Below are 144,179 nucleotides of genomic sequence, written 5' to 3' on the forward strand. Positions count from 1 at the left end.
ACAGCAGGAAAGGTTAAATGAACATTTCATAGAGTGCTTCAAAATCATGATGGGTTTTGTTAAAGTAAGTAATGAGTAACAGCAGCTTAGAATTCCCATTTTGGAAGCTGGATTCTATAAATTGTGGCAAGTTTTAAACCGCTTGTGGTTAAATTTCCATCATTACTGTTGGCTCCCAGTGCAAGAAAGTTGAATCTTGGTCTAATACTCAGTTATTGTATCAGCATCAAACACCGAGTGTGAGCATCCTGATCCCAGGCTGCTTCACTGTGACACCTTTCCCAGCTCTGCATGTTATTGGTGGGGAAGGGCTGGAGGAATAATGCTATGTAGGAAGACACTTCCTTGGCCACACCCTGGGACTTCACCCTGATCAGAGACTGTGTGCCACATGACTAGGTCTGTTCTGCCAACAGAACAATGTGAACTGGAAATTGCCTGAACTGTACAATTCGCTGGGTCTGGAAATGATCAATTCCATAAATAATCAATGTTTAATTGCAAGCAAATTTGAATTTACATTTCCTTTAGCTTCGAACCCACACCCTCACAATAGCAGCCTCAATTTCTGGTGTACTAATCTAACATTACCACTATGCCACCACCCTTCCAGTATCACCATGTAAAACCAAACTTATAGTTTCTCTACATCAGCAATTAGATTCAATCAATTCATTTCCTGATTTTAATTGGTCCAAGGGGACATGGGGGAGGATATTTAACAGTTCACCCTTCCTTGGGGTTTAATCACTTTAAAGACTTAAGAGCCATTTTAGGTGTGTTCAATTCATTGGCAAGGGTTTTATAACCCTTTGATCTTTTCTTTATAAATTCTGTGTCTCAGGTCTTCCTCTCTCACTAGCACCTAATGAAGGAACAGCGTTCCAAAAATTAATGTTTTCAAACAAACCCTTTGGACTATAACCTCATGTTGTGTGATTTTTCACCTTGCCAGAGAGGGCAGCAGTGTTTGCAGTCAGACTTACATTTCAGTTTCAAAAACACAACTCAGCTGATTGAAGCACAGATTCAATTTCCCGCGAGATTAGATTATTTGTTCAGTTGTACAGTATGTCACTCCAGGTCGACAGCACAATAGTTGCAGCACACACGCAGTGGTACTCCTGACAGCAGACATCTTAGCAGCTTTCTTTCCACAGACTGAGATATTCGTTTAAATTTCTGATGTGGCTTTGGCATCAGAGCCCAAAGTTGAATCGCTTGAGCTCCTCTCATTGACAACAGTAACGACGTCTTCATAATATTACACATTGGCCAGTTTAGCTCAACATATCCATTTCTGTCTGTCAGACCAATACAGCAGGTATGTAGTTCTTTACACTTGACTGAATTGTTTATCTTACTGTAGATTCAAAATCACTTCAACTTCAAGCATCACTTTGTTGCCTCAATTCTGTAAGAACCATTTTCCAAATATAAATGCTTATGTTTTCTTGTCATATTATTTGTATTTAGCAACATTTTTTTAATACCTGGCACATGCAGTTTGAATTTGAACAAAATTTTTTTTAGTTCATTTTGTTGCTGTTGAATTCTTTACTGTGAGATGCTGGTGTTTCTGTCAGGCCAGTTCCTCTGAGGGCTGTACCTTGTTTGGAGTTTGTTTTTGACAATGGCTTATATTCTTTCTTGTTCCTGTTGATGGGGAAGATTAAAAAATTGCAAATTCTTTAACAGGAAGTTGATGCACAAGCTGATGAATGAACTGGATATTCTGGGTAAAGAGACTAGCATCAGAGTTTTTCATGAAGTCAAACTTAGGAAGGGTAGACCATGGGAGTCGTTTTGGAATTGTCAAATCAAGAGGTAGTAAATCAGTGACAGTTTCAGCAGCAGATGTGCTGAGAAAGGGTGTTGGCATTATTACAGAGGTGAAAATAAAGCGATACAGACAAGGTGGCACGGTGGCTCAGTGGTTAGCACTGTTGTTTCACAGCACCAGGGACCCGGGTTTCATTCCAGCCTTGGGCGACTGTCTGTGTGGAGTTTGTATGTCCTCCCCATGTCTGTGTGGGTTTCCTCCAGGTCCTCCGGTTTCCTCTCACTGTGCTAAATTGCCCATCGTATTCAGGGATGTGTAGGTTAGATGCATTAGTTGGGGGAAATGTAAAGTAATAGGGTAGAGGAATGGGTCTGGTTAGGTTACTCTTTGGAGGGTTGGCGTGGACTTGTTGGGCCAAATGGCCTGTTTCCACACTGTAGGGATGCTGTGATGAAAAATGACACTGAGGTGGTGAACAGTCTGGTTCTGACACAGATGGGTTTCCTCCGGGTGCTCCGGTTTCCTCCCACAGTCCAAAGATGTGCAGGTCAGGTGAATTGGCCATGCTAAATTGCCTGTAGTGTTAGGTAAGGGGTAAATGTAGGGGTATGGGTGGGTTGCGCTTCGGCGGGGCGGTGTGGACTTGTTGGGCCGAAGGGCCTGTTTCCACACTGTAAATGTAAGTAATCTAAGATGCCTCCCAGGGAAAGGGATGAAGACAGCATGTGGCAGTAGAGATTGTGCTTTCGGACTGGTTAGCCTATCCTTGGAGTACTGACCTGTTCTGAGTTCCACATCTAAGGATACACTGGCTTGGATATACTTGGGGCGGGGTTGCTGTGTAATGTCCCTACCTCTGAGCCAGGAGACCTGTGTTCAAGTTTTATCTGCTCTAGATGTATGTCACAGCATCTCTAAGCAGGTTGATTACAAAAAACAATTACACTGGCTGGGTGGGGGAGTTCATTATTGATTGATTGAAATGATTCCTGGACACCAAGAATTTACATTTCCAGGAGAGATGATATAATCTCAGGTTGTATTCCTAAGAATTTAAAATGTTAAGGTGTGATTTGATCCAACTTTTCACGTTATATGGGAAAAGAGAGGGCAGATAAAGAGAAACTTTCCAGATCTGAAGAAGAGTCCTACTAGACTCAAAATGTTAGTTCTGTGTTTCTCTCTGCAAATGCTGCAGGACCTGCTAGTTTCTCCAGCATTCATTTCATTTGTTAGAGAAGCACTATTTACTTCTCCTGGCTAGTGATAGAAGACAAGGGGGATTAGTCGAGAAATTGGGTTGAAGTCTTTCGGGAACTAAGTTAGAAAACACCGTCCAAGTGGTAAAAGTTTTGAATGATCTTCTGGGAACAGCAGCTTCATGCAACTTCATTTGTTAAGCTGAAACCTGATATTGAAAGGCTTTTGTTCAGAAAGTGTATTGAGGGATGTGGAACATGGAGGTATGTGACAGTTCAGTCATGATTCAAACAAATGTTAGAAAAAGCTTCCTGAAATAAGTGGATGCCTCACATTCCAAGTAAGTCATGTTCTTCCAGTTCATAGATGTGAGAAATCTAGGTGTACTAGGCATGATCTATGCGGCGCGGGCCACATAATGTTGGGATTCAATTTAGGGTCAGGATTCATTGACATAAAGTGGGTTGATGCCAACCCCTTCTCTGTTTCGTGGAGCTTGGGACTGGGTGAGAAATTGTGAGGGGGGGGGGATGGACAATCACATTTATTTCACATGGCCCTGTCGAAAACACACCCAGAGGACTCGGCACGGAGCTCCATTTAGAGCTAAGCTCATTGGTATCTTGTACAGCGATATTGTCCGTAATGTCTGAACATCATTCCATGTGACACAAAGGGTTGCTTATAGCGATTATGACCTTTAGCTCTATTCCTAATGAAGGGTTTTTGCCTGAAACATTGGTTTTCCTGCTCCTCGGATGCTGCCTGACCTGCTGTGCTTTTCCAGCCCCACTCTAATCTAGACTCTGGTTTCCGGCATCTGCAGTCCTTGTTTTTACCCTTTGAGCCATTACCTTGAGCCAGAAATCATAGCCGTATCCATGTACCTTGGTTCAAGACCACTATTTACTTTTGTGTAGCAAACATATCACATTTTTTCTTGAAATTGATGGATTTTTGAGACACAGTAGCAATTGAGATGGTATTTATTGCTTTTCATGGCAGAGAGTTCAGCATTTTTGCCAGCCTTGGAATGCAGAAACCTTTCTTAAATCGACCTGAAACCTCATCCCAGAGTCATCCAACAGTGAGAAACATTTCTCGCTGTATACCCTGTCAGTTCCTTCAGAATCCTAAATACATCGATCACATCAAGCTTTAACCTTCTATATTATATTTTATAGAGTTCAACATGTAATTCCCTAAATATATCCTGGCTATGTGAAATGATAAAATGATAGCTAGTTCATCTTTCAATGCAATTGTACATTTTTATTTTTCAATGAACAAACTTTGACTGTTTACAACCCAAATCTCATGAATATATTACCCTTTGGGTTAATGTCTTTTGTTGCAAAGAAATAAAACTGGAACAGAAAATTGCAATAATTTCCACAGATTAATCCCAAGACTTTCCTAGAGATTGGCTTTTGGTGGCAAGCATGAATTCCAGTCAGCACCGGAACAAGAGATCCAACTCATCAGGAGAAAGTGTGGTGATCGTACAGGTATTGCATGTCTGTAGTGTAGAAAGGCACTAAATTGGCAAAGGACATGAGGGAGTGGTGGGTCAGGACCCACTATCCAATTACAACTCCTTCACTACTTCTTTAAGGTGGGATACGTGTTGGACTGTGGTGGACAAAGTCAGAAGTCACATGACACCAGGTCCAACAGATTTATTAGAAACCACAAGCTTTTGGAGTGTTGCTCCTTCGTCAGCTGAAAAAGATCCACTTCCAAGTGTTCACACGCTATTTGAGTATATTAAAGATGTTATGTTCTGCTTTCCCTACACCAATATTGATTGGCATTCCCCGAGTGGCCAACAGAAAGCGACCTGGGTCGCCTTGATTTATTTACCATTCTCCTTTGTTCAAAGGGGAAATGTATGCTTGTACCTGTTCAGAGATATTATTACACACCTCTGGAGCAGGTGGGACTTGAACCCAGTCTACCAGTCGTAGGAGTAAGGACACTACCACTGCAGCACAAGCACTGTGAAAACTGACGCAAAGTACTTGTTAAGTTCTCCAGCTATTTCCTTATCTCCCATCACTAGGCTTCCAGCATCAGTTTGAAGTGGCCCAATGTCTACTTTTGCCTGTCGTTTGTTTCTTATGTATTGAAAGAAACTTTTACTATCATTTCTAATATTACTGGCTAGCCTACCTTCATATTTGATCCTCTCCTTCCTTATTTCTCTCTTTGTTATCCTCTGTTTGTTTTTGTAGCCTTCCCAATCTTCTGATTTCCCACTGCTCTTGGCCACTTTATAGGATCTCTCTTTTTCTTTAATACATTTCCTGACTTCCTTTGTCAGCCATGGCTGTCTAATCCCTCCCTGGATAATCTTTCTTTTCTTGGGGATGAACCTCTGTACTGTGTCCTCAATTATACCCACAAACTCCTGCCATTTTTGCTCTCCTGTCTTCCCCGCGAGCCTCTGCTTCCAGTCTATTTTTGTCAGTTCCTCTCTCATGCCCTCATAATTACCTTTATTTAACTGTAACACTATTACATCTGATTTTGCCTTCTCTCTTTCAAACTCCAGACTGAACTCTGCCATATTATGATCGCTGCTTCCTAAGGGTTCCCTTACTTTAAGATCTTTTATAAAGTCTGGTTCATTGCAAAGCACTAGGTCCAGAATAGCCTGCTCCCTTGCTCCCTGCTCCTGTCTCCATGACAAGCTGTTCCAAAAAGCCATCCTGTAAGCATTCCATGAATTCCCTTTCTTTGGATCCACTATCCCATCATCCGCCACGTGCGTATCCAAGGAATGTTCAAATCTCACTAATGTGGCTGAGTTAACTGAGTTCTCTCTCGCTCTTTCTCTCTTTCTCATTCCTTCTCTCCTACTCTCTTTCTCGCTCTCTAATGAGAGAGCAGGCCTCTGGGACTATGGTGACTCAGGTGCTGGTAGGCTTCAGTAAGACCATACTGAAAGTATTCTGTATTGCTTTGGCCCCTTACGTAATAAAGGATACACTTGTCTTCAATGGATGCAGCAAATGTTCACTGGACTGATTGAGATGGAGGAAAATTGATTTTAGATTAACAGGTGGTGATCTTGTTCATTTATAAAATACTGAGAGGGCTTAAAGGTATTTCCAAGGCTGGTAAGTCCAGAACTCGGGATAGTAGTCTCAGATTAGACTCTCTACAGTGTGGAAACAGGCCCTTCGGCCCACTAAGTCCACAACTCCTTCACCACTTCTTTAAGGTGGGATACGTGTTGGACTGTGGTGGACCCATTTCTCTCTGACTAATGCACCTAATGCTATGGGCAATTTAGCATGGCCAATTCACCTTACCAGCACATCTTTGGACTGTGGAGGGAGACCGTAGCACCGGAGGAAACCCATGCAGACACGAGGAGAATGTGCAAACTCCACACAGTCACCCGAGGCTGGAATCAAGCCCGGGACCCTGGTGCTGTGAGGCAGCAGTGCTAACCACTGAGCCACCGTGCCGCCCAAATTTTCTTGAATGTTTATTGATTCCAGGTATGTGAACATTCCCAGCATTGATTGCCCATTCCTAATTGCCCTTGAGTAGGTAGACATGGACCACTTACAACTGCAAGGTTATTTTGAGGGTCAGTTAAGAGTCAACCACATTGGATTCAACCACTAGGAAGCCAGATCAGGTTTAGACGGTACATTTCCTCCCTGGAAGGAAATTTGTGATGCTGCTAGTTTTTTTTTTAACAAAAATCTGGATCAAACATATTTGTTATTAATGAGTCCAATGTTTATTCCAGATTCATGAATCAGTTGAATTTTAAGTCATGGCAGGTTTTTTTAAAACACAAAGGTCACTCACTAGAGTATTAACTCTGGCCTCCGGATTCACACTACAGTGGGATGATCATTGTACAAACATGCACAATGGATTGACCATTTAGAACAGAGATTTAAAAAATTGTCTTCTTGAATCAATGACTGTGAATCATTGAAATCCACTCGATGAGAGTATCCAGCACATTGATCAATAGATTTTTAATAACTCGAGGACTCAGGCAATATATCAATAAACTCAACAAACTGATAGGAAACTCCAATTCAGGTTAATAATTGTTTTCTACATTCATATACATGAGAGTCAGCCTCATTAACATTGGAAGGCTTCACACATCTTCTGAGTTTGTACACAACAAGTCAAATATTGAAATAAAACAAAGAACTGTGGATGCTAGAGATCTGAAACAACCGAAATAACAAGAAAGCATGAGAGAAACTTAGCAGGTCTGGCAGCATCTGTGGAGAGAAAACAGAGTTAATGTTTCAGATCCAGTGATGCTTCTTCAGAGACTCTTCTTCAAGTTATCACCTGTTCTGAAGAAGGATCACTGGCCCCAAAACGTTAACTCTGTTCTCTCTCCCCAGATGCTGCCAGACCTGCTGAGTTTCTCCAGCAATTCCCTTTTTTATGCTTTGTTTTCAATCAAGCCCGGAATTTTTTGCCTGGTCAATTCCCATTGTATTCTGGATTAGTGGTGCTGGAAGAGCACAGCAGTTCATACAGCATCCGAGGAGCAGTAAAATTGATGTTTCGGGCAAAAGCCCTTCTTCAGGAATAAAGGCAGAGAGCCTGAAGCGTGGAGAGATAAGCTAGAGGAGGGTGGGCGTGAGGAGAAAGTAGCATAGAGTACAATAGGTGAGTGGGGGAGGGGATGAAGGTGATAGGTCAGGGAGGAGGGTGGAGTGGATAGGTGGAAAAGAAGATAGGCAGGTAGGACAAGTCATGGGGAGAGATGAATAGGGGGAGATCTCATAGAGATTTATAGGGACTAGATAGGGTATATGCAGGGAGGATGGTCAATATGACCAGAAGTAAGGGTCACAGTCTGAGGATTCAGGGTAGACCATTTATGGTGGAGATGAGGAGACAGTTCTTCACCCAAAGAGTGGTGAGTCTGTGGAATTCATTACTACAGGAAGTAGTTGATGCCAAAACATTGAACATATTCAAGAGGTGACTCGGTATAACTCTTAGGGTGAATGAGAACAAAGAATATTGGGAGAAAGCAGGATTAGGCTATTGAATTGGACAATCAGCCATGATCTTGATGAATGGCTCAAAATGCCGAATGGCTTCCTCCTGCTCCTATCTTCTATGTTTCTATGTTAGTTTGTCCTCAGGAGCAGTCAAAACCATTGAAGTGGTCTCAGAATGTCCCTACACACGTTGCAGAGATCTGCAGTCCTGCAAATCCAGTTATCATGTTAATGAAATATATTTTTTATCCCTACCATGGGAATTTTGTTGTAAAAGAAGTTGATATTACTTGATTGACAATGACTGCTGTTTCCCCTCTGGCAATGGACACTGTGTTTTTCAATGAGTATGAAAGTAAAGTACGACCTTGTATTGATCTCATTGACCAACTAAGAGCTTTTGGTGTGGACAAAGATCTGGGACTTCCAGCCATCGCAGTGATTGGAGACCAGAGCTCTGGGAAGAGCTCAATACTGGAGGCACTGTCCGGGGTGTCACTTCCCAGAGGAAAAGGTAAGAAAATTTTGGAATCAGTCATTACCTGTTCAACACTATCACTCTGGGTGAAAAGGAAATATATCAATAGATGAACAATGAGCTCACTGTCCTAAGATACCATCAATCTATTTTACCAAATGCTGCATGTTCATCCTGTAGTACAGTTTACAAGATTAGGAAAATGAACAGTTCACACTGTTTTCATTTAAAATGCTGAGTATTTCAAACAGGTCACACTGTTCATTGGTTGAAAGACTCAGCATATTAAAATAAAAACATTCAATAAGTTTATTCTCAAACCGAACAGCTAGCAGGTAAGGTCACTTTTTTATTATCCAATTGACATCTATCCTACACGCGATTCTTCTACTTCATCTTGTCCTCTATTTCTTTCATCATGCAGTGAACTCTGGTTTTGTTAATTCTATCTTTCCCCTTCATGAAAATATGCCTTAACTATTCCTCTTTTAAATCAGGCCATTGTCCATTAGACTTTTGCCAGCCAACACTTGATTACAATTTACAGTAGTCATGGTCAAACAAGTAACTTCAATATCTTTTTCTATTTAACCATTGAACAGAATTACCATTTACCTGGGCCAGGACTGGTCTCACCCCATCAGCACTGAGTATCCCCCAGAAACTACTTTTGCTTCAGTAGCTAACTCAAACCACGTGATATTATAATCCTGCATCTCAAAATAATCCTCTACATACATTTATGGGCATGGCCCACCTTGCTCCCCATAACCTGATACAGCAGGGACTCCTTCCTCACTGAGTTAAAAACATAGGCACAGATCTCCTGGTCTTCAGATATTTGCAACCCAGATGTATCCTGATAACTGCATGTCAGGGTCTCTCAGAAATTCTAACGCACTCACTGAGCAGTAATTGTCTGGGAAATTTAAACTTCCAATCATCAATTACTTATTGTCTCGATCAGTGTTTCTCAACGGGGGCAGAAGCACCCCCTGAGGGGCATTTGCCTTCCTTCGGTGGGCGTTAACGTCAAAGGGGACAGCAAGGAGGCACTGAATGACTTTGTAGAGAGCTTACCAATCACTTGGAAGACGGCTGTGTCCTTGAAGGACGTTGCTGTGTGCAGATGGATAGTCGCATAACACAAGTCTCCCTGCACCCATGGAGGCATGCGCTCTGGTTGGTTGCTGTGCTATTATTGATAGTCTTCTCTGTGAATGGCAAGCCATTTGAACTCATTCGCAGTTGACACTGATTCTACTGCCGAGGTCAATATCACCCTAACTCGTGTCGCTTCTAGGAAGACAAAACACAGCTTTTCAACTGTTCTACCGGGTGGCAGAATGAATGCTCATTACAGCTAATTAGCCAATCAAATTTTGCCACTTGTCTGAGCGAATTAAAATTATTATGATAAGGTAATGCCCATGATTCCATCAGGGTTTTCGAGCGACAGTGTAGAAATGGCCTCATCGAGTAAGAAAAAGTGCAGGCAGTATAGCATGGACTATTTGCGATATGGCTTTATTCAATCTCCATCTAATAAGCAGTTACCACTCTGCTTGCTCTGTGAACAAAGCTTTTCCAATGAGGCCATGAAGCCTTCCCGTCTTAGTAAACATTTGGAAAAGAAAAACCGTGAAAGAAAGGACAAAGGTTTGGCATATTTTCAAACATTAAAGAATAAATTCAATCAGCGACCAACTATTTCCACTGCTTTTTCAAAGATGGGAGCCACAAATGTGGATGGCCTTGTGGCATCATACAACATAGCAAAGCTAATTACAAAATGTGGTAAACCTCATTCTGTGGGTGAATCGTTGGTGCTGCCAGCTATTGCCGAATATTATCAACCGTGTTACATCAGGAACCATCAATGACTATCAAGCATATTCCTCTTAGCAACGATTCCGTGAGAAGGTATATCGACGAAATGGCCTCAAATGTTGAGGATAAATTATGTTCCCTTTTGATATCGAAAGAAATCGCCTTACAAACTGATGAAAGTACGATATGAAAAATCAAGCTTTACTTTTGGGGTATGTTTCATCGACAAAAATGAAATACGAGAAGAACTACTTTTTGCTCTGGATCTACCAACAAATACCAAAGGTAAGACAATCTTCGACTGCGTCAAGGATTATTTTGATAAAAAGCCTGTTCCCCTCAAAAACATTGTTGCTTGTGTTACGGATGGCGCGCATGCTATGACTGGCCAACATCGGGGATTTGTCGCATTATTAAAGAGAGAAGTGCCACATGTTTTCACAGAAAAACTGCATTATCCATCAGCAGCATCTGGCTGCAAAGAAACTTAGCGAAGCCCTCAACCATTCTCTACAAGTGATAGATGTGGCAAATTATATAAAGAGACATGCTCTGAATGAATGACTTCTCTGCCAACTCTGTAAAGATAATGAAGATAAATTTCTGCAATTGCTGCTACACACAGAAATGAGATGGCTCTGGAAAGGAAAATGCCTCAATCGTTTCCATGAACTGTTCAATTCTATCATTGAATTCCTACACAGAAATAATGAAAACCTTTGTATGAAAGCCGAAATCGTAAAACACGACTATGCATATCTTGCGGATATATTCGATAAGTGCAATTTGCTGATCATGCAGTTACAAGGAGATAATGTGAGTTTCATAAAAGCAAGGAATGCTGTTACATCTTTTATTGCAAAACTTGATCTCTTTCATCGGAATATCAGTCGTCGTGAGTTTTACCAGTTCCTGAGTTTAAACAATATCGCGGAGGATGTTATTGATGATCAATTACTTATCTACTCAGCTCACGTTCGTGTACTGCAGCATGATATGAAAATACGATTTGCTGATCTTACCGAGGTGGAGATCCCTACATGGCTGACTGACCCCTTTATCTCATGCGCAGAAGGAATGGACATTCGCCTTCAGGTAGAAATGATAGGGCTCCAAAATGACACTGCAATGAAAATTCGGTTTTCGCAAATGGGTGAGCCCCTTGTTTGGATTCAAGATGCCACCCGATGTTGTTTCCCGCTATTAAGTGAAGAGGCGAAGCGGTTTGCACGACCATTTCCTACCTCTTATTTGGTTGAGAAAGGATTCAGTGCCAGAATATAAGGTCAGACCTGCAATCGCATGGGTGTTGTTCAGCGTGGTGACCTGAGATTGCGTTTGACAAAAATTGAACCAGGTGTATATGATTTAGCAAGACAACATGAACCACAAGGATCGCATTGACTATTTTGCTATCACAGATTAAATTTTATACAGAGTGAGCCAAAAGTAGGTGGACAGTAAGAACAGTCATAAATGATAACATTTATTTTTTGTTGCATATAAAATATATTTCACAAAAGTTTTCCGTTTTCAGCACTGCAGTGTAATGCAGTTATATGTGCAAAAAACAGATTTTAGTGATTTAGGGGCATTGCATGATTTCAAGGATAAGAAGGGGGCGTTGAATACGGAAAGGTTGAGAAACACTGGTCTAGATCACCCAGCCTTCATCAACTTTGAGTTAGAATCAGAGTGTCCCAACTCACTGACTTGAATAGTTACCTAAGACAAGTTAGAGGAATTAAAAGCTGTTGTATCTTTTCGCAAGCTATAAAACTGACAACATTCCAGCAACATAGAGTCATAGAGATGTACAGCATGGAAACAAACCCTTCGGTCCAACCTGTCCATGCTGACCAGATATCCCAACCCAATCTAATCCCACCTGCTAGCACCTGGCCCATTTCCCTCCAAACCCTTCCTATTCATATACCCATCCAAATGCCTCTTAAATGTCGCAATTGTACCAACCTCCACCAGTTCCTCTGGCAGCTTATTCCATACACGTACCCCTTAGATCTCTTTTATATCTTTCCCCTCTCACCCTAAACCTATGCCATCTAGTTCTGGACTCCCCCACTCCAGGGAAAAGACTTTGTCTATTAACCCTATCCATGACCCTCATAATTTTGTAAACCTCTATAAGGTCACCCCTCAGCCTCCGACGCTCCAGGGAAAACAGCCCCAGCCTGTTCAGCCTCTCCCTGTAGCTCAAACCCTCCAACCCTGGCAACATCCTTGTAAATATTTTCTGAATCCTTTCAAGTTTCACAATATCTTTCTGATAGGAAGGAGCCTAGAATTGCACGCAATATTCCAACAGTGGCCTAATCAATGTCCTGTACAGCTGCAAAATGACCTCCCAACTCCTGTACTCAATACTCTGACCAATAAAGGAAAGCATACCAAATGCCTGTGACTCTACTTTCAAGGAGCTATGAACCTGCACTCCTAGGTCTCTCTGTTCAGCAACACTCCCTAGGACCTTACCATTAAGGTGTATAAGTCCTGCTAAGATTTGCTTTCCCAAAATGCAGCACCTCGCATTTATCTGAATTAAACTCCATCTGCCACTTCTCAGCCCATTGGCCCATCTGGTCCAGATCCCATTGTAATCTGAGGTAACCCTCCTCGCAGTCCACTACACCTCCAATTTTGGTGTCATCTGCAAACTTACTAACTGTACCTCTTATGCTCGCATCCAAATCATTTATGTAAATGACAAAAAGGAGAGGGCCCAGCACCGATCACAGGTCACAGGCCTCCAGTCTGAAAAACAACCTTCCACCACCACCCTGTGTCTTCTACCTTTGAGCCAGTTCTGTATCCAAATGGCTACTTCTCCCTGTATTCCATGAGATCTAACCTTGCTAATCAGTCTCCCATGGGGAACCTTGTCGAAAACCTTACTGAAGTCCATATAGATCACATCTACTGCTCTACCCTCATCAATCTTCTTTGTTACTTCTTCAAAAAACTCAATCGAGTTTGTAAGACATGATTTCCCACGCACAAAGCCATGTTGACTATCCCGAATCAGTCCTTGCCTTTCCAAATACATGTACATCCTGTCCCTCAGGATTCCCTCCAACAACGTGCCCACCACTGAGGTCAGGCTCACCGGTCTATAGTTCCCTGGCTTGTCTTTACCACCCTTCTTAAACAGTGACACCACGTTTGCCAACCTCCAGTCTTCCGGCACCTCACCTGTGCTCCAAGATTAGTTATGAAATTCACTGTTTGTTAATTTTCCCAGATGCACTCCAATGTCCAGCAACACATGAATTCAAAAACAACAAAGGCAGTAAATGTGCAGGTGTTTTCTCTCTCTCTCTCTCCTGCACTATCCTCACCACGTGCTTCCTTTGTCTGTTCTTCTCCCTTTTAAAACTGCTGCTGTTTTGACTTTTTTTTTCCAAAGTTCCAAAACAATGCAACAGCATATGGAACAGTAATTGCTGCCCCTTGAATTTGAGGAAATCACCTCCAGCACCTAAAATGCCTCAAAAAAAAGGAGCAGCTCTTACAGCCAGAAATTTTTCCCATCCTCCATCTTGGATTACCCAGAATCTTCTATGGACACTCCCTGCCAGCCATATAATCCCTTCCACCCTGGACAGATATCCTCTCCTCCTGCTAGAAACGCAACACCATCCCTCTGACCTGAACCCAAAAACTGTAACCTCCCCCTACTCCAGCGACACGTGAGAGACCTCTGTCACCTACTGTCAGGAGGGTCCGCTGAATCGAGAATCCTGGATGCATGTTGCCCACCCCACCTCTTCCGTATCCCCTATCTAATGGACAATCAACAGGCACCGAGGCATTGCATGCAGTGTCACTGATAGCTGCAGGTAGTCAATGTTTGCTGAGAGATCCAGGCCATGAATAAGTGTTGGCATCAAGGGGGTTGTGGCTTGGTGGGGAGACATCTCCAGTAATGAGGTGGAGTGGCTCTCTCAAAGATTCCTCTTCCTCAGCTCACATCCCTCAATCAGTTAGTCCCTGACAACGAAGATCAGACATATATCCCCCTCAGAAATGAAATCCCTGCAAAGTGTGTTTGTTAATCTTCCTTTATGGTAACTCCCTTGCATACAGTTAACAGCAGTGGCAGTGAGATGAGGTCCCTAAAATGAGCAGAATTGTCTATGTCATACCTCACTTGGGTAGGATGCTGGAAATCAAGCCCTGATACCATCACAAAAGTTAAAGACTTTTATCAAATTGTGTATAATTTCCCAATTCACCTATCTTTTTAGATCTAGGTTAACAGAACCCATGGACCAAGTTTCAATATGTAACAAGAATTGCTGTTTATTTGAAATGTTATGAATGGAGGGAAGGAAAATCTGAGGAAATGGGTCAATGGCACAAATCTTTCAGATTTTTCACTCCTTCACAAGAAGCCCTCAAAAGCAACAGCTTCAAAGAACGGGATTTCTTTCGATATCCTTACTTGGTCTGCCATACATGTGACTCAAAAGCCACAGCACCGTTCTTGACTCATAACTGCCCTTTGACTTGGCCAAACAAGCCACTTATTTCAAGTGAATATTAGGGATGGACAACAAATAATAGCTCATCCCATCACATCACGTTCCATGAATGATTTTTTTAAAATATTCAGTACGGCAGAAAGTTGTTTAACATGTTGGTTTGTCCTGATGAAAACTCTCAAATGTAATCCCATCACAATGCAAAGGTTGACCTGAATTGGCATGGTATTTTTAGTCCTCATGGTGTTTTAATGTGTGACAGGGATTGTGACAAGATGCCCATTGGAACTGAAGCTCAAAAAAGTCAGAAAGGAGAATGTTTGGAAAGGGAAAATAAAGTACAAGGACTATGTGCAAATACTCAAAAGCACCACTGAAGTGGAACAAGAAATCAACAAAAGTTTGTTCTGATTCTTTTTCTTTCCAATAATCATTGCCATGTATGTGGGGGTAGGTTAGCGCTCGAACTCGATTACTTTGAGACACAGTAAGAATTACTCTGAGGGAGCACATTGACAATTCTATGTCATAGATGGAATTTATACTCTCAGATACAAACCCGGTGATTATGCTCCAACGTAGCACTTTATCAAATATTCCCAAGTATTAAAAAGTGTGTTGAATGAACAACAAAGCCTTTAGAAAGCTTTTTTCTACCCATATGAGAAGGATGTTTCTTCCCTCGTTTTAGTAGTTCATGTGAATAAATATTATATCGCGTTTTAATATAATTGCTCTTTTGAGACCTGAGCACTTTAACCAAATGCATCCCACAATTAACTCTCTCATCAAATAAGACCATAAAACACAGGAGCAGAAGTAAGCCATTCAGCCCAATGAGTCTATTCATTCAATAACCCCCAGTTTCACTTTTCTGCCATTTCCCCTAGCGCTTGACTCCTTTGATTTAAAAAAAAGTCTTGAATGCGCTGAACGACCCAGCCTCTACAGTTCTCTGCGGTTACAAACATTCCACACTACCATCTTTCTCATCACCCTCTGAAGGAAGAAATTTCTCCTCATTTCTGTCTTATATGGATGAATCCTTATTCTGAGATTATAGTCTCCAGTGCTCGACTCTCTCACGAGGGGAAACAACCTTTCCACATCTAACCTTTCAAGTCCACTAAGAATCTTGCAAGTTTCAATAAGGTCACCTTGTTCTTCGAAACTGCAATGAGTACATGTTCAACCTACTCAGCCCCTACTTATTAGACCACCCCTCAAGACCCAGGATCCACCTAGTGACCCAACTCTTGACTGCCTCCAATGGTAATCTTCCCTCAGGTAAATCGCTTTTCGGTGGTTGCAGTTAATTAACCATAGTGTAAAACTTACTGCAGTTTAAGAAAGAATTCAGAAAGACAACAAAAAGAACAGATGTCTTGTGATTTAGATGTTACGGTGAGAAGCTGGCAAACATTCTGAATGTGTTAGAGCATATTGTGAAGGTACTGTCACCTTAAAAGGTTATTTTGTCTCTTTTTTTATTTGAAGAGACGTAGTAAGGCAGAGGCATAGTCTACCAGAACCACTAGAATAAATAACTCGTGAGGACTTCAGTTTTTTTTAAGTTGGAACAATGGAAGCAGCCTGAATGGCTGATAGACCCGGATTTCTGGGTTTTAGTTTTTACAGGAACATCAGCAGCTGTTTGGCGTCTCAAAAGAGTTGGAAGCTTCAGTGAATGTCTCTTGGCTGCTACGATCTCTTAATTTTCTTTTGATGTTTCTTGCTCCTGGATTGGAAAACTGCACGTAAAAATCTGTGTCTGAATTTGCCTTGTTGCCAAGGGGTGTGTTTATGGGATGCTACTACATTGGAATAAATAATAAATAATGAGAAAATGAGGACTGCAGATGCTGGTGATCAGAGCTGAGAATGTGGTGCTGGAAAAGCACAGCAGGTCAGGCAGCATCTGGGGAGCAGGAGAATTGATGTTTTCGGTGTAAGTATTAGGTTAAATTATTCTAAATTCCTCTTTCGTTTGTTTGCATTTGAATTATAGTGTTTAAATAACTTGTGTTGTGCTTAACATTGAGTACGTTGACCAGTCGTATTGCATTTGGAACATGGCATTTTCGCATACAACTTTAAAATAGGAAAACGTTAGGGTGTAAGCTACCTTCTCAAAATATGAACTGATCAATATGGACTTAACAATTTCCCTGATCCAAACCCTCTTTTCGGATCAGCACACAATGGCAAACAGAAAAGGATCCATTAGATCATCCAGCCATGCACAGTTTATTTAGACAGTAAACATACTCAGCACGGTGAAAAGCCTCTGGAAGGAGCAGAAAGCCCAGTCAATGTAGAGGCAACAAAATAAAGCCTTCCTCTTGCTAATCCTTAGCCATACCAACTGATTACTTGAAAGAATTCAGCAAATGGACATCAATTTCATCAGTGACCAGCTTCATCCACATTTGATAAATGCGCAGCCTAGTTCTTGCTTTCAGTGTTAAGCACATAGCACCACACAGCCCCCTCTCAACCTTCTCTCTAACCCTCATGTTTCTGTTTATTTGGAACAATATCAAACACAATGTTTTTAATCATCTTATGAACTTTAATCAGTAAGAGCATGTCTCAGCCTGCTATTCTCTTAATGAATACTTAGGGGCAACATGGTGGCTCAGTGGTTAGCACTGCTGCCTCACAGCACCAGGGACCTGAGTTCAATTCCAGCCTTGGGCGACTGACTGTGTGGATTTGCACATTCTCTCTGTGTCTGCATGGGTTTCCTCTGGGTTCCCTGGTTTCCTCCCACAATCCAAAGGCATCCAGGTCAAGTGAATTGGCCATACTAAGTTGCCCATAGTGTTAGGTGCATTAGTCAGAGGGAAATGGGTCTGGGTGGGTTGCTCTTCGGACTTGTTGGGCCTAAGGGCCTGTTCCCACACTGTAGGGATCTAATCTAATCTAAACTTAGAGTCATAGATATGTACAGCATGGAAACAGACTGTTCGGTCCAACCTGTCTTTGCCAACCAGATATCCTAATTAACCTCGTCCCATTGCCAGCATTTGGCCCATATCCCTCTAAATACTTCCTATTCATATACCCATCCAGATGCCTTTTAAATGTTGTAATTGTACCAGCCTCCACCAGTTTCTCTGGCAGCTCATTCCATACACGCACCACCCTCCGCATGAAAAAATTTGCCCCTTAGTTCCATTTAAAACTTACCCCCTCACCTTAAACCAAGGCCATCTAATTTGGACTCTCTTACCTTTGGGAAGAGACCGTAACTATTTATCCTATCCATGTCCCTCATGATGTTAGAAATCTCAGTAAGCCTCTGACACCCCAGGGAAAACAGCCCCAGCCTGTTCAGCTTCTCCCTGTAGCTCAAATCCTCTAACCTTGGCAACATCTTTGTCAATCTTTTCTGAATCCTTTCAACTTTAACATCATCTTTCCTATAGCAAGTAGACCAGATTGAATGCAGTATTTCACCCGAAGTCTATGAGCTAAACTAGACAACTAAAATGCTTCAGACTTAAAATTAAGCTCGTCACCCTCCTTTCTACACTTCCAAGAGCTTCCATATCACCCACCATGTGAGTAGTTTGAAACTGGAAAAGTATTCTAACTGAGACCAAACCGAGACGTTGCCACATCAAGTTGACTTATGACTGAGATGTGACCAGATCCATAACAAACATTTGGGCTTTTGGTGAATGTAACATCTCCAACACCAGATGATGAATCGAAGTGCAGTGATACAGAATCCCATATTTGTGACAATGCTTTGAATGCTTATTGACATTGTTGGATGCAACCAGTTGGGTAATTGGCATAAAATAAGTTCATAGTTTTCAGCTAGCCGTAGTTGGGAAAAATGTTGTAATGAGCATCATCACCAATAAATTTAAGCACGATTTATTTTTAAGCCATGCCAATTACCGACTGCTAGTATGCCTGATTAAGATGTCTAATCCAGTTACTTATCAATGTGTGACTTCTTCCCAGCCCAGAACACAATCGTAGGACGAAGAGTTGGAATCAGCCCTGAACTAATCAGTCTTGAAATCGAATCCACCAACGTCCCTGATCTGACCCTTACAGACTTGCCAGGAATTGCCAGAGTGGCAGTTGGCAACCAACCAGTAAATATTGGAGACCAGGTACAGAGAACTCAGTTGATGGGTTATCAGTTATCAATTTGCTAAACACAAGGACAATTAACTCTTTGCTGTTTATGAGGCCTTGGTGTGCACAGGCTCACTGCCATGATCCTTATATTACAAATGTGACTTTGCTTCAATTTGTTTTAAAGCATTGTGGGACATAATTACAAATCTGTCTTCTCTTTAAGACTCATTACCAAATATTGCACTAATTTTCTCGATCTATGTATTTGTGCCAACATTATTGTATCTCTTCAAATGCATTAAAGGTGTTTCTGGATCTACTTTTGCAAGTCTATGAAAGAAAACTAACTTGCTTTGTTGTGTTTTGTGTTTGTACATACAGTTATTCACATCTGCCTTTGATTCTGCAGTCATGTGATCTGTGTTTCCTTTCAGATTAAGAAACTCATCAAGTCATTCATCTAGAAACAAGAAACAATTAACCTGGTGGTTGTGCCATGCAACGTTGACATAGCAACCACAGAAGCTCTGAAAATGGCCCAGGAAGTGGACCCTTCTGGAGAAAGGACTCTGGGTAATTACATAAAGAGAGGGAATTAAGATGCCCTTAGGCCCCACTGCTGAGAAAATATTAGTTTTACAGTGTTGCTCAGAGAATAGTCTAAAAGGTTTTGAAAGAACGGTTCATTGTCAAAGCCATCATGTGTCATGAAGTGTCTGAGCAGCTCTAGTCCTATTCCACACATGGTCTTTATCCAGATCCATTTCAAAGAAGTTGAATAATAAGTGCCATGCTGGAGATTGTGGTTTGGCTAAGATGAACAGGTGAAGATTATCAAACGATCAAAGAGGGTGGAGAAGAGCAAAGCAATAATAATTGGGGACTCGATAGTTCGGGGCACAGATAGGCGGTTTTGTGGGAACGAGAGAGACTCACGTTTGGTATGTTGCCTCCCAGGTGCAAGGGTACGTGATGTCTCTGATCGTGTTTTCCGGGTCCTTAAGGGGGAGGGGGAGCAGCCTGAAGTCGTGGTCCATATTGGCACCAATGACATAGGTAGGAGGAGTGCTGAGGATGTTAGACAGGCTTTTAGGGAGCTAGGTTGGAAGCTCAGAGTTAGAACGAACAGAGTTGTTGTCTCTGGTTTGTTACCCGTGCCACGTGATAGAGAGTCGAGGAATAGGGAGAGAGAAGAGTTAAATGCGTGGCTACAGGGATGGTGCAGGAGGGAGGGATTTCGGTACTTGGATAACTGGGGTTCTTTCTGGGGAAGGTGGGACCTCTATAAACAGGATGGTCTGCACCTGAACCTGAGGGGCACCAGTATCCTTGGGGGGAGGTTTGCTAGTGCTCTTGGGGGGGGTTTAAACTAACTCTGCAGGGGCATGGGAACCCAGACTGTAGCTTTAGGGTGCAGGACCTGGAGTGTAGGGAGGTTAGGAATATAGCATCAATCTTAAAGGAGGGTGCCTGTAAACAGAAGAGTGGCTTGAAGTGTGTATACTTTAATGCCAGAAGTATACGAAATAAGGTAGGTGAACTCGCAGCGTGGGTTGGTACCTGGGACTTCGATGTTGTGGCTATTACGGAGACATGGCTAGATCAGGGACAGGATTGGCTGTTGCAGGTTCCAGGGTTTAAATGTTTTAGTAGGGTCAGAGGTGGGGGCAAAAGAGGGGGGGGTGTGGCTTTGCTTGTCAAAGATAGTATTACAGCGGTGGAAAGGAAGATGGACGAAGATTTGCCATCTGAGGTAGTTTGGGTTGAGGTTAAGAATAGGAGAGGTGAGGTCACCCTGTTAGGAGTCTATTACAGGCCTCCTAATAGTCCTAGAATCGTTGAAGAAAGGATTGCGAAGATGATTCAGGAGAAGAGTGACAGTAATAGGGTGATTGTTATGGGAGACTTTAACTTTCCTGATATTGATTGGGAAAGCTATAGCTCAAGTTCGTTAGATGGGTCAGTGTTTGTGCAATGTGTGCAGGAGAGTTTCCTGACACAATATGTGGATAAGCCAACAAGAGGTGAGGCCATACTGGATTTTGTTCTGGGTAACGAACTAGGCCAGGTATTAGAACTAGAGGTAGGTGAGCACTTTGGGGACAGTGACCACAATTCGGTGATTTTTACTCTAGTGATGGAGAGGGATAAGTGTGTACTACAGGGCAAGAGTTATAGCTGGGGGCAGGGAAATTATGATGCATTGAGGCATGACTTAGGATGTGTGGATTGGAAAAGTAGATTCCAAGGCAAGAGCGTAATTGATATGTGGAACTTGTTCAAGGAGCAACTATTGAATGTCCTTGATAAGTACGTACCTATCAGGCAGGGAGGAAAGGGTCGTGTGAGGGAGCCGTGGTTTAATAAGGAGTTGGAATCCCTTGTTAAATGGAAGAGGGCGGCCTTTGTAAAGATGAGGCGTGAAGGTTCAATAGGGGCAATTGAGAGTTATAAGGTAGCCCGGAAGGACCTGAAGAGAGAGCTAAGAGCAGCAAGGAGGGGACATGAAAGGTCCTTAGTTGGTAGGATTAGGGAAAACCCTAAGGCTTTCCATAGGTATGTTAGGAATAAAAGAATGACTAGGGTAGGAATAGGTCCAATCAAGGATAGTAATGGGAAGTTGCGTGTGGAGGCTGAAGAGATTGGGGAGGCACTGAATGAATACTTTTCGTCAGTATTCACTCAGGAACAGGACATTGTTGTCGATATGAATACTGAGGCACGAATAAGTAGAATGGATGGCTTTGAGATATGTAGAGAAGAGGTGTTGGAAATTCTGGCAAGGGTGAAAATAGATAAGTCCCCTGGGCCTGATGGCATTTATCCTAGGATTCTCTGGGAAGCAAGGGAGGAGATTGCAGAGCCATTGGCCTTGATTTTTGTGTCCTCTTTGTCGACAGGAGTAGTGCCAGAGGACTGGAGGCTAGCAAACGTGGTTCCCTTGTTCAAGAAGGGGAGTAGGGATAATCCTAGTAACTATAGGCCAGTGAGTCTCACTTCTGTTGTGGGCAAAGTCTTAGAGAGAATTGTAAGGGATAGGATTTATGCACATCTGGATAAGAATGATGTGATCAAGGATAGTCAGCATGGTTTTGTGAAGGGCAGGTCGTGCCTCACAAACCTTATTGAATTCTTTGAGAAGGTGACTAAAGAGGTAGATGAGGGGAAAGCGGTAGATGTGGTATATATGGATTTTAGTAAGGCGTTTGATAAGGTCCCCCATGGTAGGCTACTGCAGAAAATACAGAGATATGGCATTGAGGGTGAGTTGGAGGTTTGGATTAGGAATTGGCTCTCTGGAAGAAGACAGAGGGTAGTAGTTGATGGCAAAGGTTCATCTTGGAGTGCCGTCACTAGCGGTGTTCCGCAAGGATCTGTTTTGGGACCATTGCTGTTTGTCATTTTTATAAATGACCTGGAGGAAGGGTTAGAAGGTTGGGTGAGCAAGTTTGCGGATGATACGAAAGTCGGAGGAGTTGTAGACAGTGAGGAAGGATATGGCAGGTTACAGCGGGATATAGAGAAGCTGCAGAGCTGGGCAGAAAGGTGGCAAATGGAGTTCAATGTAGCTAAGTGTGAAGTGATTCACTTTGGTAAGAGTAATAAAAAGATGGATTACTGGGCTAATGGTAGACTACTTGTTAGTGTGGAAGAGCAGAGGGATCTTGGTGTCCATGTACACAGATCTCTGAAAGTTGCCACCCAGGTAAATAGTGCAGTGAAGAAGGCATATGGCGTACTGGCTTTTATTGGTAGAGGAATTGAGTTCCGGAGTCCTGAGGTCATGCTGCAGTTGTATAAGACTCTGGTGCGGCCGCATCTGGAATATTGTGTGCAGTTTTGGTCGCCATACTATAGGAAGGATGTGGAGGCACTGGAACGGGTGCAGAGGAAGTTTACCAGGATGTTGCCTGGTATGGTAGGAAAATCCTATGAGGAAAGGCTGAGGCACTTGGGGTTGTTTTCATTGGAGAAAAGAAGGTTTAGGGGTGATTTGATAGAGGTGTACAAGATGATTAGGGGGTTAGATAGGGTTGACAGTGAGAACCTTTTTCCACGTATGGAGTCAGCTATTACAAGGGGGCATAGCTTTAAATTAAGGGGGGGTAGATATAGGACTGATGTTAGGGGTAGGTTCTTCACTCAGCGAGTCGTAAGTTCATGGAATGCCCTGCCAGTAGCAGTAGTGGACTCTCCCTCTTAATGGGTATTTAAGCGGGCATTGGATAGGTATATGGAGGATAGTGGGTTAGTGTAGGTTAGGTGGGCTTCGATCGGCGCAACATCGAGGGCTGAAGGGCCTGTACTGCGCTGTATTCTTCTATGTTCTATGTTCTATGATTTCAAATTCACAAATCCATCTTGACTATGCCCAGTTGAATCATTATCATCCAAGTGTCCATTGATCACATCCTTTATAATAGTTTCTAGTGTTTTGCCAATGACTAATGTAAAGTTAACAGGTTTGCAGTTCCTAAACAGTTCCCTGTTATCTCTCTCTTAAATAGAGGAGTGATATTTGCTAGCTCCAATTTGCAAGAATTATTCCAGAATCAATGGAATATTGGAAGGTGATCACCAATATCTCAACTTTGTTGTAACTTTGTCATTTTCTAAAGACTAACTTGCATTAAACACTAATATGGAACAAAACAAATTAAACACTTACACCTCAAACTAACATAAACTGCTGCATATATCAGGGACTAAAAGCAACACCACTTCATTCACTGCACCAAATTCCCACATGCTCCAAATTCTCACTCTTACCAACGACCTGTACTCACCAAATCCATGGCAATGTCATAGCCACATTCTTTTCAAATTCAGTTCCTTTTTGAATTTTTCAAAATGAAATGGCATGACCAAGGAAATTTATTTTGACTTTATTTTAAATATAAAGCCTGACCTGGTTGACAAAGTGTTGTTGACATTATGCAGAACATAATAATGGAATTAAAGAAAGATTACATGATTGTCAAGTGCCATGGACAAAAGGACATTGATGACAAATTGACCCTTGATGATGTAATCACAAAGGAAAGGATGTTTTTGAAGATCACGAACACTTTAGGTGATGTATGAAGACCTATTTACAATTAATATCCTCTTATCTTTGTTTCTGACTACAGCACTTCTGTCTGTCAATTTGTTGTCAGCTCATTTTACACTTCGTTGCTTTAATTTTGTAATTTTTCAGGTGTGAGTACTTTTCATATTATTGATCTCAACATCAGAACTTAAGGTTAATTCCAGTGCTTTAATTAATCTGGATATATAGGAATATTCAAAGATCTTGAGGTCAATATTGTGGAATAGACTGGGTGTGAAAGTATAGTAACTTGACAGGATTTAGTATTTGAAGCAAATACAAAACATTTGAAAGAGCTTCTTCACAGTAATCTAAAGTGATTTAAAGAATGTTGATATCTAGCCATGATGAAGGATGTCTGAATTTATATGTTTATTGGTATCATTTTAGGAGTTTGGATTCAAACTAGTGGCATGTGGATGTTGGTTCTTTAGTGAGCAGTAAAGATAAACAAGCAAAAATAATGAGGGGTATATAACATTAATGGTAGGTGTCTTTTTCTGTGGGTGGGGGATTTCAAGACAAGGGGGGCATGTTTTTAATGTGAGATGAGAGAGATTAGAAAAAGACATGGGGGGGCAATTTTTTTTACACAGAATATGGTTCACGTATGGAATGAACTAACTTCCTGTGGAAGTGATGGATGTGGGCACGGTTACAACATTTAAAAGACACTTAGATAAGTACATGAATAGGGAATGTTTGGAGGGATATGGACCAGGAGCAGGCAGGTGGCACTAGTCTAGTTTGGAGCCCACCCAGTGCAACCTCTATTTCACTGCACCCACACTGTCCTCTTACAGCCTCCTTAATGTCCTACCTCAGCTTTGTCACCCTCTAGTAGTCCACACTCTGCCTAAAACTGACTCAACCTTTCCCTCACTCCTAGCCTTATTGTTAATTCCAACAATGGAATTAGCTTCCAGTTATATAGTGCCTCTCACTGAAGCACTCCACAAAAGTAACATAAAACAAAGTTTGATGGCCGTGAGTGGGATCCTGGTAGTTTTGATGGAATTCTCTTGAACTAGCTCCTGAATTCGTACACTTTTCCCTAAAGAGGGACCCATGGGTGACAGCTATCTTCCTGGCTGCAATGGGTAGTCAATCAGGGAACATACAAGGCAATCTCCTCCTATTTTGGCAATGGATTGAAATTTCCCAGATGACAGCCTATCTTCTCCTCTCCCTTCTCCATCCTGGCTGTCTCAGGAGCCCAAAAATGCTATAGATTGGCTTCCCCTCAAGAGATCTGAGGACAGAAGACCAGGTCTCACCTAGCAGTAGCTATGTCATTTCAGGTGCTGCTCAAAGACTGACATTTCTACTAATGTTGTCACTGCTGCAATGGCAGGCACACAACTCCTGCTATTGGCCCTTTTGTAGTGTTTATTTTGCAGGAGAAAATCAACAGCTAGCACTGAACAAATCTCTTGTACTGGGACCCAGGCCCCCCCCTCCAACATCCAAACTTGGACAGGGGTCCAGGAAAATTCTAACATCCAGAACTAATACCTTAGGGAAAGAATTACAGAGGTGAGAGCTTTACAAAAGGCAGTCCACTGCTTTGAGGGTTCAGTAACTGTGTTGAGGCCATGACTATTGGTGGATGGAGAATGAAAACCTGAGAAGCACAAGAGGCTGGAATGGGAGGACTGCAGAGATTGTGGGCTGGAGGAGCTGGTCGTGGCTACAGAAGTAGGGAGGGATGAACCCAGGAGAGATTTGCAAACAATGATACATGTGACAATATATTTTAAAAATCCCTTTAACCAATTTAGCATTTTGCTATATTTCTCACTCATACATTAACCTAATTCTGGGATTTTTCTTTACATTTAATATTTAGGCAACTTCTGGACAATGGGAAAGCCACTATTCCATGCTTAGCTGGCAGACAGACAAACGAACTTGTTAGCCACATCAATGTAAGTTATAGTTTCTGAAACAATCTGTATTTTCTTTCACACCTGTATTGTCACAATGAATACTCGTTAGTATCTCAGGTAGGCTGTTACAAGTGAGCATACTCAACATGGCTTAGTGTTCTTGTGCTACAGCGGCAGTGTCCCTACCTCAAGACATGCAGGTCTGGTTTCAAGTCCCATTTGCTCCAGACACCTGCTATAACATACTTGAGCAGGTCGATTAACAATATCTACCCAGTGAGAGTTTCATTTCATCCAAGTACATTTTGAGAATCCAATGGAATTTTACAGAGATTAAAATCACACTCGGGTTTCTGACCAGCAACCTGAGATCTCAGAATGCAACCCCTTTGGGAAAAATTTTCTGCTCAAGGGCATTAATTTTAAAATTTTCTGCTCAAGAGCATTAATTTTAAAAACCTATCTCCTGAGTTAATATCATTAGTTAAATGGAGGGGTGCAATTTAAAAATGAGAACGTTTTATCATGAGAAGGGACATTATAAACCACCAGAGGATTGTGGAGGTTAGACTATTGGAAGTTTTTAAAGAGGAGATAGGCAGATTATTGAAATATTGAGGAGCTAACGGCTATGAGGAGCTGGCATCAGAGAGGAAATACAGTCTCAGGTATATCATCTATGGTCTTGTTGACTGGCAGGGCAGATTTGAGGGTCCAAATGGCCCACCCTGGTCCAATTTCTGATGTTCTTATTCACTCAAATCTGAGTTGAAGCATGAGCTAAGAGGGAGGCCCGTTGACTGAGAAAGCATAAATTGATGCAAATGGTCAAACGAGGGTTAGTATAGCACTGTGGACCGAACCCCAGTCTAAAGATCTTGAACATAACATCTAAAGTTGATACATCTGGTGTTCAGAGAGTGTTGATTGGCACTGCAGGCTGAATCCCATTTTGATAAGTGATCTTCATCTCATTTGCCGTTGTTAGAAGTCTTTGCCACAGTTGAGAAAAGACGTTGAAATGAAACTGAACAAAACAAAGCAAATTCTGAAAGACTACAGCAATGGTGTTCCTGATGCACCTGAAGAGAAATTGATGTTCATGATCGAGGTAAAATTGTTTTTGTTGAACGACTTCCTTTTTACTCCATTTTTTTAACATTCAGTGGATAGCTGGAGCAGTGCTCGATGGAAAGTCTGATTACATCACATATAAAGTCTATTCTTAAAATTCATATTACCATCGAAAGTCAATTTTACAATCTCCAATCCTTTTCACTTCCAGCCCTGATTTGAAAAGGATCATTGAATTAATCAAAAATCAAGTTCCTGACAGAAACATTGGGGTTTGACTGGCCAGCCTATGATTCCTTCTCACACTCATCCCCAGTCACACCTCAACTTCAAAACCAACTTCAATGGACATGGAAATCACTGTTGGAGCATCGCACAGAGGAAACCTCAGCCTGAGAATTAATTGTTGGACTTGAGGGTGGCTCTTTTTTGTAGATCATTACAGCGCAATACAGGCCCTTCAGCCCTCGATGTTGCGCTGACCTGTGGAACCAATCTGGTGCCCATCTAACCTACGCTATTCCATTTTCGTCCAGATCACAATCCAATGCCCATTTAAATGTCCTTAAAGTTGGTGAGTTGCAGGCAGTGTGTTCCATGCCCCTACTACTCTCTGAGTAAAAAAAACTACCTTTGACATCTGTCCTGTATCTATCACTCCTCAATTTAAGGCTATGTCCCTTCGTGTTAGCCATCGCCATCTGAGGAAAAAGGCTCTCACTGTCCATCCTATCTAACCCTCTGATTATCTTATATGTCTCAATTAAGTCACCTCTCAACCTTCTCTCCAACAAAAACAGCCTCAAGACCCTCAGCTTTTCCTTCCCTCCATACCAGGTGATATCCAAGAAAATTTCCTCTGAACCCTTTCCAATGCTTCCAAATCCTTCCTATAATTTGGTGACCAGAACTGTGCACAATTCTCCAAGTGCGACTTCACCAGAGTTTTGTGCAGCTGCAGAATGACCTTTTTATGGTGAATTTATTTTTCTTTCAGAGAGCAAATGTTTTGAAGTTTTCCTCAGAAGATTTAATACATGGATGGAGTCTGTTATAGATGGAGCAACGCTTTATGATTGAGCGACTGTTTCTTCTTTAATGCTTTTCTTTGTTCTCACAGTGGCCACTTTTCAATACCTTTGATTTGATTGCAGAAAATCAACAAATTCTGTCATCAAATAAAAAATTTAACATCCGGGGAAGAGACTCAGGTCCTCATAAATGGGATGAGATACATCAATAAACTACGAAAGGTGTTTGAAGAATGGAATTCATTTCTGGAGAAGCAGACGTTAAATTGTGAGTAGGAATCATATGAGTGAGCTTTAAATTTGGGATCCTGGCTGGGCTACCTTTAGTAATCTAGTTTTTTGATTCTTTTATTCTTTCAAGGGGGCAGGAGGGGTGATCAGTTAAGATGGCTAATTTGCAATGCAGAGTGGAACCAGTTGCGTGGGTTCAGTTCTAAGTTGTGGTGACCCTCCAAGTCAAACTCACCACTGGTTATCTCTCTCTGATGAAGGAGCAACCCTCTGGTCCTCTGGGACTATGGAGGGTTCTACTACTCTTTCCTGGGATGTAGGCATTGCTTGCAACATCACCATTTGTTGCCCATCACTGACTAAACTTGGCCTGAGTGGCTTTCCCCGCCATATCAGTGGATATTTAAGAGTCAACCACATTGCTATGAATCTGGAGTCACATGTAGGGCAGACCAAGGAGGATTAGTAGATTTTCTTTCCTAAAATGCCTTACTGAGCCATGTAGGTTTTTATAGCAAACAACAATGGTTTAATGGCCTTCAGAACTAGATGATCTTTATATTCCCGATTTATTAATTGAATATGAATTCCATCAACTGCCAGCCACCATGAGCATGCCTAGCCCTCTCGAGCACTGGTCAGTGACATCAACCTCACTCTAAATTGAGGATATATCTCAAGCAGGTATACATTGGAGATAATGACAAACATTCTTCACATTGTAACACTCCCACCACTACTGTTTCAACATCAAAAAGACTGGTATTCTCCAATCAAATTTGAAAGCCACGGACAACTAATGCTACCAAACTTAAAATACTATCCTTAAGTGTTCAGACTTTAAAGATTAGTCTTCTAGATTAATATTACTGTGAATAATCCAAGATGACTATTGAGGAGAGAGGGGACATTAAAAAGAATTGCAATAGAAAATGGGAGCCGACCTGTTTTAAAACTTTGATGCTAAACTATGACAGGCCAATGGAAAAGGCAACACATTCAAGAAAGAAATGCAATATTTTGTCACTTGTTTCAATTCTGTGTAGTCTTGCAGACAGAAGATTCATTTTGTGAGTTGATCAAGCAATCATTTCTACTCGACTAATGAAAAATATTGCCATAGTCACCCACTAGCCTCTAACTTTGACAACTATTTTCCCACATGCAGTAAGATCGCAATGAACCAAGTACTGTACTAAGATTTTGATTTATTGTTAGTTGTCACATCAGTAAGGGTCAGTGATAAAACCTTCCCCATATCTGGGTCAAGTCACAGAATCTCAGAACTGCTGTGGTGTAGAAGATGGCCATTCACCTCTCATTTCTGCGCCAGCTCTCTGAGCAAGTCCTACATCAAAGATTGAGCACATAACCCACATTAATACTGAAAGACTGCTGCATCAGCAAAGGTATTATAGAGTCATAGAGACGTACAGTATGGAAACAGACCATTCGGTCCAACCCGTTCATGCCAACCAGATATCCCAACCCAATCTAGTCCCACCTGCCAGCACCCGGCCCATATCCCTCCAAATCCTTCCTATTCATATACCCATCCAGATGCCTTTTAAATGCTGTAATTGTACCAGCCTCCACCACTTCTTCTGGCAGCTCATTCCATACACGTACCACCCTCTGCATGAAAATGTTGCCCCTTAGGTCTCTTTTATATCTTTCCCCTCTCACCCTAAAGCTATACCATCTAGTTCTGGACTCCCCGACCCCAGGGAAAAGACTTTGCCTATTTACCCTATCCATGCCCCTCATGATTTTGTAAACCTCTATAAGGTTGCCCCTCAGCCTCCGATGCTCCAGGGAAAACAGCCCCAGCCTGTTCAGCCTCTCCCTATAGCTCAAATCCTCCAACCCTGGCAACATCCTTGAAAACTTTTCGGAACCCTTTCAAGTTTCACAACATCTTTCCGATAGGAAGGAGACCAGAATTGCACGCAATATTCCAACAGTGGCCGAACCAATGTCTTGTACAGTCACAACATGACCTCCCAACTCCTGTACTCAATACTCTGACCGATAAAAGAAAGCATATCAAATGCCTTCTTCACTATCCTATTTACCTGAGACTCCACTTTCAAGGAGCTGTGAACCTGCACTCCAAGGTCTCTTTGTTCAGCAACACTCCCTAGGACCTTACCATTAAATGTATAAGTCCTGCTAAGATTTGCTTTCCCAAAATGCAGCACCTCGCATTTAGCTGAACTAAACGCCATCTGCCACTTCTCAGCCCATTGGCCCATCTGGTCCAGATCCTGTTGTAATCTAAGGTAACCCTCTTTGCTGTCCCCTACACCTCCAATTTTGGTGCCATCTGCAAACTTACTAACTGCACCTCTTATGCTCGCATCCAAATCTTTTATGTAAATGACAAAAAGTACAGGACCCAGCACCGATCCTTTGATGAGATGTCAAATGAAAGCCCTACCATCTCTTGTTTAGAATAGAAGAGAATGCCTTCAGTTTGGAAGCAGCCCATTCAGCCTATTAGGTCCACACCAACCCTCTGAAGACCATCCCACCCAATCCCTGCAACTCTGCATTTCCCATGGCTGCTCCACCTAGCCTGCACATTACTGGAAAATACGGACAGCAGTTAGCCTGGCCAATCCACCTGCACATATTTGGACTGTGGGAGGAAACCAGATCACACCCGCTGAGACACAGGGAGAATGTACAAACTCCACATTGACAGTCACCTGAGGCTGGAATTGGACCCATGTCCCTGGCACTGTGAGGCAACAGTGCTGACCACTGAGCCACCATGCCACTCCCAGCTCTTGTTTACTTGGTTATAAAAGGTCTGATGCTATTAATTGACTAAAAGCAAACTCATGTTCACAATGTAGTGCTCAAAACGTATCCCTTATTCAACCACATTGAAACAAAATAATTAATTATTTATCTCATTGGCATGCACAGTGATGTAGGAAATATGGCTACACTTCTAATAAATGTGTAAAGTATCTTGGTATCTCCTAAATCAAAAATGCAAACTTTTAATTTATTTCCTATCACTTCAAACTAATTGAGGTAAGTGATAAATTGAGATTGAGATCAAACCAGTGAAACAAAAAAGCACTTTTAAGACCATAAGACCATAAGACATAGGAGTGGAAGTAAGGCCATTCGGCCCATCGAGTCCACTCCGCCATTCAATCATGGCTGATAGGCATTTCAACTCCACTTACCCGCATTCTCCCCGTAGCCCTTAATTCCTCGAGACAACAAGAACCTATCAATCTCTGCCTTGAAGATATTTAGCCTCCTGGCCTCCACTGCACTCTGCGGCAATGAATTCCACAGGCCCACCACTCTCTGGCTGAAGAAATGTCTCCGCATTTCTGTTCTGAATTTACTTCCTCTAATTCTAAGGCTGTGTCCATGGGTCCTAGTCTCCTCACCTAACGGAAACAATTTCCTAGCGTCCACCCTTTCCAAGCCATGTATTATCTTGTATGTCTCTATTAAGTCTCCTCTTAATCTTCTAAATTCCAATGAATACAATCCCAGGATCCTCAACCGTTCCTCATATGTTAGACCAACCATTCCAGGGATCATCCATGTGAATCTCCACCGGACACGTTCCAGTGCCAGTATGTCCTTCCTGAGGTGTGGGGACCAAAACTGGACACAGTACTCCAAATGTGGCCTAACCAGAGCTTTATAAAGTCTCAGTAGCACATCGCTGCCTTTATATTCCAACCCTCTTGAGATAAGTGACAACATTGCATTCGCTTTCTTAATCACAGACTTAACCTGCATGTTGACCTTTCGAGAATCCTCGACTAGCACTCCCAGATCCCTTTGTACTTTGGCTTTACGAATTTTCTCACCGTTTAGAAAGTAGTCTGTGCTTTTATTCTTTTTGCCAAAGTGCAAGACCTCGCATTTGTTCACGTTGAATTCCATCAGCCATTTCCTGGACCACTCTCCCAAACTGTCTAGATCCTTCTGTAGCCTCCCCACTTCCTCAGTACTACCTGCCTGTCCACCTAACTTCGTATCATCTGCAAACTTCGCTAGAATGACCCCAGTCCCTTCATCCAGATTATTAATATATAATGCGAACAGCTGTGGCCCCAACACTGAACCCTGCGGGACACTGCTCGTCACCAGCTGCCATTCCGAAAAAGAACCTTTTATCCCAACTCTCTGCCTTCTGTCAGGCAGCCAATCCTCAATCCATCCCAGTAGCTCACCTTGAACACCATGGGCCCTCACCTTGCTCAGCAGCCTGCCGTGTGGCACCTTATCAAAGGCCTTTTGGAAGTCTAGATAGACCACATCCACTAGGTTTCCCTAACCTACTTGTCACCACTTCAAAGAATACCAACAGGTTTGTCAGGCATGACCTCCCCTTACTAAATCCATGTTGACTTGTTCTAATCAGACTCTGCTCTTCTAAGAATTTAGCTTAGAGTTACTTTCCTCTCTCCTGATTCGTTCTCTTTATTAGTCCGGGATGACCTGCGTAATGAAATTCGAGATTTTGAAAATAATTACTGTGGAAAGGAACTGCCAGGGTATGTCAACTACAAGACGTTTGAATCACTTGTAAGGGACAACATTGTAGAATTGGAAGAGCCGGCCATTAATAAACTGAAGGTTGCCACAGGTATGTGATTGTTATAATAAATGTTAACTTTGTATTGCAAGAACACCGTGAATGACAAGAATATTTATTTCTTCAGGGCATGAAAGGATTTTCATTTAACTCCTCATCAAGGAATCATCAAGGAATCCACAATAATTACTTTTGTTGGTCCCTTCTATTATCTATATGGTGGTATCATCCCTTTTGGTTTTATCTTACTCTTACGTTTAACTGTATACCCATCATAAAACTTCTCTTCCTCTTCCATCTCTGCCCATGCCCCTATACCCCTCTTCTGTATTTACTTCAATTCTGTTACATTTCTGACCTTTACCAGCTCTCACAAAATGCGAGTGTTGACATGTTGACTCTCCACGGATGCTGCTAGTCCTGTGAAGTATTTTTAGAATTTTTTGTCTTTCTTGTTGTACAATCCAATCACTTCTCTGAGCTGTTAACTCCCAGAAAGGACATTTTCCCAATGTGTGTTCATCAAGACCTGAAATAAGGTTGAAACCAAAAAATACGAAACCGTTAGGTTCATGAGTGGAAAATGTGATTTTATCCACGTTTTCTGTTCCAGAACTGACAAGAACAGCTTCAATTGAAATTACTGAAGAACATTTCAAAGCCTTTTCCAACCTTTTTAAATTTGCCAAGGTAAGATATAAATACATCTCGATGACAAATCCTTTGAATGAGATGTGTCTATTGGTAGGCAGTGGCTGAGATTTGTTATCAATGGCAAACCATCTATTTCAAATGTTTGAATTTTGTATAACATATGTGAACAATGGAACAGCAGGAGATCTCTTAGTTCCTCCGGCATGGTCCATTCTTCAATTCCAATGTGATTGATTTCCAATCAGTTATCCATCTTGTTAATTACCCTCCATTCACCTCTTTATTTGTATTGGGGTGTGAGTGGCATCAGGTTGCATTGCTTGCCCTTGAGAAGATGGCAATGAGCCACCTTCTTGGGCTGTTACAGTAGACACACCCTTCAGGGAGGGAGATCCAAGATTTCGACCCAGCCACAGTGAAGAAACAATGATATGCTTCCAAGTTCATGTGACCTGGAGTGAATTAGGAGGTATTGGTATTCCCACGTGTCCCCTGCCCTTGTCCTTCCAGGAGGTAAAACCCGCAGGTTTGGAAGTTGTGGTTGATGGAGCCTTGACAAATTGTTGCTGTACATCTTACAGATGGTGCAGCCATGATGTATTGGTTGAGGAAATGTTTAAGGTTGTCACAGTTTTGTCCACTCAATTAATCTATCTGTCCCCCTTTTAAAATTTCTGTGTCTATCTGCATAACGTGCCGTGTCTCATCACTTTGTATCATCTGCAAGCCGGGATTGAAAAAAAAAACCTTCCTGATGAAGGGCTTTTGCCTGAAACGTCGATTTTTCTGCTCCTTGGATGCTGCCTGACCTGCTATGCTTTTCCAGCACCATACTAATATAGAGTCTGATCTCCAGCATTTGCAATCCTCACTTTCGCCCTTTGGAAAAAAAACCCTGTCCATTTCTTCATTGGCGTCACGTTGGTAGTACATGGTGAACACCTAAGACCACAGTACATAGTGATAACTTGAGACCGAAATGCAAGCCATTTGTCCCAACTCACCAAGCACAGTCTGTCACTTGCTGCCAACTCAATTACTAACCCCTATCGAAAGGTTACATCCACTCGCAATTTATTTTGAGGAATTTGTTGTAATTAAAGCATGAGATCAAATGACTCATTCCTGTTCTTAAAAGTTTTGGCAGTTTTTAATACGAGCTTCACAAAGCAAGTGCTTTCTCTCACTCCTCACTTCCTTGCAACTGACTGCACCTCTTTGTCTTTGCATGTAGATCAAAATCGAATCCATTAGCCATCAACAAGAGAGTGAAGCAGAGAAGATGCTGAAGGCACAGTTCAAGATTGAGAACATGGTGTACTCCCAAGACAAAATCTACAGCAGTAATTTAAGTACAACAAAAAACACGCCATCAATATTTGGTGCAAATGCCACTGTCCAGGAAATGTCACACCATGTACAAACATACTACAAGGTACTATAAATACGTCATCAAGATAACCAAAGGAAAGTCAGTTAACACTAAACCTTGTGCACTGTTGATGAGTGACAATTGATTATTTCCCTATTTCATGTCATTAAGATAATTGGCAAGTGAATTAGTAATGGCATGATTAAAAATTTTTAACACAGTAATGATCTGAAAGGCATTGCCCGAAAGGAAAATGGGAGCAGGTTCAATAGTTCACGATAATTGGATTAATACTGGAAGGGAAAATATTATGGAACAAAACTGAGGAAAGAATAGGGGACTGGGTTAAAATAGAAATCCCTGTCAAAGCCCCAGTATGGTCTCTAAGTGGTCTCCATTGGTGCTGTTTATTAAGTGCAGACATCATCATTTATTGTTTACCTTCAGTTTTCTTTGAGTAAGTGGTAATGAAGTGTCCTCCATAAATAAAACTGAGCGAAATACAAGACCATTTCAAAAAGCAGTTCAGAAACATGCCTATTTCTGTAGATCTAAAGGAATACACATGACAGAAAGTCAAAGTGCAAAACATTTCCTGCCTGCAAGGACACTATTATGCCAAATGGACATGGTGAATTGGTTATGATAAATTGCCCATAGTGTTAGGTGCATTAGTCAGGGTTAAATATAGAGTAGGGTAGGGGAATGGGTCACTCTTCAGAGGGTTGGTGTGGACTTTAGATTTGATTAGATTCCCTACAGTGTAGAAACAGGCCCTCCGGCCCAACAAGTCTACACCAACCCTCCGAAAAGCAACTCACCCAGACCCATTCCCCTGCACCTAACACTACGGGCAATTTAGCAAGGCCAATTCACTAAACCCACACATCTTTGGATTATGGGAGGAAACCAGAGCACCCGGATGAAATCCATGCAGACACAGGGAGAATGTACAAACTCCACGCAGACAGTTGCCCAAAGCGGGAATTGAACCCAGCTCTCTGGTGCTGTGAGGTAGCAGTGCTAACCACTGAGCCACCGAGCTGCCCTTAATCTCTGTAAAATCGCATTGGATTCCCAAAACATACTTGGGCCAAATGGCCTGTTTTCAGACTGTAGGGAATCTAATTTAATCTAAATATGGGTGTAATAAGGTGATATTTGAAATGTTACAACTTTTACTTTATGAACCAAGTTGTTTTATGGGCACCATTACTGATATATTTTTTAAATTAAGAAGCTTCCGCTATTAGTGTGTTGCTTAAGTGTCTATCACCATTCATGACTGGATGTGGCAGGACCAAAGACCTTAAGTTTGATCTGCCATTTGCAGAATCACCTTAGCCCTATCTATTACATGCTGCTTCTGCTGTTAAGCTGCATCATATTTACATTTGCCTTCCGTACACTGTTGCAGTCTTCAGCTTGACAGGAATGATAGAGCAGAGAGAAGGGGGTTCGATTTATCAGGTGGTGAATAAGTTAGTGTAGGTGATCAGCAGGAGTCTTCCTTGCCCATGTTTACCTGTTCCCATGAGGCTTGATGAGGTCCGGAGTCAATGCCACAGACTTGTAGGATGCTTTGCTCCCTGCTGTGCTGCCACCATTCTGGTGAATGTGGTGCCTGGGACATTGTAAAGTATGATTCCATCAGAACAGCTGTCACAGACTGATGCTTGACTAATCTGTGGGGCAGCTGTCATCATTTAGGTACAATCCTCCAGATGTTCGTAAGGAGAGGTTTATGCTGTTGTCGTGTCTGCTGCCTGGGTCAGTGCCAAGTGGTCTGTCTGATTTTTATTTCGTTTTGGCTTCACAACAGTTTGATATAAGAACACAGGAGCAGGAATAGACCATTCAGCCCCTCAGTTCCACCATTCAGTGAGATCATAGCTGATCCGAGTCTAACTCTTTATAACCTGCCTTTGACCCATATTCCTTAAAACATTAGATAACTGTTTAATAACAAATCTCCGATTTAAAATTAGCAACAGATCTAGCATTGACTGCTATTTGTGGAAGAGTTTCCAAACCTCTACAACCTTTTGTATTTAGAAATGCTTCCTACAATCTCTCCTGAAAGGTCTGGCCTTAATTCCCAGACTCTGTCCCTTGTTCAGAAGTCCCCAATCAGTGGAAATAGTTTATCTTTATCTTTTTTGTTAATATCTTGAAGAATATAACTGAGTGGCTTGCCAGGCCATTTCAGAGAGCATTTAATAATCAACAGTACTGATGGTCTGGTCCACATGTTTCTCCAGGTAATAAAGACAGATTTCCTTGTTTAAAGGACATTAATGAATGAGATGGGTTTTTGTGACAGACAATGATGATTTCATGGTCAAAATTAGCCAAACTGTTAATTCAGCTCAATTCCAGTCTTTCTCCCCATAACACATGGTTCTCTTACAGATTAATGATCTGTTTATTTTTGGCCTAATTATACTTTATGACCCAGTCTCTGTGGGTTGGTGACGATTTGCCACGGCAGATTCGCCACCGATGATTAGCCACTGCCAGTTCTCCACCAGCGTTTCTCCTCTGGGGTCGTTTGACCGCTGGAGACGACTATTCGCCACCGGAAAAATATATAATATGTACTGATTGTTTTCCCTCCCGCCTGTTCTTTCCTACTTCTCAGTCTCCTTTATTTATACAACTACATACTACATATTGATCAAAAAAGAGGTCAAATAAATATCATTCTATTGGTTTATATATAAATATGAGTTACAAACTTTAACCAGAAAAAGGAAATATATTTTTAAAATCTTTATAATGGCAGTAAAATCTCACATTAATATTAAACAATTATTAAAGATGCTAGGACTGACTGAGGGACATCAGCTACACATTTGTTAATAAGAACACTCGGTACTTCCTGCGATTCTTCTGCACAATGTATTCAACTTGTTTTCACTTTTGCAACTTGAACACTTGCTGCGGAAGGGGAATGTGTGTGCTCTTTTATTGTTTTTATCACAGTGCCACTCTTGGTGTGGATCCGTCCATTACATCACCAAAACTTAATATTTGAATCACTCTTGGATAGTTTATCAAAAACATATATAAAGCCATCGTGGTAAAACTTCTTATTTCCATGTTTACTAATAATTTCTGTTTCCATTTTGAAGACTTGAGGGTAAATCGAAAAAAAAATACAAGCTTAAAAAAAACTTTCCTGTAACGAAAATAAGTTGTTACTGTAACAACGCAAATATTACCTTAACCAATATAATGACAATTTATATAGTTTAGATATGCTTGTTCTCTAACATTTTAAATGTTATTAAATAAAAAGAAATTTCTATTAACAAAAATAAATGGTTATTAAAACAAGTAAACACTGCCACCAATATTCAAAATATACGACTTATTTGCGGTGGCGAATCGTCTTCAGTGGCCAATGGGCGGTGGATGAGCATCCTCGGTGGTCAAAGGGCAGTGATAATCGTCAGCGGACAATCTGCTGTGGCAAATGGGCCCATCCCGGTCTCTGCAGCCATCTGTGGTAAAGATTTCCACAGATTCACAACCTTCAGAGTAGAAATTCCTCCTCATTTCCACCTGAAATGTGCACCATCTTCTTATTCTAAGGTTATGTCTGGTCACAAGAGCATTATCCTGGGCCACTGGATGACCAGTCCAGAGACACTACCTCTACACAGTATATGCCTGAGTTATATTAATTGAAGTCAAAGTCTGTCATCCCATATAGTGATATTTGAACTCCATGTTTCCCCATCATTCGATCAGGTATCATAATTGTACTCCAATAACACACCCACTTGTATGATTGTACTTGAATCAGTGATTCTCTAATTTAATTGTGTCAGTTCAATTGGAGTAGAACTAATGCATAGCACTCAATCCTCCTTTATTTTTGTTCCCCTGTCTTAGATTGCTTCTTATCGACTAGCTGACCAGATTCCCCTGGTAATATGCTACCATATTTTACGTGAATTTGCTAATAAACTACAGGGAGAGATGCTCACACTCCTCCAAGATCGAGACCGCATCGATGAATACCTATTTGAGGATCAAGACACAAAGAGGAAGAGAGAGACCCTTCAAAGCCAAATGAGTCGACCGATAAAAGCACACAAGGCTTTGCTTGAATTTGCTTAAAAACTTATTGAAAGCAGATTAACAACTTGATGTGTAGTTCTTTCTTTTTGCCTAATTATCACCTCACATGCAAGTGTTAATTTTCTGTAATTTCAGTTGCTAGTAACCCAAAGGGTCATTGTTTGTGTCTGAATGTTACTGACAGTTATCATAGGCAAATTATTACAACAAGGTGGGGGATCATCGTTATCTTCCTCACATGAGATCCATAATTTCACCAAGAATCACTGGGAAGTCATCAGGCTGATCAATCTTCACTCATTCACTCTTCCCAGTCATACAATAACTCTGAATGTCGCCGACTGAAATTGGCTAACATGGTATAGGCTATGGGCTGAGCTTTGAAATCTCTTTGGTAGCATGACTCAGTTACTCACTGAGGATTGAACTTTCAAGGTCTTGTCTTTGAGATGTTGCATAACGTTAAGAAAAGTTAACTTCTTCAGAGTTGCTATCACAAACCTCTAGAATAGGTAGTTTCTTGTGGTGCATTGATAGTGTCCCAGATGCAGGAGTCTGAGTTCAAGTCCCACCTGCTCCAAAGGTGTATGATGACATTTCTGAACAGATTGAATTAAAACGAATGTCATGCATTCAGAATCTAATGCAGTTTGTGAAACTTGCTGTGACAATCTGTTTCAATTCATAAAAGGTTTAGACTGGAGTATGTAGAAGTAAATAAAGTACTTCAGAAGCTGGAAATCCACATTAGAAACAAAGTACTGGAGAAACTCTGTAGGTCTCGCAGCATCTGTGAGGAGAGAAACAGAATTTAATGCTGCAAATGCTGATTACTCCCCTTCTGACCAAACAGGTTTCATACTGGACTCAAGGTTAACTCTGTCTAGTATGAAACCTGTTCAGTCAGAAGAGGAATAATCTACATTTGCAGCATTAAATTCTGTTTCTCTCTCTCCCAAGGTGCTGCCAGACCTGTTGAGTTTCCCCAGTACTTTCTGTTGTCATGTTCAGAAGAAATTAAATCTGATAATCACGAGTTGTTACTTTCACAAGGGGAAATGGCAATTAATGTTTCCCAACTATGATGAGAGTTTCCCACAGTTTAGATCAAATTAGGTGAGTTTGTGCTATTTAATAATGATAGGATGTTAGTCAATGTAGTGACAATGTATTATATCCTTTCTAAGATTATATCCTAATGAGATTACCAATAGATATTGGTCCTGAGTTGAACTGGATCCCAGTTCCCTTGTAAGTGTTCTGGGGTCGATTACAGGATAATGTCTTCACAATTTTCAGAGTATGTTAGGATTATCAGTTGGCTTCACAATGTAGCTCACTTACACTTAACTAGTGGCTACATATTCTCACATTTAAAAGCATATGGGATAATAGCTCACCAGTGTATTTTCCATGAACCACTCCTTGACCAATCAGAGCTGACTTGCCAACCAATTGGCACCCTTTTCTCATGTTAAATAAATTAGTTCTTCTTTCCTTTGTATTTGGACATTCTTGACCTGTCCTAATAAGTGCAAATTGAAAACCTTTGGCAGCAATTTCTCAAGATATATGTTGCTAGTAAATGCTTGACTCCAACCTGGGCTCCAAAGGACCAATTGGCACCCTTTTCTCATGTTAAATAAATTAGTTTTTCTTTCCTTTGTATTTGGACATTCTTGACCTGTCCTAATAAGTGCAAATTGAAAACCTTTGGCAGCAATTTCTCAAGATATATGTTGCTAGTAAATGCTTGACTCCAACCTGGGCTCCAAAGGACCAATTATTCAATAACTGGCTTTCTCTTTTTCTGTTTGTTTGAAGATGAACGTGCAAATTGTGGCATTTACAGATATATTTTTAGATAATGGTAAACAATGTTAAAATATTTATATGTGCTTCTTATTCTGTCTCAGGTGTGAGATATTGTATTGTATAACCCACTCACAAACACTCTATATTTATCAATACTGCATTCCTATTCATTCATTTATAACTCCGTAATAACTCACTCACCAGCTCGATATGTTTATGATGTCACATTTTGATTCATTCATAAAACAGTGTTTTTTTAGATTAGATTCCCCACAGTGTAGAAACAGGCCCTTCAGCCCAACCCGTCCATAATGACCCTCCGAAGAGTAACCCACCCAGATCCATTTCCCTCTGACTAATACTTTGGGCAATTTAGCATGGCCAATTCACCTGACCTGCACATCTTTGTGACTGTGGGAGGAAACGGGAGCACCCAGAGGAAACTCATGCAGGCATGGGGAGAATGTGCAAACTCCACACAGACAGTCACCAAAGGCTTGATTTGAACCTGGGACCCTGGTGCTCTGAGGTAGCAGTGCTAACCACTGAGCCACCGTGCCACTCTAATATAAGTATCAATAGTGTAACCTATTCAGAACTATGCCACCCCCGCCATCATGTCTCCATGACTCACCCAAAACTATGGGAAGATTATAATATTAATCAGCCCTTAGCAACTGTCTTTCAGGACATGAATAGATTATAGTACCATCAAACAGTTTCCTCAACTAGTGTGTACCTTTTAAATACATATTAAAATGGGCCTCTTGAAGAAACTTACAACTAAAACAACACTTCCTTGAAACTGTATGAATGAATGAGTACTGTCAAACTGATAATAGTAAATAAAATCTCACAACCCAGCTGTGGTAATCAGTTTCATAACCTCTTTACTTTTATTTAGTACATGTATAATTTCTAAATTATTTAGATCATGTAGGTCTTGTATTTTTACTACCATTCGTTAACTTAAATGATAAAAGTACGAACACCTCTTAATTATGCAAGGAGACCAGATAGACACTCTAATCCCATCAGGAGTGACAGCCAGCATTTAGCAAATAGAGTCATAGAGTCATGGAGATGTACAGCACAGAAAGAAACTATTTGGTCCAACTTATCCAAGATGACCAGATATCCTAAACTAATCTAGTACCATTTTCCATTTCCTGCTTCCCCCAAATAAAGGTCACGCAGAATTTTGTGTATAATACATGTCATTATGTGACACCATGCTGGTTGAATTTTAATGTGTGTAAGGACTGTGTATAAAGAGGCTACTGCAAGAACTTACATCAGATTCCATCGTCACCTTGAACTGTGCTACTGCAGGTATTTAATAAAGTGGTTATTTCTGTCACTCACCGATTTTGGTCACTATTTGAACATGATTCCGAATAGGATATCAAAGCTTCTTACTGTTCCTTCCTCTTTAAAACACCCAGAGATGGCATCGAACTATTTAACCTGATTTAAAAAGAAATATATTAACTTAGGCCGAGAGTCTTCATTTTATCCAAATGCAGTTTTGGATTTGGACTTAATAGACTGGAATCAACAGTGAGAAAGTGATGGATATTAATTTGGACAAACCTTATGTTTGACAGATTCACTATAATGTTACAAGGACATAAAGAGAGACAGTTACATAAACTTGGTTTTCAACACAGAGACAGTAAGCCAGACCAATTCAGATTCAGTAACACTGGATTTGCAATGTGTTGAAATTAAAATATTCAATAGCCCTCAATATAATCCAATTGTTCCTATCCAAACTTTGCAAATATCGTATCAAGCACAAACTTCATACTTTAAATACTGAATATTTAATTAATAATGTAAGTTTATTTATTTATTCATTTCACCTGTAACTTGTTACAACATAAAGTAAAAAAATGTTGTAGTGTCGTCACTCTCCAATACCGTTTAAAACACAGAAAAATAAACCAAAACATTGAATAAAGAGGCAGAAGAATAAAGAAAAAGTGTCCAACTTTACAGTCCTTCTTATAAAGTGCTCCATCATGGGCCATGGATTTGATGGCAAGGCAGGAGTCACCTTCACCGCGCCACCGAGGCTGGAATGTAAGTTGCCACTTTCCAGCACCATCTTGCCTCCTCTGAAGCTATTGCCACCATGAGACCTCGCTGTACCTCGCCAATGCAGCCACTGCCAATGCCACAAGAACTCTCACCAGTCCCAAATTTGCCTCCGCCGCCACCTCCATTAATGTGCCACGGAAACAGATGCCACCAGGAACCCAAGCTCACCTCCCCAGCAGCAGCCATGCATTGGCACTAGGACTAACTTTGAGGCAGTAGCACTGGGAACTGAAAATGTGTTGCTGGAAAAGCGCAGCAGGTCAGGCAGCATCCAAGGAACAGGAGAATTGATGTTTCGGGCATCAGCCCTTCTTCAGGATGCCCGAAACGTTGATTCTCCTTTTCCTTGGATGCTGCCTGACCTGCTGCGCTTTTCCAGCAACACATTTTCAGCTCTGATCTCCAACATCTGCAGTCCTCACTTTCTCCTCGCAGTAGCACTGGGAACCCAAACTCAATTCGGATGCCACTGACACGAATCCACACGGGGCCCACTGGCTGCCAATGCCGACACCAGTCCCAAGTTCTCCAACAAGAGGTTAGTAAAATAAAAGAGGAAAAGAAAACAAAAAAAAAACCCAAGGGAAAACAAAAGAAACAAAAAGAAAAGCGAATGGAGTGGACAAGCTGCGGACTCAGACGCCCTACTCCACTGACGTCTTTCTGGAATTTATGATGTGGAGGTGCCGGTGTTAGACTGAGGCGGAAAAATCTAGAAGTCAATGACACCAGGCTATCGTCCATCATCATGTAGCTAGTGGGGCAGGATCATAGGACACAGAATGTATAGCTAAAGGTCATGGTGTCACACAACTGATGCCATACATTGTACAAACTGAGATTGCTGTTAAGTCTTTCATGGAGGCATAGAATCATAGAGATGTACAGCATGAAAACAGACTCTTTGGTTCAAATCGTCCATGCTGACCAGATATCCCAACCCAACCTTGTCCCACCTGCCAGCGCCCAGCCCACATCCCTCCAAATGCTTCCTATTCATATACCCATCTAGATGCCTTTTAAATGTTGCAATTGTACCAGCCTCCACCACTTCCTCTGGCAACTCATTTCACACATGTACCACCCTTTGCATGAAAAAGCTGCCCCTTAGATCTGTTTTATATCTTTCCCCTCTCATCTTAAACCTATGCCCTCGAGTTCTGGACTCTCCCACCCCAGAGAAAAGACCTTGTCTATTTAGCCTATCCATGCCCCTCATGATTTTATAAACCTCTATAAGGTCACCCCTCAACCTCCAATGATCAAGGAAAAACAGACCTAGTCTAGATTATAGTGTTGCTGGAAAAGCACAGCAGGTCAGGCAGCATCCAAGGAGCAGGAAAATCAACGTTTCAAGCAAAAGCCCTTCATCAGGAATAGAGCAGCCCTAGCCTATTCAGCCTGTCCCTGTAGCTCAAATTCTCCAACCCTGACAACATCCTTTTAAATCGTTTCTGAACCCTATCAAGTTTCTCCGATAGGAAGGAGACCAGAATTGCACACAGTATTATCTCTCTAAAACATATAACCAAGAAAGGACCCACTCTGTTCACTACTACAGACTCACAGCTTGGCCCCAAAGCCACACATAAACTATTCATTTATCTGTCTCTGTGCTCTGACCTTTCCCAAAGAAGTTCCTCCAAGATTAGTTGTGAATTTCACTGTTTGTTAATTTTCCCAGATGCACTCCGATGTCCTGCAATACATGAAATCAACGGCAAAGGCAGTAACTGTGCAGGTTCACTGCTCTGTCAGTTAGCATTTGGGTATCTTTCTTTCTTTCTCTCTTCACCATGTGTTGTTAATCTCCCTTTTAAAAGTGCTGTTGTTTTGACTTTTTTTTCTCCAAAGTTCCAAAACAATGCAACAGCATATAAAACATAATTGCTGCTCCTGGAATTCAAGGAAATCACCTCCAACACCTAAAATACCTCGGAAAGGAGCAGCCTGTTACAGCCAGAAATTTTTCCCGTCCTCCATCTTGGATTATCCAGAATCTGCTTGAATCATTTTCTAACCTGAATACATTTTTGCAAAGGATTATTAAATATCTGCTTAAATGTTTGACACTGCTCATCCACTGACTGTTGTCTTAGGTTTTTTTCCCAACATGCATTAGACAACTGTTTCTTCATACCTGCGTAATTTTTCTTATTTTAAGTTGAGGGCATTATTTTGAGATCAGAGTTTCTTTCACTGTTATGATCATTACTCTCTTCCCCTGTTGCTCTCCCATGTTATAATCGTTACCTCCTAGAGAAATTCCTAAACACGAGATCTCTTACTAACTTTACCTCATTGCTCATTTCTCAATCTAAAATAACCTCTTCCAGGTAAATTCTGCAAGCTACTGCTGTAAGAACAATCTCTGATGAACATAACAAATTCATCTTCCATATTACTTTTTCCTGTCTGATTTTTCCTGTGAATTTGCATATTAAAATCAATCATGACAATGCCTTCTTAAATACCTCCTTCATTTTAATATTGTTTCCCAAAAACCTCTACCCTCCTGATGAAGGGCTTTTGCCCAAAACGTCGAATTTACTGCTCCTCGGATGCTGCCTGAACTGCTGTGCTTTTCCAGCACCACTCTACTCCAGAATCTGGCTTCCAGCATCTGCAGTCATTGTTTCTACCCTCCTTGTTGTGCCAATGTGTCCATATCTCAGACACTAGCTCATGATGTCTGAACCAAAGCTCCTTGATCAGCTGATGTTTGCAGATGTGGACATACAAGGATCACGCCATCTCTCACATAACTACAGCTGCAACACATCACCTACTCGGCCATATCTATTTCAGAAGTACAACATCCTTCTCTCTCTTAATGTTTTACATTATTGCATTCTGCAAATATTTTGGATGGTGTGAAGAATACAATTTTATACATTTTTATTAAAAAATAATTTTATTAAAACTTATTCCACTGGACATAATCATGTTTGTTTTTCCATGCTTCTCAATGAAGGTGAATAAGCAATGCCAGGTTTATGAGCCACTCACAGATATTTACAAAGTTTTATAATCAAAGCACAGGTACGCAATGTAGAAAGAAGCCTTACCACTCACCAGCTGAGATTTAGTGCTCTGTACACTAAGTGGACAACTTCAGAAGTGAATAGTGAGTAAGCTTGTCAAAATGAGAATCAGTTAGATACTTAATGTGGGGACTAGTGAGCCACTCATCCAGTCAGAGACCTCACCACTGAAGTGCCACTCTTCCTGAAGCTGCTAACCAACTGGAGTCCAGTGGAATCTGAGTTCTGGCTCAGGTTGTGAAGTCATGAGGGGGCTGAAACAGTGAGCAGGTGAGTATCCTTTTTTGATGTTGGGGGCGTGATGTTTGCCGGATTGGGAGGTCACAGGGGGTCCGCAGATAGAAGGCAAGTACAAGGGAGTAGTTTTCAGCAACCATGCTGTTACCTCCACTCCTGCTATCCCTCCGCCCCAATTGCCCCAGATTGTGGCAAATAGAGGACTCTCCACCCCCACCTAAGACAACCTGATTAGGAAACCATCTACTTTCTCACCTGCTAGGAAAGTAGGGGTTGGGGGGGTTGGAGTTGCAATTCAGACAGTAGCATGTTGATTATTGTGAGCCTGCCTAAGATAAAGGAATGCAGGATACGGGGAATTGATCACTCTCCATTTGGCTATCGCCGGACTCTGATAGGGATAACCCCGAATGTGAGAAACAAAGCCCACTCACTTCAATAATTTCAGTCCGAGACAAGATCTGAATCAATAGTGTCATTTATTTTACACTTGCAAGTGGGTGTGATGTCCAGTGTCTATAAGGTAGAGGACATACACACACCAAGTTCAATTCATACATAATATTTATATGATTTGATGTCTTTTGTTTTACATTGCTCCTCCCCTGCTTACATCGTCCACTTCCTAAGACCGGCCCCCAATACCCCTGTTTACCTCTTGCCTTATCCGGCCTTGTCTGTGACAAAATGCTTATTTCTGGTCTCACAAGGCTGTTTGACCTCATCCTGCTGTAGGTCATTGTTAGGCATATCCTTTCTTCATCATTATCTACCCCCTTCATCTGTGCCTTTCCGGAGGCCGTTCTGATCCCTATGACCCTTTTAATTGGGGTTTGTTCCTGTGTTTTTGTAAAAGTGGGAAGCAGATGTTTATACCTACTGTTTGTACAGGCGTATCTAGCTTAACTTCATTCTCTCACAACATCTTATCTATTTGCCCGTCGTTCATTGGCACATCTCATTCTGACATACAATTTTAACTAATACAAAAACAATTCTACATTTCCTCTACATAGTTTCCATTCTTGTTGACTCAGCTCTTGGCTAAAACAATTACACACTGGTGTGAGCTCATTTCCTTTGTAAAATGGAATTGCAGAAGTAACATTAATTTACCTATATCCCACACCGAATGAGACGTGGCGCGTTGGAAAACACAAATACAATGTGGCCGGCAGTTGAAATGCAGTCAAGAGATCAGACTAATCATGAGTATAAACCTATCATTTATTATGGCAAGACAGGAAGATCAATGTGGACCCCCAGGATCTCTCATTAACCAATATATGACAGACAGACATTCATTCATGAAACAGATGAAAAAGGGGGGAACGGCATCCATCCCAGGCCTCAGATCACCTACTTGCTCACAAGTCCAAGCTTTACACTGTGCCTCGGTATATGTGGCTATAAATTCAATTCAATTCAATTCAATTCAATCAACAGTGAAATTCATTCTTAGAACAAAAAGAAAGATAGGATCAAGAAAACTGGGGTCCTTATGGTGCATCAATTGGCCGGCCTTACAGGCCTAACCACAGAGGAGAAAACAAATCTCACAACCACGAGTTAGAGATACTGTTTGGTGCTTAAAGGTGTCTGTCTGTCTGTGTGTGTGTGTTTGTGTGCGTATGTGTGTATGTGTCTGTGTGTGTGTGTCTGTCTGTCTGTCTGTCTGTCTGTACTTGTGTGCGTGTGCATCTGTCTGTGGGTGCCTGTGAATGTGTGTCTGTCTGTCTGTGTGTGTGTGCTTGTGTGTGTTTCTGTCTCTGTGTGTGTGTCTGTCTGTGTGTGCTTGTGTGTCTGTCTGTCTGTTTGCGTCTGTCTGTCTGTGTGTATGTGTGTGCTTGTGTGTGTGTGTGTGTCTGCCTGTCTGTGTCTGTCTGTGTGTGCTTGTGTGTGTGTGTGTGTGTGTGTGTGTCTGCCTGTCTGTGTCTGTCTGTGTGTGCATGTGTGTGTGTGTGTGCGTGAGCGGGTGCGTCTGTGCGTGTGAGCCAGTTGTCAAAAGAATGTGGAACAAGGTTTCTCAAGAGGTGCACCCTCAGAAGGGAACACCTTTAGCATAAATGTATGTTTATTACGAGCCTGATTATTACAGGTATGTTTATTATGGGCTTGATTCCAAAACAAAAATTGGGAAACATGACAAACCCACAGCCACCCGGAATACGTCAAACTGACATCCAGCAGCCCCCACGGGTACGGGAAGTAAGGAGAGTAGGATTTATGTGTCCGCATTGTAGGGGGTAGATAGTGTGAGATGCCAGTGGACAAATGACTTCCAATATCCATTACTTGCCCACAGTTAACAAAATGATTTATGTGACAGGGATTAATGGATTCGTCTTAGAGCCTGCTAACATCATTTGTGTATGCACGGCTGTTGGGCGTGGACCAGTAGCACAGGTTGTTGTGTGCGGGTGGCACAGCCTTTGGACCATTGTATAACTCCCCTTTGCCTAGTAGCCAATGGTTAGAGGGGGTGGGGGGGGTGGGTTGGAGTATCAATGGAATTGTGCCCACCCAGGCACTGTTCATTGTAAGCACCTTTGTGATCTTTTGTCTCCATCACACACACACAGGTTGAGCCCAAAATGTTCAAATGATGAAAAGAGGTATTAGTATAGGAGGTCTCAAAACAGAATTTTAAATTTGGACAAATTTACATAGAAATATATTAAATGCCTAGAATGATCGATAAAGTAATTTTAAGATATATGGGTAAAATTACAGAAAGAACAAACAACAGCATGGGCTGAAATGGCGATTGAAGTTATCGTATGTTTTAGTGAAAAGGAAGTTTAGGTGAGAGTAGTGAACTGATAGCTTTCTGTTGGTGATGCTTGTGTCCTTGTCTTTCCTTGGTGATCAAGCCACCATCTGAGGCATCGGGACTATACGTGGGGGGGAAGAGTAAAATCTCATAGATCTTTTGATAAGATCATATGGGAGTCAAGAACGTGTGATAGTCTTGGGATACCTGTGTAGGTGTGGAAATGTGATTGTTACCTCAGAACTAACGGACTTGTGTAAATGCTGTAAAAAAACATTTGCACGGAAGAACGGGACTTAGACACGTACGCCTACTTGACAAATGGATTTGTGTGGCTTGGGAGGGCACAAGACCATAGTTTAAACAATAAGGCATTGACACATGATCCATAGAGAAGCTGACTTTAAAACAGCGATAGTGGGTTCAAGATGGCGGCGATCCAGTAGGTCCGAGTTTGCTGAGCTCTGCCCAGACACAGACAAAGCAGGGCACCCACCCTCCTCTCACATTTTAAACCACGAAAAATAGTTTTATTTCCCAGCAGCTATAGCCATTTTGTACCAAACTTTAGCAGTTTGGCACATTTCAAAATGACTAAAAGGAAAGGATCACGGAGTTTGCAACAGGCAGGATTCCCCCCACATCCCCCACAGCAACAGTGGCGAGCCTGACCTCGGAGTTTATCAAGCACCGAGAGAAGATCGATGCTTCGATGGAGGAGACCCGGTCCAGGTGGGAGTCAATCTCGGTTGTGCTGCAGAAGCATGACCAAGAGATCGAGAACCTCGGGCAGCGTGTCGGAGGTGCAGAGCAACGGGCCGCAGCCTCCAAGACCGCTGTTAAATCCTCTGTGGATGAGGTCCAGGTTCTGGAACGCCGAGTCCGGGCCTTGGAGGAGCAGATTGATGACCTTGAAAATCGAAGTCGTCGGGAGAATATTCGGTTGCTGGTCCTAGCATGACTCCAGCACTACAGGGATAAGCAAATGTTGCTGGATGTCTCCAGAGCTTTGGGGAAGGATCTCCAAACTGGTATACAAAGGATCCAAAATAATGCTGTTCCAGGACTTCTCTCTGGTCATAGTACGTAAGAGGAAGACATTTGATGAGGTAAAGAAGCATCTGAGGGATTTAAATATTCAAAACTCCATGAGATACCTGGCAACGCTGCACTTCAGTCACAGAGGGTCTGTGTATAACTTCAAACCACTGGAAAAGGCAAAAAGAATTTTTGGATGCTTTTAAATAGACTGAAGGACCTGAATTATATGGACCTTTTTTTACCCCCTTTTTTTCCTCTTCTGTCCTTTTTTTCTTATCTTTTCTTGGAGGGGGGGGAATTTTCTTTTAACTTTTTTTTATAATTTGCCTGGTTTATCTGGTTGTTGGGGGGTGTTTTCGAGTTTTTTGAGGTTTCCTTTAATATTTTCTGGGATTGTAATTTTATATATATAATTTCATGATGCCGCTTTGTTAAGAATGCCTAGGGTAATAATATGGAAGGGATGGGTTGGATCCCCACTTTTAATTACCTTGTTATAAGACATTGGTAGTTATTCATGATATTTTGCAACGTCTGGGGCGAGGGCATAGCTCTAGCTGAAGGAGTCATGGAGGAATTATCGGACAGTAGGAGTGCCCCCTTGTGGACAAAGGGGAAAGTCCCCTTTTAGTTATATTTTACGTTATTATTTTTAGGAGCAATTTTTATTAGTTTTGTAAAGGTTGCTTTTTTTAAACTTATGTGAATTGTTTGCAGTTTTTACTCAACGTTTGTTGTGTGGGGTTCCTCCTCCTGGGGGGTTTCGGACTTTCTTGAACGATCATGGCTAGCCATTCATTTAAATGGTGCGCCTGGAATGTTAAAGGAAGCCACTTGCCAATAAAAAGGATAAAGGTATTAACAAGCCTTGAAAAAGAGAGGGTTGATGTAGCCCTTTTACAGGAGACACGCCGAACTGACAAGGAGCACTTGGAGCTGCAGCAAGAAGGATCTGGTTAAGTGTTCTTTTCATCCTTCAACTCAAAAAGTAGGGGAGTGGCCATTCTTATTCGGAAAAATCTTTCATTCCAAATGTTAAGCCAGATAAAAGATGAGTCTGGATGGTTTATAATACTTAAAGCTCTCATATATGGAGAGGAGTATGGGATTTTGAATGAATACTGTCCCCTGGCACATTCTTTAAAATTCGTAACAGATTCGTAACAAAGGCTGATGGCCTTTGGGGTATGTCACATGATTATAGGGGGAGATTTTTATTGTATTATTGATCCCAAGGTGTATTATTAATACCTAGGAGCTCTGCGGGCATATCTTTGTGATCTAGGCAGTTGGTTGATCTGAATAGGGAGTTGGGACTGATAGATGTGTGGAGGTGTGTTCATGCTGAGGGTAGAGATTCCACTTTTTATTCTAACCAGCACAAGTTCCATACCAGAATTGATATGTTTTTTGTCCCCTCGATACTATCCTGTAATATAGGGACTACAGCTATTTCTTACCATGCAGCAGTCTATATGGAGGTGAAGACTTGTGTTGATAAGATAGACTCCTGACATTGGCATATGGACCCTTTCCTGCTGAAGGATAGTAATTCATAGAATACTTCTTGAAGGAATTTAAAGCTCTCTGGGACATTAACTCAGGTACGGCCAGTAACCCATCGGTGATGTGGGAGATTGCTAAGGCATATGCGCACGGCTTAATTATTTCATATTCTGCGACCCAGAAATGACAGAGTGGAGAACAACAGTGTCTGCTCAAGGCTCGCCTGAAGGTAGCTGAGTCAGCAGATGCTGATAGGCCATCCATAATTAAATTACAGCTGATTACAGCCCTCAGGACTACCTTGAATGATATACTTACTCAAACAGCAAAGAGGGAGATACTATTTGCAAAGCAGAAGCGATAAGCTGGGCAGGTATCTAGCATACCTTGCCAGAAAGAAGGCTCTCCAGTCCATTACATCTATTAGAGATGGTGCTGGCACTTTGACTTATGGTCCTAAAAAGATCAACGCAGCTTTTAGAAAGTTTTACTTTGAGCTGTACCAGTCGGAGGGCCGTGAGGATAGAACAAGGAGGATGGAGTCTTTTTTTAAGAATCTGGATCTTTCAGGCATAGCCTCGGAGCAGGTGTCTTTTTTGAATGCACCCCTGACAACTCAGGAGATGCAGGAGGTGGTAAGGAAGCTCCAGAGTGGCAAAGCGCCCAGGCCATATGGATCCCAGGTTGAGTTTTATAAAGAGTTTATAGACAAAGTGGCCAGACCACTTATAGACATATACAACCACTCATTTCGTCAGGGATGTCTCCCCCCCCCCCCCCTCCCCCCCCCCCCCCCCCCCCTCCTTGAGAGAAGCAAATATCTCTCTCATCTTCAAGAATGGGAAAGCCACAGGCGACTGTACTTTGTACAGGTCTATATCCTTATTAAATGTGGACTTTAAAATCCTCTTGAAAGTGCTGGCATTAAGAGGGTTTTACCATTTCAAGTCATAGAGTCATAGAGATGTACAGCATGGAAACAGACCCTTCGGTCCAACACGCCCACATCAAACAGATATCCCACTTGCCAGCACCCAGCCCATATCCCTCCAAACTCTTCCTATTCATTTCCCCATCCAAATGCCTCTTAAATGTTGCAATTGTACCAGCCTCCACCACTTCCTCTGGCAGTTCATTCCATAACCGTACCACCCTCTGTGTGAAAAGGTTGCCCTGTAGGTCTCTTTTATATCTTTCCCCTCTCACCCTAAACCTATGCCCTCTAGTTCTGGACTCCCCCACCCCAGAGAAAAGACTTTGCCTATTTACCCTATCGATGCCCCTCATAATTTTGTAAACCTCTATCAGGTCATCCCTTATCCTCCAATGCTCCAGGGAAAAACAGCCCCAGCCTATTCAGACTCTCCCAATAACTCAAATCCTCCAACCCTGGCAACATTCTTGTAAATCGTTTCTGAACCCTTTCAAGTTTCACAACATCTTTCCGATAGGAAGGAGACCAGAATTGCACACAATATTCCAACAGTGGCCTAACCAATGTCCTGTAGAGCCAGAACATGACCTCCCAACTCCTGTACCCAATATTCTGACCAATAAAGAAAAGCATACCAAATGCCTTCTTCACTATCCTATCTAAAATAGGATCAGACAGGGTTTATTTAGGGTCGCAGATCTACTAATAATATCAGAAGAGTGTTAAATATGGTACAAGTCTGCCAGCAAAGAGCGATACAGGGATTAGTTATCTCCCTAGACACAGAGAAAACATTCGATTGGGTAGAATGGCCATACCTTGTTTATACTATGGAGCGGTTTGGTATTGGACAGGTCTTTACTAAATGGGTTACAGTTTTATATAATGACCTGAAAGAAGCGGTGATTACCAATGGCATAAGATCGGATAGTTTTAGTGTTGGCAAGGATGCCCTCTCTTCCCACTATTATTTACACAAGTGATCAAACTGCTGGCAGAAGCCATCCAGACTCACCCCAGTATAACAGCCCCGGAGGAAGGATCAGGCAAGCATAAAATCACTCTTCATGCAGATGACGTTCTTCTTTTCTTAAATGATCCATTGGCATCTGTGCCCTGCTTAATTCAAGTGGTTAATTTATTTGGTGTGTTTTCAGGTTACAAAATTAATTTTATGAAATCAGAGGCCATGCCGCTAGGAGGTCTTAGCAGCATATCTAACTTTGCGGATGGATCCCACTTCCCCTTTCGGTGATCACTGGGAGGTTTTCTCTATTCAGATATTTTTATTACCCCGGCATTTGGTCAGCTCTGTAAAGCTAATTATATTCATCCATTAGAGAAAATAAGGCAGGACCTCCAGCATTGGGAAGAGCTCCCAATATCCTGGTTAGGAAGAATAGCTTTGGTTAAAATGAATATCCTCCCAAGCTTATTATACCCCAAGAGAATGCTTCCCTTGATGTTGCAGAAACAGGCACTGCATAAACTTTATGGTTGGTTTGGTTCCTTTGTTTGGAATCATAGATGGCCCCTTAATAAATTAGATAAACTATAGCTCCCACTAGTAAAGGGAGGTCTAGATTTTCCAGACTTTAGAAAGTATCAACTGAGCTCTCTGCTATTATATGTGGCTGACAGGGTCTCTTGTGATCCACAATTAATTTGGCTGGATATTGAGGCTTCCTAATCAAGATGCCCCCTCATCAATGTATTATTTCTGGATAAGATAAGAAACGTCATGGACCATTGTAAAAGCCCGATTGTCCTAAACATAATCAAAGCTTGGAGGATGATACAACAGGGTTAGGGTTATCTACAAAGAAACCTCCCCCTTTATCCCTATAGTGGAAATCTTCAGGATTTCAGGTAGGCTTGACAGACGCTGGATTTAAAATTTGGGAGTCCAGAGGAATCTCCTGTTTGGGAGATTTATTTGATGGGGAGGTCATGATGCCCTTTGAACAGTTATGTCAGAAGTTTGGGTTGCCTAGTTAGGATCTCTTTCGATATTTTCATGTACGAGACATTGTACAAAAAAAACTACACTGATGACCAATCCTTATAAAGCAGACATGGAAAGGAGAGTGCTTTGGCCAATGGGTGCACCCTTGTTCAGTACTCTCTAACACGCTCTATGTAGCAATGGGTTGAAGGACATGGGATGGCTATATAAAACCTGGACTCAAGAATCTCCTTAGAGATGTGGGAGGACATCTGGGAAAATGCCAGGAAGGTCTCTATCTATAATAGGAATCAAGCTATTCAATTGAAGTTACTTCATAGAGCCCATATATCACCAGAGCAGCTTGGAAAGTTTAAGGCAGGAGCGTCTCCAATGTGTCCTAAATGTAAAATTGAAGTCGGTACTCTCACTCATTGTTTGTGGACAGAATAGCAAATGCCTTGGCAAAGATTTTGGGAATGGAGATTGAGTTAGACCCAATGTCTCTCCTTTTGGGCTCTTCAAATCTTCCCTCTCTAGATGGATATGGGAAGAAATTATTTTCTACCCTCTCCTTTATATTAGCAAGCTGGGTGTCCGAACGTCTCCCTGGACTTTCAAATTGGCATAGGATAGTTATGGAACATATCCCTCTAGACATCCTTACAAATATGGTGCACCAAAAAATGGAATTGTTTTATAGAAGGGGGCAGTCCTTCCTGAGCTACACTGATGCATATGTATTGACCATACTGTCTAGGGCCTTGTTTAGCCATGAGGACTATGTCAGTTGGTTTGAGGGCCCCGGATGAAGAATTCTGTATAAATACGGGTTTTGTTACGACTTGATATAATTTTACTTTGAGTGCTTATTTTATTTACTTTTTCCTTTTTTTCTTTTTATTGTTAGTTATTATTATACTGTGGTTTTTGTAATATATAGTTTTTTTTCTTATATTTTATTTTGTATTATGGTAGTTTGTAGAGTAGATTAGTAGTTAGTTTTTTTTATATTGATAGTCATCATACTGTAAAATGATTACACTATTTTGTATTAGTGTTAGAATTTTATAAGAAACTTAAAAACATTTTTCTTTTCTATAAAAATATTTATAAAAAAATCAGTGATAGTGAGCTGTAGTGATAGCAAGAAAACAAAAATGACACTCCTGTTCCTTTGCAGAATTATCTGGCCCTTGACTATTTGCAAGAGGCACAGGGTGGTACCTGCATTGTTATTGACCCCGGGTGCTGCACCTATGTTCCAGACACTTCGGACAATATAACTAATCTAGCAGATCACATACGCCTAGAGGCTGATAAGATACAGCAGGAAGGGAAACAATTCCAAAATTATAACCCACCGGGATGGCTCAGTTGGCTACTAGGTAACTCATGGGGTTCATATCTTTTGCAGGCATTTACTGTCCTCATTGTGAATGTAATTGCACATTGTCTTATTATGGCTCTTTAACTAATGCAGTAAAGTTTTGATGGTAAGGGTTATGCCGGGTGCCAGCGTTCATATGGAACATTCCTCGATAGGGGACAAAGAGGCACTTGAAGTATGGCTGTAAGTGGTATTGACCATAGCCTCTGACCATTATGGGGGACTGAAGCAGAGCATGCTGGGATTGTTGACTAAATTTGTAGAGAATGCTGGGATGATTGACAAATGGCTACTAAAAATGCTGACCAGTATGACTTTGCAGGAACAAGCAAGATAAGCTTTTGGCTGTTACCAAGAAAAACACCAAACCAAGACACACGGAATTTTTAACTATTGTTACACTATCAGAAGGCAGCATTTGTTTGGCTCACAGGAATGTGTAACTGTGTGTATGTGATTAGGAAAACATAAACAACGGTAAAAAAGATAGCTGCACCATGTAACTGTTGAGAAGCTGGTTTCGACGCCCGTTGAGGTCACATGCTTCTCCTGAAAGCTTTTTATTCAATAAACTACGTCTGGTTCCCTGCTAAATTTGTATTTTTTTTTACCTACAACAGAGATAGATGATCAGCCATGATTAATAGAATTGTAGAGATGGTTCGATCAGTCCAATGGCCCCTTCCTGCTCCTGAGTTTCTGTGCGTTGACATAACATGAGGGTTGGTTATCATTAAAGGATTTGTGCTGCATGACTAATTGTATGATCTATCTCACAGTGGATTACCTGTCATAAGTCATTGAGTCACAGAGCTGTACAACTTGAAAACAGACCCTTTGGTCCAGCTCATCCATGCCAAACTGATATCCTAAATAAATCTAGTCCCATTTTACAGCATTTGGCCCATATCCCTCTAAACCCCTCCTATTCACATACCCATCTAGATGGGTACCATTTAAATGTTGTAATTGTACCAGTCTCCATCATACGCACACCACCCTCTGCATGAAAAAGATGCCCCTTACATCCCTTTTAAATCATTCACCTCTCATTTTAAACTTATGCCCTCTATTTTTGGACTCTCCAACCCTAGGAATAGTGTTGGTTATTCACCCTATCCATGGCCCTCATGGTTTTATAAACCTCCATAAGGTCACCCCTCAGCCTCTGACACTCTAGGGAAAAATAGCCTGTTCAGCATTCAATGTCTGATTGATAGCTCCAAGACCTTAACAAATCTTTGAAGTAGGGCTAGAAATACGTGTCATTATCAGAGATTAAGTGGTTGAAGAAATCTAAATGTAGTGAGTAGCTTTTTTATAAATAAAAGTTTTTTTCTAAAAGTCATTTCATCAGTGGACACTTATAATTTCTTCTTAGGCTAGGTCTTGATCTCTGTTCATGGTAGATAATGGGTGAGTTAGCGTGGAAGGTGCAGGGCAAAGGGTGAAGGTTTAGGGACCTCAATTGGCATGAGTTGGCATAGTCACTGTAAAGGGCCATGGGACAAATGATGCAAGGGCACAAGTTGGCATAGATTGGGCATGAGGCGTGTGTGGGGGGGTGGGTGTGTTGAAGAGTTGAGAGACTGTTCTGTATTGTTCTTTTTTAACAAGGCAGGCCTTTTAAGAATGCCTGCTATTACACCCAGCAGCCCCTTAGAACTCTTTCCAGGGGCATTGGGCCCGACTTGAGTTATGGTCCGACTCGCACAACTGAAACTAAAATCCAGAGCATCTCCCCCTCCGTGTTGAGTTTGCGGAGACAGGAATTTTCCCAACTCTGCACTCAACTCAGGAGCTCTTGATTCCTATGGATTCATCTAAATTTATTGTAAGCAGTGATGCTACCAATATTCTGTACAAGAAGGTAAATGAATCATATTTTTCGGGTATTCCAGTTGATAATCTGAACCACAGATTCAATTGGCTATGCGTTATAAAAGGTCTTCAGCAGCTGCAGTCATTTCAATAGGCCATTTCCTTTAGTATTCACTCACTCAATGAATCAGCTGACATTGCTGAACGTTGCTTCAGAGTCATTCAACAATACAACAATATGTACACTGAATGGTTTCCTTACAAAGCTGTATCTAACCAGCACAATATGTACACCATCACTATTTGGATCAGGAAGCTATATTTCTTCTCCAAATCTTCTCAGCAAGTCATCAATCTTATCCCCTCTCTTAAAAGTGAGGTTTTGGTATACTATCAGAGAAATCCTTAAGTAAATTGGGAGAGTATGGAGAGGGTCGCTGGTATAATAAGGGAGCCTCTCAAATTGTCGCAGGGAATTGTACATCACAGCAGTAAGAAAGAAGCATCAAGGAGCTTGACACTTGTCCTTTCTTTATCTTCTCAAAAAAACAGTCATTTCTAATCTTGTCCATCGTCAGCGGTATTTCTGAAATCAGACAATTACATAATAAGCGAAATGAAGATCATCAATATAAAGACATCACGTGATCAGCAATATTTGTCTTTCCACAGATGCTGCCAGACTTGCTGAGTTCCCTCAGCACCTTCTTATGTTTATTGCAGCAGCTGCAATACTTTGCTTAACATTAATCAGATTTAAAATTTCAGTTGACCTGTGTTCTACTCTGAATACTTCAATAAGGGACCTCTCCCATTTCAGAGAGATATAAGTAAGTCATGTAAGTCTGGACATTCAGATATGACCATACCTTGCCTTAAATTGGTTTACATAGCACCTGTAATATTACCATAAGATCATAAGACATAGGAGCTGACATTGCTTGAATATTGATTGAAGTTGCTTAATGGGAGGATGATGAAAAAACATTTAAAATTTAGTTGCCTTTAAGAGGTAGACATTTAGTCGAAGAGATAAGTTTCAAGGGACATCCAAAAGTCGGAGAGAATCGAGCAGCAAAGGAGGCATTCCAAAGCTTTGGGTCTAGAATCCTGATGGCACATCAACCAATACATATCATGGAAGTGGAAAGCACCAAAATGGGTGGAAATTGGAGATCTCTATAGGTCGGACGAGGTTAATGTTGCGAGGTACAAGGCCAGGCTGACTGTGAACCATGCTCAGGTCAGTTTACCAATGCAGCCTATTGTGTAGATTTTGATCAATTCACATAATTAATTTTGCTTTAGCAAAATATAATTTAGGTGAGCATGGGTTAGGGAGAACAAAAAGGTGACAAGATATCTCATAACTTTTAAAACAGCTGGAAACACAGCTCAGTCATTCAGAGCAACTAAAACAAAACAAAGAACTGAGGATGCTAGAAATCAGAAGCAAAAACAGAAATTGCTGGGGAAACTCAGCAGGTCGAGCAGCATCTGTGGTGAGAAAGCAAAGTTAATGTTTAAGGTCCAGTGACCCTTCTTCTAAAGCTCTTGCCTTGCACAAATTGACTGCAAGATAGGACCATAGAGTCATACAGCGCGGAAACAGACCCTTCGGTCCAACCATCCACACTGACCATGTTCCCAAACTAAACTCATTTCATCTGCCTGCACTTGACCCATATCCCTCCAAACCTTTCCTATTCATGAATGTACCCAAATGTCTTTTAAACATTGTAACTGTACCTTCTCCACCTTTCCTCTGGCAGTTCATTCCACACACGAACCACTCTTTATATAAAAAAGTTGCCCCTCATGCATTTTTCAAATCTTTCTCCTGTCACTTTAAAAATATGCCCTCCAAACCTTCAACACCCTCACCATAGGGGAAAGATTATTGTCAATCACCTCACCTATGCACCTCATGATTTTATAGACCTCATTAAGGTCCCCCCTCAACCTCCTATGCTCCAGTTTTTAAAAAGTCCCAATCCCTTCAGTTTATTTTTATATCTCAAACCCTCCATTCCCAGAAACATCCTAGTAAATCTTTTCTGAACCCTCTCCAGTTTAAAAATATCCTTCCTATAACAGAGCAGCTAGAAGTGCACACAGAACTCCAGCAGAGGTCTCACCAACAATCTGCAAAACCTCAAATTCCTCACTTTTCAAATGTGGCGATAGTAGTAACAGCAAAGTAAGTGAAGAGGCATTGAGCATATCCAGTGGTTAGTAAAGGCCATCTGAAAATGCAGGTCTTGCCTTCTCTTAAACACTCAGTCTTAAATCTATAAGAGTCCAACAAACCAAATCACAGTAACAATGCAGGCTTTGGAACTAAAACAAGATTGAACTCAATTGTGAACTCACGACAACAAATGTTGGCAATCACTGGGGGTCAGACAATATCCATGGAGACAGAGAAAGCTAACATTTTGAGTCTAGATGACCGTTCATCGGCTCTGACGAAGTTAGCTTGCTCTCTCTCCATGGATGTTGTATGACCCACTCTGATCTCCAGCATTTGCTGTCTTCAGTACAGATTCCAGCATCTGCGGTAATTTGCCCCTGAACTCAATTGTGATCTGTTTTCCCCTCCATAACCCTATTGCCCCAGTATTATCACATAACCTGTCGACATTCATACCCAGGTTCACACATGTCTAACTAGCCACATTTGACATTGGAAAGTACAGGGAAGCCATGAGGCAATGGCTCAGCTTTTGTCATTTCTCTGTAGAAGTGTGACTATATCTTCCTGAACTGTACCAGAATGGTTAACAAGGATAATGGGAAAAAAGTTTGCTAACTTGGGGGCAGCACGATATTAACACTGCTGCCTCACAGCAGCAGGGACCCATGTTCAATTAAACCTTCAGGCAATTGTCTATGTGGAGATTGCACATTCTCCCCATGTCTGCGTGGGTTTCCTCTGGATGCTCCAGTTTCCTCCCACAATCCAAAGATGTGCAGGTTAGGTGGATTGACTGTGCTGAATTGCCCGTAGTGTTCAGGGATGTGCTGGCTAGATGAGGTAGCCGTAGGAAATGCAGGGATGGGGTGGGTCTGGGCGGGGTGCTCTTCAGAGAGGTGGTATGGATCTGATGGTCAGCTTCCATATGTAGGAATGCTATGAATTTCACAGGAACAATAGCACAAGGCAAACCAGGCCCCTCTTGTTAAGCAGGAATCTGGTGATCAAGGCTGCTAAAAGCCTGCTTGATCCTTATGGTTATCAAGGCTATTACATTAAAGATAGAAGGGAGGACAATGAAATGGATGTCTCTTGGATGGATAATTTTAGAGTCCCAAGCGACCTTGACATGAGTCGGGTTTCCTGAAAATTTCAAGAGAAAATACTTAAAAATATGGTTTCAAGCTATTGGCAGCATATCCTCGAAACAACCATCGCATAAGCAGGAGTTCAGAGTTCAAAAAAGAAGCACAGATCCATCTGAGTGACTGGAGCCTTCCCAGGTATTCCCCATCACTGCAGGTATTACCTCAGTCCCTTAATGAGTCTGAGGCAGCTTTGTTTGTAACCTGATGTCAATTTAAGCTGCAGTGTTAAACTGAGAGATAAACAAAGAAGATGATTGCAGCAACAGGACGGGCTGTAATCATTGCTTGCATTGATCGGAGAGGGCATCAGACAACAGAAGAAGAAAGGAGAAATTTCATAGAACATTTATCAGAAGGATGTTGTGAAACTTGAATAGGTTCAGAAAAGATTTACAAGGATGTTGCCAGGGTTGGAGGATTTGAGCTACAGGGAGAGGCTGAACAGGCTGGGGCTGTTTTCCCTGGAGCGTCAGAGGCTGAGGGGTGACCTCATAGAGGTTTATAAAATCATGAGGGGCATGGATAGAATAAATAGACAAAATCTTTTCCCTGCAGTAGTGGAAGTCCACAGCTAGAGGGCATAGTTTTATGGTGAGAGGGGAAAGGCATAAAAGGAACCTAAGGGTCAACGTTTTCACACAAAGGGTGGTGCGTGTATGAAATGAGCTGCCAGAGGAAGTGGTTAACATTGGTACAATTACAGCATTTAAAAGGCATCTGGATGGGTATCTGAATAGGAAGGGTTTGGAGGGATATGGGCCAGGTGCTGGCAGGTGGGACTAGATTGGGTTAGGATCTCTTGTTGACATGGACAGGTTGGACTGAGGGTCTGTTTCCGTGTGGTACATCTCTATGACTCTATGACATAGAACAGAGAACAGTACAGCACAGTATAGGTCCTTCGGTCCTCGATGTTATGCCGGCCTTTTGTCCTACTCTAAGATCAGACTAATTTACATACCCTCATTGTACTAACTTGCATGTGTCTATCTAAGAGTGCTTCCATGTCCCTAATGTATCTGATTCTACTACCATTGCTGGCAATGCATTCCACGCACCCATCACTCTCAGCGTAAAGAACCTCTCTGACCTCTCCCCTAAATGTTCCTCCATTACTTTATAATTATGCCCCCTCATGATAGACATTTCTGCCATGGAAAAAATGTCTCTGTCTACCCACTCTATCTATGCCTGTCAATGTCGTGTACACCTCTATCAAGTCACCTCTCATTCTTCTTCACTCCAGTAAGAAAGGCCCTAGCTCGCTCAACCTTTCTTCATAAGATATCCCTTCCAGTCCAGACGACATCCTGGCAAATCTCCTGATAAGGCAACCAGAACTGAACACAATATTCCAAGTATGGTCTAACCAGAACTGCAGCATTATTACGTGGCTCTTAAACTCAATCACTGTGCTAATTTAGGAATAATCCTTGGCATGACATCGTGGGCTGAAGAGCCTGTTCTGTGCTGTACTTTTCTATGTTCTTTGAAAGCAAACACAACATACGCCTTCTTAACAACCCTGTCTTTGAGGGATCTATGGACATGGACCCCAAGATCCCTCTGTTCCTCCACACTGCCAAGAGTCCAATTCTCAGATAATCTGGTCCACGTCAATACATTTCACTTGCCTTCAGTTGCAGATAAATCCAGTCCAAAAATGTTGTGACCCTCACGTACACTCCTGGTTTTCCTATTCTGGCGCAGCCGTATCCCCAGCTTGTGATGCCAACTAACCACAACAATGACTTCTGCTTTGTAATCAGAGGGCCACCACTGTCACCCTGTGTCACAAAAAGAAAATATTTTTGCAATGCAGAACAGTTTAACTTAGATATTTATAATTTAGTAACTACCTACTGAAGAAACAATGACCTCGTTGATCAGCTGGCAGGCACCATGGATCCAATTCCAAATGAAGATGGGACCAATGTGCTCAATCTTTCTTTATTTCTTGACCTCAGTCATGGACGGTATAAGATAGTTGCTATGGAAGTGCAGTGTTGCCATGAGGAGGGTTGGACAGAGTAGCTAGGGTGAAGCTTCTCGTAAGTGAAACAAGAACGAGAGCGCGTAGACTTAAAGTGATGTGGAAATAAAGCAATTGTGTGTGAGAGAAAAGCTTTTTTCACACAGTGAGTAGTTAGGGAATGGAATGCAGTCCCTGGAAATGTGATGGAGACACGTTCAGTTGTAGTATTCAAGTGGACATTGGATATTTATTTGGATAGAAATGGTGTGCAGGTATATAGGGAAAAGGCAGGAGATTGGCAGTCATAACAGAGCTGGACTAGATAATAGAGCTGATGGAGACATGATGGGCCAAATGGCCTCCTTCTGCACCTGTAATAATTTTGTGATAAAGTACCATTTTGTAGGTGTATTCCATATATTTATGTTTGTATTGCATTTTCTGAGGCAGTATTTCACAATGGAGTATGAATGATCCTTACTCTAGATCTACTGGACTGTCCCTGACACTGGACTCGTGACTGCTGAGGGTACAAAGTGATAAAAAGCCATTTCTGATGAAGGGCTCCAGCCCGAAACGTCGATTCTCCGGCTCCTCGGGATGCTGCCTGACCTGCTGCGCTTTTTCATCAACACACTCTCAACTCTAATCTCCAGCATCTGCAGACCACACTGTCTCATAACCCTCAGTGCCTCTCCATAGTTCTTTAGAAAGAGCAGTACATTATTATTAGAGGCAGAATGACTTCAACGTATTGATGTCCAGAGTTTTCTCTGAGTAACTGTGAAACCTTGAGGAGCTTTTAGAGTTTTTTTTTATCTAAAGGATACTGACCATAAGATGTGGAAACAGAAGTAGTCCATTCAGCCCAACAAGTCTGTCCACCTTTCAATGGGATCTTGGCTGATCTGATAATGCTCAACTTTCCTCCATTTCCCCATGATTCCCTTACTCACTAAAATTCTGTCTATCTCAGCATTGAACATATTTAACAAACCAGCCTCAACAGCCCTTTGTGGTAAAGAGACCCACACTGTCACAACCCTCTGAGAAAAGGAATTCTTCCTCATCTGTATCTTAAATGTGTGACTCCTTGTTCGCAGATTATGCTCTTTGGTCCTGGACTCTCCAACACAGGGAAACAACCTTTCCACAACTACCCCTGCCAAGTCCCCTCAGACCCGTGCATGTTTAGTGGAGAGTCTAGAACTCAGTGCCTGAAAGAATGGAAAAGGCAGAGACTATTATCTCATTTAACCAAATTACACTTGGCGGATTGCATCCTAGATTGCATCCTAGATTAACAGATGGAAAGTGCATGAGGATGGATAAGTTCCAATAGAAAATTACACTTGGCTGAATGGCCTCCATCCATGCTGTAAAATTTGACAATTATGCGTGCAAGGATGCATCAACTGTGGGAGTGGGTGGGATGTAGCAGAGGAGGGGCTTAGGTGGAGCGTGCAGAATTTGTCGCAGAACCCAGTGGATTTAGGTTCATGCCCTGTACAAGAAGCAAGCAAAATGGGTCCGTCCTTGATCCAATTCACTCTTTCATCAATGCCTTAGGGAGATCCTTAGATGCTGCAGGACCCTTACCAATTATACACTAGAGTACAAACTCTGATAGCTCCCTTCAAAGATGGTACGCTCTGAGCTCACTTGAAAACCTAATGAAAGGTCTCAAAAGATTTTCCATGTTAAAGGACTCAATTTAAAATATCAAATACAAAAACCTTGAAAGAATGAACTTACAAGGAGAAAGTGAGGACTGCAGATGCTGGAGATTAGAGTCAAAAAGTGTGGCGCTGGAAAAACACAGCCGGTCAGGCAGCATTCGAGGAGCAGGAGAGTTGACGTTTCAAGCATAAGCCCTTCTACAGCACATATTTACATCTAAGAGGTTTATAAGATGATCAGAGGAATAGATAGACAGTCAGAAACTTTTTCCCCGGGTACAACAGAGTGTTACAAGGGGACATAAATTTAAGGTGAAGGGTGGAAGGTATAGGGGAGATGTCAGGGTTAGGTTCTTCACCCAGAGAGTGGTGGGGGCATGGAATGTGCTGCCTGTGGGAGTGGCAGAGTCAGAATCATTGGCGACCTTTAAGCGGCAATTGGATAGGTACATGGATGGGTGCTTAAGCTAGGACAAATGTTCGGCACAACATCGTGGGCCGAAGGGCCTATTCTGTGCTGTATTGTTCTATGTTCTATGTTCTATAACACTAAATGTACCCCTTCACTCCAAAGTTATGCCTTTGAAATAATGCATTAGCCTCAATGTTTAAAATTAGACTGTCATTCCCCAATTATGCTGTTTTATTCAGAGAGATCTTTTCTGGGTGACATCTTGCTTCCTGCTTTCTTTGCTCACCCTGGGGAGGGCACCATTTGCCAGTTCGAATGTTGTTTAGCCCTCTTTCCTGCAGTACTGCTTCCTACTGGAAAGCAACTTGTGGCAAACAAGTTCTTAATGGCAGAGATTTTTATTGATCTACAGACAACTTCAAAGGAAAACTCTTCCTATTCCCATGAAAATTTCCACAGGACTAAATGTTTATGCTGTTCGAACTATCCAAGGCATTATATGGACCCTGACCAACTTTGACAGATTCTGGATTAGTGGTGCTGGAAGAGCACAGCAGTTCAGGCAGCATCCAAGTAGCTTTGCTCTTCCAGCACCACTAATCCAGAATCTGGTTTCCAGCACCTGCAGTCATTGTTTTTACAACTTTGACAGATGTACCATAGGAAGCATTCTATCTGGATACATCGCAGCATGGTACGGCAACTGCTCTTCACAAGACCAGGAGAAACTAGAGAAAGTTGTGAACACAGCCCAGTCCATCACACAAGCCACACCTCCCATCCACTGATTCCCATCTATACTTCTTGTTGCTGCAGAAGAGCAGCTAGCATCATCAAAAACCCCTCCCACCCCAGTTATAATCTCTTCCAACCTCTCCAGTCAGGCAGTAGATACAGAAGCTTAAACACATAATTCAACAGGTTCAAGAACAGCTTCATCCCCCCTATTATTAGATTGCCAAATGAACCATTCAAATTTCAAATTTAGTATTGATCTTGCTATTCGTACAGCTGTAACTTTGTAAGCTGTAAGCCTCACTCTGTTCAATCACCCGATAGTCTGTAGTCTTTCTTATGATCTGCCTGCACTGCACACAAAACAAAATTTCTCACTCTAATTAGATGCATGTGACTACAATAAATCTAATCAAATATGGGACACAAGCAGTCAATAGATTGACCTCACAGATGATAGTCATAGGGATTTATTATTTTCAATGTTGGACCAAGAATCTGCTGGACAGGTCACAGAAATTTCACAAAGTGCAGGCATAACATAAGGCCCTCATAGATCAGCAATAAAGAAAGGACCCTCATTCACTATGGCCAGAGAAACATGAAGTCAATGACCAATATTAGAAGGCCAAGTGTTTAAGCCTCACTCCAGTGATGGTAGTGTATAGTTCAACCCAGCACTTTTGTTCTGAGGGAGTGCTCCTTTGTTGGAGGTGTTCTCTTTCAGATGAGAGTTAAAACAAGGTCAAGTTTTCCTTCTCAAGTGAACTTCAATGAACCTACAAGATTATTCAAAGAAGAACAATTCTCCCAGACAACATTTATCCCTCAATGTTCACGTTAAGATTAGATTAGATTACTTACAGTGTGGAAAAAGGCCCCTCGGCGCAACTAGTCCACACCGACCCTCTAAAAAGCAACCCACCCAGACAAATTGCCCGACAGTTACCCCTTCACTTAATACTACAGGTAATTTAGCATAGCCAATTCACCTAACCTGCACATGTTTTGACTGTGGGAGGAAACCATAGCACCCGGAGGAAACCCACGTAGACACGGGGAGAATGCACAAACTACACAGACAGTTGCCTGAAGCGGGAAATGAACCTGGGACTCTGGCACTGTGAGGCAGTAATGTGCCAACGTGCCGTCCATATGTTTTTTGAGCAATCATATTGTAGAGTCATACAGTCATAGGGATGTACAGCATGGAAACAGACCCTTCTGTCCAATTCATCCATGCTGACCAGATTCCCAACCCAATCTAGTCCCACCTGCCAGCACCCAGCCCATATCCCTCCAAACTCTTCCTATTCATATACCCATCCAAATGCCTCTTCAATGTTGCAATTGTACCAGCCTCCACCACTTCCTCTGGCAGCTCATTCCATACACGTACCACCCTCTGAGTGAAAAAGTTGTCCCTTCGATCTCTTTTATATCTTTCCCCTCTCACCCTAAACCTATGCCCTCTAGTTCTAGACTCCCCAACCCCAGGGAAAAGACTTTGTCTATTTATCCTATCCATGCCCCTCATGATTTTGTAAACCTCTATAAGGTCACCCCTCCGCCTCCAACGCTCCAGGGAAAACAGCCCCAGCCTGTTCAGCCTCTCCCTTTAGCAAAATCCTCCAACCCTGGCAACATCCTTGTAGATCTTTTCTGAACCCTTTCAAGTTTCACAACATCTTTCCAATAGGAAGGAGACCAGAATTGCATGCAATATTCCAACAGTGGCCTAACCAATGTACTGTACAGCCGCAACATGACCTCTCAACTCCTGTACTCAATACTCTGACCGATAAAGGAAAGCATACCAAATGCCTTCTTTACTATCCTATCCACCTGTGACTCCACTTTCAAGGAGCTATGAACTTGCACTCCAATGTCTCTTTGTTCAGCAACACTCCCTCGGACCTTACCATTAGGTGGAGAAGTCCTGCTAAAATTTGCTTTCCCAAAATGCAGCACCTTGCACTTATCTGAAACAAATTAATGGCAGACTATCCTACACTACACATGTACCTGCACTCCTTAAGTACCGAACTAGTTGTGCAACATTTTGTGATGTCTAAGGTTGTACAAAATGTCCTATTAAGTCATCTTCCTTCATTCTTTTCATTGTAATTCATGCTATGTCTTTGTGAAGCTTCATGCAGCTACACTCATTTATGGATACGGCACTTCCTCCTCTCAGGCCTTGGCCCTTCCTTCTGTAAAGGAGCCGTTGTGCCCACACTTTTACTGAGGGAACATATTCTTTAAAGAATCCAAATGGGAGCATTCACTTTAAAGGAGGGGAAGCAACCTTATTTTAGCTTGGAAATTGCAGATGTCTCCTCCACCCATCAAGCCACTCATACCCCTGGAGAGAAACCAAGGCCTCATTCAATTGAGGGGGTAGGTTCTTTGATCGCAAAAACAGAAGGGCAGATCATTATGTGAATGGTGGCAATTTAGGAAAAGGTGAGGTGCCACGAGACCTGGGTGTCATGGTGGAACAGTCGCTGAGGGTTGGCATGTAGGTGCAGCAGGTGGTGAGGAAAGTTAATGGCATGCTGGCCTTCATAGTCAGAGTATGTTAATATTGGAGTAAGGATGTCTTGCTGCAGTTATACAGGGCCTTGGTGAGGCTACACCTTGAGTGTTGTGCGCAGTTTGGTCTCCGAGTCTGAGAAAGGACATTTTTGTCATTGAGGGAGTCCAACAAATGTTCACCAGACTGACTCCCGGGAGGGCAGGACTGACATATGAAGAAAGACTGGATCGACTGGGCTTGTATTCACTGGATTTCAGAAGAATGAAGAGATATCTCTTAGAAACATAAAATCCTAATGGAAGTGGACGGATTAGATGCAAGAAGAATGTTCCTGGTGTTGGAGAAGTCCAGAAGGTGGGGCCACAGTCTAAGACGAAGGGGTAAGCCATTCAGGACTAAGATGAGGAAGAATTTCTTCATTCAGAGAGTTGTGAACCTGTGGAATTCTCTCCCATAGGAAGATGTTAGGGCCAGTTCATTAGATATATTCAAGAGGGAGCTGGCCCTTGCAGCTGAAGGAATCAAGGCGAATGGGGAGAGGGTAGGAATGGGATACTGAGATTGCATGATCGGCCATGATCATATTGAATGGTGGTGCAGGCTTGAAGGGCTGAATGGCCTACTCCTGCTGCTATTTTCTATGTTTCCATGTTTTAATGAATTCACTCTCCTTACACTCTGCTCCCTACATCAGCACACGCAGTTCACAATCTGTGAACACCCAAAGGTCATCTTTTCCCAAATTTCCTACCATTTCAATCAGCAAAGTAAGCAAGCTGCCTGATTACGTGCTGGGAGCATTCCTTCTGCTTCTGTTTGGTGGTATAGCCGATGTTTGTGCAGAGCGGAGATTTAACAAGGAAGGGATGAGGGGGAAGGGTTCATACTACACATGATGAATGTTAACAATACCTGACAAGCATCACGTCCACCCTCTTCCAAACCTGCGCACAACATGCGAGATGTGATGGTATCGTAATATAGTTTTTTACAATCATAGTAAGTAAGTAATGGCACAACAGTCCAATGTAGAGTGGCTGCTGGAGATCCTGATGAAATGAACAGAGAATGTAATAACTGACTAAGCGACATTAATCCTGCTTGATCCAATACTAACCCTACATACAACCTGCAGCAGGAGCAGAGAAGAGTCAAGGATCATTACCCTGAGCTGATGCAGTGGTCAATGAAGGACCCACAGCTACTGTACTGGTTGATGTTGAGGAACAGGAAGCTAGAAATGGCCTTAATTAGGGAAGAGATCACTGAGATTTTATAATATAAGATTTGAGCCTCACCAGCAAAGCCAACATTTATTGTCTATTCCTAATTGCCCTTGAGGAGGTGGTGGCGAGTTTTTGTTATTGAAGCTTTACTATTTGCATTGTTTTCATTTATCCAAATTGCTTTTGGAGAGGGAGCTCCAGGAATTTGACTCAGTGGCAGTGTTAGAACAGCGGTATATTTCCGAGTCAGGATGACGTGTGTGGGGCATGGAAGGGAACTTGCAGGTTGGTGGCATCTGCTGATATGGCCCTTCTAAGTGATCGTGAATTTGGAAGGAGGTGTTGGTCGAGTCTTGGTGAGCTGCTGCAGTGCATCTTGTAGATGGTACACGTTACTGTCACTGTGCGTCAGTTGTGGAGGGAATGGATGTTTGTGGACGTGGTGCCAATCAAGCGGGCTGCTTTGTCCTGGAGAGTGTGGAGCTTCTTGAGTGTTGTTAGACCTGCAGCCATCCAGGCAAGTGGGGAGCATTCCCTCACACTCCTGACTTGTGCCTTGTAGATGGTGGACAGGCTTTGGGGAGTCTGGGGATGAGTTACTTGTTGCAGTATTCTAAGATTCCAACCTGCTGTTGTCACCACTGTGTTTATGTGGTGAGTCCAGTTGAGTTTCTGGTCAATAGTAGCCCACAAGATGTTGATGATGGTGGATTCAGAGATAACAAGGTCACTGAACACCGACGGGAGATGGTTCAATATTCTATTGTTCGAGATGGTCATTGCCTCTCACTTACATGGCGTCAAGATTGTTTATGGCTTATCAAAACCTAAACCTGAATGTTGTTCAGGTCTGACTGCATCTGGGCCCAGGCTAGATCGGAGGAGTCACACACGGACCATCTATCAACATACCCACACCTGACCTGAAAGCATTTTACTGATGGAGTAGCCCTGGGAAAATCCTGCAATGATCTCAGGATTGAGATTTTTGGAGGCTGATACCACTCCCATCATGCAAAGGATAATTCCAACCAGAGTCCCCCCCCTCCCTTGACTTCAGCTTTGCTCGGGTTCCTTGATGTCACATTTGATTAAGGATGGTCTTTCTGTCAAGGCCAGTCACTCTCATCTCTCACCTTATGTAAGCGTACCCTATTATATTCCAACCTCTCTTTTGGCCATGTTTAGATCAAGGTGACAATGAATTCTGGAGCTGAGATCTGCTGCTGAAACTGGACTGTTTGAATTGAAGGTATTATTGAAAATGTGCCCACTTTCCATCACTTTGTTGACAATTCTGCAGCACAGTGGTTAGCCCTGCTGTCTCACAGCATGGGAGACCCAGATTTGATTCCACCCTCAGTTGGCTGTCTGTGTGGAGTTTGTACATTCCCTCCACGTCTGTATGGAGTTCCTCCTGGTGTTCCAGTTTCCTCCCACTGTCCAAGGCTGTGAAAGCGAGGTGGATTAGCCATGCTAAATGGCCCATGAGAGTCCAGGGACATGGAGGCTATGTGGGACAGTTGTGGAAAATGCTGAGCTACGAGGGTAGGCTAGGTGTGTGGGTCTGCTGTGGGATCCTCCTTAGAGTGGTCGGTGTAGACTCGATCGGCCGAATGGCCTGCTTCCACACTGTAGGGACTCTATGATTTCATGGAGGGTAGATTGTCTGGCAGTTAATTGGCCAGATTGGATTGGTCAATTCTATCAGCTAGAAGGTGAGAATAGTGTTACTGAACTGTTTTTGATCACCCGAGATGGGAAGGAGACTTTCTTACAGTTACTGGCCCTTGTTGCTGCCTTTTAATTTCTCTGCCTCCCCAAGGGGATTTTGTGGCTGAGAGTGTGTGTGGGCAATGTCAGGATTTGGGGCGTGGAGGCGGGTGGGACGGTGGGGGGGGGAATAAGCACCTAGTCAGGATGTTGCAGACATCAGAGGGAGGGGCAGGTCTGAGATACCAGCCTGCCATTCCTTGAATCTCAGCCCATTAGTCTAGGTGAGCTGTGAGCACATTGTACGGTGTGTGACTGAATAGCAATCTGTACTCTCTTACCTCCTTCCAACAGGTCTCCCCATCCAGAAATCATGCAATTGGACCCAGTAGGAAATGTTTGCCCATAATTTGGCAAGCACGCTGGTCTTATCGAATCTAGTGTCAGAACAAAATATTGGAGCTGTTATCTGCAAGTGGAAACGTTTCAAAACCAATTCATAAATGGGCTAGTTACATCTCTTCCAACTGCATGGTTTTTCAGGTTTGGCAGTATCCTACTAAAGAACAAAGAAGACTTGCATTTATATAGCACCTCATCATATCTCTTCAAAACACCTCAAGCTGTGAACTAATTTGAAGTGGAATGATTCCTGATATCTCTGTTGATGCATTTTGGGACCTCTCCATAGCACAATGAGAATGTATGGGGTAATGAGATGGTGTTGTATTCATTGAGGTAACAATGATAACAGTAGTCATATGAAGAATAGACTGTCCTTGTGAGAGATGTACTCACGTATTATGAACAATGTGTAAACAAAAGAGTCTTCAGCAACTGAAACAGATCATGGTCATTCATAGGTAGGGGAAACAATTACAGGCCACGGGCTGTGACAAGACAGAAGAATAGTCATCTCTCCAATGTGCAGAACTGAACCAGGAGACAGAAGCTTTGTGGCAACACAAACCACTGTCAGCAGTTTTTCATGTACCTGTCTCCGATCTATCCTTTTCAATTTCTTACCATCATTTTGCAGATGGGTCAGACTAAACTCACCTGGTTCGGTTCTAATTCACCCAGACGCAGCCATTGAGTCACTTGTAAGATTCTCTTCCTTGGCCCACTCCGATTTCCCCTTTATGTGCTGCTCAAAGCTGGATTGGTTTCAAATATGGCGCTGGCTTTCCACATGTTTGCTGATGACACTGAGATTGAGCTCATCAGCATCTCTCACAAACCATCAGTCATTCCGAAATTGTCAGGCCAATGCTCAGGAACTCCCACCAACTAAACATTTGGAAGTCTGATGCCATTGCGTGGAGCAAGCAACAGACCACTTCCATCAAGACAAATACTGTCTGTCTCTCAGGTTGTACCTAAAGGACATTGCTGCTAGTTTGGGTCTATGGCAAGTAGTACCCTCACCCTCAGGTGTTTATAATGTATTGTCACTTATAAACTTTTCTTGCATTTTCATTGATATAAGTCACTATAATGCATGTGCCATATTAACTATGGTAATTATAAAAAGAAATACTTGAGACAAGCTCGTATAAAGTTTATTTTTTGTTTCTTTTCCAACTCCTGATGCCGCTAGAGCTGGAAGGAGGAAGGGCCTGATCTCCTGTGCCAAAGATTGCAGTGGCAGTAAGGTAAGGAGTGTTCGGGTTCCGGGGCTAGTCTGCTCCAGCTCACCCGGCCAACTGCATCCTTCTGTCGTTTTTATTTTTCCACTTACCTGTCGTATCATATTCATTGTTTCATCTTTTCTGTGGCTGTGGTGAAAGAAGGGAGCTGCTGTGACAACAGATCCCATCTGTTTCCTCATGGCCACGGAGGTTGTGGCTGGAACAACGTGGCAGGTGATTGCATTTCCTCGGGAATTTAGACGGTCCCTCAGTCCTTGGGAAGTTGGACGGTCTCTCAGTCCTCGGGAATTTGGACGGTCCCTCGATCCTCAGGCATTTGGATGGTCCCTCAGTCATAGAGATGGAAACAGACCTTTCGGTCCAACCCGTCCATGCCGACCAGATATCCCAACCCAATCTAGTCCCACCTGCCAGCACCCGGCCCATATACCTCCAAACTCTTCCTATTCATATACCCATCCAAATGCCTTTTAAATGTTGCAATTGTACCAGCTTCCACCACATCCTCTGGCAGCTCATTCCATTCACATACCATCCTTTGTGTGAAAACGTTGCCCTTTAGATTACTTTTATATCTTTCCCCTCTCATCCTAAACCTATGCCCTCTATTCTGGACTCCCCGACCCCAGTGAAAAGACTTTGTCTGTTTATCCTATCCATGCCCCTCATGATTTTGTAAATCTCTATAAGGTCACCCCTCAGCCTCCGACACTCCAGGGAAAACAGCCCCAGCCTGTTCAGCCTCTCCCTATAGCACAAATCCTCCAACCCTGGCAACATCCTTGTAAATCTTTTCTGAACCCTTTCAAGTTTCACAACATCTTTCTGATAGGAAAAAGCCAATGCCAGTAAGGAAAGTTCGGGTTCGACAAATAACGGTCTAATTTCTTCAGTTATGTTAAAGCCAATTCACATTGAAGAAACAAGTGTTACATCAGAACCAATATATATGTAAGAGTGACCATCGCATAGTCCTTATGGAGACAAAGTCATCTCTTAACATTGAGGATACCCTCCAACGTGTTGTGTAACACCATCACCATGCTAAGTGGGTAAATTTTGAACAGATGTAGCAACACAAGAAACAGGGCAGTCACTTTGAGCTACCAACATCAGCAGGATGGTACTCCAGTGCAATCTACACCTTCATGGTCTAGCACATCCCCCACTCAACCGTTACCATCAAAGCCAGGGGATCAACCTGGTTCAATGGAGAGTGCAGGAGGGCATTGCAAGAGCAACAGGGTCAAAGAGTGTGGTGCCAGAAAAAGCACAGCAGGTCAAGCAGCATCGGAGTATCAGGCGAGTCGATGTTTCGCGCATTAGCCCTTCATCAGGAATGCCAGGAGCACCACCAGGCATACCTGAAAATAAGGTGTCAACCTGGTGAAGCTGCCAAACAGGACTACTTAACATCTCAACAATGGAAATAAAATGCAGAATAAAATGGAGAAGTGATTTGGTATGGACCAGATCAGACTCCCTCACAATAGGTTGAAAAGGTAGCCTCGACCCTAGCTTTTTCTTATCTCAAAGGGAGATGTGAAGAGCAGTGTTCTAGGTGTGATATAACTGGCTAAACCACTCAACGTTAAGCAAAATATAATTTATTTAAACACTATAGGTAAAATACAAACAAAAGGAAGAGGAATTTATAATAACTTACCACTGGAAAACTTAACCAATTAATAGATATAATGCCTATTACTAATTCCTGTTCCAAAGTGGTAACATCCCATGAACACATCCCTTGACGAAAAGGTAAATTTAGACATAGATTCTTACATACTGTTCAACATCAAGACAGATTTCAGGGAAAGTCACAGCTGAGAGTCATTTTACTGTAGCTCCAACATTTCTCTGACCCAAACAGCTTCTGAGAGCTACAGCTAAAAAAACTAGAAATCCTGATCTTGGAGAACTAGTTAATCCCCTTCTGTTTTGAAAAAAAAACAGAATGCCTCTTAAATTATTGATTTAGGTCGGCTCTAGTAGACACTTCAGTACCTTTGCCTTTCTTCAAGAACAACCCAGGACAGTATAATGTTTTTAAAGAGACAGCATCATCACAGATCCCGCTATTAATAAATCAGATCTCAGCTTTGCAGTCCTGCCTCATCCATTTATGAATGGTGGTGGACAATGTGACAAGTTACAGAAGGATGGTGTTCTATATTATCACATCCTCGATGATGGTGGAGCCAAGCACGTCAATGCAAGTGACAAGGCTGTGCATTCTCATCCTTCTTCAGCCAAAAGTAATAGAGTGGATGGATGGATATTGGCCTCCTCAAGAAGTCCCCAGTACCAGATGCCATTTTTCCCAGCCACTTCAATTCATTCCATGTGATATCAAGGAAGGGCTGGAGGCACTGGGCCCTGACAACATTTCTGCAGCAATACTGAAAACACATGCTCTCCAAATAGCTGTGTCTTCCACCTTATAATTCCTCTACTCTTCTGTACTCTCCCTTCACTTCCCTGACTCTACACTAGCATGTCTTGTCTTCAATTTTTTTTCTAATTCTCCATAGATGCATTCTGATCTGCCAGGCTTTCTATTATCCAGCTCTGAGATGTGAGCATCATTGTTAAGTGTCGAGAGTGTGGTGCTGGAAAAGCACAGCAGGTCAGGCAGCATCCAAGGAGCAAGAGACCCAACATTTCAGGCATAAGCCCTTCATTCGGAATGAGGCTTGTCAGCTAGGGGGCATGCTGAGAGATAACTGGGAAGGGGATGGGGTTGGGGAGAAGGCGATAGGTCAGAGAGGAGGTGGAAAGGTGATAGACAAGTCAAGAGGGTGGTGCCAAGTTGGAGGCTTGGGAATGGGATAATGTGGGGGAGGGGAAATGAGGAAACTGGTGAAATCTACGTTGATCCTGTGTGGTTGCAGGATGCCAAGGTGGAATATAAGGCTTTCTTCCTCCAGGTATTGTGTGGTAAGAGCTTGGCGATGGAGGAGGCCTTGGACCTCCATGTCCTTGGTGGAGTGGGAGGGGGTGTTGAAGTGTTCAGCCATGGGGCATTGGGGTTAGTTGGTGCAGGTGTCCCAGAGATGATCTCAGAAATGACCCACACGTTGGCATCCTGTCTCCCTGATGTAGAGGAGTGCAATGGACACAGTAGAAGAGTTTGGCTGAGGTATAGGTAAATTTCTGTCGATTGTGGAAGGCTCCTTTGGGGCCTGGGACAGAGGTGAGGGGGGCAAGTATGGGCGCAGGTTTTGCATTTCCTGGGGAAGGTACTGGGTTTGGGGTGTGGGTTGGTGTTGGGAGTTGGGGGGGGGTTGGTGGACATGGATCTGACAAAGTCAGCATTTGCTTCTCAACCCTTATTGATGAGCTGACTTCTTGAGCTGCTGCAGTCCATGTGGTGTAGGTACATTCACAGTGCTAAGAGACTAGTTCCAGGATTTTGAGCCAGTGTGAAAGGTGATATATTTCTAAGTCAAAATGATAAATGTCTTGGAGGGACAGGTGATGTTTTCAATATCTGATCCCTTTAATCTTCCAGGTGGTCAAGGTTGCTGGTTTAGAAAATACTGTTGAAGGATTTTTGGCAATGTAATACTGTGTATCTTGGAAACCTTTCACTATCTCCAAACACATTAAAGGCACTGTATAAATACAAGTCACTTCTGTTGTTTATTACTTGGTCATTAAACTATTGGGAAGAATGTATGATTAACCAGGTGGGAAAATCCAGGTGGAAGGTCATCTGATTAAATTCCTAATTGAATTCAATCCCCAGGGTTAGTAATCCAACGACTGCAGAGGGGAGATCAGCCAAGCATTTTCACAAAATACATTGAAAATTACCTGAAAACGTGAAAGGGGTTTTTAGCCTCAGTAATGCAATGTCATAATCTTTGTTTGCCTTGTTAAACTTTTCATGGGTGATAAATTTCTGTACAAAGCGTGGAGCTATGACACGTGTTTCAGATTGATGTAAAATGCCACCATACACTCGCCAGCGGGAAGAGAAAGGATGCCTGCAACAAAAAAGGGACAAAAAAGATTTATAAAAATAACCTCCTCCAAATCTTATAAAATCTAGTTAGAGCTTTCAAAGCAACAACATATAACATAGGCTCTTGAAGCAAGACACTGTACCTCTTCGGTAAGATGTGACTTGATTGAAAATATAATATTGTAGAATCCCTAGAATGTGGAAGCAGGCCATTTGACCCATTGAATCTACACTGATCCTCCGACAAGCATTCCATCATCCCTGTAACCCTGCATGTCCTATGTTCAATCTACCTAGTCTGCACATCCCTGAATACAAAGGGCAATTTAACATGGCTAATCCATCTAAAGTTTGGAGGAAACCAAAGCACCCAGCAGAAACCCACACAGACACAGGGATTGTTGTGCCACATTTCCCCTGACTAATACACCAAACCTACACATCCCTGGACACTGTGGACAATTTAGCATGGCCAATTCACCTAACCTGCACATCTGTGGACTGTAGGAGGAAACCAGAGCACCCAGAGGAAACCCATGCAGACAGTTGCTCAAGGCTAGAGTCGTACCCAAGCCCCTGGCACTGTGAGGCAGCAGTGCTAACCACTGAATCACCATACTCACCAAGGCAACTGGACCCTCAATGTAAATCCTTTGGAGTCTTTGATACTCCCTTCCTCAAAAAGTGGTGGAAGCAAAACCTTTGGGTATTTTTAAGGCAGAGCTGGATGGAAAATTGTCAATCAAGGAGGTGATAGTTCATCTGGGGGAGAGGAGTCAGATCAGCCATGATCTTATAGAATAGTGAAGCAGGATCAAGGGGCTGAGAGAGCCTACTCATCGATTTTGAGTTTGCATTTGTTTTTGGTTTGGTGTCCAGGAACAAACCTGTTTTATTTTCCCCTAGTATCAGCTTTGGGCCTCTTGAAAGAGCCAAGGGGACTTTTATTTTAACCCTATGTTGTCTCTGTCCCAGAAGTCCTTGATGGGGACAGTGTAAAGTGGACCTTTGTTTCCATTTGCAATAAGTAGAGGTAACATTCCCCCTAGCCTTTAGACCATTGTTGTCACTGTTCCAGGAGCATTTGACGACAACGGAGCTGATGGGGTCTGACTTTTAGTTTCATTGTCATTTGACTGAGTCAAGGAATGTTTATTACACTTTTCAACTCATTGTCCCAACCCCAAGTGTGGCTGGTGGGGACAGATTCGAGGAAAGCTATTTTTTGTTTGCTCATTTGTTTTCTTTCTTTCCCAGAGAATGACTGGAACTTTCTTTCAGTTCAAGAGTTGGGGTAACGTTTACTTTCCTGTTTTAAAAGAGTTGAGGGACATACTCCTGCTCTTCATTATTAGTCAGGTCTGCCTCGGTCTTTATGTTCCGCATACAAGCCTCCACCTCCGATTAAGTCCAATTTCAGATATTTTCGAAACAGCCTGATGAGAGACATTATTACACACATGTGGTGCAGGTAGAACTTGAACCTGGTTCCAACCTAATTCCGTTATTTTAACTTGATAAAGCATTCAAAGGTGTTTCAACTGAGATTAAACAGATTACATTGTTCATTGAGGGCTCTAATGATGTAATGGTCGAATCATTGCCTCTGAACCAGGAGGTCCGGGTTCCAAGTCCCACCTTCTCTAGAGGTTGTAATATTATCTCTGAGTGGGTTGCTTTGAAAAATATCTAGATTGGACACTGGCACTCAACAAACAGTCCTCAATGTTCAATACATGGACCCCTAAGTCTGTATTCATCACATATCTCTAATCTACTTTGATAAGCAACCCCAAGACCTGACTGAATGCTGTTTGCAGTTCCATTATCTGAGGATCCATGATTCCCCTGACTCCTATAGGCCCTACAGAACACACTATTGCCACTCCCTGGACTGCAGTTGGACTGATCCACTAAAAGCCCCAGAGCAAACGAGTGACAGTGGCCAAATCCTTGGATTGGGTGTGGGGTCTGCCGTGACAAACAGTACCAGGACCCCCCCGACCAACAGCAGCCCCCATGTAATTGGACTGAGGACTATTTGCTGCTAACATATATGATTGCTTGTAAGTGTACATCAATGATTTGGAGGAGAATGTAGATGGTCTCATTAGTAAGTTTGCTGATGACACAAAGATCGAGGAGGCTGCTGATAGTGAGGAGGATTGCAAAAGCATAGAGCGTAATATAGATAGGCTGGAGACTTGGGCGGAGAAATGGAAGACGGAATCTCATCCAGGCAGTTTTAGTTTGCAATTCTGACTTCAATTCTTCACATGTAAGATTCCTGGGCTTCCCAGAATTGCCAGGAAAAACACATTGAGAGGACAGTGGGGATTGACAAGACTGAGTGATTAACAGAGTCTTGTCCAACAACTTTCTGATTTCCTTGCTGACATCACTCTGTGTCAGATATTGCGTGTTCAACCAACAGCTGCTGTCCTGCAGGACACTCAATTAGAGTTAGTTATTTCCCTAATCCTCATCACGCTTGCTCTCTCTTCTGGTCTCAAACACTGAAATCGTGACAGTCACAGTGGTAAGGCCTGAAAACAACAAATGCAGTAATTTGCTTCTTCTGAGTTAAGGCCATAGGATGCTTTCACTCTAGTTCAGGAGACTCTCAATACTCTCAGTGAAAACTGTGAGGAAATCAGCATGTACCTGGATGTTACTGAATGGATGCCAAGCAAGTAGGCTTTGCTAGATCGGAATATACTTCCCTTGACTGAAAGAAAAACTGTTATAACCTGATAGACATGAAAGCCTGAAATCCTTGGGTTAACACAATCAAGCTGGCTGGGCTGGCCAAATGGAGAGCATTCAAACTAAAGTGTTCATTCTCAGATCCCTTATAACTTTCAAGCCCACTATCCATGACCTATAGCTGAAGCACACTGACAGGAGGGTGCCATCCACAACAGGCTACTTATAGTCATAGAATAAACAGTGCAGAAGGTAGCCTTTGGGCCCATCATGTCTGTACCAGCTCCTGAAGAGCTACCCAGCCAGCCCCATTCTCCAACCCTATCTCCATAGCCCTCTAAGTTTATTACTTTCAAATATATATCCAGTGCTCTTTTGAACCCTCCTCTGGAATCTGTCTCCACCACTGTCCCAGGCAGCACATTCCAAATTCTAACAACTCTCTGAATAAAGAAGCTTCTCTTCATCTTACTCTTGTTGGCAATCTTGAAAATGTCACCCTTGCTTATTGATGTACCAACTAGTGGAAACAGAATATACTTCTTTACCCTGTCAAAATTATTCACAATTTTGAACGCCTCTCTAAGGTCACCTCTTAATCTTCTCTGTTCCAAGGACAATAAGCCTAATTTCTCTAATTTTTCCTTATATCTATTCTTGGTATAATTCTGGGTAAATCCCCTTCGCACTGTTTCCAAAGTTTTAGCATTGCTTTCCCCATCCCCACCCCACCACCTCCCCCCCCCCCCCCCCCCCCCCGACCTTAAATAAGGTGCCCAGAACTAAATACAATACCACAAATGTGGCCTGACCAATGATCTATAGAGGTAAGCAACACTTCCTTGCTTTGATACGCTATGACTCAATTTATAAACCCAAGGATCCTATAAGCCTTCTTAACAACTGTTACAACCTACTCTTCAGAGAATTATTTACTTGAACTATTAGGTCTCTCCGTTCCTGTACACCTCTCAAAGTTCTACCATTGAGCCTAGACTCTCACTCCATGTTTTTTCTACCAAAAGGTATTACCTCACATTTCACTGCATTGAATTTCATCTGCTAAGTGCCTGCCCATTTAGCAAACTTGTCAATAGCCCTCTGAAGGCATTCAGCATAATTTTCACAGCTCACTGTTCTCCGTAACTTAGTATCATCCTTAAATTTAGAATTTTTGCCCTTAACACCCATCTCTTTATATAAATCTTAAATAAACAAGAATCCCAACATTGATTGGTATGGGTGGCACAGTGGCTCAGTGGTTAGCACTGCTACCCCACAGCACCAGGGACCCAGATTTGATTCCCGCCTCGGGTGACTGTCTGTGTGGAGTTTGTACATTCTCCCTGTGTCTGCATGGGTTGCCTCCATGTGCTCCAGTATCCTCCCACAATCCAAAGATGTGCAGGTTAGGTGAGTTGGCCGTTCTAAACTGCCGATAGTGTTAGGTGCATTAGTCGGGGTAAATATAGAGTAGGGGAATGGGTCTGGGTGCGTTACTCTATGGAGGGTCGGTGTGGATCTGCTGGACCGAAGGGCCTATTTCCATACTTTAGGAATGGAATCTGATCCCTAGTGAACACTATTTTGAACTCTTATCTATCCTCTGTTTCCTATCTTTTAGCCAACATCTAATCCATGTTGCCAAGGACCCATCAATCCCAAACATTTTTAATTTGGTAACCAATCTGTCATGTGGCACCATATCAAATGCTTTCTTAAAGTCCAAATACACAACATCTATAGCACTACTCTCATCCACTGCCTGTGTCACTTTCTCAAATAACTCAATTAAATTTGACAGACACGACCTGCCCTTGGCAAAACAATGTTAATTATCTAGTATTAATTTATTTTTCACTCATTGTATATTTATCTTAGCAAGAATCTTATCTTTATCAAGGCCTTAATCAATTACATACCTCAAAAGGAAGAATCTGCAAAATTTTAAAGGTATACAGAATGGCTAACCCATTCGAACATTGCAACTTACTATGGATATGTGTCATAATGTCTGAATTAAAAATAAAAATTGACTAGCCTTTCTCCACAATGTGCAGCTGTAATCACCCAGTAGGGTGTGAGAATGGTTCCCCCACAGATATGACGGTTGTCCAAGTGGAGGCTGACCTGCCATGGGACTTCGTTTGGTACTGCCATTTGTCCACCAATTATTCGTCCAGAAATATTTCTGTTGTGCTTGCGGACTCCACAGTCTGCATGGGGAGATACAGAGGAGACAGAATTTAAATCACAGCTGAAAAGATAAAGGCCTCTGGAAAGTATGACAACTTTATTTCTGTATTTATTTTAGTTGTGGTTTGAAATGAGTGGACAACTATTTTAAGACCTAAGTTTGTTGAGGTATTACTGCATGGTTTTGAAAGATTTGGAGTTGCCAGTGTTGGACTGGAGTGTACAAAGTTAAAAATCCACAACCACCTGATGAAGGAGTGGCCCTCCAAAAGCTAGTCCTTCCAATTAAACCTGTTGGACTCTATCCTGGTGTTGTCTGGTTTGAAAGAAAGTAACCTAACACTCAGTCTAAACATTGTTTACACAGCTGCTGATTCTAGTAGTAGTTGGAGATGAGCTGGGACTGAAGGGTTATTAGATTATATTAGATTACTTACAGTGTGGAAACAGGCCCTTCGGCCCAACATGTCCACACCGCCCCACCGAAGCGCAACCCACCCATACCCCTACATCTACCCCTTACCTAACGCTATAGACAATTTAGCACGGCCAATTCACCTGCCCTGCACATCTTTGGACTGTGGGAGGAAACCGGAGCACCCGGAGGAAACCCACGCAGACACGGGGAGAATGTGCAAACTCCACACAGTCAGTCGCCTGAGGCGGGAATTGAACCCGGGTCTCTGGCGCTGTGAGGCAGCAGTGCTAACCACTGTGCCACCATGCCGCCCACTAAAAATGTGGATTATGTACAAAGAGAGCCTTGGTTTGTAACAACTTAGTAAATAGACTAGTGACCTGTTATTAATGACAAAGACATCCGACCTGCTAACAACCAAGTCATTGTTTCTCAGGTGGCTGAACAACTTGGGCTGTGAACATGGTTCAGAGAAGTCACAAGAGATCTCCACAAACTCCAGCCCTGTGTCCACTCTCTGCAGTAAAAACTACTTAAAGTCTGAAGAAAACCTGTTAAAATGTCCTTCAGCAATTGCTGTAAGAGTGAACCAAGCCCTTGCACCTGCTATAAACCAGTGAAAGCATCCAGAGAAGGAAAATTACAAAGCAGCATTCTGATCAGTAAAACAATCATGAAAATCAGCTCAACAATTCCCTAAACAAAGCAGAAGAGTGCCGTCTCGGTTTTCTTCTGGATGATTCTTCTTTGTATGCCCTATATTTGCAAATCCCTTCTCCTGGCATCCAGGTATGTCCATTGTGATCCTCCTGCAAGCGAAGTCTCCTGGAGCCTCTCAGTCTGCCTGTTTGTTTATGCAGTATTGGTTTCAATGGGAAATTAGCCTGCCCTTGGAGTGTTGAGACTGCAGGGCTAATCGGGCTGGGAGCTGATTGTGAAAAACTATTTTATGGTGTGTATTCTCTGGTCTAGGAAGGGGCTCAGCCATTTTTGTTTTTTTTTGTGTTAGCCTGTTTGGTCAAGACTGGAGCACTCTGGGTAGCTTCTGTATATTTTGGCAGGCTTGATTTCAGTGTTTTACAGGTCACCTTCTGTGTTTTTTTTATGTTGCCATGCTGTGGGTGAGCAGGGTGGCAGATCTTTTTCCCACACCATCCAAGAGAAAACTTCAAGTCTGCTCTACTTACTTCAACTTTTGATTACAAAGTGCCCTCATTGAGGAGAAGCAAATGATGCTCTCCTTTGCAGGCTATCTGCACTTCAATAGTTTTGAAACTGTTTGACTTCTTGAGCCCTGACCCATTCTTGCACTCGACAATATTCCAAGTTCAGTAAGTAACGGCTAATGCAGTGCTAAGAAAGTGACGCAAAGTAAATTCTTTTTTTTTCAGGGGGATTATGGTAGTTTAGGGCAGCTAAATTGTCATTGGTATATTCAATATGGGTACTCATGGCAATCAGTTTGGTATATCATACTCCCCTTTGGAAAGTCCCAGTAAAGCCCTACACTCCTGCATCAAAAACATACAGGGCTCATCTATCAATAGCATTAAATAGTGATTCTTGTTAAATACAGAAACTTGGTCAATGCTTTTTGTCAACATGAGCAGGTAAACTGGGGAATCCTGCATAAAATCTTTAATATTTGCCATAACTCCAGGTATAGTGTAACTTGATTTCCACTGTGTTACCCCAGTGAGCCATAACAAAAGACAATTTTAGATTTACATTTAGCTGTTATTATTAGGAGATGGATCCTCATAACGTGAATGAATCTTGAAGTTGAGTCTGTGAGTTTTTTTTAAAGAGAGATTGGCATTTGCTTGTAAAAGTGGATTGTTCAAAAGAAGTGTCGGTAATGAGTTGGGCAATAGAATGGTCAGGGCATTGAGATCAATTAGTAGCTGAATCTACATGGAGCAACGTAACAACTGTTGGGACAGGATTGGTTTTTGAATTGTAGCAAATCATGATTCAGACATTTAGCAGCAAAACAATGTTAACTTCAGCTTAATTCCTTAGACAATACTTTCTGATCAAAATCCCAATAAAAGCCAGTCTTTCTATTATTTGACATAATTCCCAATCTCTGCTGACATTGATTTCAGATTCCAAAGTCCATATTTCAAGTATTCACAATTTTCCTTTCAGCTTTGTTAAAACTGCGACTGACAAGTTTTAATTTTTTTAGTTGGTTCATGGGATGTGATTTATTCTTGATGAAGGGCTTTTGCCCGAAACGTCGATTTCGCTGCTCGTTGGATGCTGCCTGAACTGCTGTGCTCTTCCAGCACCACTAATCCAGTATTTGGTTTTCAGCATCTGCAGTCATTGTTTTTACCTCATGGGATGTGATGTCACAGGCTAGGCCAGCATCACCCTGAAGATTTAACACACAACTGGTAGACAACCCTTTATCTAAAATTTCAGTGTGGACATCAGCACATTTGTAGAATGGTGTGGAGATTTCAGCGTGGACATCAGCGCATGTGCAGAATGGTGTGGAGATTTCAACACGGACATCAGTGCATGCACTCGGTAGCACGAACACTGGCACCGTCATTGCACATGTGCAGAACAAAGCGTGTGAACCAATGTATGCTGGAACAGCGCTATTGCGAACAGAGGAAGCATTCTCAAAATTGTATTCCCTAATTCTTCAGCAAAGTTATAGCCAAATTACGCTGCTGAAATGCACGTTATTCCAGAACTACCTGTACTGAACATATTACAAAGTTTGCCAACATATCCCCAGCCCAAAGGTAAAGCTGAATAAGGCACTTTTGAAAAGGAATGACGTATTTCCTACAGTACTTTTGAACTACAGATCCATTCCCTGACAAAGTGGACTGGAATCTCTGGAATTATTGATGGGAAAAGTTTTTCAAAATAAACTTCCTATTCTCCCTAAGTAATTATTGCCAAGAATGCAACCTAAAGACAAAGAGAAGCCATAGAGAAAGAAACAACTCAAGATTTTTAATAAAGTATGCCATACTTAGAATTTAGCAAAGCTGTGGGAAAGTAAAAAGGTTTGTTTACGTGATCAAAGCAGAGGATCAGATCAATCAAGGTGATGAAAATCACCATCGCTTGAAATAGTAAGTGTGGCAAAGAAATTTAGTGAGGTGATACCCGTGAGGAATTATCACCAGACTATTCATCCAGTGACTCAGATAATGTTCGAGAGTAATCACTTCAAATCCTGCCATGGTAGGTGATAATACAGTTGGTACTGTTATAACGCAGTTGTTCCATTCTCGTGATATGAGAAAATCACATAATAGCAGCACCATTTAAACTAATGGAACCAGATTCGCACTTTAACCAATACATGCTTTAAATGTTTGCCCTTTGGAAACAGTGTCCCTAATTCGTCACTCACGTTATAGCAAATTTGCATTAACGGAAAGCACAGCATAGCAGAATGACCTATATTTGAATTCAGTAAAAATCTTGAATTAAAAGTCTAATGGTGGCCATAATGTGATTGTTGGCAAAATCCATCTAGTTCACTGATATTCCCCTTAAAAATAGACATAAATAAATGATGAATGTATGTAATAATGATACAATAGTTTGGGCAAAGACTTGTGAGGAGATGTTGTACATGAAATTTTGGAGAAGAGGCTTGATAGGAAAATTACTGGAGAAGATTCTTAGGAACAGAATTTATTCATATTTGAGAAAATAAAGACTTATCAGCGTTACCAGCATTGCTTCATTCATGTGTCTCATAAACTTAATTGAGTTTTTTGAGGATGTGACAAAAATGATTGATAAGGGCAGGACAGTAAATGTTGTCTGTTTTGAAGGTTAACTAGACCTTTGGCACAGTCCCTCATGGCAGACTGCTACAGAAGGTGAAGCCACAAGGGATCCATGGGAAACTAGTAAGATGGGTCCAGAACTTGCTTAGTCATAGAAGACACACTAGTGTTGATACCGCATTTTTCTGACTGGACATCTGTGACCGGTGGTGTTCAACAGGGATCAGTGTTGGGACCCCTATATATATATATATATATTAACTGACTTGGAGGTGAATGTAATTGAGCTGATTAGTAAGCTTCTGGATGACACAAATACCGAGGGAGCTGTAGATAGTGAAGAGGATTGTCAGAAGAAACAGCAGAATATAAGTAAGCTGGAGACTTGGACAGAGAAATGGCAGATGGGATTTCACGTGGATAAATGTGAGGTGATGCAATTTGGAAGATCTAATGCAGAAGGGAAGTATACGGTAAATGGCAGAATCTTTAGTAGCATCAACATACAGAGGGATCTAGACATAGAGTTACACAGTTCCCTCAAAGTGACAACAGAGGTGGGTAAGGAGGTGAAGAAGGCATATGGCATGTTTGCCTTCATCAGCCAAGGCATGGAATATAAGAATTGGCAGGTCATATTGCAGCTTATAGAACTTTGAAATATTGTAAACAGTTCTGGTCATCACAATGCCAGAAGGATGTAGAGGTTTCAAAGACACTACAGAAAATGTTTACCAGGATGGTGCCTGGTTTGAGGGGTATTAGCTCTGAGGAAAGATTAGACAAACTTAGTTTACTTTCACTTGAACCTTGGAGGCTCGAAGCAACCTGATAAAGGTTTAAAAAATTATGAGAGGCATGAATAGAATGGATAGTTGGAGGTATTTTTTCCCAGGGCAAAAATGTCATTTAGTCGAGGACTTAGGTTTAAGATAAAAGCGGGTAAGTTTGAAGGAGATGTGAAAGGCAGCGTTTTTCTACAGAGGGTGACAAGTGCCTGGATTGTGCTGCCAGAAGAGATGGTAGAAGCAAATATAATAGCAATGCTTAACAGGCATCTTGACAGATGAATAGACAAGGAGCAAAGGGACAGGGACCATGTAAAGGCGAAAGATTTTTAGTTTAGAAAGGCATCAGGCGTTCTGTTCCCCCCCCCACTCTCTCTCTCTCACACACACCATGTTATCACCACATTTCTGATGTAGGGTCCGCTTCTGTGATGGTTAGTCTCTGGAGTTTTCACTAGCTCCACGCCCATGAGTCCTCATCAGACACATCATTGTAGACTGAAGGGCCTGCTCCTGCATTGTACTGTTCTTTATTCTTTGTTCTTTATACAGCCCTGAGAAGATTATGCCTGGAAGTGTGCAATTAGCATCACTCATTGTGATGATATCACATATACACAGAGTTAGTCTGGGACAGTCACTGAAGAGATATAAAAGGCTTCTAGGAGAAACAGCAAAACTGACAAAAGTACTCATGTCATTTATTCAAAGTTTAAAGCAGTGTAATTTTTGAAGCCCGGCAAATGTGAGCTATGGTTATTAGCTTGCGCAGAGAGAGAAGAAGAATCACTCTCACAAGTCACTTTATTAATGTTGATAGGCAATACACATGTAGATTGGTTTATACCAAAAAAATGCACAAAAGCTAGAGCCCATTTGTACACCCAATAGGTTCCTCTGACACTCCCTGAGTAGTCACAGAATGTAAAAGCTAATACCCAAGCAAGGTAGCTGCTGATGCTGACATGGACTGACGCTGGCCAGGCATTCCATTTCCTCTCTCTATCTCTCTCTCGCAATGTTGTCACCACATTTCTGATGTAGGGTCCGCTTTTGTGACGGTTAGTCTCTGGAGTTTTCACTAGCTCTACGCCCATGAGTCCTCATTTTTATTCTTTTCCTTATCTCTTTCAAGCTGTGCTGTCTCTTTCCTGTTGGCTCAGGCTCATTCATTTATCGCATGTCTTTTCATTATTGGTCTTGGCTCAAGGACTAAGGTAAGATTACCTCATTACTCCTTGTCCAAATAATGTTTTTCCATTACTCCATCTTCCTTGCTTTCTGCAGAACTTAATTAGTTCAAACCAGTTTTAATCAGCTCAGACCAATAGCTGGACTCAAGCCATTTTTAGCTCACAAGCTGCTTTCTCCTATGTGTCAGCAGTTTTTGCACTCAGTATTCCCTGCAGCATGTCAGCAGCTTGCACCTCTCTCTCTCTCTATCTCCCTCTGCAGCCCCTGGCTAACAGTAATATACTTACTTTATCTAGCTCTCAAGGTGTCTACTAATTAAGCTAAAGAGATGGAATGCCTCCATTCATGACATGTGTGATGTGGGTATGCGTGAGCCCACAAGATGGGCAATTAGGTTCAATAAGAGCCATCTTAAAGGATACATTCAAAAGACCAAACTATTGCCCTTTTTGTTGACCTCCAAATGCCTGCATGTCAGGGAGAAGAACGACGATGTGGATATTGGCAGTCAGTGTCTGGCATTCTAAGGAGGTCTGCAGGCTCTTCCTAACCATCTGAGCAGGTTGGAGCTGGAAGCCATGCTAAAATAGGGTATATTCCTTCTTGCCCACTACCTCTGTGATTGTTTTTTACTGCTTTTTAATTAACAACTGAGCCAACATATCCTTTCTGAAATGTTTGCTCAGTTTTCTTTTACCTTCTACTTCAGGTGGGTGCTTGTCTGAAGCTTAACAATCTCTAATTACCCTGTCTAACTTTGACAGTCCACCCCACTGCCCCAAAATGAGCAGGAAATCCAAATCCTAACTTTGGTGTGAGACAATAGGACCATAAGAAATAGATGCAGGAAGCTGTTTGGCAGCTGAAGTCTGCTCCAACGATCAATAGGATCATGGGTGATTTGACATTCCTTACCTCCACTTTCCTGCCCTCTCCCTAACACTCTTAGAACATAGAACATTAAACATAACAGCGCAGTACAGGCCCTTTGGCCCTCGATGTTGCGCCACCCTGTCATACTAATCTGAAGCCCATCCCACCTACACTATTCCATGTACGTCCAAATGCCTGTCCAATGATGACTTAAATGCACTTAAACTTGGCGAATCTACTACCATTGCAGGCAAAGATTCCATACCCTTACTGGCTGAGTAAAGAAACTACCTCTGACATCTGTCTTATACCTATCTCCCCTCACTTTAAAGTTGTGTCCCCTCGTGTTTGCCATTCCCATATTTGGAAAAAGGCTCTCCCGGTCCACCCTATCTAACCCTCTGATTATCTTGTATGTCTCTATTAAGTCACCTCCCAACTTTCTTCTGTCTAACGAGAACAGCCTCAAGGCCCTCAGCCTTTCCTCATAAGGCATTCCTTCTATACCAGGCACCATCCTAGTAAATCTCCTCTGCACCCTTTCTAAAGCTTCCACATCTTTCTTATAAAGCGGTGACCAGAACTGTACCCAATACTCCAAGTGTGGCCGTACCAGAGCTTTGTACAGCTGCAGCATAACCTCCTGGTTCCGGAAGTCAATCCCTCTGTTAATAAAGGCCAAAACACTGTATGCCTTCTTAACGACCCTGTCAATCTGGGTGGCAACTTTCAGGGATCTGTGTACATGGATCTCTCTGCTCATCTGCACTCCCAAGATCTTACCATTAGCCCAGTACTTTGCATTCCGATTACTCCGTCCAAAGTCACAAGTCCTCACACTTGTCCACATTAAACTCCATTTGCCACCTCTCAGCCCAGCTATGCATCCTATCTATGTCTCTCTATAACCTACTACATCCTTTGTCACTATCCACAACTCCACCGACCTTAGTGTCGTCTGCAAACTTACTAACCCACCCTTCTAAGCCCTCATCCAGGTCATTTATAAAAATGACGAACGGCAGTGGAGCTAACACCGACCCTTGCGGTACGCCGCTAGTAACTGGACACCAAGATGAACATATTCCATCAACTACAACCCTCTGTTTTCTTTCAGCAAGCCAATTACTGATCCAAACTGCTATGTCTCCCACAATCCCATTCCTCCACATTTTGTATAATAGCCTACTGTGGGGAACCTTATCAAACGCCTTGCTGAAATCCATATACACCACATCAACCGGTTTACTCTCATCTACCTGTTTGGTCACTTTGTCAAAATAGTCAATAAGATTCATTAGGCACGACCTACTCTTCACAAAGCCGTGCTGACTGTCCCTGAGCAGATTATTCTTTTCTAGATGGTTATAAATCCTATCTCTTATAACCTTTTCCAACACTTTACCAACAACTGAAGTGAGACTCACTGGTCTGTAATTACCAGAGTTGTCTCTACTACCCTTTTTGAACAAGGGAACCACATTTGCTATCCTCCAGTCCTCAGGCACTATTCCTGTAGACAATGATGATTTGAAGATCAATGCCAAAGTTTCGACAATCTCTTCCCTTGCTTCCCAGAGGATCCTAGGATAGATCCCATCCAGCCCAGGGGACTTGTCTATTTTCACACTCTGCAGTATTTCTAATACCTCTTCCTTGTGAACCTCAATCTCTTCTAGTCTAGATGCAAGTATCTCTGTATCTTCCTTGCCAACGTTTTCATTTTCTATAGTGAATACTGTCAAAAAATATTTATTTAGTGCTTTCCCCTATCTCCTCTGACTCCACACACAACTTCCCATTATTATTGTTGTGGTTCTGTTCGCCGAGCTGGAAATTTGTGTTGCAGACATTTCGTCCCCGGTCTAGGTGACATCCTCAGTGCTTGGGACCCTCCTGTGAAGCGCTTTTGTGATGTTTCCTCCGCCATTTGTAGTGGTTTGTATCTGCCACTTCCGGTTGTCAGTTCCAGCTGTCCGCTGCAGTGGTCGGTATATTGGGTCCAGGTCGATGTGCTTGTTGATAGAATCTGTGGATGAGTGCCATGCCTCTACGAAATCCCTGGCTGTTCTCTGTTTGGCTTGTCCTATAATAGTGGTGCTGTCCCAGTCGAACTCATGTTGCTTGTCATCTGCGTGTGTGGCTACTAAGGATAGCTGGTCGTGTCATTTCGTGGCTAGTTGGTGTTCATGGATACGGATCATTAGCTGTCTTCCTGTTTGTCCTATTTAGTGTTTTGTGTAGTCCTTGCATGGGATTTTGTACACTACATTGGTTTTGCTCATGCTGGGTGTCGGGTCCTTCGTTCTGGTGAGTTGTTGTCTGAGAGTGGCTGTTGGTTTGTGTGCTGTTATGAGTCCTAGTGGTCGCAGTAGTCTGGCTGTCAGTTCGGAAATGCTCTTGATGTATGGTAGTGTGGCTAGTCCTTTGGGTTGTGGCATGTCCTTGTTCCGTTGTCTTTCCCTTAGGCATCTGTTGATGAAATTGCGTGGGTATCCGTTTTTGGCGAATACATTGTATAGGTGTTCTTCCTCTTTTTGCAGTTCTGGTGTACTGCAGTGTGTTGTGGCCCTTTTGAATAGTGTCTTGATGCAACTTCTTTTGTGTGTGTTGGGGTGGTTACTTTCGTAGTTCAGGACTTGGTCTGTGTGTGTGGCTTTCCTGTATACCTTTGTGGTGAATTCTCGGTTAGGTGTTCTCTGGACCATCACGTCTAGGAATGGGAGTTGGTTGTCCTTTTCTTCCTCTCTAGAATGAAGGACCCGATACCCAGCATGAGCAAAACCAATGTAGTGTACAAACTCCCATACAAGGACTGCACAAAACATGACATAGGACAAACAGGAAGACAGCTAACGATCCGCATCCATGAACACCAACTAGCCACGAAACGACACGACCAGCTATCCTTAGTAGCCACACACGCAGATGACAAGCAACATGAGTTCGACTGGGACAACACTACTATTATAGGACAAGCCAAACAGAGAACAGCCAGGGAATTCCTAGAGGCATGGCACTCATCCACATATTCAATCAATAAGCACATCGACCTGGACCCAATACACCGACCACTGCAACGGACAGCTGGAACTGACAACCGGAAGCGGCAGAGACAAGCCATTATAAATGCCAGAGAAAACAGCACAGAAGCGCTTCACAGGAGGCTCCCAAGCACTGAAGATGTCACCTAGTAAGGGGATGAAACGTCTGCAACACAAATTCCCAGCTCGGCGAACAGAACCACAACAATGAGCACCCGAGCTACAAATCTTCTCACAAACCTTCCCACTATTATCCTTGATTGGCCCTAATTTCACTCTTGTCATTCTTTTATTCCTGACATACCTATGGAAAGCTTTATAGTTAACCCTGATCCTATCCGCCAACAACTTCTCATGTCTCCTCCCAACTCTTCTGAGCTCTCTTTTTAGGTCTTTCCTGACTTCCTTGTAACCCTCAAGCACCCTGACTTTTCACATTGTCCTAACATAAGCCTTCTTTTTGATCAGGGATTCCACTTCCTTAATAAAACTTGGCTCACGCTCTCTGTATCTTCCTCCCTGCCTGGCAGGTACATCCTTATCTAGGACACACAGGAGCTTTTCCTTGAATAAGCTCCACATTTTTAATGTGCTCATCCCCTGCAGTTTCCTTCCCCATTCTACGCTTCCTAAATCTTTCCTAATTGCATCGTAATTTCCCTTCCCCCAGCTGTAACTCTTGCTCGGTGGAGTACACCTATCCCTTTCCATCACTAAAGTAAACCTGACAGAATTGTGATCGCTGTCTCCAAAGTGCTCACCTACTTCCAAATCTAACACATGGCCAGGATCGTTACCCAGTACTAAATCTAATGTGGCTTCGCCCCTTGTAGGTCTGTCTACATACTGTGTCAGGAAGCCACACTGGACAAAAACTGACCCATCTATGGTACTCGCACTGAAGTGATCCCAGTCAGTATTTGGATAGTTGAAGTCCCCCATGACAACTCCCCTGCCTCTCTCACTCCTATCAAGAATCATCTTTGCTATCCTTTCCTCTACATCTCTGGGACTATTTGGAGGCCGATAGGAAACTCCCAACATGGTGACCTCTCCTTTCCTGTTTCTATCCTCAGCCCATACCACCTCAGTTAACGAGTCCCCAAACATCCTTTCTACAACTGTAATACTGTCCTTGATCAACAATGCCACACCTCCCCCTCTTTTACCATCTTCTCTGTTCTTACTGAAACATCTGAATCCCGGAACCTGCAACAGTCATTCCTGTCTCTGCTCTATCCATGTCTCTGTAGTGGCCACAACATCAAAGTCCCAGTTACCAACCCACACTGCCAGTTCACCCACTTTATTTTGGACACTCCTCGCGTTGAAGTACACACACTTCAAACCAGGTTCTCGCTCACCAGTGTTAGATACTTGATTTTGGAACTCCCTTCTCTTATCCTCTTCTGTACCTGTCCTACAATTTTGGTTCCCATGCCCCTGCTGTATTAGTTTAAATCCACCTTAATAGCTTTAGTGAATTTCCCACCCAGGATATTGGTACCCCTCTTGTTTAGATGAAGACCATCCTGTTTGTAAAGATCCCACCTACCCGAGAAAGAGCTCCGAATTATCCAAAAACCCGAAACCCTCCCTCCTGCACCATCCCTGTAGCCACGTGTTCAACTCCTTTCTCTCCCTATTCCTCGCCTCACTAGCACGTGGCACGGGCAGCAAACCAAAGAAAACAACTCTCTTTGTCCTAGCTCTAAGCTTCTATCCTAGCTCCCTGAATTTCTGCCTTAAATCCCCATCTCTCTTCTGACCTATGTCGTTGGTGGACCATGACTTGGGGCTGCTCTCCCTCCCCCGAAGGATCCCAAAAACACGATCAAAGACATCACGGACCCTGGTACCCGGGAGGCAACACACCAACCGTGGAGTCTCTCTCGTCCCCACAGAACCTCCTATCTGTCTCCCTAACTATGGAGTCCCCAAAGACTACTGCTCTGCTCCTCTTCCCCCTTCCCTTCTGAGCAGCAGGTGCCCCACTGCTTTCCCCTGGTAAGTCATTCCCCCCAACAGTATCCAAAACGGTATACTTATTGTTGAGGGAGATGGCCACAGGGGATCCCTGCACTGCCTGCTGGTTCCCTTTCTGTCCCCTAACTGTCACCCATCTGTCTTTTTCTTTTATCTGGGGAGTGACTACCTCTCTGTAAGTCCTGTCAATTACCCCCTCTGCCTCCCAAATGGTCCGAAGTTCATCCAACTCCAGCTCCAGTTCCCTAACACGGTTTTCGAGGAGCTGGTGTTGGGTGCACTTCCCACAGATGTAGTCAGCAGGGACACCAGTGGTGACCCTTACTTCCCACATTCTACAGGAGGAACATTCCACTGCCCTAAACCCCATTCCCACTATTCTAACTCCCAAAGTGACTACAAAAAAAAAATTAGGAAATAAACTAGCTACCTTACCTTGTCAATCTGGGTCCCAGAACTCTTTTTTTAGGTTAGAGGAGGAGGCTGGGTGGGAGACACTGCCCGAGTAGTGTCTCGGGTAACGCAACCACGCAAATATAAACTGTTCTACTTACTCTTGCGAGAAATCCTTTGCTTGCTCCTCCCTCACTGGCCTGAAGGTAAGAAGTTTAAGTATACTTTCCGACAATCACCTCGCACCAACGTCACCTCCTCCCGGCTCCCGCCTCTCACTGCTCAGAAGACTCTACTCGCTGCTACTCTTGATTCCTCTATTGATCCAGAATCTATCTATCTCAGCCTTAATTTTCCAAAAGACTCTGCCCCACAGCTCTCTGTGGCTGGGACTCAAGACCCTCCGAGAGAAGAAATTCCTGCTTTTATCAGTCATAAATTGGCACCCCCTTATTAGAATAATAGAGGCATAGAGCTGGATAGCACAGAAATAGACCTCTCGGTCCAACTTGTCCAAGCTACCAGATATCCTAAATTAATCTATTCCCATCTAATCCCAATTCCCAGAAATTGGCCCATATCCCTCCAAACCCTTCCGATTCATATATCCATCCAGATGCCTTTTAAATGTCATATTTGTACCAGCATCTGCCACTTCCTCTGACAGCTCATTCCATGCACACACCAGCCCCAATGTGAAAAAGTTGCCCCTTATATCTCTTTTAAATCTTTCCCCTCCCATCTTAAACTAATGTCCTCTAGTTTTGGACTCCCCTATCCTGGGGAAAAGGCCTTGGCTATTCACCCTATCCAAGCCCCTCGCAATTTTATAAGATCACCCCTCAGCCTCCAATGTTCCAGGAAAAATAACCCCAGCTTAAATCAGCCTCTCCCTATTGTTCAGACCCTCCAAAACTCTGGCAACATCCTTGTAAGTCTTTCCCAAACCCTTTCAAGTTTCAGAGAGATCAGAATTACACACAGTATTCCAAACATGGCCTAACCAATGTCCTTTAAAGCCACAACATGCCCTCCTAACTCCTATACGCAATGCTCTGACCAATAAAGAAAAGCATACCAAATGCCTTCTTCACTATCCTATCTATCTATGATTCTACTTTCAAGGAAGTATGAACCTGGACTCGAGGATCTCTTTATTCAGCAACACTCCCCAGGACCTTACCATTAAGTGTATAAGTCCTGCTCTGATTTTCTTTTCCAAAATGCAACACCTCACATTTATTTAAATTAAACTCCATCTGCCATTCCTCAGCCCAAGGCCTGTGTATGTTATAGTTTGAACCCAACTGTAATAATATGGGAATGCTTCAGCCAATCTGCTAATTGCAAGCTCTTACAAACAGAAGTGAGAGAAATGGAGAAATATGGATAAACTGTTCCTACCCATAAATGGACTAAGAATGAGGAGGCACAGATTTGTGAAAGAAGCAAATGTTCTGTGAGAAGGAACTTTTTCACCCAGCGAGTAACTTTTCTCTGGAATGAATTTCCTGGTAATCTGGTGGAGGGCAGTTTCATTTGAGGCATTAAATAGGGTATTGGATGACTACTTAAATAAAAATGATCTGTAGGATTATGAGAAAAAGGCAGGAATATGGCATTGTCACTCAGAGAGCTGGAGGAGATATGTTGAGCTGAATGACATCCATTGAATGATTCAATGATTCTCAACTAGGTTTTGCATTGCAACTGAGAATGGAATATAAAAAGTAAGGAAGTGTTACTGAGCTGCTCAGTGTGTCAGTGAGACTACAGCCCAGGTTTTCACCACAATGGAGACCCATCATGGTAAAGATATTCTGAAAAGATTTTCAAAGTCCTACGTCTCACTTTAAACCTGGCTTTTGCCATTTTTGCAGGGACCAGGTATAGAGGACAGTCCATGACTGAGGCATGCAAGGTTCCCCAAGGTAGCTGGCTATTTCGCTGAGTGGCTGCCTCCACTCAAATCCAATCTGGAACTTGGAGTGTGCAGATTAGACCAGCTCAGAGCAGATCTGTAGAGGGGAGTTTTGTTAGGCCTTGATGTTACAGATGATGGTTGAGTACAGTTCTGCAACTACTGATGGTCCCCAGTGACTCATTGGTTCCTAGGTTTGAGTAAAATTGATTCCATAGTGGCAGTACTAGACAACATGAGGGAGGGCACCATAAGACTTTGTTTAATAGAGCAGCAATGTATTATTCTTCAACTGTTTTCGGCTGTTGACCCAATTTCCTGTTCAAGTCAATGATCTGCTTCCAACACTATGAGATTCACTGTTAGCTAATGGTCTTTTATGAGGGACTTTATCAAATACATAGAGTCATACAACATGGAAGCAGATCCTTTGGTCCAACCACTCCACATCGACCATAATCGCAAAGTAAACTAATCCCACCTGCCTGCACTTATCCCATATCCCTTCAAACATTTCCTATTCGTGTACTCATTGAAATGTCATTTAAATATTGTAATTGCACCCACACCTATCAATTCCTCTGGAAGTTCATTCCACACATGAACCATTGTCTGTGTAAAAACATTTCCTCTCATGTGTTTTTTAAGTCTTTCTCCTCTCACCTTAAGATGCCCCCTCATCTTGAAATACCCCACTGTAGGGAAAAGACACCTACCTGCCATTCACCTGATCCATACCCCTCATTATTTTATAAACCACTGTAAGGTCACCTCTCAACTTCCTACACTCGAGTGAAGGAAGTACCAGCCTATCCAGCCTTTCCTTATAATGCAAAACCTCCATTCCCAGCAACGTCCTGCTAAATCTCTGCTGACCCTCTCCAGCTTAAAAATAACTTCTCAAAGTCTATATGGACAACACCCATACACATTCCCCTGTCCCCCTCTTTAATATTTTTTTCTAAAAAAATATAATTAGATTAATCAGTGTTGATATACTCTGCAAATCTGATCAATTGAAAATTTTCAATACATCTGCCATCCAATCTTTAACGGAGACATAGTGACAGAGTGTTCTGGGGATATGAATTTAAAACCTGCAAGGTAACTGACTTCAAATATAATTCATGCATAGGGATTGTAAAGCTAGTCTCAGAAATGGTGCAGTGAAAGAACTATTAATTTTCATAAAACTGCAAAATAGTAGAATGCTCCAAATCTGAAATAAAATCAAAAAGTGCTGGAGAAACTCAGCAAGTCTGGAAACAACAGTAGGAGAGAGACAGAGTTAATGGTTTGAATCCAAGTATGCTTCAAAGGCTCATTACTGGTATAAAACTGGTTTACTAATGTTGTTTAAGGAAACAAGTCTGCCTTCCTTACCTGGTCTAGTCTATATGAGACTCCAGATCCACAACAATTTGATTGAGTCTGAGCTGCCCTGTGAAATGTTTTTCCAAATCACTCACTTCAAAAGCAATTAGGGACAGGCAATAAATCCTGCCCATGCCAGAGACACAAATATACTATGAAAAAAAATTCTGAAAAGTCTCAACGAGCCTTAAAATACATACTAAGCTAACCCGTCTACAGTTTCCTGGTTTTAATCGCAAGCACCATCGGATGTTTTAGTAGATTAAAAGTACCAATTGAAATGCAATAATATCACGTCAGATGGAGCTCAGTTAACCTTTGTGCAACCAACTTAGTCTTTTGCTTGGGATTGTGATGGACACATTGGTGCAAATGTGAAGTGGAATGAGATAGAAGATATTAATTGGTTGAGGACTTATAATGTGAAACAAAATAATGAAATAATGCCTACCTATGCAGTGCAATGTGACCAGCAATCCAGAAGAGCAATTTTGGCTGTAAATGAAAAATATATTTCTGAGTAGTGTGTTAACAGATAATTGACAAACATCAAAAGTTGCATGCAACATTGAAATGTGACAAAGAACTGACCTGATGCTAAGCTTTTGGTATGTGTCTTTTGTTGATAAACTCTCATTCAGTAACAGGAACTCTGAAAATTCAACTGTGTTTGCTGAGGTTGATCCATAATAGGAATAGCTGTTGCTGTGAAACACATGTTTAGCGGTAAAAAGCATTGGTATGTTAGCTGGAATGCCCAGTATAAGCAACCACAAAACAACTTTATCTCAGGCTAGGGATGTTTTCTTAATAGCTTTGGCCAGCTGGAAGAATGGAAGAAATTCCACAATCTACATGGAAACAAAGAACTCGAAATTACACATGTCGATATGAATGGGGAAAAGCTTCATTCATTTGTACAACTAGTTAGCGCAGTGGACCAAAGTTGCAGTGCAGATTGACAAATGATGCACTCCTTTCCCAGCTTCCTGTGATTCAATATTTTGGAAATTGTTCAAGTTTTGCTCCCCTAGACCATTCCTGCACTTGGCACTGTTCCAAGTGGGGGTACAGTAACAGCTGATGCAGTGCTGAGATATTGTTACAAAGAAAATTCTGTTCAATTTGGAGATGCTGGCAGTTAAATGATATAGGAACTCACAGCAATCAGTTTGGTGTATCACACTCCCACTTTGGAAAAAGCCCCAGGAAAACTCTGTACTCCTGTACTAAAACAGTTTTTGCTGTCCGTTTACTCGGAGCATTGTGGTGACTGAATTTTAGTTAGGGGGTCATCACGGTCGTTTTGGTGTAACACACTTCACATCAGAAAGCCCCAGAAAAAAACATGTCTTACACACACATACACAAACCTCTTCCATTTGTGTTAGATATTGTATAGTCTACTTTTTTGATGGTGTTAAATGCTGGAGACAACACCACACTCACAGTAGATGAGTGGATTTACACTAATGCACTAGAATATAGAAACATGTAACAGAAGCAACAAGCAATCAGGTTTTTCATTCAGATTTTACCATCTTGGTAAATGATCATGGATGAGCTGACCCAAAGAGCTAATGTTGATCAATTAGTCGATAACAAACCATGAATGAGAGACAATCCCAGTGGTGTAGAGCTTTGGAAAGCATTGTCAACTTTTTTGAATCTATATGAAATGTTTATATTCTAATACTACTCAAAGGCTGTGACAATAACAAAGAAATATGGAGAGAAAGAGGACAAGAGTGACAGACAGAATAACGTATCATGGATTAATCAATAGGCAACGTTACATTAGCTGATAAAAGTTGAACACTGCCGGAACAGAAAAGAATAGTTTATTCATTTTAAAAACTTGGGAAAGAATGTCAGAATGGGAAGCAATACAATCTTGGCTTTAGAAAGAAACAACCTTAGAAAGAATATTATTCCTCATTTGGAATAAGTGAAGAATGTTTAGATAACACTGGCCACAGTTGTACGAATAATATAATGAGAAGGAGAAGACAGGTCGCTATAGAATGAGAGATCAGTTGGAGGCTGTCCATAACGAGCAGAATCCCAATGGACTGATTGGTTTCTCTCTACACATTTTGTCTAAATGAATGGTGTTAATGCATCTGAGTTCTTGATTTTAAAGATGCAGAAAGAGTTAACATTAAAAGGAGGAACGAAGTGAATAATTTAGTCAATCTGCCATCTTACAAAACTGTCTCCCATCCAACCACAGGCCTGAAAGATTAAGCAAACACTTAATTTACAAGTTAACAAGAAACCACAGATTCAAAATACTTTATCAACAAATGGCATTAATTCTCATTGGTCAATTGTTTGTAGATGAGGTCTATCTTTTTGATGAAAAAGGCTCAGTCATCTGAAGAGGTGATGGTGTAGTGGTAATGTTACTGGACCAATTACCCACAGTCCCATGATAATGTTCTGAGGACAAGGGTTTGAATCCCACCATGGCAAGTGGTTAAAATTTGAATTCAATTACAAAGCAACTAGTCTAATGATAACCATTAGACCAATCTGGTTCACTAATATCCTTCCACGAAGGAAATTTGTCATCAATATTTGCTCTGGCCTATATGTGAGTCAAGACTCACAGCAACATGACTGACTCTTAACAGTTGGTTTGCCCACAGCCATGAATGATTTTTTTTTAACTAATGAATTTGGGTGATCTTTTTCCAGCATTATTTGAAATGGAATTGTCTTCAAGATCAGTAAAATATTTTCTTCAAAGTATTTTTAACATTCTTGCACCTTTACAATGTCCTCTTTATGTTGCTTGCTTCCATTCAATTTTTAAAAATTATTGAGTTTGGTTTGTCATGAACATCTTTCCTTCACCATGGAATTGCATGCAATTCTGGTCTCCTTCCTATCGGAAAGATGTTGTGAAACTTGAAAGGGTTCAGAAAATATTTACAAGGACGTTGCCAGGGTTGGAGGATCTGAGCTATAGGAAGAGGCTGAACAGGCTGGGGCTGGTTTCAAAGGAGCATCGGAGGCTAAGGGGTGACCTCATAGAGGTTTACAAAATTATGAGGGGCATGGATAGGGTAAGTAGACAAAGTCTTTTCCCAGGGGTCGGGGAGTCCAGAATTAGAGGGCCTAGGTTTAGGGTGAGAGGGGAAAGACGCAAAAGAGACCTATGGGGCAACGTTTTCACACAGAGAGTGGTACGTGTATGGAATGAGTTGCCAGAGGATGTGGTGGAAGCTGGTACAATTGCAACATTTAAGAGGCATTTGGATGGGTATATGAATAGCAAGGATTTGGAGGGATATGGGCCGGGTGCTGGCAGGTGGGACTAGATTGGGTTGGGATATCTGGTTGGTATGGACGGGTTGGACCGAAGGGTCTGTTTCCATGCTATACATCTCTATGACTCTATAATTTAAGAAGTAATACTGTTCCCTATCTTATCATGGTTGAGAACTCAATATTAAGTCGTTAGGTTCAACACAGCCTAAAGTTAGAATAAAAGTCCTTTACTTTTCTTCAAATGATGACCCAAGACACACAAGACCAATTTCAAGTGCAACAATATAGCATTTGGATCCCTCCATGACCCATCCTTGTGAGGTTTCTCAATGTGACTTCCAATATTGCTTTGTAAATTCCGTGCCCTCAAGAAATTTGGTTACAACATTTAATGCTATTTTATTTAGAGCTTTCACTGGGATAACATCTATCGAGTGAACGTGAGAACATTTGGGGGAACTGCATTAGAAAATACAATGATACAATCTCTTACTGTTACCTGAGGTAACCTATCCTGTTGCAGACTTGCTGTCCATGATCCTTGTTCCAGTGGTCATGACATACTGGTCTCCAGCCATAATCCATGGATTTGGCATAAAGCACAAAAGTTGAGTTTGCCAACAGAACTGTAATTTAGAAGGAAACACAAAGTTGTAACAAAACCTGTTGCCTACATCACAAAGTTCTTTGGGCAGGATTGAAGCATGTTTGACGTATAACTGTGACTGAGGAGCTGGAGAATCGACGTTTCGGGCATAAGCCCTTCTTCAGGAATGAGGAAGGTGTGCCAAGCAAGCTAAGATTAAAGGTAGGGAGGAGGGACTTGGGGGAGGGGCGTTGGGAATGCAATAGGTGGAAGGAGGTTAAGGTGAGGGTGATAGGCTGGAGACGGGGTGGGGGCGGAGAGGTGGGGAAGAAGATTGCAGGTCAGGAAGGCGGTGCTGAGTCCAAGGTTTGGGACTGAGATAAGGTGGTGGGAGGGGAAATGAAACTGGAGAAATCTGCATTCATCCCTTGTGGTTGGAGGGTTCCTAGGCGGAAGATGAGGCGCTCTTCCTCCAGGCGTCGTGTTGCTATGGTCTGGCAATGGAGGAGTCCAAGGACCTTCATGTCCTTGGCGGAGTGGGAGGGAGAGTTAAAGTGTTCAGCCACAGGGCGGTTGGGTTGGTTGGTGCGGGTGTCCCAGAGGTGTTCTCTGAAACATTCCGCAAGTGGGCGGCCTGTCTCCCCAATGTAGAGGAGGCCTCATCAGGTGCAGCGGATGCAGTAAATGATGTGTGTGGAGGTGCAGGTGAATTTGTGATGGATATAGAAGGATCCCTTGGGGCCTTGGAGGGAAGTGAGGGGGGAGGTGTGGGCGCAAGTTTTGCATTTCTTGCGGTTGCAGGGGAAGGTGCTGGGCGTGGAGGTTGGTTGGGTGGGGGGTGTGGACCTAATGAGGAAGTCGCGGAGGGAGTGGTCTTTCCGGAATGCTAATAGGGGAGGGGAGGGAAATATATCCCTGGTGGTGGGGTCTGTTTGGAGGCGGTGGAAATGACGAAGGATGATACGATGTATCTGGAGTTTGGTTGGGTGGTAGGTGAGGACCAGTGGGGTTCTGTCCTGGTGGTGATTGGAGGGGCGGGGTTCAAGGGCGGAGGAGCGGAAAGTGGAGGAGATGTGGTGGAGAGCATTGTCAACCACGTCTGAGGGGAAATTGCGGTCTTTGTAGAAGGGTCCATCTGGGTTGTTCGGTATTGGAATTGGTCCTCCTGGGAGTAGATGTGGCGGAGGCAAAGGAATTGGGAATAGGGGATGGCGTTTTTACAGGGGGCAGGGTGGGAGGAGGTGTAATCTAGGTAGCTGTGGGAGTCGGTCGGTTTATAGTAAATGTCCGTGTTGAGTCGGTCGCCCGAGATAGGACAGGTGAGGTCTAGGGAGGGGAGGGAAGAGTCTGAAATGGTCCAGGTAAATTTGAGGTCGGGGTGGAAGGTGTTAGATTAGATTAGATTAGATTAGATTAGATTACTTACAGTGTGGAAACAGGCCCTTCGGCCCAACAAGTCCACACCGCCCCGCCGAAGCGTAACCCACCCATACCCCTACATCTGCATCTACATCTACATCTACCCCTTACCTAACACTACGGGCAATTTAGCATGGCCAATTCACCTGACCTGCACATCTTTGGACTGTGGGAGGAAACCGGAGCACCCGGAGGAAACCCACGCAGACACGGGGAGAACGTGCAAACTCCACACAGTTAGTCGCCTGAGGCAGGAATTGAACCCGGGTCTCCGGCGCTGCGAGGCAGCAGTGCTAACCACTGTGCCACCGTGCCGCCCACGAAAGTGGATGAACTGTTCAACCTCCTCATTGCCAGTGTAGCTGCGGAAAATGGACTGTTGCCAGTCGGATATGTGGAACAGTCCACCTTCCGCAGCTACATTGGCACCACCCCTCACCTTTCCTCCGCTACATTGATGACTGTATCGGCGCTATCTCGTGCTCCCACATGGAGGTTGAACAGTTCATCCACTTTACTAACACCTTCCACCCCGACCTCAAATTTACCTGGACCATCTCAGACTCCTCCCTCCCCTTCCTAGACCTCTCCATCTGTAGCTCAGGCAACTGACTCAATGTATACTATAAACCGACCGACTCCCACAGCTACCTAGACTACACCTCCTCCCACCCTGCCCCCTGTAAAAACGCCATCCCATATTCCCAATTCCTTTGCCTCCGCCACATCTACTCCCAGGAGGACCAATTCCAATACCGAACAACCCAGATGGACCCTTCTTCAAAGACCGCAATTTCCCCTCAGACATGGTTGACAATGCTCTCCACCACATCTCCTCCACTTCCCGCTCCTCCATCCTTGAACCCCGCCTCTCCAATTGCCACCATGACAGAACCCCACTGGTCCTCACCTACCACCCCACCAAACTCCAGATACATCGTATCATCCTTCGTCATTCCCGCCACCTCCAAACAGACCCCACCACCATGGATATATTTCCCTCCTCTCCCCTATCAGCGTTCCGAAAAGACCACTCCCTCCGCGACTCCCTCGTCAGGCCCACACCCCCCACCAACCCAACCTGGGCGGCACGGTGGCACAGTGGTTAGCACTGCTGCCTCACAGCGCCAGAAACCCGGGTTCAATTCCCGACTCAGGTGACTGACTGTGTGGAGTTTGCACATTCTCCCCATGTCTGCGTGGGTTTCCTCCGGGTGCTCCGGTTTCCTCCCACAGTCCAAAGATGTGCAGGTCAGGTGAATTGGCTGTGCTAAATTGCCCCTAGTGTTAGGTAAAAGGGGTAAATGTAGGGGAATGGGTGGGTTGCGCTTCGGCGGGTCGGTGTGGACTTGTTGGGCCGAAGGGCCTGTTTCCACACTGTAAGTAATCTAATCTAATCTAAAACCTCCACTCCTGGCACCTTTCCCTGCAACCGCAAGAAATGCAAAACTTGCGCTCACCACTCCCCCCTCACTTCCCTCCAAGGCCCCAAGGGATCCTTCCATATCTGTCACAAATTCACCTGCACCTCCACACACATCATTTACTGCATCCGCTGCACCCGATGTGGACTCCTCTATATTGGGGAGACAGGCCGCCTACTTGCGGAACATTTCAGAGAACATCTCTTGGATACCCGCACCAACCAACCCAACTGCCCCGTGGCTGAACACTTTAACTCCCCCTCCCACTCCTCCAAGGACGTGCAGGTCCTTGGCCTCCTCCATCGCCAGACCATGGCAACAATACGCCTGGAGGAAGAGTGCCTCATCTTCTGCCTAGGAGCCCTCCAACCACAAGGGATGAATGCAGATTTCTCCAGCTTCCTCATTTCCCCTCCCCCCACCTTATCTCAGTCCCAACCCTCAGATTCAGCACCGCCTTCCTGACCTGCAATCTTCTTCCTGACCTCTCCTACCCCACCCCCTCTCCGGCCTATCACCCTCACCTTAACCTCCTTCCACCTATCGCATTCCCAACGCCCCTCCCCCAAGTCCCTCCTCCCTACCTTTTAGCTTAGCCTGCTTGGCACACCTTCCTCATTCCTGAAGAAGGGCTTTTGCCCGAAATGTCGATTCTCCTGCTCCTTGGATGCTGCCTGACCTGCTGCGCTTTTCCAGCAACACATTTTTAAGCTCTGATCCCCAGTATCTGCAGTCCTCACGTTCTCCTAGTGTAACTGTGACTGCAACATAACGAATGACATTTACTCTTTCCTGGATAATAGAGCACCTCAAGCAGATGGTAGCCCAGTCCGTGACGTGGTGGTATTGAGAGTAATATCGAATGGCTTTAAATATGAGGAGAAGTTGGATAAACTCGGATCGTTTTCACTGGAAAGGTGAAGGGTGAGGGGCAACCTGGTAGAGTGAGATCGACAAAATTATGAGAGATGTACATAGGGTGAATAGTCAGAGGCTTTTTCCCAGGGTGGAAAGGTCATCTACAAGTGTGCACAGGTTCAAGGTGAGAGGGGGTAAGTTTAGGACAGAAGTGCAGGGAAAGTTTTTCAGACAGAGGGTAGTGGGTATTTGGTATGCACTGCCAGTGGAGGTGGTGAAAGCAGTCACATTAGGAACATTAAAGTGTATCTTATTAGACACATGAATGGAAGGTGAACAAAGGGATAGTTACTGCACATGACAATAAGTAACTGTCTAAATAAGGGTTAGGAATCGGCACAGGCTCGGTGGGCCAAAGGGCCTGTCCCTATGCTGTATTGTATTATATAATTGTGTAAAATTTTGTTTTAAATCTCAAAATTTGATGACACTCCATCTCCTGTTATGTTATTCTCTTGAATGCAGAGACATGAATTATCTTATTTCAGATTTTAAATGTGCTATTTTCTACACAATGCTGAGACTTAGCAAACATATTTAAATCAAAGGCATCCATGCCATAACAGAGACATAATAAGATATATTAGAGTATGCCAGCTACCTGATGTTTTAATTCTGCAGACTCATTCATGAGCTATTAGTCCTGACTTTGCAAGAAGGATAATGATAAGGTCATCAGCATTAACTATTGTAAAAGATTAAGTTGGACAGCAACTTCCATCCACAGGGAAATATGGAATTTGCAAAGATGTTGCCCAGATTTCCTTACTCATCCAGAAGCTGTGCTGGTTGGAAATACTTACAGAAGAGATTTGGTATTAAATACAGCAAGGCTTTTATTAACTGACACCTTCAGGACCAGGTCTGTGTTACTTGATCAAATATTCCAGATAATCAAGAGGTACGTAAAACCATAGTAAATCCTGACCAAACGAAGATTACAGACATCAACATCCCTCAAAAAATCTATGTAAAAACATCAACACAGTTCCTAAAACACACAGTATTCGATACAAATGTAATGTAGTGCGTATACACATCACTGTTATACAATTACAGCTGAAACACTTGGACATCGCAGTAGATTGTGATATTTGAGCTATATACATTTGCTAGAATGCCGGTTGATAGATTGCCAGTTAAAACAAATTTTCCCTTAAATGAAAGACTGTGACGTTGTAGCACTTACATGATAAAGGAAAAGAAAGAAGCACTGAGCTGAGATGTAGTGGGCACATGACCAGACTGTGCCAATCTCATGAAACCAATATGAGATACATAAAGACAATTTGTGATTAAAACTCATATATTATATGGTATTGAAGTACAGTAAATAAACTCTTATGTGAAGAAACCTTTATTCCCTATTTCTGATTGAAAGCTTTCTGGATGTTTTAAATACTAAAATGAAATTCCCTGCAGTCTGAAAAAACAATGGCACAGGACTTGGGAATGCGCAAGTGAAGTTTATTTCAGGAAAACAGCTTTAAGCAATGCAACTTTCCATTCACAAATCCATGTGTCCATGCCCATTCAGACAATTTTATAACCAATTCTAGCATTTTCCCTCCTACTGATATAAGGCTAGTAGGTCTATAGTTCGCTGTTTACTCTCTCACTTCCTTCTTAGATAGCAAATGGCATTATTAACTTGCAAACCACAGGAAACATTCTAAAATGCTACAGAAGTTTGCAAGATAATCGACAATATATCAACTATTTCTATTGCCACCTCTTTCAACACTCTAAGATAAATACCATCAGGCCCTGGGAATTTGTCAACTTTTTGCCTCATAATTTCTCCTGTACAAACGTTAATTTCCTTCATGCTTATGATAAATCTAAATATGATGTTTCTTAGGCGGGCAATACTTAGGATGATCAGTGGAGCAGCAATTATTTAAAAATAGTTATCCTTAAATTCTTTTCTCTTTGAAACCCGTTCATTTTTAAATTGAATTATTAATCCCACTTAAAAAAATACAAAATATTTTATTCGTGGCTTGGTGATATTAATAACTCAAATAAGTTGAATCCAATAACAGGTACCATTACTGCTACGTATAACATGGTGGGTGAGTATGCAACTAAATGCCACTTGATCAAGCAGCAAATAAGCAGTGTGACTTGTTTAAGTGCCACGTGATCAAATATCACATGGTTAAACATTCAAGAACGCTACAGTCTGAAATACACAATGGGGAGCAAAAATATTGTATCAGCACTTTCAATACAAGTCAAAACTATATAGCAAGGTTTCTCTTACAGCATTCTTCATCCTCGCCATAACGGCACTGAGGAATCCCATCACACCAATGTGATGGACTCACACATCCATCACTCTTTCCACAGGGTATACAGTTGGAAGTCGAAACTGAAATAATAAAAAGGAAAAGATTAGATTCCATTTGAGCAAACACCATCCTAATTACATCGAAGATGCAAGGGAAGGAGGCAGGTGGAAATGTCACCTTCCACCTTTTGCTCTGATTAAATCTTTCTGACCTTTCTGTCAAGAGTCTTCCCTCCCTACCTCCAACTGAGGCCTTTAAGTCATCTGCCATCTCCATATTAGCAGCAGGTGGGGAGCACTCTTATTCTTGCAGGAGAAACCTGAACTTAATACGGATTCCCATGAGCGGGATCATGGGGAGATTGGTTCAGGACATCCACAGGCCATAAAAGGCTCTATATAAATGCGAATTCTTTCTTACTTAATCTCTCTCCAATTCTATAATTCTATGTGTGATCATCCTTTTTAATTTTAACATCTGCATAAAGCTTTACATATTTAAGTAAACATAATTCTCTATTTTCTTTTATAATTTTTCCTAACCAATCAAACTTTCTGCTTCAGCCTCAGAATATGATGTTAGAGGCAGTTACACACCTTATAAGTGAGCTCCACTGTTCTTATTCATGTGCCTAGTATTTCTCAAAGAAGAGATCAGAGAGATAGTACATATTTTTAAACTCTAAAGCTTAATACATTTGTGAAAAAGGGCATTGGGAAAATAAGATTGTTATACTCACTAAAATACCAGGCGACACCAGATGCAATCCCCAAAAAAAGCAGCACACCACCAATAAGCAAAGCAACCAATAGGTTTGTCTTCTTAGCTGTAATATTACAATCATAGCAAGTGTGTTAGAGCAAAACTGACAGTCCACTACATGACTTTAAGTCAGTTATCATCAGATGGACTGTATGCTCGTCTTTATATCGAATGACACAGCATAGAAACAGACAATTCGGCTCAACACATACATCTTGATAGTTGATGTTAAATAAAACGCCTCTTCAACACTTCTACATCTAACTTTGTCAACATATCTTTCTACTGTTTTCTCACTCCTTAGAGCAAAGATCAGTTCACTAATGAACAGTTTACTAATGATTCATTAATGTCCCTGAGGGAATGAAACTGCCATCTTTACCTGGTTTGGCCTTTATGTGACTCCAGACCTACAGCAACGTGGTTGACTCTTAACTGCTCTCTGGTATGCTTCAGATACATGGGATATTGGTGAGATCACATCTAGAGTACTGTGCACAGTACTGGCTACTATATTTGCAGAAGGATGTTAATGCACTGGAAGCAGTTCAGAGAAAGTTTACTCGACTAACAGCTGTAATGAACAGATTGGATTGCCTTATGACGAAAGGCTAGAAAGGCTAGGCCTGTATCCTCTGAAGGTTACAGGAAGGAAACAATAACTGCAGATGCTGAAAACCAAATACTGGATTAGTGGTGCTGGAAGAGCACAGCAGTTCAGGCAGCATCCAAGGAGCAGCTAAATCGACGTTTCGGGAAGGGCTTTTGCCCGAAACGTCGATTTAGCTGCTCCTTGGATGTTGCCTGAACTGCTGTGCTCTTCCAGCACCACTAATCCTGTATCCTCTGAAGTTTAGAGGAGTCAGAGGTAATGTAAATGAAGCATCTAAGATCCTGAGGGGACTTGACCAGGTGGAGGTGGATCAGATGTTTCCACTTGTGGGAACATCTAGAACTAATTGTCTTGATTAAAAATAAGAGGTCACCCACTTATGAGCGAAATGAGGGGAAAAAACTCTCCAGAGGGTTGAGAATCTTTGGAATTTCCTTCCTCAAAAGGGAGCGGATACAGAATCTTTAAGCCAGAGGTCGATAGATTTTTTGATTTCCAAAGGGATAAAAGATTATCAGAAGTATGCAGGAATGCAGAGTTGATGGTGAAATCATTATCTTATTGAATGGTGGTGAACAGGCTTAATAGGCTGAGTGGTCTCCTCTATTCCTGATGAAGGGCTTTTGCCCGAAACGTCGATTTTTCCTGCTCCTTGGACGCTGCGTGACCTGCTGTGCTTTTCCAGCACCACTCTGATCCAGACTCGGGTTTCCAGCAGCTGCAGTCCTCATTTTTACCTACTCTTTTTCTTTGTCTTTTTATGTCTGAATGGGTCATGTCCACAGGGGCTCACTCAATGTTACTGAAAATGCAAGGAATTTTCATTGGACATTCTTGTGCTTCTTCTTATAGGGATCTCAGTTGACACCTTATCAACCTGCTGCTGTTCAAGAACCATTTATCCTTTCCATCCTCCTTGTACCTTCTTCCAACATGTGGTGGTGAGATGGTGCATCTTCTTGCATAGTTGTAGCACTTGGCATTCACAAATGGATAATACTGTGACCAATGTTCCTCTAAACATCCTTAATGGGACTTTGTAATGACACTCACTGGGGCATTAAGCTTGTCCGGCTGCAGGTTATTTACTGGTTACGATCTCTGACTTCTCTCCAGTAATGTCTGCCATTTCCATGAGCAAGTTATTTCAAAGGTAACTTCGGCAAAGGTAACTTAATGCAAATATACTCACTTCTTAATGACACACAAAAATAGCCACAAGAGTGTGCTATAACATCCAATCTGAGCCCAAGTTTCAGCTCTAAATCTGTAACTTTTCAAGGAATTCGAATGCAACTAATAAATTGATATATAATGCTAACTTCCAAAAATGTTGGCCATGAGACTGTCATTACTTGTTATATTGAATTCACTTTTGCTCCTTTTGCCAATTACTTCATGCAGTCAACAACTATCTCCTCACAATTAAAAGCATTGTAAATTTTAGTCAAGAGTGTGGTCCTGGAAAAGCACAGCAGGTCAGGCAGCATCCAAGAAACAGGAAAATCAATGTTTCATGAGTCCTTCATCAGAAATCCATTCTAAAATTTTAGATCATCTGTAAGCATTATAACAACGTCACCTATACGAAGAGTAAATTATTGACATACACAATGAACAGAATAGTAAAAAATATTAAGTCACGCAGGAAGCAACCTTCAAGTCACAAAAAATATTCTGAGTTGAGAGTGTGGTGCTGGAAAAGCACAGCCAGTCAGGCAGCATCCGAGGATCAGGAGAAATCAACGTTTCAGACATAAGCCCTTCATCAGGAATGAGGCTTGTGGGTCTGGGCTGAGAGATAAATGGGAGGGGGGTGGGGTTGGGGGGAGATAGCTGGGAAAGTGATAGGTAGATGAAGGTGAGGGAGAACATGATAGGTCAGAAAGGCCGGTGCCGAGTTGGAGGCTTGGGACTGGGAAATGAGGAAATGAGTAAGCTGTTGAAATCCACATTAGTCCCGTGTGGTTGCAGGGTCCCAAGGCAGAATATGAGGCGTTCCTCCTCCGGGTATCGGGTGGTAACAGTTTGGCGGTGAAGGAAACTCAGGACTTGCATGTTCTTGACAGAGTGGGAGGGGGAGTTGAAGTGCTCAGCCATGGGGCAGTGCGGTTGGTGGGTTTGGGTGTCCCAGAGATGTTGTCTGAAACTATCTGCAAGAAGGCATCCTGTCTCCTTGATGTAGAGTTGACCGCACCGGGTGCAATGGATGCAGTAGGTGACATTGGGGGAATTTCTGACAGATGTGGAAGGATCCCTTAGGGCCTTAGACAGAGGTGAAAGAAGTGGTGTGGGCACAGGTTTTGCACTTCCTGTGGCTGGGAAAGGTGCCAGGAGTGGGGTGTGGGCTGGTCGGGGGTGTGGACCTGATGAGGGAGTCGCGGAGGGAATGGTCTTTTCGGAACGCTGATAGGGGTAGGGAAGGAAATATATTTCTGATGGTGGGGTCTGTTTGGAGGTGGCAGAAGTGATGGAGGATGATGTGTTAATGTGGAGGTTGGTGGGGTGGAAGGTGAGGATGAGGGTGGGGGGTGGGATTCTGTCCTTGTTGCTTTGGGAGGGGTGGGGTTCAAGGATGGTGGAGCATGAAGTAGAGGAGATACGCAGGAGGGGATTGTCAACCACGTGGGGAGGGAAGTTGAAATCATGGAAGAAGAAGGCCATCTGGGACTTTCTGAGATAGAATTGATCATCTTGGGAACAGATGCAGAGGAGGCAGAGGATTTGGGAATAAGGGATGGTGTTTTTACAGGAGGTAGGTTGGGAGGAGGTACAGTCTAGTTAGTTGTGGGAGTCGGTGGGCTTGTAGTATATGTCAGTGGTTAGTCAGTTGCCAGAGATGGTGATGGAGAGATCCAGGAAGTGGAGAGTCCTGCAGACGCCAGAGTTCAGAGACGAGAGTATGGTGCAGTGCAGATGCAGTCCTCACTTTCTCCCACAAAAAAATGTTCTTCCAGCCTTTATCCTTTGTCCCATTGACTATCACGGTTTGATCTAGTGACTTTAAAAGAACAGCGATATACCTCCAAATCGAATTGCTGCATGAGTTGCAAGGGCACTTGCAGGTGTTGGTGTTTCCATGCATCTACAGCTCTAGTCTGTCGTGGAAGACGCTGTTGAAAAAGTTTTGATGAGTCTAATCATGGTAATGCCATAAAAACTCGAGAGGAGATGATTAGACCCTCAATTGTTGGAGATGGTCATGGTATGGCATTTGTATGAAATGAATGTTAATTACCACTTATCAGGCCAAGCCTGAGTGTTCTCCAGATCTTGCTGCACATGTACACAGACTGCTTCAGAGTCTGAGTGGTGGCAAACAGTGCTCAGTCATCAGCAAATATCCTTATCTCTGACCTTGTGATGGACAAAAGGTCATTGATAAAACAGTTGAAAATAGTTGGGCCAAGGATAGTACCACAAGGACTTCCTGCAATGATATTTGAGGGCTGAGAGGACTGACTTCTAACAATTTGGAAAGGCAAGGACTGCTCTCACTTATAACATTACTTAGTAAGTTACGTTCTACTTTATATATGAAACCTCAAACCAGAAGGACAAGTAACAGGTCTTTTTGTCAATAATAATACACAGCACCAATAGATCCGTACTTCTGTAGGTGCTTATTATGTGCTCTAGTGTCAGCGTTGACTGATTTGTAGCACACCCACCTCTACAGTTAGAAGGTTTTGGGTTCAAGTCCTGTTCCAGAAACTCAAACATATAATCTCAGTTTGCGTTTCAGTACAGTACACCACAGAGGGAGCTGTACACTATTGTGTATGCATTCTATTTCAGACAAAATGCTGAATTGAGATCTTGCCTTTTCTCAAGCAAATAAAAAAGATCCTACAGCGCTGTTTCAGATAAGGTGTTCTCCCCATTGTCCCAGACAATATTTATGCCACAGGAGAAAGTGAGGACTGCAGATGCTGGAGATCAGAGCTGAAAATATGTTGCTGGAAAAGCCACAATCTAATTCTATGTCTCTTCTTCATTGTACTCTGTGCAAATTGGTTGACACCACATTTCTTACATCACGTTGAGAGTTACACTTCAAATCAAATACTCCATTAACTAAAGAGACTTTTAGGAAAAGCAATATTCTACTGCTCATCAAGGATTGGTTAACTCCACGGGTCAACTTGTAACAGATTGCAAGTTACAGAGCAGGCACAACAGCAAACCAATTGATTTCAGTGGCATGGTGGCTCAGTGGTTAGCAATGCTGCCTCACAGCACTAGGAACCTGGGTTGCAAATCCAGCCTCAGTTAACTGTCTGGAGCTTGCACATTCTCCCTACGTCTGCATGGGTTTCTGTCAGGTGCTCCGGTTCCCTCCCACAATCCAAAGATGGGCAGGTTAGATGGATTGGTCATGCTAAATTGTCCATATCAGGAATGTGAATATCACCATGGGAAATGTAAGGTTACAGATAAAGGGTAGAGGTGTGCGACTGGGTGGGATGCTGTTTGGAAAGTCCATGTGGATTTGATGGGCTGAATGCCCTGATTCCATACTGGATGGATTCTGTGGAAAATACTGAAAATCTGAAAAAAGAAAATGCTAGGGAATCTCAGCAGGTCTGGCAGCACCTGCAGAGAGAGGGAAATAGATTAACATTTCAAGTTCAACATGACTCTTCATCAGAACTGAAAGGGATTGGAAAATGATGTTTCAATACTGTATCCAGAGGAGAATATAGAACAGATGTTGAAGGTGCCCAGGGCCAATGTCAAAAGTTTTGCTGATGGTCATGAAGGAAAGATAGAAATGTAAGAAAAGTGTAAATCAAGGTAAGAATGGATCTGCTCTGCTGAGCAATGTCAACAAGACACACCTATATGTCTGTGTGTCTCTGTATTTGTCAAGAGTGAGGAGGGAAGTGGTAGAGACAGGATGAAATGAGAAAATTAAGTAAAATGAAGGATACAGAGACTCTGAAGTTGTGGATTTCAATATTGAGTGTTAAAAATTGTATGGTGCATGAGCAGAAAATGAGCTTGCATTGTATTTCATTGGAACATTGTCACAGACCCAAAATGGACATGTAGTGTGAGATTCTTTTTATTCACATATGGCTGCTTCTGGCTAGATTAGCCTTTATTACCCATCCTGAGTTACCCAGAGGGCAATTAAGAGTCAAACACATTGCTGTGGGTCGAGAGTCACATGGAAGCCAGACCACATAAAGATAGTAGAAAGACATTTGTAAACCAGATGGATGTTTCTGACAATCAACAATGAATTGATGGTCATCATTAGACCTCTAATTCCAGATTCTTTATTGAATTGCAATTCCACCAACTGCCATATGGCGGGATTTGAACTTGGGTGCCGAGAAAATTAGCTGAGTTTAACAGTCTACTGGATTAATAGTTTAGTGATAATACCACTCGGCCAATGCCTCCCCAATCAAGATGTTTATTACAATGAAAAGGGTCTGGGGCCTTTCCTATGAACAGAGTGGAGGTGTTCCGTCAAGGAGTCACCCTTTAGGAGAGAGATTTAGGATGTCCTGAGACTGTAAATGTTGTAGTTTGCCTTCAATATCCCCCACAATTTCAGCCTAATTTAGACCAAGGCCAGTGATTTACTTGCACACTGATGTTTAATTGTGTCTCCTGGGCATAATTAAACTGTCTCAAACCAACCATGAGAGGGGAAGGGTTTTTCAATCTATCATTATCAGAGATGCACACAACCATCTATGGGAGCAAATGCTGAGGGAGGGATTAATCCAGGAGGAAGAAGTGCATACCTGGCACAGCAACAAAACTTCTCTGATTGAATGATTGAGTCCCATAAATTGGAGGTTGATAGACATTGTAGGTTGGTGAGTGGTAGTGACTGGATGCGTGCTCATAAAATATATGATGATTACTGTGCGAAAATTTCGAATTCGAGTAGGGGTTTCTTTCCTGTAAAGGAAACATCTTCGGGTAAAATGGATTTCCATGACAATTTTGTCCCCAAACCCCAAATCTTCTTCACTTAGTTACCACAGTCACAGAGCACAGAGCATACTATGAGGGACATGATTGAGAGAGAATTTCGGCGGTGTTCACTGACGTGCCATACAAACACTTGGCTCTCTATAGTTCCCTAGCTGTAGTTTCCAAGGGCGAAGGCACACCGAGTGGAGTCAGCAAGGAAGCTCCAGGTCCCAGATTACTTCAGGTCATTGTTGGGGGGGTGGGGGTGCATGGAAAATGTCAGACTGTGGAGTGAAGTCTCAGGGAGTTTACTGTTGCATGGAGGAGTGAGGGGGGCCACTGTTGCTGAAGGAGAGGTGTTTTTAGTGGAGGAGAGGGCACTGATAGTCAATAGAGGGTGCGCTTGAGAACGGGTGGATTGAGTAAGTTCATTGGTGAGACGAAGCATTGACAGTAGAGTGGGAAGGAAAGCAGCTGAGAAGCACTGGCACTGGGGCTCCTCATGGTGTGCTAGTGGTCACTGATATTTATGGGAGGGAGCACAGCCTGGAGATAATAGGGCTGTGGAGTGGGGCAGTGCCTTAAACAAACTCGCTACCACCGCTACATTTGCTTTCTCAGTGCCTGCCTCCGTAACCAACTCATCCCACACGGACTCCAGACCACCTTTAAACCAGCAGAGTTCGGACCCAAACAGGACAAACAGTACAGACTACAGATTCAAAAACACCAGCAACAGTTCTCCTTCAAGATCCTCTGTTCCATGCTTGCAGCAATGCGCCGGCACCTAACCTCTCTACAGTCAGCCCTGCTACAGCTGAGGGCCACACTCTCTCAGAATTGCAAAGGACCCACTCTGTACTACATCCTCAGGAGAATTCATACTCTCAACAAACAGTATTTCAATTCCATCTCAAACATCAAAAACTGTAAGTACAACAAACTTTTATCTACCACCTCCATAACCAGCGCTCCTCAAACATTCCAGAAGATTCCCCTGGCATCAGAAACTACTCAGACGCCATTAGCCATGCGGCTGATGCAGCTGTCATCCCCACGCTGATTGATGATGTCACTTCCAGCCCCATCATGGCCACTCCCACAACCACTTCCACCCCTCACAATTCCTCATGCATCACACGTGACATCACTTCCGCCCCTCACATCATCGCTGAGTGGGGCAGTCAGGAAAGTGGAGTTGAGACGTTAGTCAACTCAGCCATGTTGCTATCAAATGACAGAGCAGGCTTGAAGGTCAGAATGGCCTTCCTATTCCTCATCCTCCTATGTTTTATGAGCGATCACTGGCAGTGGTGAAGGGACACTGACAATAAGAGGAGAGAGCACTGATAGTGGCATTTAGTGTCACGAATGATGGTGCGGGAACACTGGCAGATAGTGGGTAGAGGGTGCATTGGAACCATGCTTAGAGATACCAAATTTGGGAGGAGAGGCAGCCAATTTAATTGGCATGCATCCATTCTCTTAGAAATGTATGAAGAGGTACGAAGGTTACTTTTAGATGTTACAGTCTTAACAACCACAATCCTCCACACATTTAACCAGTCATAGAGTCACAGAGCTGCACAACATGGAAACAGACCCTTCAGCCTAACTCATCCATGCTGACCAGATATCCTAAATTAATCTACAGGTCATTCTGCTATAATGCGCAATTCATCAACATGCATTTAGTGTAACGCGGTTAACGAATTGGAAACACAATTTCTAAAGCACGAACTTTTAAAACATGTGTTGGTTGTAAAGCGATTACATCACCCAACACTTTAAGTATTGTTTCTAAAGCATAATATTTCTTTATGCAAGGTTGCACAAAAACGCAACCATCATGTTATAGAAGAACTGAGTGTAGACACATTTGCCAGCATCCCTCTAAACCCTTCTTATTCATATACACATCCAGATGTTTTTTAAATGCTGTAATTGTACCAGCCTCCACCACTTCCTTCGGCAGCTCATTCCATACACGTACCACCCTCTATGTGAAAACATTGCTGCTCGGGTCTCTTTTAAATCTTTCCCCCTCACTTAAACCGAGCTTTGGATTCCCCCAGCCTGGAGAAAAGACCTTGTCTATTCATCCTATCCATGTCCCTCATGATTTTATAAACCTTATAAGGCCAACCCTCAGCCTCTGACACTCCAGGGAAAACAGCCCCAGCTGATTCAGCCTCTCCCTTTAGCTCAAACTTTGGCAACATCCTTGTAAATCTTTTCTGAACCCTTTCAAGTTTCACACATGGTGGCTCAGTGGTTAGCACTGCTGTCTCACAGCACCAGGGTCACAGGTTCAATTCCAGCCTTGTGCGACTGTCTGTGTGGAGTTTGCACATTCTCCCTGTGTCTACGTGGGTTTCCTCTGGCTCCTCTGGTTTCCTCCCACAGTCCAAAAATGTGCAGGTCAGGTGAATTGGCCATGCTAAATGGCTAGTAGTGTTAGGTGCATTCGTCAGAGGGAAATGGGTCTGGTTGGGTTACTCTTCGGAGGGTCGGTGTGGACTGGTTGGGCCGAAGGGCCTGTTTCCATACTGTAGGGAATCTAATCTAATCTATAGCAGGGAGACCAGAATTAAATGCAGTAGGAGTTTATATTCACATGTTTGTTCCAAATCTTTATGCATCTTAACTCATTGTAAATTATTGCTGTCATAGTTTTTGGCTCAGGCGCAAACATTGGAAGTAAAGTTTCACAAATCTCTGTGTGAGTTAATATCAGCAATGAATGGATTCCGTTATGAAGAAATTTTAGAAAAAACAAGCTTCTGATTATTAAAACAGAGAAGGTAAAGGTGAGATCTGATCAAAAGTCAAAATTGTGAAGTTTTTTGATAGGGAAATGGAACACTATTTCATTGAGTGAGTAACTAAAGATGATGAATTTAGGATAATTGCTTAATGAAAGTTAGGAGACTTTTTTCAGAATCTATCATGGTGTCTAAAAATGAATTGGACATTCACTTCTGGAGAACATCGAAACATAGAAAATTGAGACAGAAGTGGGTGGCACGGTGGCTCAGTGGTTAGTACTGCTGCCTCACAGCACCAGGGACCAGGGTTCGATTCCTGCTTCAGGCGACTGTCTGGGTGGAGTTTGCACATTCTCCCTGTGTCTGTGGGGGTTTCCTCTGGGAGCTCTAGTTTCCTTCCACAACCTAAAGATGTGCAGGTTAGGTGAACTGGCCATGCCTGTAGTGTTAGGTGCATTAGTCAGGGTAAATCTAGGGTAGGGGAATGAGTCCGGGTGGGTTCCTATTCGGTGGGTCAGTGTGGACCGGTTGGGCCGAAGGGCCTGTTTGCACACTGTAGGGAACCTAATCTTAAAAAGTACGCCTTTGAGACTGCTCTGATTCGTGAAGATATGAAAATATTACACGATACAATACAACAAAATGCCTCGAACATGGGATATTTGAGGAAGATATCTCCTTCTTCCCCATCTGCTCAGCTCTGTGGTCAATTAGTTATGAACTATTTTCAGATACATGCATCCCAGTAACCACACACAAAGAGTCTGACTCTGATCAATCCTTAGGTTTGATTGGTATAATTCACTCTGTGTTCCACAAGCCACATTGTTTATTATAAACTGGTAACTCTCACCTGGATGACAAAAGTTCAAGGGTTAGTCCTAGGAGGGGCACAGACTAGCTACGGATATGTTAGAGTCAGTGGAACCACAGAGGCCCCTTCAGCAATGCTCAAATACACAGAAGTGGAAGGTGAAATCCCTTCTGGAAGTAGCCAAAAGGCCAGGAAAAGTGAATAGTGGAGAGAAGGGTGAGATGAGGGGGGAAGAAATTCCACCCACCCCCAACACGTGGATTGACACTTTTTGATAGAGGCTCCTCATCCAATCAGGAGGTGACTTCTCCCCAGATTTGCTGCAAAGGGTCGTAGCCTGTGATTGGAGAAGCAGTGCTGGGTGAGCAAGTCTGCCAGGCTAGGTCTAGATGGGCTAACAGGAAGAGTCTTCAGTAAGAGGTCCGAAGGTGGAGAAGGGAGGACAGAGTTTGGCAGGGGAAACACTAATGAGTCTGCAAGCTCAGAAGATGGCAGAGAAATAGGCGGTTCTTTTTAACTCTTCACAGGATGAGGGAATCCCCAGCTAGGCCAGCATTTATTGCCCATCCCGAATTGCCCAGAGGATATTGCTGTGGGTCTGGAGTCACATACAGGCCAGACAGTTAAGGATAGCAGTCTCCTTCCCTGAAGGATGTTAGTAAACCAGATGCCTTTTCTCTGACAATCGATAATGGGCTTGTGGTCCTCATTCAACTTAATTCCAGATATTTATTGAATTCAAATTCCCCCATCTGTTATGGCAGGATTTGAACCCAATTCCCTGACAAGTGCCAGACAAAGCTCAGGGTAGATGTGAATCTGCAGGGCAAAGCCCTGGAAGTGGAGAGAGTCTGTTAGACAAGGCCTGGGGCAATGGAGTCTTTGGTGCTGGAAAAGCACAGCAGGTCAGGCAGCATCCGAAGAGCAGGAAGATCGACATTTTGGGCAAAAGCCATCAGGAAGCCCGAAACGCCGATTCTCCTGCTCCTTGGATGCTGCCTTATCTGCTGTGCTTTTCCAGCACCACACTCTCGACTCTAATCTCCAGCACCTGCAGTCCCCACTTTCTCCCAATAGAGTCTCTGGACAAGGCCTCGTTGGGCAGGGAGAATGACTCTGCAGTGTGGGTAAGGGCAATGAGCTAAGGGTAGCAAATCTGATACGGAGGGGGATTGACCGTGTAGGGTGAAATCAGTGGGAGTGCACAGCAGACAGTTCTCTTGGCAAGGCGGAAGGGCAAGGGTCTGATGATGGAGGCAAGAATTGATAGCTTGAAATATGGGAGTCAAGTCACTACCTATAGGCCATAGCAGCTGCTTAAGAAACCCCAGAGGGTCAGGCCTTGCCTGTGATTTAACAGAGGAGCCTTGAAACACACTTTATATGTTACAATGCCTGAAATGTCTTTTAAACATGCACCGGGCCTAACTGAGAAATAGCTCAGATGTCTTTCAATCATCTGTGGGGGCCAGGCCCTAGTTCCACCTGCTTTTTAAAGCCCCATTTTTAATAACACACTTTGACCTCAGGCCGGAGACAAGAAGCTTAAAATTACAGAAACTGAAGAAGGTTAGATAATATAAACCCAGATGTAGCCCTGTGAAAAGATTATACAGATATGCTTTCTAGTTTACAGAGCCTTGTACTTACTGCATAATTGATGAAAGACATGTTTCAATAAATTCAGAACCGTCCAGCCCCAAATCTTTTAACACTTGATGGAATCTGAAATGTGATATAGGAAACTGGCTTGTGAGGAGAGGTTATCAATAAAGACAATCCCAGAACTGGCAACTCCTGAACTTTGATGGCACATCAATTCTTCACTCAAGGAGAGGCCTAAGAGGGCACTTTAATCCCAGATGATCATGGCTCCAGGAGGGAAAAGTCACTTTACATCATTTAAGCTAATTGGATATCACAGCAGTGATAACAAACCAAATAAAAGATCATCGTAAAGTAACAATCAACTGAGCCACGATTGACAATGCTGCCACCACTCTGTGGTCATTAATTCAGCATTACCATCACATAGTAGTAAATCCCTAAGGAATTCCCTTCATTGGAGATCACTTGCAACAATCTTTTACAAAGTTAAGAATCACACAACACCAGGTTATAGTCCAACAGGTTTTTCTTGGAAGCACTAGCTTTCAGAGTGCTGCTCCTTCATCAGGTGGACACCAGTGCTTCCAAATAAATCTGTTGGACTATAACCTGGTGTTGTGTGATTTTTAACTTCGGACACCCCAGTCCAACACCGGCACCTCCACGTCATAACAACCTTTTAGTCTTTTTTCCTCTTCTAATTTGGATGCACCTCTCCCTACCTACTCCTCCCTTCTCTTTATTGCATGCTTTTGGGAGCTGGTGGGTTTTAGATTAACTGCAGCAAAGCATTGTCATGACAGGGTTGACTGATAGATTTATTGTCATCATATGTACCCAAATAGAGTGAAAAGCTTTGTTTTGCCAGCAGTACAGGCAGATCATGGCAAACCAGGTAAAATAGATCATAGGGTGCTTAGGCAGAGCAAAGCATACAGGGTTACAGCAGCGCAGAAGGTGTGCAAAAGCAAGATCCGCATTATTTGAGGTACAAAAGTCCATTCATCAGCCTAACAACTGCAGGGAAGAAGCTGTTCCTGAACCTGCTGGTGTGTATGTGTTCAGGCTTCTGAGGAGTCTTTGGTGAAGCCTTTCCGTGGCAATGATAAGTGTAAATGGAGTCCATTGATGGAAGGTTGGCTTCCATGATGGTCTGGCCTGTGCACACAACCTACTGCAGTTTTTATGATCGTGGGCAGAGCAGTTGCTGGACCAGGTTGTGATGCACCCGGATAGAATGCTTTCTATAATGCATCTATAGAAGTTGGTAAGGATCCTTATGGTCATGCTGAATGTTAGAGTTTTAGATTTTATTGCCGTGTGTACTCAGGTACAGCACTACAGTGAAAAGTATATGATGTCGCCACACATGATGCTATCTAGGTACCAAGGTATCTAGGTACAAAAAACTTAGGTACTTAAAAAGTTAAGCATTACTTCATAGATTAATAGAAAAATAAAGAAGAAGGTAATAGTTCATTTTAGAGTCTTTCATAGTTTAAACTAGAAAAATAAAGGAATAAGTGAAAAGTTCAACAGTGTTTGATGAGTCCTCAGTGTGGGGCCTGTCTTTAAATCCATGACAAACAGCTCCCGCGAGATTTCACTGCCTGGAAATGGTAAGACTGGTTTGACAGAAACAATCAGGAGATGCAGGAGCTAAAACTGCAAGCACCACAGAACACTCTTTAATGTGTTTCTCAAAAAGATGCAAATGCAGAGTGAGGAGAAACCTAATTGCGAGGGAATGCTTTGCCTGGAATTGTGGTGGATGCAGGTCAAACCCAGGTATTCAAGTTTAAAGAGAAACAATCTGCTGGGTCACGTGGAAAAGCAGGAGTTGTACATGAAGACAACCTGCTCAAACAGCCAGTGCAGAAGCATAGTAACAGAGAATATATGAGCAGCATTAGGCTATTTGGCCCTTCAAGTCTGCCCCGCTATTCACTGTGATCATGGCTGATCATCCAACTCAAGAGTCTGTTCCTGCTTTAGCCCCAAATGCTATATCCAACGCCTTCTTGAAATCATTCAATGTTTTGGTCCTGACTGTTTTCTAACGTGGCAAATCTCACAGACTCAGCACTCTCTGGGAGCAGAAATTCCTCTACATCCCAGGCCTAACTGTCACTTCACCTGATGAAGGAGCAATGCTGCGAAAGCTTGTGACTTCAAATAAACCTGTTGGACTATAATCTGGTGTTGTGTGACTTCTGAGTTTGTCCACCCAAGCCCAACACCGGCACCTAATTGGTTTACCCTGGATCCTTAGACTCTTAGTGAAAGTCTATAACCAGGAGACACAGTCTTCTCTGTGTCCCTTGCAACAACACCCCAGCCCTATCCACCGACTACTCACTGGAGGGAAGCATCTCTACACGATGTGTGGGAAACTGTGCAAACTGCATCGCCTCCAGTCCAGAGCCAAGACCATCGCGATGTCTGTCATCGAGCTGAGATAAACAGATGATTCGTGTGTGCTTCCATTTGAAGGCCGAGCTCCATATCATTATGAATCAATCCACAGAGGTGTATGAGAGAATGGGCCTTAAGATAAAGTCTAGAAGCCTAAGGTCCTGTACCAGTGTCCTGTCCCCTGACTATCAGGACACCTGGATACCTGGACAGGATGGATCATTTCTCATTATCCTGCCAGTGAGGACCAAAAGTGTTTATGAAATTCAACATCCCTCCAACGTAGACTTTAGCTGACTGACAGACAGAGTGCTGAATGACAAAGCTCGTGTTCTTGACAATGTGCAGCAACATCTCAAAGCCCTGGAGGAATAACTGTGGCCATGCCTCCATCAAATCCTGTGTTAGGATTTCCATTGCAATATCAGGACTCTGACTCAGGCCAACATCCCCAAACTTTAGGCACTGGAAATGTGGAGGAGGCGGGTTCAATTGAGATGTACATGCATTGGTTGTTTAGTTGGAAAGAGACAATGTGCAGGGATATGGGGACAAGGTCCAAGATTGACATCAGCTAATAGAATTTGGAGAGATACAATGGGCATGCCTGAGCCATAACAATTCTGTGATTTTGTAATTCTGTTGCATTGGGTGATCCATATATTTGACACAAGTCTTCCAAAACAAGTCCTTGATTCCAAGCTTCATCATAAAGAACGGTATGTAGGAAGGCTTCAAGGGCCTCCTTACAGAAAATCTGCCTGAGAAAAGATGGTAGTCCCAGTGACTCAGGGGGTACCCTTCTCCAAGATCACCCAAACTGGAGTAAAAGCCTCCACAAAGCTGCTGGCTAACTCAAGCATTTCCAATAGGCTCATGTGGAGACAAATGGTGTAAGGAGTGTGCGCGTGTGTGTCACAACACTGGAGTGAAAGAAAGGTGATCTGTTTTTGAGGAGCCATCTAACAAGGAGAGAATTTTTTTATCCCTTCTTCCATTTTGGACAAAACTCTCTCTCTCTCCCCCCTCTCTCCCCCACCACCCCCTCTCCCCCTCTCCACCTTCCCTCTCTCTTTCTCTCTCTCTATCTCTCTCCCTCTCCCTCCCTCCCACCTCCCCCCCACTTTCTCTTCCCCACCACCCCCACCCTCACCCCTCTCCCCCTCTCTACATTCCCTCTCTCTTTCCCTCTCTCTCTCTCTCTGTCTCTCTCTCTACAAGATTGCTCCATCTTGAGTGCTACTACATTCTAAGTTACCTGGGATAGATTGTTGTCATCAAATCATTATGAACCATTTACTTTCTATCCCCTATTAGTTTGGTTTATTCTTCTTGAATATCTGTTGCCCTTCTTTCAGGCCAGTGCATTGATGCTCTTATTCTTTTCATCCCTTGGTGATGATTGAAATTCCCATGACCAACATCAATTTTTGCATGGATTTCACGTCACTCCTTCCCGTCCTGTCTACTCATTGAGGCTGGAAGTCAACTGTGACTGAAACCTGTTACTGTAAACAAACAGAATAATATAAAAACAGAGAAAGGGAAAGATACATCCAGAATGAAAAATAATAAAGAACAAAAGATAATCCACCATTGGTTCCCCAATTCCCTCTTTTAACATTTTAACACAAATGTGTAATTGTCAAATGATGACAGCAGTGATGTTTTGATGATTTATGCAGTGTGCGAGCAGCACACAATACATCGTGTTGCATCTATCACTTGAATTATCACTTGGGTAAAGGTTTATAACAGCTTTCCTTGAAAACTGAATGATCCAACAAGTGTCAGCCTTTTCAGGGGAATGAGGAAGTTAACTCAGTGAGTATGTGAGGAGTGCCATGAGAATTGATTGGGAATGAATACACCATAGGATGTTTTGAAAGATAAGGAAGTGAGCAGGCTAATCATGCGACAGGTGACAAAATAGTGAAATGATAAACAAGGGGATAGGACAAAGAAATAAATTATTGAGAAATGTAAAATGATGAGATACACAGGTAAGAGACTAAGCCAGTGAAATTATTTTCCTCCAGCAGACTCCAATGGGTACACATTATTATTTAAGTTATTATTCTTACCTCCTAGTGACTGCTTTCCCACACCTGCAAAGTAACTCCCAACCTGGAAACAGTATTGGTATTAACTGGTCCTTTGTGATCTTCAGACAGCTGCGTATGTCACAATGTCAATGATGTCAATGAGTTGCCCTCCAGCAGTTAGTGCCCGTACACGGTCACTGCTTACACAAAGTAAATGCTGCTGCTATGACCTTGCCAGTTCATTGAGGTTCCCCAATTACTCATGGTTCCACATGGGACACCTCAGAAGTTTAGCTTCCTGGGTGAAAAGGGATGAACTGACTCCCCTTCTATGTTCACTCACCCTTCGGGTTGATCAAAACATTCATTTCAAAAGCCTCCTATCTGTGCTGCTACTTTTCTCCCTGACACAAATGCACTTACATTTTACAAGGAGCCAATTTAATTAGGCTTTCTTGAGGTAACAAAGAGTGAGTTTATTAATTGTTAATTGTGAGAAGAGGTGCAAACCCAACACACACATGCAATACAGATTAGAAATAAGAGAAGAATCCAAAAAGATAAAAGATGTTTTAAAAATTAGGTACAGATCAGCCTCTGAATCTGAAGTGCAGATGGTCGAACATTGTAGCTGTTCCAATGAAGGTTATTGGTAGTGTTGACATTGATAGGTGACCAGTTGGCTTTGTGTTGTTTAGTTTTGCAGATTAGTTGAGATTCTGTAGTTCTGATGCAGGTCAGCCATGATTGAATTTCGGATTCAGGGTGGGACAATGCCCTTTGTTGTCCTAATTCCTAACTGGTTTGCATCACTTTGAGTTAGAGAACGCCTTTCCCTGGAACACAGGAGCAACCAGGGAATAGTTCTCCGACAGCATACCAGTACTTGAACACTAACATACATGAGAGTATTTGGGCCATCTTGGTAGAAACTGGTGATTTCACCCCCTATTCCTGTGTATTCTTCGAAGGGAAAAACATGAAATGTGGCTGTACTTGGGATATAAGGCCTAGTGGATGACTTGCTATTGAGCAGGGTTCATCAGAATTATTATCAGTGTTGCCACACAGTTTCTTTGGCACCTTTAGGTGTTGAATGTGTGAATTTTTATGAGCGTCACACAGGATATTTTTCCTATTCATTCACAGGATGAGGGCATCACTGGGTAGGCCAGCATTTATTGCCCATCCTTAATTGCCCAGAGGGTAGTTAAGAGTCAGCTACATTGCTGTGGGTCTGGAGTCATATGTAGGCCAGACCCGGTAAGGATGTCTGTTTCCTTCTCTAAAGGGCATTAGTGAAGCAGATGGGCTTTTTCCTGACAATTGGCAATGATTTCCTGGTCATTGTTAGACTCTTAATTCCAGATTTTTATTCAATTCAAATTCCATAACCTGCCACAGTGGGATTCAAACACAGGTTCCCAAAACGTTACCAGTGTCTCTGGATTAACTGTCCAGCAATAACGCAACTAGGCCATCTCCTTCCCAAGGAAGCATATGGACATACATGGAATAGTGTAGGTTAGATGGGCGTCAGATTGGTATGACAGGTCAGCGCAACATCGAGGGCCGAAGGGCCTATACTGTGCTGTAATGTTCTATGTTCCTCCCCAGGGAAACACAGCTGATAGTAGTGAGATTTAAAACCACATCGTCACATAGAGTTGGAACTTAGTTTCAGCGCTTTAGACCGCTCGGCCACGCTACCACATTGCCAGGCAATTACTGAATTTTAATCTACAGCTTTTTTTTCCTGCAGCAGTCCACCTTCTAGAAACCACACATTTTAGAATCCAAACTAAAACAATGTCACAGTACATCATGATTCTGACCTGTCATTGTGATACTACAAAGACAATCTCCTTGAAGTGCAGCAGCACATTAATGACAGGCACAGCTCACCATCAAGATGGTGTCCACTTGACTCACTGAGTCTAAATGCCTTAATGACAAGACAAGGGAGGCAGCAGGGAAGGAAACCTAAGGAGGCAAATCCTGTACTCCAGGTCTCACTGATTAATGACTCTCTTGTGGCCAATAGGTTGAGAATGGATCCCAGTCACACGAAGCCTCACAGCAGAAACTCATGACTTTGGCACCAATAAACACGACCCAGTAATGACGATCAGACAAGGCTGAAGCCAAGGGAACATCTGGACTCTGTGTGATGACCAGGCACTCGCAGTTTCCTCCCAGTTTTCTGTGACTCCACTTCGAAACCCCATTGAACAGTGAACCTTCAGCCAACTGATCCAATGACCATGCAGGGTAGAAAATTGCCAACATCAACTCCCAGAGTGAACCAATCTTTTTCAGGAAAAAGCAAATTAATTTCCAAAAACTGGTAGGTGAAAAGAAAAAAATGTCCAGGTTCCCCTGGGATAATTTTGGCTTTAAGCTGTGCTTTAAGTGAGTGCTTGTGAACTGGCTGACTGTTACACACCAATTCATGGTTGTCACATTTGCCCCCACAAATGTAAATTGTACTCATCGAGCATGTTTTATGGACAAATAACATTTGAACTGCTGCCATGATGAGGGCTGGGTACAGGTTTGCCATGTAGAGTTATGTTAACAGCATGGGTTCACTTCCTGTACCAACTGATGTTACTCTGGAAGACCCACTGTCTCAACTTCACCCCTCATTTGAGGTGTGGTGACCCTTAGGTTAAACCTCCAACTGCTGTGTCTCTAATAGGGAGTGGCCCACTGTGGCAACTGCACCATGACCTGATGAGGTAGTGTTTATGTTAGCTCCCATAAAATCAGAGTGAGATGTGAGTCACATGGTACTGAAAGGTTCAGCAGATATTTATTACAGCTTTTTCAGACATCTCGGCTTCTGGGCTAATACTAAGCTATTCAGGTAAAACTAGTAGCTCACTTCCATCAGCATGTCATTTTTCAAGTGGCCCCAGGGGAATGGAGTCTGAGACTTTTATACCCCTCAAGTCACAGGCTATGATATGAGAATGATTTCATATGTTTGCACATTCTGCCCGTGTCTGCGTGGGTTTACTCCAGGTGCTCCGGTTTCCTCCCACAGTTCAAGGATGTGCAGGTTAGGTGAATTGGCCATGCTAAATTGCCCGTAGTGTTAGGTGAAGGGTAAATGTAAGGGAATGGGTCTGGGTGGGTTGCTCTTTGGAGGGTCGGTGTGGACTTGTTGGGCCAAAGGGCCTGTTTCCACCCTATAGCTAATCTAACCTAATTAAATAACTCTTAAAGATGTACTACAGCTAACTGTGACATAAAACAACAACCATCTACCTTACTAAGTTAGCTTGAGGACTAGGCTGGAATTTTATAGACTATACCAGTAGGTGGTGACTGCTTGCCTTTCATTAGCAGATAATATTTCTATGTTGGATGTTATCAATGTGAATCTGACAAGTGAATAAATGCCAACAGGAGAACAACAGAGCTTGTGTAGATTCTTATGTGACAGCAGAATGCCCTGCAAAGTTTACAATGCACAAGCTACATTCTGAAGAGATGGCCGACAAAGTGTGTTTTAGAACATAGTGAACTTAGTTAAGAAGAACAAATTTGGCTCATAGAAGTTCAAAACTTTCTAGTTTATTACCTCCCCCATACTGAGGTGGGTGTGGCAGTGGAGGGGATGAATTTCTGCCAGGAAGTATCAACCCACACTTTGCCCTGGAAAACTTGCCTAGCTAACGCTTTGGCGGGGAAGAGCAAAAGGCCTTCAACTGAAGAAACACAACATTATGTTTTAATTGACCTCATGGTTTTCGCAACTGTCTTGCCTGGAATGCTTTCCACATTTCTTCCGGATTGTATGAGGGCAATTGTAAAACAATCTGCCCAGCAGGAACTGACAGACCAAGTACAAGGCTCAAATTACTTTATTCTATTTAAAGTACACAGAGACAGATATTTGGCTGATACATGTGGACTTCCATCCTGGAAAGGTAGATTTAAATGGACCCCACCCCATATGAATTTTACAAGATATGTCCCAGTCCATTTCTGATTAAATGCAACTTTGTCTGTGGCCATATTTCTAAAGTAAGATGTCCAGCTCAGTAGCTGCTGACTGTATCTGGAGAACAATGAGTTCTCTATGTGTTATAATGTCACTTGCATAACACCGTGGCTCTTCTGGCTCCAATAGGATGAAGCAAAGAACAAATTTTCAAAGCTACAAGGAAAAACTCGAGAGCAGTCCAGCCAAGAACATTTCAATTGTGTTCCAGTTTCCATTAACTCCGCTTGGTAATAAAGATGTTGTATTTCTAGCTTATGCCCTGGAAGGTAGGGCAAACTGTATGGAATGTGCACAGACATCTCCAAATAATTGAACACACCTTTTTAATTCATAACTCAGATTGCATAATATCCTGTTATGGTTTAGGTAGCTTTGCTGGGAGCTGTTCCAAAGTGTTGTTTAAATAGAGCAATTTATCCAACTTGTTTTTCTTTAAATTTAATTGAGGCATGTCCTTTAAGAGAAATCTCAACAACCACCTGTTGAAGGAGCAGCACTTCAAAAGTTCGTGCTTCCAAATAAACCTGTCGGACTATACCTGGTGTTGTGTGATTGTTAACTTTAAACATGTGACAGAAGTATTTTCACTTTGTTTCTTTTCTCTCCCATTGCTGTTGAAATCAAGAAATCAAGAAATTTCAATTCTGTCCTTCATTTTGTTTTTTGAACCTGTTGTCAGCTGCCTGGCTAGGTATGAAATGAAGAAATTTGTATTTATATAGTGCCTTTCAGCATTCCCATCCTGAAGGTGTAGTTACTGCTGTGATGTGAGGAACTGTAGCAACTCTCATAAACAGCAGTTTGAGAATGACCAGATAATTAGTACTTAAGATGTGGACAGTCATAACTTTTGACCAGGATGTAGGGGGATCATTCTCCTTCTGTTCTATTTCCTCATGTCATCAAATATATTACACCCATCCACAAGGGCACTGCTGTCTCACCTCAAAGATACCAACTCAGAGAATGCAGCCCTCCCTCAGGACAGCACATGGAGTCTCAGAGAACAGCCTTGTACTCAACTAGCGCAGCTGAAAGTTTGCATTACGCTGAACACGCCAAAGTCAGATCAGGCAAAGCATTGGCAGGGAATTCCCCTCTCCTGGATCCCAAGTCTGAACATTAAACCCAGGTGAACAGCCTTGCAGTTTTGTTTTTTTGTTTATTCATTTGTGGCGTCATGGCAATATGGGTATTGCTGGCTGGGGTAGCATTTAGTGCCTGCCCCTAGTTGCTCTTGAGAAGGTGGTAGTGAACTGCCTTCTTGAATCACTGCAGCCCAAGATGGTCAATGGCTTGGAGGAGAACTCGAAGTTGTTGGTGTTCCCTTATATCTGCTGTCCTTGACCTTCTAGATGAAATTTGTCATGTGTTTGGATGGTGCTATCTGAGGATCTCTAGCATAATTGCTTTATCTATTCCCAGGTTTGAAAGGTGCATTTATTTGAAAGGGAGTGGAATGGTTGGCAGCAATCTGGACAGGATGGCAAACCCCTCACATCTTTCTTGTTAGGCTGGGATTTTAGTACCAAATCTCACACTTAACAAATGACTTTATGAGTTACTGAGTTAGAGAAACATTTAAACATGTTGTGAGGTTTGGAACATTGTGCCATTGAGATCGCTTTCTTTATTGGCTCGACAAGGGGAAGGTGGAAACAATGGAACAAAATAAATCATGCAAAGACCAATTTCTGTGCTGCTGGCCTCACTATGGTTCGTGAAGAGACCTACGCATCCATTAAATTTAATATATCTGACAGAAAATATGGCAACCTCCCCTCCTCCACATTTATTTAGAGCCTTGCCTCTATTATTCCCTGTGTCTTACAGGACGGAAACAGGAATTCAGCCCCACCAATCTATCCAAGTGTTTGAGCTATGTGCAAGCCTATCAACTGAGTCAGCAATGATGCAGTATGGCATTATTTCTTATTCTATACAGTGATGGTTCTGGAAGGAGAGTCCAAAGGTGGTGGTGGAGATAGCCACTTCAGCATCATGGCTGAAAGTGTCTGATGTGTCACATTGTCTCAAGGATACATTTGCTAAAGGAAGGATGGAAAGGCAGGCAACAGAGGAGGGGGAGTGGCGTTTCTGATAAGGGATCGCATTACAGCTGTGCTGAGGGAGGATATTCCTGGAAATACATCCAGGGAAGTTATTTGGGTGGAACTGAGAAATAAGAAAGGGATGATCACCTTATTGGGATGGTATGATAGACCCCCTAATAGTCAGAGGGAAATTGAGAAACAAACTTATAAGGAGATCTCAGCTATCTGTAAGAATAATAGGGTGGTTATGGTAGGGGATTTTATCTTTCCAAATATAGATTGGGACTGCCATAGTGTTAAGGGTTTAGATGGAGATGAATTTGTTACATGTGTACAAGAACATTTTCTGATTCAGTATGTGGATGTAACAACTCGAGATGGTGCAAAACTTGACTTACACTTGAGAAATAAAGCAGGGCAGGTGACTGAGGTGTCGGTGGGGGAGCACTTTGGGGCCAACAACCATAATTCTATTAGATTTAAAATAGTGATGGAAAAGGTTAAACCAGGTATAAAAGTTGAAGTTCGAAATTGGAGAAAGGCCAATTTTGATGGTATTAGGCAAGAACTTTCAAAAGCTGATTGGGGGTAGATGTTCGCAAATAAAGGTATGGCTGGAAAATGGGAAGCCTTCAGAAATGAGATAACGAGAATCCAGAGAAAGTATATTCCTGTCAGGGTGAAAGGAAAGGCTGGTAGGTATAGGGAATGCTGGATGACGAAAGAAATTGAGAGTTTGGTTAAGAAAAAGAAGGAAGCATATGTAAAGTATAGACAGGATCGATTGAGTGAACCCTTAGAAGTGTATAAAGGCAGTAGGAGTATACTTAAGAGGGAAATCAGGAGGGCAAAAAGGGAACATGAGATAGCTTTGGCAAATAGAATTAAGGAGAATACAAAGGGGTTTTACAAATATATTAAGGACAGAAGGGTAACTAGGGAGAGAATAGGGCCCCTCAAAGATCAGCAAGGCAGCCTTTGTGTGGAGCCACAGAAAATGGGGGAGATACTAAATGAGTATTTTGCATCAGTATTTACTGTGGAAAAGGATATGGAAGATATAGACTGTAGGGAAATAGATGGTGACAGCTTGCAAAATGTCCAGATTACAGAGGAGGAAGTGCTGGATGTCTTGAAATGCATAAAGGCGGATAAATCGTCAGGACCTGATCAGGTGTACCCTAGAACTCTATGGGAAGCTAAAGAAGTAATTGCTGAGTCCCTTGCTGAGATATTGGTATCATCGATAGTCACAGGTGAGGTGCCAGAAGACTGGAGGTTGGCTAATGTGGTGCCACTGTTTAAGAAGGGTGATAAGGACAAGCCAGGGAACTATAGACCAGTGAGCCTGACGTCAGCAGTAGGCAAGTTGTTGGAGGGAATCCTGAGGGACAGGATGTACATGTATTTGGAAAGGCAAGGACTGATTAGGAATAGTCATGGCTTTGTGCAAGGGAAATCATGTCTCACAAATTTGATTGAGTTTTTTGAAGAAGTGACAAAGAGGATTGATGAGGGCAGAGCCGTAGATGTGATCTATATGGACTTCAGTAAGGTGTTCAACAAGGTTCCCCATGGGAGACTGATTAGCAAGATTGATCTCATGGAATACAGGGAGAACTAGCCATTTGGATACAGAACCGGCTCAAAGGTAGAAGACAGAGGAGGGTTGTTTTTCAGACTGGAGGCCAGTGACCAGTGGAATGCCACAAAGATCGGTGCTGGACCCTCTACATTTTGTCATTTACATAAATGATTTGGATGCGAGCGTAAGAGTTACAGTTAGTAAGTTTGCAGATGACACCAAAATTGGAGGTATAGTGGACAGTGAAAAGGGTTCCCTCAGATTACAACAGGATCTTGACCAGATGGGCCAATGGGCTGAGAAGTGGCAGATGGAGTTTAATTCAGATAAATGTAAGGTGCTGCATTTTGGGAAAGAAAATCTTAGCAGGACTTAAGCACTTAATGGTAAGGTCCTAGGGAGTGTTGCTGAACAAAGAGACCTTGGAGGGCAGGTTCATAGCTCCTTGAAAGTGGAATCGCAGGTAGATAGGATAGTGAAGAAGGTGTTTGGTATGCTTTCCTTTATTGGTCAGAGTATTGAGTACAGAAGTTAGGAGGTTATGTTGCGGCTGTACAGGGCATTGGTTGGGCCAAAGTTGGAATATTGAGGCAATTCTGGTCTCCTTCCTATCGGAAAGATGTTGTGAAACTTGAAAGGGTTCAGAAAAGATTAACAAGGATGTTGCCAGGGTTGGAGGACTTGAGCTACAGGGAGAGGCTGAACAAGCTGGGGCTGTTTTCCCTGGAGTGTTGGAGGCTGAGGGGTGACCTTATAGAGGTTTACAAAATTATGAGGGGCATGGATAGGGTAAATAGACAAAGTCTTTTCCCTGGGGTCAGGGAGTCCAGAACTAGAGGGCATAGGTTTAGGGTGAGAGGGGAAAGATATAAAAGAGACCTAAGGGGCAACATTTTCACACAGAGGGTGGTACGTGTATGGAATGAGCTGCCAGAGGAAGTGGTGGAGGCTGGTACAATTGCAACATTTAAGAGGCATTTGGATGGGTATATGAATAGGAAGGGTTTGGAGGGATATGGGCAGAGTGCTGTCAGATGGGACTAGATTGGGTTGGGATATCTGATCGTCATGGATGGGTTGGACCAAAGGGTCTGTTTCCCACGCTGTACATCTCTATGACTATGACTCTAAATGGGGAGATCCCAGATCCCAGATCCATCCTGTGACCTATCCTTGTAACCCTGTATTTCCCCGAGGCTAATTCACCTAATCTGCACATCCCTGGACACAATAGGACAATTTAGCATAGCCAATCCACCTAATCTACACAACTGGGGACCGTGGTAGAAAGCCAGAGGATACCCACACAGACACAGAGGAAAACTCCACACAGACACCTGAAGGCGAAATTGAACCCAGGCCCCTGGCATTGTGAGGCAGCAGTGCTAATCACTGAGCCACTATGATCTGGGTGACATTGATTTGAATTTCTTTAAAATGTAGCTGATGGAATTTAAATTCAACTAATAAATCTGGAATATAAAGCTAATCTCTGTGACAGTAACAATGGCAATAGTCAATTAATGTAAAAGCCCATCTGGTTCATCATTAAAGCCCCTTTTAGAAGGAAATCCTTCATCTTTACCAGGTCTGGTAGACATGTGACTCCACACTAGGAGCAGGAAAATCAACGTTTCAGGCAGGAGCCCTTCATCAGGGCATTCCTGATGAAAGGCTCCTGCCCGAAACATTGATTCTCCTGATCCTCAGATGCTGCCTGACCTGCTGTGCTTTTCCAGCACTACTCTAATCTTGACTCTGATCTCCAGCATCTGTAGTCCTTACTTTCACCTATGTGACTCCACACCCATAGCAATGTGGTTAACTGCCTTCTGGAATGGCCTAGACAGGCAGTTCAAGGGTAATTAGGGATAGTAATCAATCATTGGCTTTATAAGCATTAGCGTCATCTCATGAAATAATTTTTGTTAGAATGGTATACTGCATCCCTGATGCCAGGGTGAAGGTTGGGAAATGGGTAGAATGATGGTGAAGCAAGGAAGAACAATGAGGCATTGCATTTGAAAGGTAATTCAAAACGAATGCGCACATAACCCTGTCAATGGCCTGATTCGACCTCTGCTGAGTCAATATCAAGAGCATAATGTAGACACAGGGTGATAAAAATAATTCCGCTTCACCCGAACAACAACAAATACAGAGCAATCTATTGGGTCACGAGAACAGGGGTAAGAAGGAGGTTGAGTACTGGACAGAGGGTTAGCATGAGGAAAGTCTAGCCCATTGATATGACTGAGCTCTGAGCCGCAAGACATTTTCTGTAGATCTCTTCTCAAAGAGCAGAAAACTATATTTGATTAGTCCTATGTTCCAGGAAATAGATTCTTCTAATCATTAAAAAAATGGCTGTGAGATTTAGTTTGAGCATCAGAATTTTCTCCTCTAGTACATTACATAGGGCGGCATGGTGGCTCAGTGGTTAGCACTGCTGCCTCACAGCTCCAGGGTCCCAGGTTTGATTCCAGCCTCGGGTGACTGTCTGTGTGGAGTTTGCACATTCTCCTCGTGTCTGCGTGGGTTTCCTCTGGGTGCTCCGGTTTCCTCCCACAGCCCAAAGATGTGCAGGCCAGGTGAATTGGCCGTGCTAAATTGCCTATAATGGGTTACTCTTTGGAGGGTCAGTGTTGGGCTGAGGGACCTGTTTCCAAACTGTAGGGAATCTAATATATATGTACAGTAAAATATAGCCCCTTTAATGTATTAAAATGGCAGAAAGTATTTCTCAGCAGTCTTATTAGGCAAAATGTAACACTAACCTGCATAAGGAAGACAGGTGACCTTAAGTAATATCTTAAACATGGGAGGATACGTGGACTTGTTGACAAAGGGAATTCATTTCAAAAGGCATGACCAGCAACAATAGAGCAATTTAAATCAGAAGTGGTCAAGAGACCTAAGGGGCAACTTTTTCACACAGAGGGTGGCACGTGTATGGAATGAGCTGCCAGAGGAAGTGGTGGAGGCTGGTACAATTGTCACATTTAAAAGGCATTTGGATGGGTACATGAATAGGAAGGGTTTGGAGGGATATGGGCCAAGTGCTAGCAGGTGGGACTAGATTGGGTTGGGCTATCTGGTCAGCATGGACGGATTGGATCGAAGGGTCTGTTTCCATGCTGTACATCTCTATGGCTCGATGGCGCCAGACCTGGTGAGTGTTTCCTGTAATTACTATTTTTGTCTCTGATTTACAACCTCTGCAAACCTTTTGGTACTTATTTGCTACAGGAAGTGGCTTGCTAAGCTATTTCAGGGTGCTTGCTGTAGATCTGGAGTTATATCTATCCCAAGTAAGGTTCCCTTACGTAAAGGAAAAAGATAAAAATTATGTTTGCACCATTATTAAGACCAGTTTTCATTTAAGTAATTGAATTTAAATTCACCAACTGCTGTCTGGGATTTGAACCAATGCCCCAGGGCAATAGGCTGGGCAGCTGGGTTAATATTATCGAACAAAGAGCCACAATGCAGGAGATCCGAAACAAAAAACAGAAATAGATGGAGAAACTCAGCAGGTCTAGAAGTGTAACATCAAAGAGTGATACAGTACGGATACAGACCCTTTGGTCCAAACGCTCCATGTTGATCATAATCCCAAACTAAACTTGTTCCGCCTGCTTGATTTCAGCCCATAGCCCTCCAATGTGGGAAAAATGCAAGCATTATCATTCCCGTGGCAATATCATAACACCACCAGCTCTCCTTGTTAGTGCACTGCCATTTATCCCTACACCCTGGCCCCCACCAACCTGCAACTATTATGAAGACCCTTAGGGTATGTTACAATGTTAGTGGTGCTACGTCAATGAAAGTTGTTGTGGAAAGCAAATGGTTTTAAATAGAAACAACAGGAGCCCACTGGTGAAAGAGAACCCGGTGATGTTTCTTTTAGGATGGCCCTCCATATTAAGTGCTGAACAGTAGTGGCTGCTGTTGATATAACACTCACCCAGAGCTTGCTAATGTTCCGAGATCCTGGATTGGTCGGCTGTGCTTCCAACCACAGACTTAATCAAGTGGGGTGGGGTAAAGGCAGCATTGTCTCCAATCCCCACCCAATTAAAATACACCACCACTAAATCCACATAGAAGGATGCTAAACTGTGTGTGTTTGTGTGTGTGTAGGCGTTGCTGTGGGTAGAAAATACAAATAAAGCTTGATGCCCACACTTTATTTTTGTCTTTTGAATCTTTCACCCGTACATGGTTGAAAACAAATCTCTTCATTGATTTTTCTCATTCCAGCCGCACCTTGAAAATAATGCATTTGCACTCTGGCCCCCTGACAACCTCATTCTTTTGTAATGTATTGAACAATGGAGCATTGTCTCGGCATGTCGAGATAGGCTCAGCATACAACGAAGAGAGATTGAGTGTGAGCGTATGACTGTCACGTACATAACATTACGTGACCCAAAAAAGATTGCAGAAGTGTTCACAGCTTTCAAGCTGAACACCAGCATCAGTGAGTCCAAGTGAGGCACTGACATTGCTCATCCCCTCCCCAAGTGTTATTGTTAGTCTATTCCCTCGTTGTCCTTTCCCACTGGAGTCTCCTGCTCCACAGAGACAAACAAAAATAAACCATACTCTTCATATTTCCAATAGCCCCAGCATGCACACTCTTTTGGAGGCACCACATTCCATGTTTTTAATAAGCTCTGACAATAGTCACCATTCTAGGTGGTGATATCGATATTATTAATCCAAAAGATCCAGGTAATGTTCTGGGGACCTGGGTTTGAATCTTGCCACAGCAGATGGTGGAATTTGAATTCAATAAAAATCTGCAATTAAGAGTCTAATGACCATGAATCCATTGCTGATTGTCAGGAAGAGCCTATCTGGTTCACTGATGTCCTTTAGGGAAGGAAACGGCTATCCTTATCTTGTCTGGTCTACATGTAACTCAGGACCAACAGCAATGTGGTTGACTCTTTCCTGCCATTTGGCCAATTAATGCTGGCCTGGCTAGTGATGCCCTCTACCTAGAATTAAAAGCAATTAAGATTATTCCTTTTATTCTGAATTTGAGAAAGCAGGATTTGTTCTGTGGCTTCCTGTTAAATATTGCTAACATAATCGGGATCTCAAGAAGTTTCCTTCTAAATTCAAAGGAATATAAACCAAAGTTAGACATCCTTGTAACTAAAACCAAATTAACTCCCTTGGTATATCAGCATGCTCAGAAATTAGGCCTTGGGTCTAAATACACTGGAGCACACTCCCCACCACCCAGGCTTCCCATCCAATTGCTGAGAAGTATGAATTTTCATCAATACAAAATAAGATCACCCAGATCAGAGGAAAGAACTTGCATTTATTTTGTGACTTTTACAGCTTCAGGGTATCCCATGAACAACCAATTAAATATGCTTTGATGAGCAATTACTCTTCAAGTGTATAAAACACAGAGCCAATTTACACAGCACATTTCTCAAACAGCAGTGTGACAAATAACCCTGGCAAAATTTTGTTCTTATTAATATTTGTTGAAGAATGATATTGAACAGTGCACTGAGGAGAACTCAGTTGCTTTTCTTCGAGATCTTTTATGTCCAACTGGGAAGGCTGATAGGGCGTCCATTATCACCTTATTACAGACTGTACCTTTAACAGTGCCACACCATCTTAGTACCAAAATGTCAACTTCCATTAGAACCTCAATACTCTGAAGTAGAACTTGAACACATAACCTTCTAACTCTGAGGCAAAAATACCACCCACTGAGCTACATCATACCTATTTCAGAGCAATAGCTTCGTACACTATTCAGTCCCAGTGTCCGGGGTCTCCTCAGTCACAAAATGGAGGAACAACAGCAACAAGAATCCATGGTGAACAGAGATGAATTAGCAGCTACATAGCTCCAGGTCACTACATGAAGAAATCCAGGTATGGGTAGTCCATTTCACTCATCAGTTGGAAGGGTACAATTTAAATTAATAGCCCTCCATGATTGACTTGGAGTGTCCAGGAATTTAAATTAATCTCCAGCACACCATTGCTTTGTCACTTGGAAGAAATATCAGGATCTTTAAAGAAAATCATTGGTTTATTTTAAAATTTCTTTGAACATAGTAAGTTGGCCATTTGGCCCTTTGGGCGTGCTCCACCTTTCAATGCAATCATAGTTGACAATCCAACTCAGCACCCTGTTCCTGCTTTCTCTCCATACCCTTTGTCCATATAACCTATATCTAACTCTTTCTTGAAAACATTCAATGTTTCAGCCTCAGCCACTTTCTGTGGAAGAGAACTCCACAGGGTCACCACTCTCTAGATGAAGAAATGTCTCCTCATCTCAGTCCTAAATTGCCAACCCTGTATCCTTAAACTGTGTCCATGGTTCTGGACTCCCTGGTCATTGGGAACATTCTTCCTGTATTTAACCTGTTTAGTCCTGTTAGAATTTTTAAAGTTTCTATGAGATCAACCCTCATTCTTTTAAGTTCTAATAAATACAGTCTTAACTGGTCCAGTCTCTCTTCATACATTTCCAGGAATCAGTCTGGTGAACCTTTTGTTACACTCCATCCACAACAGAACATTTTCCTCATATAAAGGAACTAAAACTGAACACACTCCAGGTGTGGTCTCACCAAGGCCCTGTAATAGCAAGACAATCCTGCTCCTGTAACAAAAACAGAAAATGCTGGGGAAACTCATCAGGTCTGGCAGCATCTGTGGAGAGGGAAATAGAGTTAATGTTTTGGCACCAGTTACTCTTCTTCAGCAAGTGTTCTGAACTCTGCTTTCTCTCCACAAATGTTGCCAGACCTGTTGAGTTTCTCCAGCATTTTCTGTTTTTGTTACAGCAGCAGGATTGTCTTGCTACTGTTGCATTTTTGGTTTTTGTGTTTGTCCCAGTTCCTTTATTTGGAACCCTATACTAAATGAACACTGGTTTATGAAAATATTAAAGATGGGAACGAATGTTTTTTAACTGACTGTCAAGAATCACCTGTGATTAAAGAACCTACCCATTTGCCATCTGGAACTCATGTTGTTTTCCAGCAGCAGAAGGGTGGGGAAGGGGTTGTGTGAGGTCAGCGGGCATGGAAATGTTCCCTGCTAAAAACGAAATCAACTTGGATTGGAACCTTTGGTTAGTAAGCCAGGAGGAAATGTTTCCATACCATATGAGAGGGTCTCCCAATGTCACAATACATGCTCCATAAGTTCTCACTTCCTCACCACTCTGGGACAGTCACCAAGACCTGCCCTTGTAGTGTCAAGCAAAACATAACCAATTGCTAACGGTTCACCCCACACATATGCCAACAGTACTAAGAGCAAAATTACCTCGGTTTTGTAAAAACAACTGTCTAAAAGCAGTTGAAATCCCCATATGAATAAGGAGTCCCGTAAGATATAGGTGTAGAATTAGGCCATTTGATCAAGGCTGAAATGTTTCTCAACCCCATTCTCTTGCCTTCTCCTTGTAACCCTTAATCCATTTACCAATTAAGAACCTATCTATCTCAGTCTTAAATACACTCAATGACTTGGCCTCCACAGCCCTCTGTGGTAATGAGTTACCAACCTCTTGTGTGAAGAAATTCCTCCTCACCTCAGTTCTAAAGGGTTGCCCCTTCACTCAGAGGCTGTGCTCGTGGTTGCTAGTCACTCTTACTAGTGGAAACATGTCCTCTATTCTACTCTAACCAAGCATATCAGTATTCAGTAAGTTTCAACCATATCCCTCCTCATCTTTCCATATTCCATTGAGTAAAGACCCATTGTAAAGACTCAACTCCTCCTCATATGACAACCCTTTCAATCCTGGGATCGTTCTTGCAAACCACCTTGAGGCTCCCTCCAATGCCAACACATCCTTCCTTAGATACAGTACCCAAAACTGCTCACAATATTCCAAATGTGGTCCGATGAGGACCTTATACAGCCTCAGCAGTACATCTTTTGCTCTTCTATTCTAGCCCTCTTGAAATGAATACAAACATTGCATTTGCATTTCCAAAACACACATGAACTTGCACGTTAACCTTAAGAGATTCTTGAGCTAGGACTCCCCGATTCCTGAACCCTTTTCCTGTTGAGAAAATATTCTACACCTCTATTCTTCCTACCGAAGTCCAAGGTTGCTGCTCCACAGTCAGGTAAAGGACAACTGCTTGAATTTGAACAACATCTAGCTGTGATCAGAATGATGAGGCCATTTTAACTCTTAGAGTGATCAATTTATTCCTTTCCAGATGATTATAAATCCTATCTCTTATAAGTTTTCCAACATCTTAACCACAAGCGAAGTAAGGCTCACTGGCCTATAATTACCATGGTTGTCCTGACTCCCCTTCTTAAGCAAGGGAACAAACAATATGTGCTATCCTCCAGTCTTCTGGCACTACTCCTGGCGACAATGATGACAAAGATTGAAGCTAAAAGTCACAGTGGAAGCTTCATTTTCAGTGGTTAGTAATCATTGACTACTTCATGTGGGCAGCATGGGTAGTTTCAGACCCTCAGACAGCAGTTAGAGATTATAGCCTGCATTTGATGATGGATCCTGATAGGGATTGGGATTAATAAAGGAACAAGATTTGCTAGGAGAGTTCTCAAGAAGATCCTTTTATGCATAGAGAACAATCAGAATCTTTCAAATCTATCTTCATAACTGCAGTTTTTCTTCCTTGGTACCATGCTTGTAAAGCTTAGTCATAGTCATAGCGACAGATCTTCAGTCCAACTCGCCTATGCCAATCAGATACCCTAAATTAATCTCGTCCCATTTGCCTAACATTTGTCCCATATCCCTCTAAACCCTTCCTATTCATGTACACATTCAGATTCCTTTTAAATGCTGTAATTGCACCAGCCTCCACCACTTTTGCTGACAGCTCATTCCATACATGCACCACCCTCTGCATGAAAAGGTTATCCATCAGGTCCCTTTTAAATCTTTCCCCTCTCTTCTTACAGTCCTAGTTTTAGACTCCTCTACCCCATGGCAAAGACCTTAGTTATTTGCCCTATCTTTGCCCCTAAATGATCTTATAACCTCTATAAGGTCAGCCCTCAACCTCCAACACTCCAGGGAAAACAACCCCAACCTATTCAGCCTCTCCCTATAGCTCAATCACTCCAAACCCAGCAACATCCTTATAAATCTTTTCTGAACCCATTTTAAGTTTAACAAATTCTTTCTTACAGCAGGGAGACCAGAATTGATTGCAGTATTCCAAAAGTGGCCTAACTAACATCCTGTACATCTTTAACATGACCTCCCAGCTACTCTATCAATGCACTGACCAACAAAGGTAAATGTATGAAACACTTTCTTCATTACCCAGTCAACCTGCGACTCCACTTTCAAGGACTTATGATCGTGCAGCCAAGGTCTCTATGTTTGGCAACGTTCCCCAGGACCCTCCCATTAGGTCCTGCCTTGATATGCCTTATCAAAATGCAACTGCTCACAATTATCTAAATTAAACTCCATCTGCCACTCTCTCTCCAGTGATGCAGACGCATGTGAACATAATTGAGTGCCGAGCGAAGTGACAGTACTGACACAGATTGCTGTTGTATTGTAAACCTGGAACAAACCTCACATTTTTTGAAAGCAGGAGCTCCTCCATTAACTCACCTTGCTGGCAATACTGAGTGTGAAGGCCCAGAGTTATTTAACAGAAGAACCAGAGGCAATGAGGGGATCAAGTAGTTGTGAACTAGAGTGTACAGCCTGCAAGGAAGGTGGAAACAAATGGCAAAATTTCAGGAGCGAATTGACCAAGTACAAGAGAAAAACAGCTACAAAGAGTCAGAACAGGCTTGATGGGCTGAATGAGCTGCTTCTGTGCTGTACCATGATATAAGTGGAATTTAAGTCCAACTATTTGGTGAGGTTGGAGCAGAGGGATATTTAGTTGGTTGGGAAGACAATGACTAGGGTCTCTGCCATTCCACCCCTGCCTCAGTTAAATCTGGGACAAGAAGATTATTGAGTGGCCTACCCGCCCCGGAGTAAACTGAGAGAAGTCAGTGAAATAAGATGGAGAGATTTCTCCAGAATTGAACATCTATAAAAGAATAGTGCTGGCAAACAGGTTAAAACTTTGTACTATGATTTTTTCAACGGTCTTTTATATGTACATCATCTTTGCGTTTTTTTCTTATTTGTGTGATAATGTTATGTTCTATTATTAAAGAATACCTGCAATCTTGTATAAAATGTTTTAGTGACTAAACACAGTGGTAACTATCTGTAAAAATAAAGATCAACCCATTCCCCTACCCTATATTTACACCTGACTAATGTACCTAACACTATGGAAATTTAGCATGTCCAATTCACCTGGCCTGCACATCTTTTGAATTGTGGGAGGAAACCCACACAGACATCAGGAGAACATGCAAGCGCAACAGACAGGCACCTGAGGCAGGAATTGAACCCAGATCTCTGGCAGCGTAGGGCAGCAGTGCTAACCACTGAGCCACCATGCCACCCAATTTCACCAGTTCATTGGTAAAACCTCTTTACTGAGATGGCATTAAGTTCAAAACAGACCGACAGAACAGGACAAGACCACTCAGACCTCCACAAGTGTGTCACCTCAACCATGTACATTTTAGATTGGACAATACAATATTTTTGTATCAATTTCAGATTTGCAGCAAATGTGGTTTCATATGGGTTGTAATGAATCAGATCTGATAACTTGAGGCAATAGTAATGCAGCATACCTGTACAATGTGTTATTTGCAGCAATCAAATACACTGCTGAAGTGAAGGACAAGAGTGTGAAAGAGTAGTGCATTTTTTCCCCCCCCACGATACCTTTAAGTTGGTCACTTTGCCTTTATCCAATCCATTTAGGTATACGAGAGAGAGAGAGAGAGAGAGAGAGAGAGAGAGAGAGAGAGAGAGAGAGAGAGAGAGAGAGAGAGAGAGAGAGAGAGAGAGAGACCCAGAGCAACTTGCTGTTACCTTTTTGTCAAACCTACTCCTGACAATTATACTCAACTCAAGAGAGCGATTCAGTCTCAATTTGTTTGGTGTAGTGCACCAGTACTCCGAGGGAGACCTGCACTGGTACCAATTTGAACTGAATGAAGGTTTGACTCTAGTGAGGGGTGGTGTAGTTATAACATCACCAGACTAGTAACCCAAAACTGTCCCGTTAATGTCCTGGGGATGTGGGTTCAAATCCTATAATAAGTGGTTAGATTTGAAATTAACATCAAGAAAGTCCGGACGAAAATGTTCTTTCCTAATGTCAACCATTGATGTTGTAAAAACCCATCTAGTCCACTAATGTCCTTTAGGGAAAGAAATCTGCCATCCTTACCCAGTCTGGTCCACATTGGAGTCCAGACTACAGCAATATTGTTGATTCTTAACTGCTTGCTGGGCAATTTGCAATACATGCTGTGTCCCTAATGTATGAATGAGTAAATAAAATGCTCAAATCCTGGCCTGGTGCCATTTAAGACCATCTACAACTTGTATTAAGGCTTTGACTGGTTTTGACATGGTGTCAGGTAAGTTAGGTTGATTGGCCATGGTAAATGTGGGATTATGGGAACATGATTGGGGGTTGGGAACTGGGTCTGTGTGGGAAGCTCTTCAGAAGGTCAGTGCAGACTCGAAGGGCCAAATGGACTCTTTTTGCACTACAGGGCTTCTATAATTCTAAAAATGTCAACAGTGGGACAAGAATCTAAATAAATGAGGAACTAGAAGGCTATTTGCATCAGTACACATTGCATTAGTACCTAATCTCACCTTGTTGATTCAGCCTGGATGTTTTCCAGACCTTGTTGCATTTGAACATGGATTTTTCCATTATATAAAAAGGAATTGCTACGCAGCATTGCCCTTTGATGTCAAGGGCACTGCTTGTCACTGGCCACTCGGGTCTTTCCTTTCTTCCTGGTGGTGGAAACTGAACAAAGATTCGTGCACCTTGTGTCTCTCACTGTGTCACACACACACACACACACACACACACACACACACACACACACACAGGGGTGCTGGGGGAAAAAAATAAGCACTACTGCAGTTGGGCAGTAGTGTGGAGGTAGAAAACAAAATAAAAAGAGAAAAAAAAACAAAGGGACTGCAAACGGTGCTGAACATTGCGCAACCATCAGCGAACATCTCCACTTCTGACCTTCTGATGGAGGGAAGGTCATTGATGAAGCAGAGAACGATGGTTAGGCTTAGGACACTACT

The 144,179-nt window shown here is 42.6% G+C and overlaps 1 protein-coding gene and 1 pseudogene across 1 annotated transcript; one reads left to right on the top strand and one right to left on the bottom strand.

The window, feature by feature from the left end:
- The first annotated feature begins 8,310 nt into the window (after positions 1 to 8,310).
- On the top strand, positions 8,311 to 39,278 carry LOC140486483 (interferon-induced GTP-binding protein Mx3-like; annotated as a pseudogene).
- Positions 39,279 to 60,699: 21,421 nt separating this feature from the next.
- LOC140485869 (transmembrane protease serine 2-like) lies at positions 60,700 to 109,683 on the bottom strand. Its single transcript, XM_072584321.1, has 12 exons — positions 109,641 to 109,683; positions 108,083 to 108,169; positions 107,316 to 107,423; positions 101,202 to 101,328; positions 98,018 to 98,131; positions 97,878 to 97,921; positions 81,511 to 81,685; positions 76,613 to 76,785; positions 71,483 to 71,578; positions 69,115 to 69,251; positions 62,493 to 62,649; positions 60,700 to 60,857 (listed from the first exon to the last, which is right to left on the bottom strand). Exons 1-12 carry the CDS (start codon positions 109,681 to 109,683, stop codon positions 60,700 to 60,702), a joined length of 1,419 nt encoding a protein of 472 aa, XP_072440422.1.
- Positions 109,684 to 144,179: the final 34,496 nt, after the last annotated feature.

Source organism: Chiloscyllium punctatum, chromosome 15 (genome assembly GCF_047496795.1).
Source record: "Chiloscyllium punctatum isolate Juve2018m chromosome 15, sChiPun1.3, whole genome shotgun sequence".
NCBI lineage: Eukaryota > Metazoa > Chordata > Chondrichthyes > Orectolobiformes > Hemiscylliidae > Chiloscyllium > Chiloscyllium punctatum.

Bases quoted from the DNA above. Each gene is read 5' to 3' on its own strand.
- LOC140485869 (XM_072584321.1), bottom strand. From the start codon at position 109,683: ATGCAAGAAGATGCACCATCTCACCACCACATGTTGGAAGAAG. The intron at 108,170-109,640 runs GTACAAGGAGGA...GTAATATTACAG, and splicing joins CCACCACATGTTGGAAGAAG to CTAAGAAGACAAACCTATTG. The intron at 97,922-98,017 runs GTCAGTTCTTTG...TTTCATTTACAG, and splicing joins TACCAAAAGCTTAGCATCAG to CCAAAATTGCTCTTCTGGAT.